This window comes from Hyla sarda, chromosome 12, assembly GCF_029499605.1.
Source record: "Hyla sarda isolate aHylSar1 chromosome 12, aHylSar1.hap1, whole genome shotgun sequence".
In the NCBI taxonomy this organism is placed as follows: Eukaryota; Metazoa; Chordata; class Amphibia; order Anura; family Hylidae; genus Hyla; species Hyla sarda.
The window spans coordinates 24,495,309-24,634,397 of NC_079200.1; the positions used below are offsets into that span (position 1 = coordinate 24,495,309).

Consider the following 139,089-nt stretch of genomic DNA (forward strand, 5'->3'; position numbering starts at 1 on the left):
GAAAGGCGAATACACTAAAAGAGCAACTGACGAACAGAAACGTACATTTTATTCTAAGTTACAAATTAAACTTACTGCGCTACAGGAAGAAGTTAAGAATAAGAAGCGAGAAAAGTTCTTACGAGATAAAACAGACTATGATCAAGAAAAAGAATTTCAGTGGTATCAGAAAAAGAATGTACCCTTTAATGCAACAAAACCCTAACAGAATAGGAGATCATCGCAACAATTTAGTGTAAGAAACGCACCGAGAATGTGAACAAAGAGACTAAAACTTACAAGAAACAACAAGAGCAACTTCCAAAAAATTAAAACAAATCAGTCCCTTTAGAGAAAACAAACATACAAGAAGAGGAAGACCAAAGAAATCTAAAAGATCCAAAGAAAAGAAAAACCACGGTCTAGATGGGTCGCATACAATATCAGAATCCAATGTCATAAATCTTACATCGGTAGTCCTCGATCCAGCTATGGACACTCTCCTTTCCAAGGGTCTTAGTTATGGACTGGTAGAGAAATTTAACCAAGTTACCTTCGAGATTGATCTAGCAAGATCGTTGAGAGACATTAACCTCTATAAATTCTTCCAAAATAAAAAAATATCTGAGCATGTACAATGTGAAGCGGACTTACCGGTACAGGGGTCTGTAACTGAACATCTCTCACATTATTTAGAATGGCTTTTGAGCCCTATGCTTAGGGTAATACCTGCATACATAAAAGATACGTTACATCTCTTACAAATGTTGGAGGATTTGAATTGGGAACAAGAGTGGAGGCTGTGCTCAATTGACGTTGTCAGCCAGTACACCCGTATCCCGCACGATACGGGTGTACAGGCTGTAAAAGAAGGACTGAGTAGGTCCAATAAATCAGAAGTATTTATAGGATTCATAGTTGATGCACTGTCTTTCGTACTAACGAATAGTACATTTATGTTTTGAGACCGATGGTATAAGCTGGACACCGGGCCCCCGATGGGTACCCCGGTGTCCTGCACGTATGCAAACCTCTTTTTGGCTGAATTTGAAAGGAAATATATATATATATGCATCCACGAATCCATTTATCGGGCAATTAAAATGTTATGCCCGTTACGTGGATGATATATTGATAGCCTGGGCAGGGACAGAGTTACAGATCGATAACTTTGTAAAACATATAAACGAAGTGAACAAAATGAATCTTGCTTTTACATCACAATTCGGTGGTTTATCCATTGAGTTTCTGAATGTTAAATTGTCAGTCAGTGGTAATAGGATACTGAGTGAGGGGTATAGAAAAGAAATGTCCAGGAACACCCTCCTTCACTATTATAGCTCTCACCCAGCATCAGTGAAGAAGGGTATTCCTTACGGGCAATTTATTCGCCTGAAACGTAACAATACATTGGAAGAGACGTTCAATAAACAAGTTGACGATCTGCAAAATAGACTGATAGAGAGAGTATCCAATACAACTAATACATGAAGGTAGAAGAAGAGCAACAGAGACGAAAAGAGTCAATTTAATAAAAAACAAGAACAAGATATACTTACCTGAGCAGAGACGTTTCACTTTTACATTTCAGAACACCTCTTTAAATAGAACTATAGAACAGGCAATAAGACGCAACTGGCATATAATAGAAAGTGATGTCGAATTAAAGGAAATCGCAAGTAAGAAGCCTCTAGTCTCATATAGGAAGAATAGAACTATAGGTGATATCCTAAAGAAACAAGAAAAAGCAAAGAATAAAACAGAGAGTACATGGCTGGAGAGATTTACCCCAAAAGGAAATTTTGCTCGTAAGTCATGTAGTTTCTGCAAATATAATGCTGAGTTGAAAACGATGAGACTAGGTGCCATTACGCACACAGTGTCAGACTTAATTACGTGCAGAACCAAATTCGTAGTATATGTCATTTACTGCCCCTGTGGGTTCTATTATATTGGCAAAACGATAAGACAGTTGCGCGCTTGAATTAGGGAACACTTATATTCCTTTCATACTTTAAAAGGAGCGCCACGTCTTATAGCCCATATGATGGAGACCCACAGGGGACAATTGGACCATTTTAAATTCTCCGGAATAGAAAGAGTTAAACCTAAGCCGGGGATTAGCCTAGACCAATATCTATTGCAAAGAGAAACATATTGGATCATTCAGACAGCAGCAGCAGGTCCTCTTGGTCTTAATGAGAAGGTAGATTATGCGCCTTGTTTTTAAACTGTATAGTTTTTAACTTGCACACTTTAACAAATTTCTATTCTTAATGCTAGCTTCTACTGACGCACTTACAAAATGGCGACGATTAGCCAATGACGAGACTCTAACGAGGACTCGTCTGGTACGTCAGGTAAGGAGGGCGGTCCGGAGCTTCTGCGATTGGCCACTCACCTGTATAAGAAGCAGCACAGAATTCCAGGTAGACATGGCCGGATGATGCTCGTGTAACGAGCGAAACAGCGACTGCATTACATGTTGTGAGTATTTTTCAATAAAGAAGCTGATTTTGGAGAAGACTGATGAGTGCCGATTATTTCTTCTCCTTCATCGCATTGAAGATTTGCATTTTGCTATCATATCAGAGCACCACCACACCTCTATGGACTTTTCCTAGTCGAGTGTCCGTCCAATAGTCCAGCTTAGCCAGGTGGAGATGTGCCGAATATTACACCTCTGCTTTGTTAATTTACAAATCTGTTTAACTTTCTGGCACCAGTTTATTAAAAAAATAAATAAAAAAAAAGTTTTCCACCAGAGTACCCCTTTAAGAACCTCAGCTACACTCCTGAGAAGACCCTGGTTCATTGTGAGTATAATAGTAGAAGTGCACCAAAGAGTTCCCACAAGTCATTGCTGTTCTCCAGTGTCAAGGAACAAGTCAGGCTATCACCATTACCTATTGGGCTATATTCCCACCACGGAATGTCCACACGGAAAATCTCCATGCAGACATTCCACCAACAGCAGAGCACTGGCAGAACGCCTGGCGCTAGAACCACTCAGAAATGTGCTGTCTCATAGACAGCAATGCATTTTTTGTGCAGACTCCGGAGAAACATTGAGCATGTTCAATGTTTTTGCGGACGCCGGAATCAGGATTTCTGGCGCGGAAATTCTGCCATCTGCACAGTGCTGCGCAATCCCATTGCAATCAATGGGACTCTGCTGCTTCGGTGTTTTTCTGCGAAATTCTGCCATGTAAACATACCCTAAGAAGTCTTTGGATAGACACGACTGTTGAGTAAAATTGTGTTGCACCGTCTCCTCACCTCCCATTGTCTGGTTTACTGGCACCTACAAACACCAGGGGCGTCCTGACATCCATCTTTAGCACACAGTACACTGGGATGTGCCCCGAGGATCTCTCCATACTACCACCAAGTGCAGCTTCTCCATTGACAAAGATTGAGAGTGTGTCGTTGACACCAAAGTAGTATCGCAGGTTCCGTAACACCCCCACCCCCAGCTCACCATAATGGGATTGTAGTTTGGCAAAAGTTAATACAGCCTCTGATTAGGAAAGACTATATTTGAGACGATGGTCTTTAAAGGGGTACTCTGCCCCTAGACATCTTATCCCCTATCCAAAGGAAAGGGGATAAGATGTCTGAGCGCAGGGGTCTGGCCGCTGGGGACCCCCAAGATCTAGGCTGCGGCAATCCAGACATCCGGTGCACGGAGCGAACTTCGCTCCGTGCCGGATGACTGGCGATGTGGGCAGAGGCTCATGATGTCACAGAACAAAAAAGCAAAAAGCCATAGGAGTCATTTGGAAAAGATAAAAAACAATTTTATTGATATGCACTAAAATCAGGCACACACATATAGAGGAAGACAATGAATCAAAAAAGAGCGGCAAGCCCGGATACCCTGTAAGTCTGATGGTAATGTAGGGGTATTTTATATCATACATAGATAAAGTAACATAGATAAACACAGACACCAATATATAGAGAATAGTACGACTATAAAAATTTAAAGGGGTACTCCGGTGAAAACCTTTTTTCTTTTAAATCAACTGGTGGCAGAAAGTTAAACATATTTGTAAATTACTTCTATTAAAAAATCTTAATCCTTCCAGTACTTATTAGCTGCTGAATGCTGCAGCAGAAATTCCTTTCTTTTTGGAACACTGATGACATCACGAGCACAGTGCTCTCTGCTGACATCTCTGTCCATTTTAGCAACCGTGCATAGCAGATGTATGCTAAGGGCAGCATGGTGGCTCAGTGGTTAGCACTGCTGCCTTGCAGTGCTGGGGACTTTGGTTCAAATCCCACTAAGGACAACAATAAATAAAGCGTTATTATTATTATAATAACGTCAGCAGAGAGAACTGTGCTCGTGATGTCATCAGAGAGCATTCCAAAAGGAAAAGAATTTCCTCTGTAGTATTCAGCAGCTAATAAGTACATGAAGGATTAAAAAATTTTAATAGAAGTAATTTACAAATATGTTTAACTTTCTGCCACCAGTTGATTTAAAAGAAAAAAGGTTTTCGCCGGAGTACCCCTTTAAGAATGAAATATATAAAGTGCAAATGGTAAGTCTAAATAAGGTGCTGTGAACAGACAAGTAAATATTACATGTCGGGAATAAAGTGCATGGTATAACTAAGCAAATGTAACACGTATACCCACAACAGACCGAAAAGGTCACAAAGTGATTGCAGGGACCGAGATGCCGGAGTGGCGACATCCTCAGCCATCAGACCTTATATATCATTGGTGACCCAATGGGAACACTGAACGTTAATACAACAATGTAAAGCACCTGTACGAGACTTACTGCGTGGCTGTCAATGGCGTGTGCCAGGTTGCTGACACCATCCCTGGCATCCGGAAAGGCCACGTCACATGACCCGGCCACACGAGATAAACATCACGTAGCCGGAATCACTAAGACGCGGCCCTCCGAATACCTGCGAGAGGCCAAAACCAAGTGCGCGCGCTAGCGACGCAGCAAGGGTGATGCCTAGTGGTGGGCAGAATATATTGCAAACAAACATAGGAACAATGAAATACATGATGAATACTGACAAATGAGCCCAATGAAAAATATACAGATATACTAGGTATCCAATTAATATAAAAAGGATGTGATAGAAAGAAAGGAAATAGAAAAATAGAATACAATAGAATATGCAATGCAAGTCTATTGGTCAGTCACGCCTCCTCCAATAGACTTGCATTGAGGGGGCGTGGCCATGACATCACAAGCGGGGCGTGACCGTGACATCACAAGCCTCCGACGCTGCACCAGACACTCTAAACGAACGTCGGGTGCAGCACAGAGATCCTTTGGATAGGGGATGAGATGTCTAGTGGCGGAGTACCCCTTTAAGGATAGAATGTGAAGTAACTCTCTTCCAGGAGAAGGAAAGTCTCTAGTAGCATCTATAGTGTGTAAGGCTGTGTTCACATTCAGCAATCTGGCACTGTCCCGGATAGGAATGGATGGGAACACCGGATGCCACAAGATGGATCTTTTGCAGCCGACATCCAAATTGTTGCCCCATAGGCTGAAATGAGGCATGGTGCCGGACCGATGGACCACCCAGCATGTTTTCTTGGACCCCCAAAGATCAAGAGAAGGAATGTCCCTTAGTGCCCCCATGTGAACAGGGTGCTATTGCAAACACCGCTCCATTCACAAAGGGCACTCAGGGACCTTAGTTCCTTGACCAGTGGAGGTCCCGGTGGTGAACCCCCATCAGTGACACATTTATCCCCTGTGGATGGGTGGTCAATGCTGTTAGTCGTTCAACCCCTTTAAAGGGGTTATCCAGGAAAATACTTTTTTATATATATCAACTGGCTCCAGAAAGTTAAACAGATTTGTAAATTACTTCTATTAACCCCTTAAGGACACAGCCCATTTTCACCTCTAGGACGCAGCCCTTTTTTGCACATCTGACCACTGTCACTTTAAACATTAATAACTCTGGAATGCTTTTACTTATCAATCTGATTCCGAGATTGTTTTTTCGTGACATATTCTACTTAAACATAGTGGTAAATTTTTGTGGTAACTTGCATCCTTTCTTGGTGAAAAATCCCAAAATTTGATGAAAAAATTGAAAATTTTGCATTTTTCTAACTTTGAAGCTCTCTGCTTATAAGGAATATGGATATTCCAAATATTTTTTTTTGGATTCACATATACAATATGTCTACTTTATATTTTCATCATAAAATTGACAAGTGTTTACTTTTGGAAGACACCAGAGGGCTTCAAAGTTCAGCAGCAATTTTACAATTTTTCACAAAATTTTCAAACTCGCTATTTTTCATGGACCAGTTCAGGTTTGAAGTGGATTTGAAGGGTCTTCATATTAGAAATACCCCATAAATGACCCCATTACAAAAACTGCACCCCCCCCCCCAAAGTATTCAAAATGACATTCAGTAAGTGTTTTAACCCTTTAGGTGTTTCACAGGAAAAGCAGCAAAGTGAAGGAGAAAATTCAAAATCATTTTTACACTCGCATGTTCTTGTAGACACAATTTTTGAATTTTTACAAGGAGTAAAAGGATAAAATTTATACTTGAATTTGTAGCCCAATTTCTCTCGAGTAAGCACATACCTCATATGTCTATGTAAATTGTTCGGTGGGTGTAGTAGAGGGCTCAGAAGCGAAGAAGCGACAAGGGGATTTTGGAGAGTACGTTTTTCTGAAATGGTTTTTTGGGGGCATGTTGCATTTAGGAAGCCCCTATGGTGCCAAAACAGCAAAAAAAAAAACACATGGCATACCATTTTGGAAACTAGACCCCTTGAGGAACGTAACAAGGAATTAAGTGAGCCTTAATACCCCACAGGTGTTTCATGTCTTTTGCATATGTAAAAAAAAAAAAAATAAATGTCAATAAAATGTGTGTTTCCCCCCCAAATTTCACATTTTTGCAAGGGTTAATAGCAGAAAATACCCCCAAAAATTTGTAACCCCATCTCTTCTGAGTATGGAGGTACCCCATAAGTTGACCTGAAGTGCATTACGGGCGAACTACAATGCTCAAAAGAGAAGGAGTCATATTTGGCTTTTTGAGAGCAAATTTTGCTCGGGGGCATGTCGCATTTAGGAAGCTCCTATGGTGCCAGAACAGCAAAAAAAAAAAACGACATGGCATACCATTTTGGAAACTAGACCCCTTGAGGAACGTAACAAGGGATAAAGTGAACCTTAATACCCCACAGGTGTTTCACGACTTTTGCATATGTAAAAAGAAAAAAAATATTTTACCAAAAATGCTTGGTTTAGCAAAAATTTTCCATTTTTAAAAAAGGTAATAGCAGAAAATACCCCCCAAAATTTGAAGCCCAATTTCTCTCGATTCAGAAAACACCCAATATGGGGGTGAAAAGTGCTCTGCTGGCGCACTACAGGTCTCAGAAGAGAAGGAGTCACATTTGGCTTTTTGAAAGCAAATTTTGCTCTGGGGGCATGCCGCATTTAGGAAGCACCTATGGTGCCAGGACAGCAAAAAAAACACATGGCATACCATTTTGGAAACTAGACCCCTTGGGGAACGTAACAAGGGGTAAAGTGAACCTTAATACCCCACAGGTGTTTCACGACTTTTGCATATGTAAAAAAAAATTTATTTTTTTTACACTAAAATGCTTGTTTTCCCCCAAATTTTACATTTTTACAAGGGATAATAGCAGAAAATACCCCCCAAAATTTGTAACCCCATCTCTTCTGAGTATGAAAATACCCAATAAGTGGACGTGAAGTGCACTGGGGGCGAACTACAATGCTCAGAAGAGAAGGAGCATCATTGAGCTTTTGGAGAGAGAATTTGGCCATGTGCATTTCCAAAGCCCCCCCGTGGTGCCAGAACAGTGGACCCCCCCCACATGTGACCCCATTTTTAAAACTACACCCCTCACGGAAGGTAATAAGGGGTGCAGGGAGAATTTACACTCCACTGGCATTTGACGGATCTTTGGAACAGTGGGCTGTGCAAATTAAAAATTGTATTTTTCATTTTCACAGACCCCTGTTTCAAAGATCTGTCAGACACCTGTGGGGTGTAAATGCTCACTGTACCCCTTGTTACATTCCGTGAGGGGTGTAGTTTCCAAAATGGGGTCACATGTGGGTATTTATTGTTTTGCACTTATGTCAGAACCGATGTAAAATCAGCCACCCCTGTGCAAATCACCAATTTAGACCTCAAATTTACATGGTGCACTCTCCCTTCTGAGCCTTGTTGTGCGTCCCCAGAACACTTTGCGCCCACATATGGGGTATCTCCGTCCTCAGGAGAAATTGCGTTACAAATTTTGGAGGCTTTTTTTCTTTTACCGCTTGTGAAATTTTAAAGTATGGGGCAACACCAGTATGTTAGTGTACAAAAATGTTTTTTTTTTACACTAACATGCTGGTGTAGACCCCAACTTTACCTTTTCATAATGGGTAAAAGGAGAAAAAGCCCCCCAAAATTTGTTAGGCAATTTCTCCCGAGTACGGCGATACCCCATATGTGGCCCTAAACTGTTGCCTTGAAATACGACAGGGCTCCAAAGTGAGAGCGCCATGCGCATTTGAGGCCTAAATTAGGGATTTGCATAGGGGTGGACATAGGGGTATTCTACACCAGTGATTCTCAAACAGGGTGCCTCCAGCTGTTGCTAAACTCCCAGCATGCTTGGACAGTCAATGGCTGTCCGGAAATGCTGGGAGTTTTTGTTTTGCAACAGCTGGAGGCTCCGTTTTGGAAACACTGCTGTAGGATACGTTTTTCATTTTTATTGGGGGGGGGGGGAAGGGGGGTGGGGGGGGGGGGGCAGTGTACGTGTGTATATGTAGTGTTTTACTCTTTATTTTATGTTAGTGTAGTGTTTTTAGGTTACATTCACACTGACGGCGGATTACACTGAGTCTCCCGCTAGGAGTTTGAGCTGCGGCTGCAGCTCAAACTTGAAGCAGGGAACTCACTGTAATCCGCCGCCAGTGTGAATGTAACCTGTACATTCACATGAGAGGGGGGGGGGGGGCAAAACTACAACTCCCAGCATGCACTGACAGAACGTGCATGCTGGGAGTTGTAGTTTTGCAAAAGCTGGAGGCACACTGGTTGGAAAATACTGAGTTGGGTAATAAAACCTATTACCTAACTCGGTATTTCCCAACCAGTGTGCCTCCAGCTGTTGCAGAACTACAACTCTCAGCATGTACTGATTGCCAAAGGGAATGCTGGGAGATGTAGTTATGCAACAGCTGGAGGCACGCAAGTACAACTCCCAGCATGCCGAGACAGCCATTTGCTGTTCCTGAATGCTGGGAGTTGTAGTTTTGCAAGATTTAGAGGGGTTCAGGCTGGAGATCACTGACAGTGGTCTCTAAACTGTGGCCCTCCAGATGTTGCAAAACTACAAATCTCAGCATGCTAAGACAGTAAACTGCTGTCTGGGCATGCTGGGAGTTGTAGTTTTGTAATATCTGGAGGGCTACAGTTTAGAGACCACTGTCAGTGATCTCTAGCCTGAACCCCTCTAAATCTTGCAAAACTACAACTCCCAGCATGCCAACACAGCAAACAGCTGTCAAGGCATGGTGGGAGTTGTAGTTTTGCAACATCTGGAGGGCCACAGTTTAGAGAATACTCTCCAAACTGTCGCCCTGCAGATGTTGCTAGGCAACAGACTCCCGGACACGCGGCGCCATACTTACCTCCACCGCCACCATGACCACAGCCTCCGCCGCGTAAGTGACCGCCGCTGCCGCCGCCGCCGCTACTACACGGTTCCCCCCGCTGTGCCTGGACATAGCGGGGGGGGAACCAAACTTTAACCCCCCCCCCCCCCCCCGCCCCCAGTCTGCTATTGGTCGGCCGCTCGGCCGATCAATAGCAGGGATAGGAGGGGTGGCAACCCTGCCACCTCACTCCTATCTCTTCAAGGGGGATCGAGGGTGTCTTGGACACCCTCGATCCCCCTTATTTTATCGCGGAGCCATCGTTGATGGGCAGGGGGAGAGCGCTCCCCCTGCAAACACCATAGATGCTGTGATCAGAACTGATCACAGCATCTATGGGGTTAATGCTGCCGGGACCGGCGCGATTGCGGCCCCGGCAGCTGTGGTGGGACTCCGGCTGTGATTGACAGCTGAGTCCCACCCGCGATCTCCTGCACTGCCCGCGGCAGAGCAGGAGATCGCTTGGACGTATGCATACGTCCATTTGCGCGAACGTGTAATTCGCCTGGACGTATGCATACGTCCAATAGCGGGAAGGGGTTAAAAAATCTTAATCCTTTCAGTACTTATGAGCTTCTGAAGTTAAGGTTGTTCTTTTCGGTCTAAGTGCTCTCTGATGACACGTGTCTCGGGAACCGCCCAGTTTAGAAGCAAATCCCCATAGCAAACCTCTTCTAAACTGGGTGGTTCCTGAGACACGTGTCATCAGAGAGCACTTAACTTCAGAAGCTCATAAGTACTGAAAGGATTAAGATTTTTTAATAGAAGTAATTTACAAATCTGATTAACTTTCTGGAGCCAGTCGATATATAAAAAAAAAGTTTTTTCCTGGATAACCCCTTTAAGATGTTCCCAGAGATTAGACATAAGACTTCTGACCCCACCCATGTCAGGAAGCTGACCGACTGTCTACTGCAGTTTTACCCATCCAGTGTCCCTCCAGCTGTTGCAAAACTACAACTCCCAGCATGCCCGGACAGCAGTTTTTCAACAGCTGGAGGCACACTGGATGGGAAACACTGGTGTAATGTATAGTGGGAGAGAAGGATAGCTCCTGTGAAATTACCACAAAAAGTGATCTGGCACCAGCTTCTTCCCATCTCCTCACTGAAAATCCAAGTATAGTGAGAAATAATGTGGGACCGGCTGTTCGCCAGGGACCGGCTACCTGATAATATTGGTGGTCAGGCAGTATGGGGGAGATTTATCAAAACCTGTGCAAAGGAAAAGTTGACCAGTTGCCCATAGCAACCAATCAGATCGCTTCTTTCATTTTGCAGAGGTCTTGTTAAAAATGAAAGAAGTAATCTGATTGGTTGCTATGGGCAACTGGGCAGCTTTTCCTCTGAACAGGTTTTGATAAATCTCCCACTATATCTCTAGCAACCAGTCTATCTAACATACTTCTATATAGGAAGCGGACAAACAATTTTGCAGCGGTCACACAATAACAACCATAATCAGATTTTTTGAAACGTTGTGGCATTCTGAGCTACTGCAAGTAAGGCCATTTTTATTAGCAAATGCATAGGAAGCTATTGTTTTAAAGGGGTACTCCGGTGGAAAACTTTATTTTTTTAAATCAACTGGTGCTAGAAAAGTTAAACAGATTTGTAAATGACTTCTATTAAAAAAATATCTTATTCCTTCCAGTACTTATTAGCTGCTGAATACTACAGAGGAAATTATTTTCTTTTTGGAACACAGAGTTCTCTGCTGACATCATGACCACAGTGCTCTCTGCTGACATCTCTGTCCATTTTAGGAACTGTCCAGAGTAGGAGAAAATCCCCATTGAAAACAGGGGGGACAGTTCCTGGACAGTTCCTAAAATGTACAGAGATGTCAGCAGAGAGCACTGTGCTGGTGATGTCAGCAGAGAGCTCTGTGTTCCAAAAAGAAAATAATTTCCTCTGTAGTATTCAGCAGCTAATAAGTACTGGAAGGATCAAGATTTTTTTTAATAGAAGTAATTTACAAATCTGTTTAACTTTCTGGCACCAGTTGATAAAAAAAAAAAAAAAAAAAAGTTTTCCACCAGAGTACCCCTTTAAGCTTGTAATAAATGTAGCAGAAGGGCATCACGGAAATATCATTGCAAATAAATTTCTGAATATAATCAATATATATATAACAATAAAATATATATAATATATAATAAAACAGATCTAGCTATAAACCAGAAGATGTCTACCAGACAGCTGGTGAGACTTTTAAAGGGGTACTCCGGTGGGAAAAAAAAATGTAAAAATCAACTGGTGCCAGAAAGTTAAACAGATTTGTAATTTACTTCTATTTAAAAATCTTAATCCTTCCAATACTTTATCAGCTGCTGTATGCTCCACAGGAAGTTCTATTGTTTTTGAATTTATTTTCTGTCTAACCACAGTGCTCTCTGCTGACACCTCTGTCCATGTCAGGAACTTTCCAGAGCAGGAGCAAGTCCCCATAGCAAACCTATCCTGTTCTGGACAGTCCCTGACATGGACAGAGGTGTCAGCAGAGAGCACTGTGGTCAGACAGAAATTTAAAAAGAAAAGAACGTCTTCTGTAGTATGCAGCAGCTGATAAGTACTGGAAGGGATAAGATTTTTAAATAGAAGTAATTTACAAATCTGTTTAACTTTCTGGCACCAGTTGTTTTCCACCGGAGTACCCTTTTAACTATCCTTGGGAGGGGATCCAAGGGGGATGGAAAATAGGAACTTATGAGGTCCAAGAAAGTTAAGCCTGGTAGTTTGTTCAGCTCCAAGGCGGTTTTGGTTATGACCTGGCTACATGGTCGCTCCTTGGGGTCTGTGTAACAGGCAGGTTCCTCGTGTGTTTACATACGTTGGTCAACCACATCATGTTGACAATGGACCTCCCTCTATCATTATAAAAAACATTGGGGGGGGGGGGGGAGAGATTTATCAAAACCTGTCCACAGGAAAAGTTACTGAGTTGCCCATAGCAACCAATCAGATCGCTTCTTTCATTTTTGAAAAGGCCTCTGAAAAATGAAAGTGAAAGCGATCTGATTGGTTGCTATGGGCAACTCAGCAACTTTTCCTCTGGACGGGTTTTGATAAATCTCCCCCAACGGGGGAGATTTATCAAAACCTGTCCAGAGGAAAAGTTGACCAGTTGCCCATAGCAACCAATCAGATCGTTTCATTTTTAGAGGCCCTTTTCAAAAATGAAAGAAGCGATCTGATTGGTTGCTAAGGGCAACTGGTCATCTTTTCCTCTGGACAGGTTTTGATGAATCTCCCCCATTATCTCCTCTGCCTTTGCTCTTCATTTTCCTTTATCATTTTGCCCAGTTTCTCTAGAGCTTCGCGTAGACCTTCTCCAGTGACGCCAGAGCAGCCGCACACATCACATGTCCTCCTGGCTAATTTATCAAGTTTTAGATGGTGAACAAGTTCAGAAGGGCTACAAGCCCCATCGAGATCCTGCTTGTTGGCCAGTACAATGAATGGCAAGTGCTCCGTGAGCCTATTCACCAGATAGAAGAGCTCTTCACGTGCGTCATCAAATGTCGTAGCGTCTGTACTGTCCACTACATACAGAAAGCCTTGCCGGTTGTCCAGAAAGTGAATTTTTAAGGGTCCCCCCTTTGCTCCGAGACTGACATCCCATACTAAAAGGGACACGTCCTCGAAGATGTCCAAGGTCTCCGTAATGTAGGTAGACGTCGGTACGGTTTTTATGGTTTCGTTCAGCTTCAGTCTGTACAGAATTGTGGTTTTTCCACTACCAGATGGTCCAATTATTACAATAGAAGCTTTTCGGAGCCTCGACCTGCCACACAGCCCCTGTACTCTGCTCACCAGGGCGCCCATGTCCTCTTCTGAAAAAGAAATGTGAAAGGAGTGGTGAATGGTAAGAAACATCTCATATTCGGGACACAGGATCCCAATCTCCTCCTACTTCTCTCTACTTCCTCCCAGTCATCAGCGTGCTATGCAATTATCTCCGTGCTGGAATCGGCACATACACATACACATACAAAAAAAAAAAACTTTATTTGTTCAGATGAACGCAAAAGGATTGAACTTTTAACCCAGCTGTCAGGTTGCAAAAAAGATCCACAAAGGGCTCTGTGGAGGAGTCAAATTTAACCCCTAAAACAGTCACATGAAAACAGAATGTATTGCTTTATTTACTTACAAGTGTGGTAGAGGGTGTGATGAGGGCAGATGGAATTACCCTAGGGGCAGATGGCATTAACCCCTTGTATTCGGGAGTAGTGATGAGCGGTATATGCCATATTCGAATTCGCGACATTTCTCAAATATATAGACGAATCTTCGTCCTATATTCGCAAAATTTGCATATTCGATATATTCACGGTTATTTTCACTTTGCGTAAATGCGCATGGTGATAAAAAATCTACCTATCTATCTATATTGTCTATCTATCTCATATCTATCTCATATCTATCTATTATGTATTTATTTATCTATCTATCTATCTCATATCTATCATATCTATCTCATATCTATCTATCTCTCATATCTATCTATCTATTATCTATCCATCTCATATCTATCTATCTCATATCTATCTATTATGTATTTATCTATCTATCTCATATCTATCTATCTATCTATCTCATATCTATCTATCTATCTCATATCTATCTATCTATCTCATATCTATCTATTATGTATTTATCTATCTATCTCATATCTATCTATCTATCTATCTCATATCTATCTATCTATCTCTCTTATATCTATCTATCTATCTCATATCTATCTATCTATCTATCTATCTCATATCTATATATATGGGGATATGGGCATATTCTCATATTTGCAAATATTTGCTCTCCAGTCTAATACAGTAAATAGTATAAGAGCCTTCTTTAGGCCACAAGCTGGAAGCAGGGAGGGATGAGATCACTGTGATGTGTTCTGTGGGGGAAAAAAATTGTGAATATTCGCGCTCAACACTATTCGTGACGCCATGGTGTGGTTTATCCTCAATACCACCCGAAGGTATACTGCTGGATCCTGGGCTAGGCACGGGGGCAATAATGATAAGTTACGGAACAATGACAGCTTTACTGAACTAGACAGACCAAAAGGCTTGCGGGGACTTGCAGTGGACTGGGACAATTCTGATGCAGGCCACGCTGACTGAAGACAGGTTGACATTGACTGACTGTACCCCGTTTGTAGCTTACCAGCTCTGACTTGGACCTGGGGGTAGTAAACTTGTAGACTTGTGGCTGCTTGACTGACTTTCCATTAGGCCTCCTCTGGACTCCAGACACACACCTAGGACTTGACTGCACTGTGGTTCAGCAAAGACTTCATATTTTGCACATTTTTTGTCACAAATGCGGCTTTAGAGCAGAAAAGTCACAGAGGAGAAGAGGTGGTGTTACAAAGTGGTGTTCTGAAGTCATTTCTTGGTTTTTGCTTATGTGAGCCAAATTTATGAACCCCCCTGTGATAGTATGATAAATGTGTCACACGTAAGAAACACTTACACCATAGAAAACAGTGTACGTAAGTCATGTACATAAATTCCCCCCTAAATTATGAACTGCATTAATGTTTTAACTTTACAGCTCTTTTGGCAAAGTAAAAAAAATAAAAATAAAATAACTCCCTTTAAATTCTGACAGGACACTATGAGAATTTGATGGACGCCACGAATGATGACAGTAACACCTTCACTGCACTAGACCACTAGTTAACCCCTTACTATCCTCTGACCACTAGGGGTACACACGTTGACCATCCTAGACAACCATTGAAAAAAACACTAACCTCTTTGCTGCCCTAGACTACCAGGGATGCAGGCATTACCCTATAACTGCCCTTTTAAAGGGGTACTCCACTGTCCCAGCTGCCATGCCCCCTCCCATAGACTTGAATCGAGAGGGTGTGGCGTGATGTCACGACGGTCGTGGCCATGATGTCACGACCCTCACAGCCCGCACCCAGCGTTCGGAACAAAATGTTCCGAATGCTGGGGCAGTGGAGTACCCCTTTAAAACTATTTCCCTAAATGCTATGTGACCCTGCAGATCTAACTGCTTTAGTGATCATTATTAGGGTCAGAGGTCCTACAATTTATTGGCCTAGTCTGGGAACTAAAAATAGAGGGGTCTTATCTGAGATCTGAGTGTATTCAGGGATCTGTAAAGAAAAATGATGGGTAGGCTCTATGGGGGAGATTTATCAAAACCTGTGCAGAGGAAATGTTATCCTGTTGCCCATAGCAACCAATCAGATCGCTTCTTTCATTTTTCATAGGCCTTTTCAGAAGCGATCTGACTGGTTGCTATGGGCAACTCAGCAACTTTTCCTCTGGACAGGTTTTGATAAATCTCCCCCCAATATCCCCATAGTAATGTGTAACGCAAAAATGAATCAATTACATAACATACAGATACAAAAATGCACATTAATTTAAATAAAGTTCAGTTCAAACTGCATATTGGTATCCCAAAAAACTTATAAAAAAAAGTAAATTAAAACCCTAAATGGGCACTGTCAGATACAAAAACTTTTGATGATGTAAACCAATAGGTTTTGCAATTGATTTCATTAGAAAATGTTCAGTATTTCATAATGAAAAAGCCAGTCAAACAACTGCCTCTCCTGCCTGATTGGACACATACTAGTCCTGCTGTGTCCATGCGTCATCACCTATGTCATGGACACACTTCCTTGATTGACAGCTGTGAGCGCAGGGCTCAGAGCTGGAGAAAAAATCCTCCCACTGTCATCTTGTGTCCCGCTACTGTCAGTGAGGACAAGCTGGGAGTTGTAGTTTTGCTAATGCTAGGGGAGATGTGAGCAGACAGCATACTGAGGGAGGGGGCGGAGACCTGCACAGTGAGGCCACGCCCCCTCCCTTTGAGAGGAATTCAGACTAGTGAGCTAAATTAAAAGTGTAATAAAAAAAAAATAAAGGTGCTAGACACATAAAAATTAGATGTACATGGTCAGGATTAGGTACTGAGTGATATATTTAAAAAATGTTTTTTGTTGGATCTGATGGGTACACTTTAGTACCTGTCACTAAATAAACTTTCTAAACTAACTCAAGCTATGTTCCCTAACTACTCCTAACACCCCTCTCGCCCTTTAAAAAAAAAAATACAGAGCTTTAAAAAGCTGTGTATCTTTATTCTTGCTCACATAGTAAAATCTCACAGCAGAAGAGGGCGCTGCAACGATGGCGGAAGTGGTCCCCCAGCAGGCTTCAGCGATGTCATGCCTGCTGGGGACCACTTCCGCCATAGTTGCAGCTCTTTGATGAATAGAAGACCTCAAGCTTTGTGCAGCAGCTTTCAGTCTGTGTATCTTACACTGAGGCTCTGTTCTGCTTTTAGTCTGTGCAGCTTAGTCTGTGTTCTGGCCAAGAAGGGAGACCCCTGATAGCCAGAAGTATACAGCCGAAAAACTAACATAAAACGTGTTTGTTTGTTTTTTTTTTTTTTTTGTTTTTTTTTATGGAAGCCAATTACAAAACATATTTATTTGGCATCAAGAATTAAATATTCAAAATAATGTTTAATGATAGTGCCCATTTAATAGTGATAGTCATAACATATCTCTGTTTGGAGACGGCTCTGTCAGCAAATATATATGTTAATCAACTTTAGAGATCTGTGGAAAGCTGGGTAGAAGCTACTTGTTGTATATATAAAAATAAAATATATCTGGATATGGAAAATATGTAATCTCAGGATACAACAGTCAAATCGCTAGTAAAACATCATGGACCCCCAGAAGTTGGTGAAATGATACAGATACTGGATGATCAGTAGGTTGTATGCATGAAGAGGTAGAAGGAAGTTTTACCTGAGTCTTGTCATTCACTAACTTGTTCAGTTAGAGTTGAGGCCATGCATGCCTTGTAGTTGTTATTCCTCATTTTGGATTCTGTTATAAACCCCATTTTAGAGATACAGTGATCCCTCAACTTAAAATGGCCTCAACATACAATAGTTTCAACATACAATGGTCATTTCTGGACCATTGACTTGAAACCAGACTCAACATACAATGCTACAGACAGTCCAGATCTGGGAAACATGTCAATGGCCGGAAGAACTGACCAATCAGAATGGGCATTTTACTGGTAAAATACCTGTATTACTGAAGCGTATGCACTGACTGGCTTTCTGGTAGCGCCCCCTACAGTACAGGGAGGTACTACATGTTCTGTACTATTTACTTGTGCCAGGGTTAGTTGCTCCTTTGGACACCAGGTAAGGGCGGCTCCATGTTACTTTTTTAGGACCCTGAAGAAGCTCCTGTCCTCTACATAGACAGTGATTACAGCTCCCAGCAGATCTTTATTACTTTTATGTGTAAGGACTTGCATTATCTATATTAGATATCTACCATATATACTCGAGTATAAGCCAAGTTTTTCAGCACGATTTTTCGTGCTGAAAACACCCCCCTCGGCTTATACTCGAGTGAACTCTCCGTCCTCAGTGGTCTTCAACCTGCGGACCTCCAGATGTTTCAAAACTACAACTCCCAGCAAGCCCAGGCAGCCATCGGCTGTCCGGGCTTGCTGGGACTTGTAGTTTTGAAACCTCTGGAGGTCCGCAGGTTGAAGACCACTGCGGCCTTCGACATCATCCAGACTCACCACCCCCCTTTAGTTTTATACTCACCTCCGCTCGGAGGGATGTTAGGGTGCGCTCATCCGGTGCTGCAGGACTGTCCGGTGGGGAGGTCGTCCGGTGGGATAGTCGTTCCGGGCTGTCCATCTTCACCGGGGGGCCTCTTCTGCGCGCTTCGGGCCTGGCCCCGGAATAGTCACGTTGCCTTGACGACGACGCACAGGGACATTCATTAGCAACATCCCTCTGCGTCGTCGTCAAGGCAACGCCTCTATTCCGGGCCCAAAAACGCAGAGAAGAGGCCCCCCGGGGAAGATGGACAGCCCGGAACGACTATCCCACTGGACTACCTCCCCACCGGACAGTCCTGCAGCTCCGGACCAGCGCACCCTAACGTCCCGCCGAGCGGAGGTGAGTACATAATTAAAGGGGGTAATTAAAGGGGGGTAGGGGGTCTGGATGATGTCGAAGGCCGCAGTGTTCTTCAACCTGCGGACCTCCAGAGGTTTCAAAACTACAACTCCCAGCAAGCTCGGAAAGCCGATGGCTGCCCGGGCTTGCTGGGAGTTGTATTTTTGAAACCTCTGGAGGTCCGCAGGTTGAAGACCACTGTATCAGACATTGACAAGCGGTGATTATGAAGGGGGGGGGGGGGGGTGGGATGATGACAAGGGGATGATGAAGGGGGGTGGGGATGATGACAAGGGGATGATGAAGGGGGTGGGATGATGACAGGGGGATGATGAAGGGGGGGGGTGGGATGATGACAAGGGGATGATGAAGGGGGGGGTGTGGGATGATGACAAGGGGATGATGAGGGGGGGGTGTGGGATGATGACAAGGGGATGATGAAGGGGGGATGATGACAAGGGGATGATGAAGGGGGGGGTGGGATGATGACAAGGGGATGATGAAGGGGTGTGTGAGATGATGACAGGGGGATGATGAAGGGGAGTGTGGGATGATAACAAGGGGATGATGAATGGGGGTGGGTTGATGACAGGGGGATGATGAAGGGGGGTGTGGGATGATGACAAGGGGATGATGAAGGGGGGGGGGTGTGTGGGATGATGACAAGGGGATGATGAAGGGGGGTGTGGGATGATGACAAGGGGATGATGAAGGGGGGTGGGATGATGACAAGGGGATGATGACAGGCGGTGATGATGAAGGGGGGATGATGACAGGGTGATGATGATGAGGGTGTTAATGACGGGGGTCTGGATGATGACAGGGGGGATGATGTATTTCCCACCCTAGGCTTATACTCGAGTCAATAACTTTTCCTGGGATTTTGGGGTGAAATTAGGGTCCTCGGCTTATATTCGGGTCGGCTTAAACTCGAGTATATACGGTACTTATTTTTGTTTAATCCTCACTTTTTCTTATTTTTGGATTACATTTTGGGGCTTCAGAACCAATTACCAGATTTCCATAGAGTTATGGTCTCAACATCTCAACAATGGTTTTAACATACAATTGTCGTCCTGGAACCAATTAATATTGTAACTTGAGTGACCACTGTATATGAATGAATGAATATGTAAGAGGGCTTGTTGTTGGCTGTAAGAAGGAATCCCCAAATGCTTGTATCTGTCATTTGACACGTTTCGGAAACTCTCTTTCATTCATCAGTACTGATAACAATATACACAGCTCAAAAAAATGAAGGGAACACTAATATAACACATCCTAGATCTGAGTGAATGAACTAATCGTATGAAATACTTTCGTCTTTACATAGTTGAATGCGCTGACAACAAAATCACACAAAAATTATCAATGGAAATCAAATTTATCAACCCATGGAGGTCTGGATATGGAGTCACACTCAAAATCACAGTGGAAAACCGCACTACAGGCTGATCCAACTTTATGTAATGTCCTTAATACAAGTCACAATGAGGCTCAGCAGTGTGTGTGGCCTCCACGTGCCCGTATGACCTCCCTACAACGCCTGGGCATGCTCCTGATGAGGTGGCGGATGGTCTTTTGAGGGATGTCCTCCCAGACCTGGCCAACTCCTGGAAAGTCTGTGGTGCAACGTGGCATTGGTGGATGGAGCGAACCATGATGTCCCAGATGTGCTCAATCGGATTCAGGTCTGGGGAACGGGCGGGCCAGTATATTGCATCAATGCCTTCCTCTTGCAGGAACTGCTGACACACTCCAGCCACATGAGGTCTAGCATTGCCTTGCATTAGGAGGAACCCAGGGCCAACCACCAGCATATGGTCTCACAAGGGGTCTGAAAATCTCATCTCAGTACCTAATGGCAGTCAGGCTTCCTCTGGCAAGCACATGGAGGGCTGTGCGCCCCCCCCAAAGAAATGCCACCCAACACCAAACCGTTCATGCTGGAGGATGTTGTAGGCAGCAGAACGTTCTCCACGGCGTCTCCAGAGGCATCACGTCACATGTGCTCAGTGTGAACCTGCTTTCATCTGTGAAGAACGCAAGGCGCAAGTGAAGAATTTGGCAAATGGCAAACATCCTGCACGGTGTTGGGCTGTAAGAATAACCCCCATCTGTGGACGTCGGGCCCTCATACCACCCTCATGGAGTCTGTTTCTGACCGTTTGAGTGAACACATGCACATTTGTGGCCTGCTGGAGGTCATTTTGCAGGGCTCTGGCAGTTCTCCTCCTGCTCCTCCTTGCACAAAGGCGGAGGTAGTGGTCCTGCTGCTGGGTTGTTGCCCTCCTACGTCCTCCTCCACGTCTCCTGGTAGCGCCTCCATGCTCTGGACACTACACTGACAGACACAGCAAACCTTCTTACCACAGCTCGCATTGATGTGCCATCCTGGATGAGCTGCACTACCTGAGCCACTTGTGTGGGTTGTAGACTCCGTCTCATGCTACCACTATAGTGAAAGCACCGCCAGCATTCAAAAGTGACCAAAACATCAGCCAGGAAGCATAGGAACTGAGAAGTGGTCTGTGGTCACAACCTACAGAACCACTCCTTTATTGGGGGTGTCATGCTAATTGCCTATAATTTCCACCTGTTGTCTGCTCCATTTGCACAACAACATGCAAAACCTGATTGTCAATCAGTGTTGCTTCCTGAGTGGACAGTGTGACTTGACTTGACTTACATTGTGTTGTTTAAGTGTTCCCTTAAATTTTTTTGAGCAGTGTACTTTCAAACAAAGCCAAGTTTTTTATACCAGTACAGTATATCGCTTAAAGTTTTTTATTTTTACTTTTTTTTTGTATAATGGTGCCATATGCAGAATGATCCATCTGTATTTACTGATTACAATAAAGCTGCAGGTATTCAAACTCAGATTATTCAGTAGATCACTTCCTTTGTCGTTCTCACCTGTGTCGCTGTCATAGCAGACTGTTCTGAAATCTTCCAACACAGCACAGAATGACAGAGCAAGCAGGAAATGAGATACAAGCTTCTCTGGTTGTTATAAGCACCGACAGGAATGCACGTGAAAGAATTGTGTATAAATAGAGGTGAAGTCTGCTAATAGAATGCACAAGCATCAGAGCAATCTGCATTTTGTTCTCAGAGAAGAAAACATTCTCCAGCTATGGGTCTTCTCCTGAGCACCCTTCAACAAACTTTAATGAAGTTCACTGGATACGAAGCCCGGATCCTGATGTTGGGTCTGGATGCTGCCGGGAAGACAACTATCCTGTACAAGCTAAAGCTGCGCGAGACAGTCACTACAATCCCCACCATTGGGTTCAATGTAGAGACTGTGGAACCCATGCGCAATGTCACCTTCACCGTGTGGGATGTAGGAGGTCAGGACAAGATCAGAGCCCTATGGAATCATTACTATAAAAACACAGATGGGCTCATATTTGTGGTGGACAGTGCCGACCCAACGAGATTTCTGGAGGCCACCTCAGAGCTCAGCGCCATCCTGGAGAGCGATGAAATGAGAGGAGTCCCCTTTGTGGTGATGGCCAATAAGCAAGATCTACCTGGTGCCAGGAGACCAGGAGAACTGGCTGAAGAGCTGGGGCTAAGGAAGATGAAAGGACACCAATGGCATGTCCAAGGATGCTGTGCCACCACCGGGGATGGACTTATTGAGGGACTGGAGATACTCAGTGACTTGGTGAAACAATTTAAGAAGAACAAGCCATTTTGACCATGTCTACCAGAGAAAAGTGGGACTTAAATCTTGATCTTCTTCTAATAATATTTGCATTAGCAAAACTCAAATCTTAATTGTAAAAACATGAATTGAAATTGAATGTACTGAAGTGACTACAACACATCCGCGCAATGGTGCGAGGTGTGAGCTGAACATCACGCCACACAAGTCAATACTGGATGATGTGACTATGGACAATTCGTGACAACCTTCTACAGTAAAGAGCCCGGCAATAGACTGGGGAAAAGGATAATGCAATATACTGTATATCATGTATATCACTACCTGCTATTTCTATTACTTCTCAGTGTATTAACATTGAGCTTTATAAACAATTTTTCAAATGTTTGTAAAATTGAAATTTTAGTATTGTCCTTTTTTTTTTTTTACCAAACCAACATGTCCTAATATTTTAGAGTGATTATACATTAAAAACACAACTTTATTTAAAAAATAATTAAATCATGATTGCAGTGCCTGCAAAATATAGAGTATTATCACTACATTAACGCTAGAATACCTGCAGTGCCCAATATAGTCCTGAACAACTTTCTCGTGCCAAAGTCCTGGAGTGGCTGGATAGATACCGTATTTTTCGCCATATAAGACTGGGGGGGAAAAAGTTGGTGCGTCTCATGCGGTGAATACACACACCTATCGCGGCGGTCCCTGCGCCCATCAACGGCCGGGACCCGCGGCTAATACAGGACATCACCGATCGCGGTGATGCCCTGTATTAACCCTTCAGATGCGGCGATCAAAGCTGACCGACGCGTCCGAAGGGAAAGTGACACTAACCCGGCTGCTCAGTCGGGCTGTTCGGGACCGCCGCGGTGAAATCGCGGCGTCCCGAACAGCTTACAGGACACCGGGAGGGACCTTACCTGCCTCCTCGGTGTCTGCTCCGTGCCGTAATCCCCTGCATGGCCGGCGCTCTCCTTCGACGTCATCACGTCGTCGCGCACGCCGTCCCGTCATCCAATAGGAGCGGCGTGCGTAGCGACGTGATGACGGCGACGGAGAGCTTGGATCCCGGGTAAGGAGACGTCTGGAGCGTCGGGGACACCACGGGGACGCGGCGACAGCGATGGAGCGACATCCAGGGCAGCGGTGACGAGCGGTGATGGGTCCGGAGCGGCGGGGACACGTGAGTACTACCTCCTCCAGTGGTCTTCAACCTGCGGACCTCCAGATGTTGCAAAACTACAACTCCCAGCATGCCCGGACAGCCAACGGCTGTCCGGGCATGCTGGGAGTTGTAGTTTTGCAACATATGGAGGTCTGCAGGTTGAAGATCACTGTTGGGTTCAGAATTTTTTTTCTAGATTTTGCACCTTTAAAATTGGGTGCGTCTTATATGCCGGTGCGTCCTATAAGGCGAAAAATACGGTAAATCCTCCTGTACATGTTTAAGCTACGTGCAGCCCCGGGAGTCACACATAGCACCAGCTGTAGGGGAGTGGGGGGGGGGGGGGGGGGTCAACCACAAATTGGGTACAACTTACTATGTCCACTGCCCTCTTTGCTCAGCAACTGCTGCTGACCACAGATTCTCTGTGGAAGGGAAGAGCTAACTCCAATTCTTGTGTCTTGACTCTTTAATATTGATACAGACCACCACAATGAGGTAATCACATGGGTTTGTATCAATACTTGAGAGTCTGGATACAAGACAGGGCCGAGGCGCCACATAGAAGGCCAGTTATTTGGGGCTTTAGGGACACCCAGGCCATAAGGAGATCTAAAGAGGCCAATAACTGTCTAAGAAGATTAACCCCTTAAGGACGCAGGACGTAAATGTACGTCCTGGTGAGGTGGTACTTAACGCACCAGGACGTGCATTTACGTCCTGTGCATAACCGCGGGCATCGTAGCGATGCCCGTGTCATGCGCGGCTGATCCCGGCTGCTGATCGCAGCCAGGGACCCGCCGGCAATGGCCGACGCTCGCGATCTCGCTGGCGTCCGCCATTAACCCCTCAGGTGCCGGGATCAATACAGATCCCGGCATCTGCGGCAGTGCGCGATTTAAATGAACGATCGGATCGCCCGCAGCGCTGCTGCGGGGATCCGATCATTCAGAACGCCGCACGGAGGTCCCCTCACCTTGCTGCTTCCGGCTCCCGCCGTCTTCTGCTCTGGTCTGTGATCGAGCAGACCAGAGCAGGAGATGACCGAAAACACTGATCTGTTCTATGTCCTATACATAGAACAGATCAGTATTAGCAATCATGGTATTGCTATGAATAGTCCCCTATGGGGACTATTCAAGTGTAAAAAAAAATGTAAAAAAATGTAAAAGTAAAAGTAAAAAAAAAGTGAAAAATCCCCTCCCCCAACAAAAAAGTAAAACGTCCGTTTTTTCCTATTTTACCCCCAAAAAGCGTAAAAAATTAATTTTATAGACATATTTGGTATCGCCGCGAGCGTAAATGTCCGAACTATTAAAATAAAATGTTAATGATCCCGTACGGTGAACAGCGTGAACGGGAAAAAAAAAGTCCAAAATTGCTACTTTTTTAATACATTTTATTAAAAAAAAATTATAAAAAATGTATTATAAGTTTTTTATATGCAAATGGTATCAAAAAAAGTACAGATCATGGCGCAAAAAATGAGCCCTCATACCGCCGCTTATACGGAAAGATAAAAAAGTTATAGGTCATCAAAATAAAGGGATTATAAACGTACTAATTTGGTTAAAAAGTTTGTGATTTTTTTAAGCACAACAATAATATAAAAGTATATAATAATGGGTATCATTTTAATCGTATTGACCCTCAGAATAAAGAACACACATCATGTTTACCGTAAATTGTACGGCGTGAAAACGAAACTTCCCAAAATTAGCAAAATTGCGTTTTTCTTTTTAATTTCCCCACAAAAATAGTGTTTTTTGGTTGCGCCATACATTTTATGATATAATGAGTTATGTCATTACAAAGGACAACTGGTCGCGCAAAAAACAAGCCCTCATACTAGTCTGTGGATGAAAATAGAAAAGAGTTATGATTTTTAGAAGGCGAGGAGGAAAAAATGAAAACGTAAAAATTAAATTGTCTGAGTCCTTAAGGCCAAAATGGGCTGAGTCCTTAAGGGGTTAAATGGCATGTCCCCTTACCACCTATTTGCCATTTAATTCCACTTTAGAATGTTTCTGTTTAGTGCCGCTTTTATTGATCTTCCATGACAGAAGGGTGCTAAAGGGGTAATAGATTTAAAATGGGCACCAAGAGGAAACTAAACAACTGCATCAAAGAGACAATGGGTTAGATTTATCAAAACCTGTCCAGAGGAAAAGTTGCCCAGTTGCCCATGGCAACCAATCAGATCGCTTCTTTCATTTTTTCACAGGTCTCTTTAAAGATGAAAGAAGCAAACTGCACCATTCTTCCTCTGCACAGTTTTTGATAAATCTCCCCCAAAGACTGGCAATTGGCAGAAAGGGATACTGAACAAATATGGAGCAATAAATGGCAAATGGGCATGGATCCAGTGCGTCCTTACTGCCCATTTGCCATTTATTGCCATTTTAGGTCCTATTCACATCATGTTAATGATCACATTACATTTTTTATTTTTGTACAAGATAAGATTCTGTTTACACTACTGTTATAAGCCTCTGTAATATTTGACTTGAAGAATAGTGCAGCATGCAATGCTATTCTTTTTGTAAAAAAAAAAGAACACCGACAGAATCTCATGGACCCCATTATAGATCAATTCCCATAAACCACAAGCGATGCTGGGGTTTTCCCATCTGGGCAAGTTGTGTCCTATCCTGTAAATAGAGGATAAATTACTCAGATAAGAAAAGCCCTTTTTTAAAGGTGTATTCCGGGGGCCGAAAAAAAGTTATCAATAATCCATTTGGCACAGCTAAGTCCATTTATTTGTATTCAAGTCCTAAATGAATTAATTGGCGATTTTCCTAACCCTTGTAATGTAAAATATAGATTTTATGAAGATGGGAGGCTCCTATCATTGCATTAATCTCTCTTTAATGCTCAAATAGCAATAACATTAAGTATATCATAAGTACATGTGAAGAAAGAAGTCTTCCATCTTTCCTCTTTCGACATGCGAATCCGGAAATAAGGTGTATGTAGAAGAAAAACACTTCAACTAGTAGAACTTCATCAGGAACAATATAGGATGGAGGTGAACCGATGATCCTAGGATCTTGTAGGAAAACATCTTGTCTGTAGTCTGCCATTTATATTCTGAAAGATAAGAGTAAAAGAATATCGGGATGGGTTAAAATAGAGGGAGGGATGATATTCGCCTACCTTCTTCATAAAATCAATATTTTCCGTCACAAGGGTTAGGAAAATAACTAATTTTATTTCAGACGGGAGGATCCTATCGTTGCAAGTTTAAAGCTATTGTATCTATGGCATAGTAAATTATACATTACATACATATATAAGACGGCAAACCAAAGGATGTTTACCAACAGGAAGGAATCGATAAGAGCGTGGGCTGAAGATATAGCAGACCTATAAACATTAATAGTTCTATAGGAAATGCCTGAGTCAAAAGAATCAGATAGGACATTCAAAATGTGGGCTAAAGGTGCATGAACGGGAGATCCAACTGCCGTTGTGTGCACCAATGAAGCCAAGCTTGAGTTGGCCACCATGGGGTGATTAGGCCACCATTGAGTGATTAAGACAATTGCTGATTCCTGAATCCAAACCTGGAGAAGTACCCTCGAAATGAAGGAGAATGGGGAAAATGTGTATAGAGCGTCCTGAGGCCAAAGTTGTCAAAACCGCATCTATTCCCAGTGCTTCCAGGTCTGGTCGCCAAATGAAAAATAGTGGAAGTTGATGATTGAGGCACGAGGCAAAAAGGTCTATCTTCATGGGACACCATAAGGACAGAAAATGGTCGGATCCAACTTCCAAACTGTCACGATGCCGGCTGGCAGGTAGTGGATCCTCTATGCCAGAGAGGGATTGGCGAGGACCGCGCTAGTGGACCGGTTCTAAGTCACTACTGGTTTTCACCAGAGCCCGCCGCAAAGCGGGATGGTCTTGCTGCGGCGGTAGTGACCAGGTCGTATCCACTAGCAACGGCTCACCTCTCTGACTGCTGAAGATAGGCGAGGTACAAGGGAGTAGGCAGAAGCAAGGTCGGACGTAGCAGAAGGTCGGGGGCAGGCGGCAAGGTTCGTAGTCAGGGTGGATAGCAGAAGTTCTGGTACACAGGCTTTAGACACACAAAACGCTTTCACTAGGCACAAGGGCAACAAGATCCGGCAAGGGAGTGCAAGGGAGGAGCTCAGATATAGCCAGGGAGCAGGTGGGAGCCAATTAAGCTAATTGGACCAGGCACCAATCATTGGTGCACTGGCCCTTTAAGTCTCAGGGAGCTGGCGCGCGCGCGCCCTAGAGAGCGGAGCCGCGCGCGCCAGCACATGACAGCAGGAGACGGGAACGGGTAAGTGACCTGGGATGCGATTCGCGAGCGGGCGCGTCCCGCTGTGCGAATCGCATCCCCGACGGCCATGACAGGGCAGCGCTCCCGGTCAGCGGGACCGACCGGGGCGCTGCGGAGAGAGAGACGCCGTGCGCGCTCCGGGGAGGAGCGGGGACCCGGAGCGCTAGGCGTAACAGTACCCCCCCCCTTAGGTCTCCCCTTCTCTTTGTCCGGTAACTGCCTCCCCTGGGATGAGGACACCGGGAAAGGATGGAGGGATTCCTCAACGGCAGGCAAAACAGCAGGAGTAGGAATGGGGAGGGAGGGCAGAGGGCGAGGCCTGGCACGGGGCAGTGTGACACCAGGACGAGGGCCATGAGGGGACACAGAGGCTTGCCTGATGGGACTGGGAGGGGGGGAGAGGCATTTCCTGTGGCAGGCAGAGTCCCTAACGACCTTAGGGGGACCGGTTACAGGAGGAACCACAGGGTCACGGCAGGGAGTACTGGGAACCGGTTTAAGGCAGTCCTTGGAACAAGAGGGACCCCAACTCTTGATCTCCCCAGTGGACCAATCCAGGGTTGGGGAATGGTGTTGAAGCCAGGGTAGTCCAAGGAGAATTTCGGAAGTGCAATTAGGAAGGACAAAAAATTCAATTTTCTCGTGATGAGGTCCGATGCACATTAGGAGGGGCTCCGTGCGGTAACGCACGGTGCAATCCAACCTGGCTCCGTTGACCGCGGAAATGTGGAGTGGCTTGACAAGACGGGTCACCGGAATGCGGAATTTATTCACTAAGGACTCCCGAATAAAATTCCCAGAGGCACCAGAGTCCAGGCAGGCCACGGCTGAGAGGGAAGAGCTGGCTGAAGTAGAAATCCGAACAGGCACCGTGAGACGTGGCGAAGCCGACTTAGCATCAAGAGACGCCACACCCACGAGAGCTGGGTGCGAGCGTGCGTTTCCCAGACGTGGAGGACGGATTGGGCAATCCACCAAAAAATGTTCGGTACTGGCACAGTACAGACAAAGATTCTCTTCCTTACGGCGATTCCTCTCTTCCAGGGTCAGGCGAGACCGATCCACTTGCATGGCCTCCTCGGCGGGAGGCCTAGGCGCAGATTGCAATGGAGACTGTGGGAGAGGTGTCCAGAGATCTAAGTCTTTTTCCTGGCGGAGCTCTTGATGCCTCTCAGAAAAACGCATGTCAATGCGAGTGGCAAGATGAATGAGTTCATGCAGGTTAGCAGGAGTTTCTCGTGCGGCCAGAACATCTTTAATGTTGCTGGATAGGCCTTTTTTAAAGGTCGCGCAGAGGGCCTCATTATTCCAGGATAGTTCTGAAGCAAGAGTACGGAATTGTATGGCGTACTCGCCAACGGAAGAATTACCCTGGACCAGGTTCAGCAGGGCAGTCTCAGCAGAAGAGGCTCGGGCAGGTTCCTCAAAGACACTTCGAATTTCCGAGAAGAAGGAGTGTACAGAGGCAGTGACGGGGTCATTGCGGTCCCAGAGCGGTGTGGCCCATGACAGGGCTTTTCCAGACAGAAGGCTGACTACGAAAGCCACCTTAGACCTTTCAGTAGGAAACTGGTCCGACATCATCTCCAAGTGCAGGGAACATTGCGAAAGAAAGCCACGGCAAAACTTAGAGTCCCCATTAAATTTGTCCGGCAAGGACAGGCGGAGGCTAGGAGTGGCCACTCGCTGCGGAAGGGGTGCAGGAGCTGGCGGAGGAGATGGTTGTTGCTGCTGTAGTTGAGACTGAACTTGCTGTAGCTGTGACTGTTGCTGCTGTAGCTGCGACTGGAGTTGCTGTGTCATGGTGGTCAAGTACGACAGCTGGTGCTCTTGACGGGCTTGCTGGGCGACCACCGTGGTGAGGTCGGCGACAACTGGCAGAGGAACTTCAGCGGGATCCAGTGCCGGATCTACTGTCACGATGCCGGCTGGCAGGTAGTGGATCCTCTATGCCAGAGAGGGATTGGCGAGGACCGCGCTAGTGGACCGGTTCTAAGTCACTACTGGTTTTCACCAGAGCCCGCCGCAAAGCGGATGGTCTTGCTGCGGCGGTAGTGACCAGGTCGTATCCACTAGCAACGGCTCACCTCTCTGACTGCTGAAGATAGGCGAGGTACAAGGGAGTAGGCAGAAGCAAGGTCGGACGTAGCAGAAGGTCGGGGGCAGGCGGCAAGGTTCGTAGTCAGGGTGGATAGCAGAAGTTCTGGTACACAGGCTTTAGACACACAAAACGCTTTCACTAGGCACAAGGGCAACAAGATCCGGCAAGGGAGTGCAAGGGAGGAGCTCAGATATAGCCAGGGAGCAGGTGGGAGCCAATTAAGCTAATTGGACCAGGCACCAATCATTGGTGCACTGGCCCTTTAAGTCTCAGGGAGCTGGAGCGCGCGCGCCCTAGAGAGCGGAGCCGCGCGCGCCAGCACATGACAGCAGGAGACGGGAACGGGTAAGTGACCTGGGATGCGATTCGCGTGCGGGCGCGTCCCGCTGTGCGAATCGCATCCCCGACGGCCATGACAGGGCAGCGCTCCCGGTCAGCAGGACCGACCGGGGCGCTGCGGAGAGAGAGACGCCGTACGCGCTCCGGGGAGGAGCGGGGACCCGGAGCGCTAGGCGTAACACAAACGCTGGAATCGGAGAGGTAATTGGAATTCCAATATGCAACAGAATTAGAAATACCTGGAATGTATTCGGCCTTCAGTACAATGTTCTTGTCCAGATAGAAATGCTAGAACTCCTTGGTAATGTCTGCTAAAATCTTCGATCTGGGGCCTACCAGACGATTGATGTCTTAAACTGCCAAGAAATTGTCCAAATGAAGTAGAATACAACAATTGGATTTGAGTTTTGCAAAACACTTCAGAGCGAAAAAACTGGCTAACAATTCCAGGCAATTAATATGGCGTTGAGACTCAGTTTCTGACCACCTGTTGAATGGTGACCACAGCGGGCACCCCAACCTAAAAGACTTGCATCCGATTCTATCACCATATCTGGTTTGGAATTGAAAATGGTCTTTACATTCCATTCCTGAAGGTGGTGAAGGCACCAAAGTAGTTCCTCTTTGGCGTCTGAAGATATGGGAATTTCGTCTGAATAATTCAGACCTTCCCTGAGGTGTTGAGATTTTAGTTTTTGGAGAGCCCTGTAAAGTAGAGGTGTTGGGAAGATTGCCTGGATCGAGGCAAAAAGTAACCCTACGCGAGCGAGTGTTCTTAAGGAAATTAGACTTTTTGAAAGAATATAACTTATTTTTTTGCGAATCATAGGCATCTTCCTGGCGGGAAGACTCAATAGAGCCGATTGAGTGTCGATTAGGAATCCTAAGAATTCCACTTTTTTTGAAGGAATTAGTACATATTTTTTGAGGTTGATAAGAAAACCTAACTCTTTGAGAAGAGAAAGGGTCCATTCTAGATGGCGATGCCTTAAAGCTAGGGAAGAAGCCATGATCAATATGTCATCCAGACGAACACCTCTGCTTCTTAGAGTGGCTACAACTGGTTTCATCAATTTTGTGAAGCACCATGGGGCTGAAGATAGGCAGAATGGAAGGCAAGTAAATTGCCACTTCTGGTTCTTCCAAATAAATTGTAAATAATGATGTAAAGAAGGATGAATTGGAACTGTCAGATATGAGACCTTGAGATCTATCTTGTCTAACCAGTCATTTTGATGTAAAAGATCTCCTAAAAGGGTACTCCGGCACTAAGACATCTTATCCCCTATCCCAAGGATAGGGGATAAGATGTCTGACCGCGGGGGTCCCGCCGCTGGGGACCCCCGCAATCTTGCATTCGGCACCCACCTCTTTGAGCTGCATGCTGCGTCCTGCCCCCTCCCATAGACTTGCATAGAGGGGGCGGAGCATGATGTCACACGGGGGCGGAGTCGTGACGTCACGATACTCCGGCCCCGTGGTCGGCACCCATTTATGACTGGTCTGTGACCATCTTTTTTCTTTACCAGGAAAATGTTGCTTAGGAAACCTGGAGTGTGGAGAGGAACAGGGGAAATTGCTCTTTTTTGGAAAATTTCCTCTATTTGTTTGAATTAGACATTTGTCTAAAGTTGAAAACTGGATAGAATGGGGAAGATGTAACTGTACAGGAAGGGTTCTGAAATCTAGTTGATAACTTGAGACAGTATTGAGGATCCACACATCTGATGTGATCCTGGAACAAGCAGGAAAAAAATACTGAAGTCTGCCATCAGTGGGATCAGATGAGATGGAGAGATATTCTGACTTACCTGTAGAGGGTCTGGACCTTGGGTACCCTCGTTGTCTGCGTCCTGCCCAAGGCCTTCTTGTGGTACGGTAGGGCCTCTATGAAATGGATGGGAAGTGGGGGCCCGGCTGGGAAAGCGGCCCTTTCCTCTCCCAGCCTTGCCAAAAACTCTAGGATTAAACACCCGTTTCAGGGAAGTTTGGGCCTTGTCAAGGGTAATGAACAATCTGACAAATTTATTAACCCTCAGAAAAAAGGACTGGGTTCATTTGGTGCTAAATGGGTTAGCTATGGGTCAAGTCGCATCAGAATAGATCTGCGACGTTCTGTACAGATTGCAGCATTTGTATTGCTCAGCACACTGAGCCCATCCACGTAGGACTTCAGTGTCTACAGGTTCACCAGATATTGCACCCTGTTCTGAAAGATTAATTATCTTTGTAAGAGGTCCTATAACATCCAATAATTTGTCCTGGACGGCCTTAAAGGACCTATCGATACTTTTTTGGAGTGTTTGTCCGATTTGAAAAGGTCTTTGGTCAAAACCGGATCAATGTCCGGAGCTATGGAAGTCTTTTGAGGCAATATTGGGAGCGGGCATTCTGCCCTTAGTTTGTTTCTATTAGCCTTATCTGAAGGTTTTTTAATCAGAGATGCCACATATTTAGCCACCTGTGGTAAAGGTGTCCAATCCCCCGATCTGGGGTGTATGATTAGATCAGGGGGGAAAAATGGAATCCCTTGGGAATCTAAAATAGTAGATGAAGAATCATTATCCTCACTTTCATAAAAGTCCTCCATATCTGAGGCTTCTGAGGTTGAAGATGATTCCTGGCTAGAAGTTACATAGGAATCTGGTTTGTTCTTCTTAGAGGATTTAGATGCCCGTTTGGTGGTTTCTTCCTCTGGGGCCGAGGGTCTTACATGTGAGGTTAAATATTTTTTTGCCTGATCGCCTGAGTAAAAGAAGGTCTCGGGGATATTTACATTTTCTCTTGAGTTATCATGAGTATCAAAAACAGACTGTTTTACAGGAGAGTCAGATATGTCCAAGCAATGGTGTCTCTTCCGGGTGGACTTCCCGAGTCTCTCAGGACTTGAGACAGACTTGACTTGGACTGACTTGACTAAGACTGACTTTACCTCGTTTGTAGCTTACCGGTACCCGGTGCGGCCTCGTTTGTAGCTTACCAGGTTTTGACTTGGACCTGGGGGGGTAGTGGACTTGTGGATCCGTGGCTGCGTGGTAGACTTTAGGCCTCCTCTGGACTCCAGACACACACCTAGGACTTGACCTTGCTGCATTCAGCACTAAAGAGAGCATAAGAGACTGAAGAAGCTCCACCCAGGGCTTATATGGGGGAGACTCAGGAGGGGTCTCATAGGTCACCCTGTAGGTCACATGGTCACTGGTACCTTCCATAGTTACAATCACATGACAAGAGTACTTAAAGGCATAACACATTTTATGTACAATACACTGTATAACATAGGAACTTAAAGGGTTACTCTACCCCTAGACATCTTATCCCCAATCCAAAGGATAGGGGATAAGATGTCTGATCGCGGGGGTCTCGCCGTTGGGGACCCCCGCAATATAGCACGCAGCACCCACCTGTAAGCGCTGGAGGGTCTGGCTCCCGACTACGGGGATGGAAGATTGTGACGTAACGACTCCGCCTCCGTTTGATGTCACGCCCCGCCCCCTCAATGCATGTCTATAGGAGGGGGCATGACGGCGCGGGTCCCCAGCGGCGGGACTCCCGCGATCAGACATCTTATCCCCTATCCTTTGGATTGGGGATAAGATGTCTAGGGGTGGAGTACCCCTTTAAGGCAATGTACATAGGAGACAGGTGAAGGGGGGCCCAGGGGTCACAGGATGGAGTCTGCCGGACAGGGCAGCTAGGTTACAGGGGGTGCAATTCCTGTACTCGGCCACCACAAATTCAATATGGAGACAAATACTGTAGATGTAGAACCACAACTGGTAAGACCACTGCTTTGTACAGATTGTTGTACAGTATATTATGTGAGTATTTTTTCAGATTAATAAAAAAGTGCCTGTGGCTCACAGGAGGAAAAGGAGATCACCTACTGTGGGTAACATGATTAGTCCCCCAATGTAGGGACAGCGCTGCGGCTGATAGTTCATTCATTCTGTGGGGGGGAGGAAAAGCAGGACAGCGCCCGCGGGTCATATATGATTAGTTCCCCAGCGCACTACGGCTGATAATTCATTCGAGGGGGGGGAGTATGAGTGAAAAAGCAAATGAGTGAAAAAAATATACTGTCAAATACGGTGGAACCGCCATAAGTTTGAAAAAGACTGTGATACACATTTTTGGCCATACCGCCCAGCACTAGAGTAAATCTGTACAGTAATAACTATCTGTATGTTCACGAAGTTGCAATAAAGTTTTAAACAAACAAACAGGTTACTCCAGAGGTCATTTCCCTTGCCGTTATCACAATAGTTACTGTCATAACTGACTGCACTGAAATCTTCCAACACGACACAGAATTACAGAACAAGCAGGAAATACTAGATATGAACCTTTGTGGTGTCCTTTAAACTCCGATAGGACTGACATGTGATTGGATTGTGTATAAAAGAGGGGAGTATGCAAAAAGAATTACCAAGAGCAAACTGCTTTATATTCTGGCAAAAACTTTTTTTCAACTATGGGTCTTCTTCTGAGCACCCTCCACCGAGCCCTACTGAAGTTCACTGGATATCAAGCACGGATCCTGATGTGTGGTCTGGATGCTGCCGGGAAGACAACTATCTTGTACAAGCTAACGATGCATGAGACAGTCACTACAATCCCCACCATTGGGTTCAATGTAGAGACTGTTGAACCAGTCGGTAACGTCATATTCACTTTGTGGGATATGGGAGGTGGAGACAAGATCAAGCAACTTCACCCTTTATACTATCCAGATGCAGATGGAGTTATCTTTGTGGTGGACAGTAATGACCAAGAAAGATTTCCTGAAATCGGGACAATGCTGAATGATATGTTGGAACACGAGAGCCTGAGAGGAGTCCCCTTTATGGTGCTGGCCAATAAGCAAGATGTCCCCAGTGCCAGGAGACCAGAAGAACTTGCTGAGAATTTGGGGCTGGATGACATAAAGAGAGACCTATGGCATATCCAAGGCTGTTGTGCCACAACTGGGGAAGGTCTTGTTGAGGGGATGGAGATCCTTGCTGAATTAGTGAAACAATTTAAGAACAACAAGGGTGTCTCCCGCTAGTAAATGTCTCTCTACAATGCAGAAATTCGTTCAAACCAGAGAAATACTAATGGCGGATTTGGACTGAAAATCTCATATTATTGAAAGCTTTCAAAATCACAACTTGCACTATAATTTCCAAATCTATTGGAAGGACTGATCCCAAGATTATAACTTATTACTGTCCCAGAGGATAGGTGATAAGTATCTGATTGATGACCCCCAAGTCAGGGGAACGACCGCACACACGCATGACTGCCACTCCATTAACTTATAAGACTGCCGAGTACAGCGGCAGCGAATGAATAGAACAACGGTCAAGGATGCCGTCTTTCGCTCCATTCACTAAGAGATCATATGGATTTTATAGAGGGTGAGTCCCCTTATTGTGCAAAGTGGAAAGCCGGGAAGCATCAGTGGCAACCAGCCTGACAGGCACAGTCTGTTCATGTATTACTTTTGAATGGCCTCAGTGTAATACTATTTCCCGTTAAAGGGGTACTCCGCTGCTCAGCTTTTGGAACAAACTGTTCAGAACGCTGGAGGCGGCGCCGGGAGCTCGTTATGTCATAGCCCTGCCCCATCATGATGTCACATCCCACCCCTCAATGCAAGTCTATGGGAGGGGGCGTGAACGCCCCCTCCCATAGACTTGCATTGAGGGGGCGGGGCGTGACATCATGAGGGGGCTATGACGTCACGAGCTCCCGGCGCCGGCTCCAGCGTTCGGAACAGTTTGTTCCAAACGCTGAGCAGTCAAGTACCCCTTTAAGAGGGTGTATGGTTGACACCAACAGCCAGGGGTTTTAAAAGCTGGACCGGGTTGGTCTTATGTAAAACAGGGGCTGTCATACTAAGATAACACCCTTCACTGCTCTATGTATGATATAATAAATATATTCTACACAATGAAAATGTTATTGTTTTTGTATTATCTGCACTGTGATCCCCTTGAATAAAAAATGGCTGCCCATAAATATTTATTGGATTGTCACGGGGTTGTAGGGGGAAACCAAAACCAAAACATTTCTTCACAGCTGGTTCTGGAGTAAAAATAATAAACATGTTATACTCACCTCATCTGGTCCCTCACAGCTGTTTCAACCAATGCCCCAGGGCCTCTGCTGGTCTCCACCCGTTTCCAGTCCCACAGGACCTGCCCGTTCCGTCAATCAGTGACTGACATAAGACATCACTGTGGCCATTGGTTAGTGCATACTGCAGAGCATTGCACCCTAGTCTGTAGAATACCCTAGGGTGCAATGCTCTGCAGCCTGCACATACCCCCCATGAGTATAACAGTGTGTGTGCGGATGTACATTCCTATACAGGTGGGGGTATGTGCAGAGCATTGCACCCTTGTCTGTAGTACAGATTAGGGTGCAATGCTCTGCACATACCCCCACCTGTATAAGAATGTACATACACACTGCTATACACAATGGGGGGGGGGGGGGTATGTGCAGACTGCAGAGCATTGCACCCTTGGATCTGTAGAAGACACTAAGGTGCTATGTTCTGCAGTGCATGTAGTCTCATGTGCAGAGGCCTTGGCGATCCTCCAGGGCCGGCTCCACAGAATCCGAGGAGACATAGAAGAGGCACATTTAGGGGTTCACACAGTGGAGGCTGCAGGATTTTGCTGCACTCTTGGGACCCGCAGGTATAGTGCCTAACGGCGCGCCTGCCCGCAGCAGCCTCCTGACATATTGGGATTGTGTCCCCCGCAACATGCGAGGTAAGGCCTCTCTGGTCCCTCACAGCTGTTTCACCAATGCCCCCAAGCTTCTGCTGGTCTCCACCCATTTCCAGTCCCACAGGACCTGCCCGTTCCGGCAATCAGTGACTGACATAAGACATCTCTGTGGCCATTGGTTAGGTCTGGAGCAGAGGTTGTCATGAACCACCTGGGAACCTGCACAAGTAATAGCTATCTCCTTGTTCAGGAAATTGCAATAGGGTTGCATGTACTCAAACAGGTTAAAGTCACATATGATACCCATCCCCCAGATTTGCAGAGGTCCCCTGTTAGACATCACATTCCAAAGTAGCATCTACCAACCTCTTCTGGGCACATGTGAAACCAGAGCTTGGGCCTTGTTGCTGAGTCTAGATACTGCTGAACGGACCCCAACATTATATATGTTGAAGCTGAAAAAGACAATCACTACAACCCCCACTACTGGATTCAATATCACAGCTGGAAGGACCACTGCCTTGTATAGGTTAAAGAGTATGTCTCATGATCTTGTTAAATCCCAGTTCACTGCCCCCATCATGATAAACCACCCCCTGCCTTTATTTTTATTATTTTTAATTTTTCTACCTTGATATTGCTCTGTATTTTCTGCTCAGTCAGATTCACAGACTCGGAAGGGGCGTTCCCCAGCAGGAGTGACATCATCTGAAGCCATACAGGGGAGAAATTCCTCCCTCACTCTGCTACACACAGCCCACAGGAGAGATAAGTTATAATTGGCTAAGGCTGCACACACCCCCCTCAGCGCTCCAGACTGCATTTCCTGATTTTAGACTTCTGCCAGGCCAGCAGGAGTCCAAAGTCTGTGCAAGAGATGGGGGGAAATGTGCTCTGGACAAGTAGGGAGACACCTAGTGGCAGCTTTAAAAAAAAAAAAAAAAAATAAACACAAATAAAACTTTTTTTTTTTTTAAACAAACTACATTAGAAATATTTTTATTTATTTACCATATCTGCAATGGTAAAAATTAGTTTTAATGATAGTGCCCATTTAAAGCTAAAAGACACTCATTTACTAAGAGTGTAGCGTTTTTGGTTGCCGTTATTTTTATCTATTTATTTTTTTGTCCTTTGTTGTTTTCCTAGTGTTGTTTACTAAGATGTTGCACGGTGTCCTTTTTTTCTTTGATGCACACGTTTTTTTGTTTTTTTTTAAATCCTCAACGGAAAGGACAAAAAATGCGGGGAAACACAGTTTCTCTTCCGGTATGTGATAATCTGAGGAAAGAGACAAAGCCCCCCCCCCCCCCCCCCCAACAACCAGCAATGCAAAAGCATGACAATTCCCAAGTATTCGCAGAATTCCTGAGACAACATTTTCAACAATATTTACAAAATTTTGGAATACCATTTGAGCATGCATTTTTACACAGAGGCTGCGAGCCATAGCGACGACATTCTACAGACCAGGTGGAAGAAAAGGCTGAACGTGGATTATGTTGGCAATACTACGAATAAAGTTGTGCAATACCTATTTAATAAACCTCAGATAATGTTAGAAACTACTACCATGAAACGCAAACCTCAAAGACAACACCATTTAAAATATACATTTAGTGAAAAGTTCTTCACACTTGGTTGCACAGTTTTGTCTATATATACTATTAACTAAGAAAGATATGTCAGGATGAAAGGCGAGTTAAGTGAACAAGTCTTTTTAATTTGGGTTTACCTTATTTATGCATATTGCCCATAATTTGGAAAGTCCCGACCATTTTACCTGTTTTTACACCAGCCTCTGGCAGTGGAGTTTTCACAATCCACTTGTCTCCGCTTTTTCTTCGGTTTTGGACAAAAAAAAACTAGGGGTTTTGGAAAAATATCGCGTTACGCCCATTGTTTGAGAAGTCACGCCCCTCAGTAGGATTTTCTAAAACTCTCAGATTGATTTCTGACATTGTTGGGTTCTTTCTCGTTCGGCTCCATTGAGCTAGCCGGGGGTAGTTTAGTTTGACTTTAGACGCGGCGATCAACTTTGAACGCCACGTCTAAAGGGTTAATAGCACGCGGCACCACAATCAGTGCCATGCGCTATTAGCCACGGGTCCCGACCCGCTATGATGTGGGGCCACGTTATAGAAAGGGAGCGGACTCAGGGCGTACAGGTACACCCTTCGTCCTTAACAGGTTAAAGGCATAACACATTTTGTGGCCCAGGGGTCACAGGATGGAGTCTGCCGGACAGGGCAGCTAGGGTACAGGGGTGCAATTCCTGTACTGGGCCACCACAAATTCACTATAGAGACAAATAGATGTAGAACCACAACTGGTAGGACCACTGCTTTGTACAGATTGGACTCACCAGTGGATCCAATATGGAGACTGCAGAACCAATCAGTAACATCACCGCTACTATGTGAAATGTGTATATAACTCCATCTGTAGTTCCTTCTGGTGCATGTGGACTGCAAGGATTTCATTACTCATACAAATCTCCTGATTTAGCCCAAAATGGGATTGTCTTATTAATAGGGAATACACTAATAGGGAATACGAACATTATAGAGGGAGATAAAAAAAAAATCTGCTGAGCATTATTTGAATAGGAACCGTGTAATATTAGCAGATACAGTGGTAGTAGGCACCAAAAGGCCCAATAGTTGGTGGGGACCTGCTAAATGACTTTGCACTGTGGTCCTAGTTATGCCACTGACTACAACTGTTCAGGTCCAGAGCAGAGATTGTCATTAAACTACCTGGAAACCTGTACAGTATTAACTATCTGTATGTTCAGGAAGTTGCAAAAAAGTTTTAAATATACAAACAGGTTACTCCAGAGGTCATTTCCCTTGCCGCTATCACTAGAGTTACTGTCATAACTGACGGCAGGAAGTTGCAATAAAGTTGCGACATAGAATTATAGAGCAAGCAGGAAATACTAGATATGTATGTTTGGTTTTCTCTAAGCTCCGATAGGATTGACATGTGATTGGATTGTGTATAAAAGAGGGGAAGTGTTCAAAAAGAATTACCAAGAGCAAACTGCTTTATATTCTGGCAGAAAAGAAACTTTCGACTATGGGTCTTCTTCTGAGCACCTTCCACCGAGCCCTACTGAAGTTCACTGGATACCAAGCACGGATCCTGATGTGTGGTCTGGATGCTGCCGGGAAGACAACTATCCTGTACAAGCTAAAGCTGCACGAGACAGTCACTACAATCCCCACCATTGCAATCAATGTAGAGACTGTTGAACCAGTCGGTAACGTCATATTCACTTTGTGGGATATAGGAGGTGGGAACAAGATGAAGCAACTTTACCCTTTATACTATCCAGATACAGATGGAGTTATCTTTGTGGTGGACAGTAATGACCCAGAAAGATTTCCTGATGTCGGGACAATGCTGAATGATATGTTGGAACAAGAGAGCCTGAGAGGAGTCCCCTTTATGGTGCTGGCCAATAAGCAAGATGTCCCCAGTGCCAGGAGACCAGAAGAACTTGCTGAGAATTTGGGGCTGGATGACATAAAGAGAGACCTATGGCATATCCAAGGCTGTTGTGCCACAACTGGGGAAGGTCTTGCTGAGGGGATGGAGATCCTTGCTGAATTAGTGAAACAATTTAAGAACAACAAGGGTGTCTCCCGCTAGTAAATGTCTCTCTACAATATAGAAATTTGTTCAAACCAGAGAAATACTAATGGCGGATCTGGACTGAAAATCTCATATTATTGAAAGTTATCAAAATCACAACTTGTACTATCATTTCCAAATCTATTGGAAGGACTGATCCCAGGATTATAACTTATTACTGTCCCAGAGGATAGGTGATAAGTATCTGATCGATGACCCCCAAGTCAGTGGAACGACCGCACACACGCAAGACTGCCACTCCATTCACTTATAAGACTGCCAAAGATAGCCGAGTACAGCGGCAGCGAATGAATAGAACAGCGGTCAAGGATGTCGTCTGTCGCTCCATTCTCTAAGAGATCATATGGATTTTATAGAGGGTGAGTCCCCTTATTGTGCAAAGTGGAGAGCCAGGAAGCATCAGTGGCAACCAGCCTGACAGGCACAGTCTGTTCATGTATTACTTTTGAATGGCCTCTGTGTAATACTATATTTCCCATTAAAGAGGTACTCTGCTGGAGCCGGTGCCGGGAGCTCGTGACGTCATGAGGGGGCTATGACGCCACGAGCTCCCGGCGCCAGCTTCAGCGTTCGGAACATTTTGTTCCAAATGTTGAGCAGTGGAGTACCCCTTTAAGAGGGTGTATGGTTGATGCCAACAGCCAGGGGTTTTAAAAGCTGGACCGGGTTGGTCTTATGTAAAACAGGGGCTGTCGTACTAAGATAACACCATTCACTGCTCTATGCATGATATAATAAATATATTCTGCACAATGAAAATGTTATTGTCTTTGTATTATCTGCACTGTGATCATCCTGAATAAAAAATGGCTGCCCATAAATATTCATTGGATTTTCATTCCTCTAAGAAAATGTAAGTCGCGGGGTTGTAGGGGGAAAACCAAAACATTTCTTCACAGCTGGTTGTAGTGTAAAAATAATAAACGTGTTATACTCACCTCCTCTGGTCCCTCGCAGCTGTTTCAACCAATGCCCCTGGGCCTCTGCTGGTCTCCACCTGTTTCCAGTCCCACAGGACCTGCCCGTTCCATCAATCAGTGACTGACATAAGACATCACTGTGGCCATTGGTTAGGTCTGGAGCAGAGGTTGTCATTAACCATTTGGAAACCTGTACAAGTAAGGCCCCTTTCACACTGCTCAGGCAAATTCTGCCAATTTTGCCGGCCGTAATTTTGCTGGAGCATGCCGGCAAATAACGGGTCCCAATGGACCCCATTGTATTCAATAGCAGCCGTTATTTTTGGAGAGAAAAGCCAGAGAAAAAGACGATGCAAGCACAATTTTTTTTTCTCCGGCTTTTCTCGATCCTAAAATAACAGACTTCACATTGTCGGAGACAACCAGCAGTGTGAACGTAGCCTAATAGCTATCTCCTTGTTCAGGAAATTGTAATAGGGTTGCATGTACTCAAACAGGTTAAATTCACAGGTTAAAGCGTACCTATCATCTCCCCCAAATAATAAAAATCTGTTATGTGTTACTCCGCACCTCACCCTGATCATGTACATCTAAGTTTTATGTGTTTAGCCCCTATATTTCTAATAAAAACAGATTACATGAGTTGCAGTCTGGATTTTTATCTTCTCTCTCATCTGCCCTCACTCCACATGACTGAACTTCCTCCCTCACTGTGTGTCACTGAGCTGCCAGCCAATCACTGCAGGCTGCTCTGTAACCCTTTCCTCTCTGGATCTCCTCATCCTCTGATCCTCTAACATGCTGCACGGCTGGCTGGGATCTATAGTCCCCCATACACAATATATTATGCAATATGAAAGAGGAGCAGAGGATAATATATATAAAAATAATCATCTGCTCCTCTTACATATTGCATAATGGGACTACAAATGCCAGCAAGTCGTGCAGTGACTCTGACTGGGATAGTGATTATATATATATATATATATATATATATATATATATATATACATATATATATATATTATGGTCAGGGCCTTTCAGTGCATATGGAACGTACGCCTACCTAACCTAACATACTAGGATAACTTTAACCCTATTTCCTATCCTGTAACAAGAATACCAGACATAATCTACCTTACCTAATCTGCGGCAGAGGTGTGCCCGGGCCGCCGTCGGGGGGTACACCTTAAGGGGGCATACCCTGAAAGAGGCTGAAGGAAGACCTGAAAAAAGAGGGAGGGCTGATGGGTGGGACAGCGTGACGTCCAACGTGCACCTGAACCTGCACGTGCTGGTATTTATACCACCCAGGCCCCTCCCATAAACCCAGGTTGTCATTCAACCTTCAACTTATGGTCAGGGCCTTTCAGTGCGTATGGAACGTACGCCTACCTAACCTAACATACCAGGATAACTTTAACCCTATTTCCTATCCTATAACAAGAATACCAGACATAACCTACCTTACCTAATCTGCGGCAGAGGTGTGCCCGGGCCGCCGTCGGGGGGTACACCTTAAGGGGGCAAAAAACAGCATGCCTAGGAGAGTGGTATATAATATGCCCTTGTGATACTAGAGCCTGAGCTGCCGACCCAGCCTTCAGGCCATGTTCCCAACCCCCTCACCGAGTATCCGATATTACTGCGGATATCCCTATAATGACACCTACCTCACCAGAAGCCCTAGCTACCATCTAGACACCATGTGCATATTCGCCACCTGAACTTGCTGAATGGACTGACCAACCCGCTCCCTATCCTACTGTACCACATGACCCACTATCCGTAAACCTAGTATGTAGTTTCCAGGATTATGGCCAAAACCTGACAAACCATAGGGAGCCCTAAAAAGAAACCCAAGTGTCATGAGACACAGAACATTACAGATATATACTGCCGATACCACGAACTATTCCCTAAATCAACGACCATAACTATGGGAGAAAACAACTAACTGAACCATGTTACCATGTGTGCACAGGTCACCTGTAAATGATCACTTAAAGGAGTACTCTGATCTAAAAAAAATATGGCACCATAGCGAAGTGTACTTGATTACATTTCATTAGAGGTCCTGCTCGCCAATATCAGTCCAGCCGTTCTCCTGCAATCATCCCCGGTATTTTAGCATACTTCCGGGTACTGTAAGCATGGCCGTGACGTCATGAATTACGTTTTTCCAGCATGCTTACTCCTCTTCTTCCGCTCCCAACCCCTCCCTCACTCCGGTTCCCAACCCCACAAATTATCCATGTGCGCTTCAATCTCCCTTTACTCCCTTTACTCCGATTGCTAGCGTAACGTAACTAGCTTTGTGAATATAACTTAGAGTTACTGCGGCATAACTCTAAGTTATATTATTGGACGGGAGAGATCACATGTCCGGTACGGTCAGGCTGCTGAGTGTGCAGGCGCGCCTCACGCATGCTGATAGGAGGATAGAGGGAGAGGAGTGTACTCAGCAGAGCGAATAGCTGCTGAGTAAACCAGGGGGTTTATGAATATTCAGAGGTGGGAGTGAACGAGCGGCACTAGTGGGGGCTGGCATAACTCGGGGAGGAACAACACCATGATGACGATTCGTTCAAAAGATGGCCGCGGGCGGCCGGAGAGCGTGGAACGAGTGTCATAATTGGCAAAGACAGGCTGCACTTCCGGAATCGCTATAAAACTTAGATGGCTGCATGTAACGCTACTGAGGTAATTTACTAAGTTATATATCTCAGGTAAAGCTTGCTAATGGTGGGTAAAAGTTTTGATTCAGAGTACTCCTTTAATACCGGTATAGCAGTCGTATGCTGCAAACGAGTCAGAACATACGACTATGCAGTGCATCCCACCTGAGAACGTGACAGGCATGACGGGTATACAGCTGCCTATGTGTAGTGCCGTTACTGCTCTGAAAATGTGTCAGCAACAATAACCAAGTAGTATATCCCACCTGAGAACGTGTCAGGCATGTCAGGTATATACTCCTCTATGTGTGCTGCTGCTACTGCTCGGGAAAACGTGTTCGAAACAATAGCCCAAATGATGTATTCCCCTGCAGACGTGGCAGGCAGTGTGAGAGTATCGATAACCTGTAAACGTAACCTGATCCAAAATGGTTGATAATGTGCCTATGTGCATGATGCAAATGACCATTACCTGTAAGATCCATGCACTGTGGTTACCATGAAAGTAAGCACTATGCCTAGCACGTAGTGTCATACCCGCGACAATGACGTAAGCATGTGACTACTGTATGCAAAGTAAGATAGCTTGACGTAGAACCTATAACGGTGGTATGTTAACATAACCTGACCTATTCATGAACATAGAATCAGGACTAAGTAACCTGCTTAAAATAACGTACTTGTACGGAGACCTTTACTGGGTACCCGAAACAAAAGGGCAGATAAGCATCGCGTCATGCAAGTAATAACTTGTACGTAGAATGCTCGAACTTACGTGCCCATGTGCCGTAGTAAATGCTATGATAGTAAGCGAAATGACGTAGGTATACATACCCATATTATAGCAACCAGACTCAGTTCACCCGTAAATGATCACTTTAATACCGGTATGGCAGTCGTATCCTGGAAACGTGTCAGAACATAGGACTATACAGTGCATCCCAACCTGAGGACGTGACAGGCATAACAGGCATACAGCTGCCTATGTGTGGTGATGTTATTGCTCTGAAAACGTGTCAGCAACAATAACCAAGTACTATATCCCACCTGAGAATGAGTCAGGCATATCAGGAATAAACTCCTCTATGTGTGCTGCTGCTATTGCTCAGGAAAACGTGTCTGAAACAATAGCCCAAATGATGTATTCCCCTGCAGACGTGGCAGGCAGGTTTAGAATATCCACAACCTGTAAGGCTGGGCTCACACCATGTTTTCTTAAATACGGTTCCCGTATACGGTTTGGAGGAGGGGGGCGGGGCTTAATCGCGGCGCCCGCACTCAGCCGTATTCGGGAACCGTATTTAATGCAAGTCTATGAGCCGACCGGAGTGAACCGCAGCCTCCGGTCGGCTTCGTTTTCGGCCGTATGCGGTTGACCACGTTTTTGCCTTCGGTCGGGAAACCGCATACGGCCGAAAACGAAGCCGACCGGAGGCTGCGGTTCACTCCGGTGTGAACCCAGCCTAAACGTGACATGACCCAAAATGGTGAAAATGCACTCAGTAAGACATGTCTAACCCAATTACCATAGACACCTATGCTTACCACGGTGTGAAAACATGATCCGGTTATACTATAGCCCGATAAGCGTGTAATACCGTATGGAAGGCCTACGGGTGTGTGTGTGTGTAAGCTATATGGAATTTGATCACATTAATCGTATGGAACACCACGTGTTATGCCGTATAGACACATAAGCGTATGATAACGTGTGGAAACCTATGCGTATACCACGTATGTGACATGACCGTGTTGTACCATATGGTGAACAATAGTATGCCATACCATATAGAAATATGAATGAAATCTCCTAATGAAACATCAACGTTTTAACCCATTGTAAACCTGAGGGTCACACCATCTAAAACATAATCGTGTTATCCCTAATGGAAACTGAGCGTGTAACTGAATGGAACATACAAGTATGTATACTGTGTGCTAATTACCAGCACACACCGAATGGTAAAACACCCGTGCGCACCCCATATGCCAACCACAGGCGGGCACACCGTACAGAAAACACTGGCATGCCCGCCGTACAGTAGACACCAGTGCGCGCACCCACAACAACCACCGGCATGCACACCGCATGGCAACCACCAGCGTGCCTCCAGAATGGAAATGCCATCATGTATACCATACGGAAAATGCCATCGTGTATACCGTACGGAAAATGCAATCGTGTATACTGTACGGAAAATGCCATCATGTACACTGTACGGAACATGCAATCATATATACTGTACGGAAAATGCAATCATGTATACTGAACGGAAAATGCAATCATGTATACTGTACAGAAGATACAATCGCGTATACTATATGGAAAGTGCAATCATGTATACTGTACGGAAAAAAGCAATCATGTATGCTGTACTGAAAATGCAATCATGTATACTGTACGGAAAATGCAATCATGTACACTGAATCATGTATACTGATCATGTATACTGTACGGAAAATGCAATCATGTATACTGAACGGAAAATGCAATCGTGCCTGCTGTACCGAAGATACAATCGCGTATACTGTATGGAAAGTGCAATCATGCATACCGTACAGACAATACAATCGTGTATACTGTATAAAATACGAACGTATATTATATAGAAAGTAAGCGTGTATACTGTACTGGAAATACGAGCATGTACACTGTACTGGAAATACGAGCATGTACACTGTGTGAAAGAGTAAGCGTTCATACTGTACGAAAATACAGTCATGTGTACCGTATGAAACACCAGTGTAAATATTGCATGAGAAACACGAGCGTGTATATCGTAAGAAACCCAAGCGTGTAATCTATATGGAAATGCAAGCGTGCCTACCTTACAAGCACGTATACTGTGTGAATTGTACAATCGCATATTTGTATGCAAATACAATCACATGTTCCAACATGTGTGTATACTGTGTGCAAATACAAGCATCTATACTGTATGTGTTACGCCTAGCGCTCCGGGTCCCCGCTCCTCCCCGGAGCGCTCACGGCGTCTTTCTTCCTGCAGCTCCCCGGTCACTCCCGCTGACCGGGAGCGCTGCTCTGTCATGGCCGTTGGGGATGCGATTCGCACAGCGGGACGCGCCCGCTCGCGAATCGCATCCCAGGTCTCTTACCCGTTCCCGTCTCCTGCTGTCATGTGCTGGCGCACGCGGCTCCGCTCTCTAGGGCGCGCGCGCGCCAGCTCCCTGAGATTTAAAGGGCCAGTGCACCAATGATTGGTGCCTGGCCCAATTAGCTTATTGTGTTCACCTGTGCACTTCCCTATATCACCTCACTTCCCCTGCACTCCCTTGCCGGATCTTGATGCACTTGTGCCTAGTGAAAGCGTTCCCTTGTCTGTTCCTAGTCCGTGTTCCTGACCTCCTGCCGTTGCCCCTGACTACGATCCTTGCCGCCTGCCCCCGACCTTCTGCTACGTCCGACCTTGCTTCTGCCTACTCCCTTGTACCGCGCCTATCTTCAGCATCTTCAGCAGCCAGAGAGGTAGCCGTTGCTAGTGGATACGACCTGGTCACTACCGCCGCAGCAAGACCATCCCGCTTTGCGGCGGGCTCTGGTGAAAACCTGTAGTGGCTTAGAACCGGTCCACTAGCGCGGTCCTCTCCATCCCTCTCTGGCACAGAGGATCCACTACCTGCCAGCCGGCATCGTGACAGTCACTTCCCCTGCACTCCCTTGCCGGATCTTGATGCACTTGTGCCTAGTGAAAGCGTTCCCTTGTCTGTTCCTAGTCCGTGTTCCTGACCTCCTGCCGTTGCCCCTGACTACGATCCTTGCCGCCTGCCCCCGACCTTCTGCTACGTCCGACCTTGCTTCTGCCTACTCCCTTGTACCGCGCCTATCTTCAGCATCTTCAGCAGCCAGAGAGGTAGCCGTTGCTAGTGGATACGACCTGGTCACTACCGCCGCAGCAAGACCATCCCGCTTTGCGGCGGGCTCTGGTGAAAACCTGTAGTGGCTTAGAACCGGTCCACTAGCGCGGTCCTCTCCATCCCTCTCTGGCACAGAGGATCCACTACCTGCCAGCCGGCATCGTGACAGTAGATCCGGCCATGGATCCCGCTGAAGTTCCTCTGTCAGTTGTCGCTGACCTAACCACGGTGGCCGCCCAGCAAGCCCGACAGATCGCCCTTCTAACCCGTCAGCTGTCGGAAATGTCCACCATTTCGCACCAACTTCAGTCGCAACTTCTCCAGCAATCTTCTCCTCCGCCAGCTCCTGCACCTCCTCCGCAGCGAGTGGCCACTCCTAGCCTCTGCCTGTCCTTGCCGGACAAATTTGATGGGGACTCTAAGTATTGCCGTGGCTTTCTTTCGCAATGTTCCCAGCACTTGGAGATGATGTCGGACCAGTTTCCTACTGAAAGGTCTAAGGTGGCTTTCGTGTTCTGCCTTCTGTCTGGAAAAGCCCTGTCATGGGCCGCACCGCTCTGGGACCGCAATGACCCCGTCACTGCCTCTGTACACTCCTTCTTCTCGGAAATTCGAAGTGTCTTTGAGGAACCTGCCCGAGCTTCTTCAGCCGAGATTGCCCTGCTGAACCTGGCCCAGGGTGTTTCTTCCGTTGGTGAGTACGCCATTCAGTTCCGTGCTCTTGCTTACGAGTTGTCCTGGAATAGTGAGGTTCTCTGCGCGACCTTTAAAAAAGGCCTATCCAGCAACATTAAAGATGTTCTGGCCGCACGAGAGACTCCTGCTGACCTACATGAACTCATTCATCTAGCCACTCGCATTGACATGCGTTCTTCCGGATGGCGTCTGGAGCTCCGCCTGGATATGGACTTTGTTCGCACGAAGCGTTTTTTCTCTCCGGCTCCTCTCTCCTCTGGTCCTCTGCAATCTGTTCCTGTGCTTCCCGCCGCGGAGGCTATGCAAGTTGACCGGTCTTGCTTGACACCTCAAGAGAGGACACGACGCCGCATGGAGAATCTTTGCCTGTACTATGCCGGTACCGAACACTTCCTGAAGGATTGTCCTATCCGTCCTCCCCGCCTGGAAAGACGTACGCTGACTCCGCACAAAGGTGACACAGTTCTTGATGTCAACTCTGCTTCTCCACGCCTTACTGTGCCTGTGCGGATATCTGCCTCTACCTTCTCCTTCTCTACTATGCTCTTCTTGGATTCCGGATCTGCAGGAAAATTTTTTTTGGCCTCTCTCATCAACAGGTTCTACGTTCCTGTGACCAGTCTCGCCAGACCCCTCTACATCTATTGTTTTTACAATAAAAGATTGGACTGTCTCGTACGTTTCCACACAGAACCCCTCCTAATTTGCATCGGACCTCATCACGGAAAAATTGAGTTTTTTTTCCTTAGGTTCTTTGGCCCCAAGAAGAGGGGGAGACCCAAGGGGGGGGGTACTGTTACGCCTAGCGCTCCGGGTCCCCGCTCCTCCCCGGAGCGCTCACGGCGTCTTTCTTCCTGCAGCTCCCCGGTCACTCCCGCTGACCGGGAGCGCTGCTCTGTCATGGCCGTTGGGGATGCGATTCGCACAGCGGGACGCGCCCGCTCGCGAATCGCATCCCAGGTCTCTTACCCGTTCCCGTCTTCTGCTGTCATGTGCTGGCGCGCGCGGCTCCGCTCTCTAGGGCGCGCGCGCGCCAGCTCCCTGAGATTTAAAGGGCCAGTGCACCAATGATTGGTGCCTGGCCCAATTAGCTTATTGTGTTCACCTGTGCACTTCCCTATATCACCTCACTTCCCCTGCACTCCCTTGCCGGATCTTGATGCACTTGTGCCTAGTGAAAGCGTTCCCTTGTCTGTTCCTAGTCCGTGTTCCTGACCTCCTGCCGTTGCCCCTGACTACGATCCTTGCCGCCTGCCCCCGACCTTCTGCTACGTCCGACCTTGCTTCTGCCTACTCCCTTGTACCGCGCCTATCTTCAGCATCTTCAGCAGCCAGAGAGGTAGCCGTTGCTAGTGGATACGACCTGGTCACTACCGCCGCAGCAAGACCATCCCGCTTTGCGGCGGGCTCTGGTGAAAACCTGTAGTGGCTTAGAACCGGTCCACTAGCGCGGTCCTCTCCATCCCTCTCTGGCACAGAGGATCCACTACCTGCCAGCCGGCATCGTGACAGTATGCAAGACAAGCGTGCCTTCTACCTGGATGATACAATCACCTACACTGTAGGAAACACAGCGTATATACTGTATGAAAATCCAAGCGTGTACCCTGTATGAAAATCCAAGCGTGTTCTTGAAAATACAAGCGTGTCATACTGTATGACAATGCGGGCGTGTCCTTGTATGAAAACCCAAGCGTGTCCTACTGTATGAAAATACAAGTGTGTCAAACTGTATGGAAATACGAGTGTGTCCTACTGCATGAAAATACCAGCGTGTTCTATTGTACGAAAATACAAGCGTGTTCTATTGTACAAAATAAAAGCGTGTTCTATTGTATGAAAATACAAGCATGTACTGTAAGGACAATACGAGCGTGTATACTATATGGTCAATACAAGCGTGTATACTGTATGGTCAATACAAGCGTGTATACTGTATGGTCAATACAAGCGTGTATACTGTATGGAAATATAAGCGTGTATACTGTATGGAAATACAAACGTGTATACTGTATGGAAATACAAACGTGTATACTATATGGAAAATACCAGCGTGTATACTGTATGGAAAATACCAGCGTGTATACTGTATGGAAAATACCAGCGTGTATACTGTATGGAAAATACCAGCGTGTATACTGTATGGAAAATACAAGCGTGTATACTGCATGGAAAATACCAGCGTGTATACTGTATGGAAAATACCAGCGTGTATACTGCATGGAAAATACCAGCGTGTATACTGTATGGAAAATACAAGCGTGTGTACTGTATGGAAATGCAAGTGTGTATACTGTATGGAAAATACAAACGTGTATACTGTATGGAAAATACAAGCGTGTGTACTGTATGGAAATGCAAGTGTGTATGCTATATGGTAAATGCAAGTGTGTATATCGTATGGTAAATGTAAATGTATACTGAACGAAAATATATGCATGTATACTGTATGGTAACATGTAGTGACTGCACGGTGTAAATGCTATGAGTGACTGCACGGAGTGAAAGCTATGAGTGACTGGACGGTATGAATGCTAGGTGACTGCCAGGTATGAATGCCGAGTGACTGTACGAAATAAAATTCTGTGAGCGACTGTGCGTTATGACTGTTATGAGTGACTGTACGGCACAACGTTGTGAGCGGCTGCGTGGCATGGCCGCTACGTGAACCGTCAGCCACCACTAAACGTGGTCCGTGGGGACCCTGCGTCCGGCAGGGAAACCTCGGGTGTGAGAACTGGAGGAGGGGAATTGCATCAGAGACTTCCCCCTTGGCATACCCGCGGCCCTGTGGTCGTGGGGAGCCGGGCCCTTAGATGAGTCCCCCGTCTATAGGGAAGCCGGTGTATTGACCCGGACGCCCGGTTGTTTGCAAGTTTTAGCTCCGCCCCCTTGCATACCACGCGGCCCGGCGACGCCGCCCCCGGCAAACGGGGAGGACGCCGATCCCGCCGCCCTGAGCCACGGGGAGTGAGGAGGAGGAGAGCCCGGCGTGAGAACCATGCCGGGCACCGTGACAGTCATGGTAAAACTCCCAGGCAAGGGATTCGGGCCCACCTGCAGAGGTCAGAATCTCCTCCGCCGCTCCGGTAGCCCAGTCGCCGCAAGGCCCCTCCCCATGCACTGCCAAGCAGAGCTAAAACGGCAACGGGGGGGGCGGCCCAGGGGCCACCGCAAAGAGAGCGGAGGAGAGTTCGGGACGGGGGAACCGGGGACGGAGTAGGGGAACCCGGTGCGTGGATGGGAACATAATTAAAGGACTGGAGGTGCTGAAACCGGGGCCGGGGCTGACCGAGGACGCCCTCCATGCTCCGGCTTACCTCCGGAGAGTGGGCTGCCGCGGATGTCGGCACCCCGGCCGGCCCCGGCCGCTTACCATTACCCTGAAAACCGTAACTCCTGTGCATCAGCTGACTGGCGTGTCAGCTGATCCCCTACAGCGTGACGTCCAACGTGCACCTGAACCTGCACGTGCTGGTATTTATACCACCCAGGCCCATCCCATAAACCCAGGTTGTCATTCAACCTTCAACTTATCCTCTGATCCTCTTACATATTATATGACTGGCTGGGATTTGTAGTCCCTGTTGTGTATGCCCTATAGAGTTGTGGTGAACTACAACCCCCAGGAGACTACAGAGGCAGCATTCTGGTGATATACCACAGACTGAAGACTCCTGAATGACACATGCTGGGAGTTGTAGTCCCTTTTGTGTGTGTATGTCAGTGTATCCCAACCAGAGTTATATTAGTGTGCTGTGTATAACTCTGTAGATATATATATATATATATATATATATATATATATATTTATTTATTAGTGTGCTGTGTATAACGCTGTATAGGTCTGGAGACATTCAAATATGCCATCTAATACTGCCATCTAAAGTGCTTCTTAAGTGTGATATCAAGAATTATACCAGAATTGAACCAGAAGGGAACAAAAGGGAACTAACTCAACATTATAACTACAAAAGTAAGTCCCTCTTTTCAGAAAAAACAAAAACCAAACATGCACACACTTATTACTTACATCATTGCGATACATTTTCTCTTCTATCCCCCACTGATTTCTCCGGAGGACTCTATATACATCTGTCGATGCCTCCTTCCCTCACCTATGTATTGCTCGCATGCACTGCTCACCATCATAAACCACCCAAAGTCACCTCATTCCATGGTACAGCACAGAAGTCGCTCCATCACTTCACCCAGCCATCTGCTCTCCCTCTTCTTTCTTCTGCTTTTAGCTGCTGGGGACATTGCTCCTAACCCTGGCCCACCTTTCACTAATATTTGCTCTACACTACCTGCCTCTTGCGGAACCACTACAAACTTTAACTGCGCTCTTCTAAACTCTCGATCTGTGTGCAATAAGCTCACCCAGATTCAGGACTTATTTCTCACTAATTCTCTTAATCTGCTGGCTCTCACAGAAACATGGATACAACCTTCCGACACCGCTTCTCTCGCTGCTTTATCTTATGGTGACCTTCACTTTTCCCATACCCCTAGATCTGACACCAGGCATGGTGGAGGAGTTGGGGTGCTTCTAGCACCACAATGCACTTTTCAAGTCATCCCCCCATTACCCTCACTCACGTTTCCCTCTTTTGAGGTCCACACCCTCAGGCTCTTCCGCCCATTGTCTCTCAGAGTGGCGGTCATCTATCGTCCTCCTGGTTCTCCCCAAAGGTTCCTGGATCATTTTGCCACCTGGCTCCCTCACTTTCTTTCCTCAGAAACACCTACACTCATCATGGGTGATTTTAATATCCCCATTGATACCCCAATCTCCTCTTCTGCCTCTCGGCTTCTGTCTCTAACCTTCTCCTTTGCCCTTTCACAGCTTACTGACTCTCCCACACACAAGGATGGGAATACACTGGACTTCTCTAGACTTTGCTCTGTCTCTAAATTCACTAATTCTCCTTTTGAGCTCTCTGACCACAACCTTCTCTCTTTCTCTATCAGTAACTCCTATCCTCTTCCGGACACTCCAACCTTGTACACTTACAGAAACCTCCGTGCCATAAACACCAGTCAATTTATAGACATTCTACAATCTTCACTATCACCAATCTCTTCTCTCTCCTGCCCTAATCTAGCAGCCAAACATTACCATGACACCCTAAAGTCTACCCTGGATCAAATGGCACCCCCTAAAACACGAACCTCCCGACACAGATGGCAGCAACCCTGGCACACGCTAACAACCCGCTTTCTCAGGCGATGCTCTAGGTGTGCTGAACGTCTGTGGAGGAAAACTAAGACTTCTTCAGACTATCTGCACTATAAATTCATGCTCAAATCCTATTACTCCGCTCTTCATCTCGCCAAATAAACATATTTTACCTCCCTCATCTCCTCTCTGTCTAACAACCCAAAACGCTTTTTTGACACGTTCAACTCTCTCCTTCGGCCTAAAGTACAGACCCCAATCACTGATCTCTGTGCTGAAGACCTGGCCAAATACTTCAAAACTAAAATGATATTCGTTATGAAATCCTCTCCCAGTCCCCTAAAAGTTATGATCCAATTCCCAGCCACATCTCCTCTACACCCCTCTGTCACCCATGTACACTCCTTTACACCCTTCTGTCACCCAGGTACACCCCTCTGTCACCCCTCTACACACCAGTCACCCATGTACACTCATTTACACTCCTCTTTCACCCATGTACACTCCTCTACACACCTGTCACCCATGTACACCCCTCTACACACCTGTCACCCATGTACACTCATTTACACTCCTCTTTCACCCATGTACACTCCTCTACACACCAGTCACCCATGTACACCCCTCTACACACCAGTCACCCATGTACAACCCTCTACACCCCTCTGTCACCCATGTACACTCCTCTACGCCCATCTGTCACCCATGTACACTCCTCTACACCCCTATGTCACCCATGTAAACTCCTCTACACCCCTTTGCCACCCATGTACAACCCTCTACACCCCTCTGTCACCCATGTACATTCCTCTACACCCCTCTGTCACCCATGTACACTCCTCTACACCCCTCTGTCACCCATGTACACTCCTCTACACCCCTCTGTTACCCATGTACACTCCTCTACACCCTTCTGTCACCCATGTAAACTCCTTTACACTCCTCTGTCACCCATGTACACTCATCTACACCCTTCTATCACCCATGTACACTCCTCTGTCACCCCTCTATACACCAGTCACCCATGTACACTCCTCTACACGCCACTTTCACCCATGTACACTCCTCTACACCCATCTGTCACCCATGTACAACCCTCTACACCCCTCTGTCACCCATGTAAACTCCTCTACACCCCTTTGCCACCCATGTAAAACCCTCTACACCCCTCTGTCACCCATGAACACTCCTCTACACCCCTCTGCCACCCATGTACACTCCTCTACATCCCTCTGTCTCCCAAGTACACTACTCTGTCACCCCTCTACATACCAGTCAACCATGTACACTCCTCTACACGCCACTTTCACCTATGTACACTCCTCTCCACCCATCTGTCACCCTTGTACAACCCTTTACACCCCTCTGTCACCCATGTACACTCCTCTACACCCCTCTGCCACCCATGTACACTCCTCTACAACCCTGTCACCCGTGTACACTCCTCTAAATCCCGCTGTCACCCATGTACACTCCTCTGCCACCCATGTACACTCATCTACACCCCTCTTTCACTCATGTACACTCCTCTACACCCCTCTGCCACCCATGTACACTCCTCTACATCCCTCTGTTTCCAAGTACACTACTCTGTCACCCCTCTACATACCAGTCAACCATGTACACTCCTCTACACGCCACTTTCACCTATGTACACTCCTCTCCACCCATCTGTCACCCTTGTACAACCCTTTACACCCCTCTGTCACCCATGTACACTCCTCTACACCCCTCTGCCACCCATGTACACTCCTCTACAACCCTGTCACCCGTGTACACTCCTCTAAATCCCACTGTCACCCATGTACACCCCCTCTGTCACCCATGTACACTCCTCTACACCCCTCTTTCACTCATGTACACTCCTCTACACCCCTATGTCACCCATGTACACTCCTCTACACCCCTCTGCTACCCATTTACACTCCTCTACAACCCTGTCACCCGTGTACACTCCTCTAAATCCCTCTGTCACCCATGTAAACTCCTCTGCCACCCATGTACACTCCTCTACACCCCTCTTTCACCCATGTACACTCCTCTACACCCCTCTGTCACCCATGTACACTCCTCTGCCACCCATGTACACTTCTCTACACCCCTCTTTCACTCATGTTCACTCCTCTACACCCCTCTGTCACCCATGTACACTCCTCTACCCCCCTCCCATAGACTTGCATAGCGGGGGGTGACATCACTCGGGGGTGGAGTCATGACGTCCTGATACTCTGGCCCCATTGTCGCCACCCGGCTGTTTGTGAGCTTGCACCGCGGCGTGCAGCTCAAACAGGTGGGTGGCGAATACAAGATTGCGGGGGTCCTCGGCGGCGGGATCCCCACGGACATCTTATGCCCTATCCTTTGGATTGGGGATAAGATGTCTCAGGGCCGGAGTACCCCTTTAAGATGTTAGCCGAGCTTTCTTACAATCTTACTGAGGAACCTTCTGACAATATTTTACCATTTCTTCTCACACTGTATGGTCACTGCAATTCTCTGTAAAGACGAGGTAACTCATTCCATTAAAGGGGTACTCCGGTGGAAAACTAGATTATTATTATTTTTTTTAAATCAACTGGTGCCAGAAAGTTTAACAGATTTGTAAATTGCTTCCATTTAAAAATCTTAATCCTTCCAGTACTTATAAACTGCTGTATGTTCTAGAAGTATTTCTTTTCTTTTACAATTTCCTTTCTGTCTGACCACAATGCTCTCTGCTAACACCTCTGTCCATGTCAGGAACTGTCCAGAGCAGGATAGGTTTGCTATGCTCCAGACAGTTCCTGACATGGACAGAGGTGTCAGCAGAGAGCACTATGGTCAGACAGAAAGGAAATTCAAAAAGAAAAGAACTTTCTCTGTAGTATACAGCAGCTGATAAGTACTGGAAGGATTAAGATTTTTTTTATAGAAGTAATTTACAAATCTGTTGAACTTTCTGGCACCAGTTGATTTAAAATAAATAAATAAATAAATAAAATTCCTGTGGAATACCCCTTTAGGGTGTGAAGTTCTTTATGGGAGAAGCACAGTTACTTATGAGTGTCCATGGGAGGTTATGCCTTATCTTTATGTCTACCATGCTACCAACCAAAAGAGTACAGTTTGTGTTGGTGGAAAATGCTCTGAGCAATGGGGCAGACAACGTGGTGGAACCTGGAGGCCTGTTTGTCTGTCAGTATTAAGGTTTCTGCCAGTGGGCACGTCAGAGAGAGCACTGGTAACCAGAGAGGACAGGGTGAGGGGCAATCAAGGGCCAGCTATCACCAACAGACCACTGCGGACAGTGAACATTAGAGAGGAAGAAAGGTGAGGAGGGGGGGGGGGGGGTCAGCAAAATGTGCAAGAACCCCTTGTATTGACAGGTGCCCTCCATACAAAAAGCTTATTTGTTGCAATGCCAAGAAATCTTACATTTGTTTCAACCATACGGGTCTTTGCAGGAAAGATTGCAGACTGTTATATACGAAACATTTAACCCCTTAAGGACGCAGGGTTTTTCAGTTTTTGCATTTTCGTTTTTTCCTCCTTACCTTTTAAAAATCATAACCCTTTCAATTTTCCACCAAAAAAATCCATATTATGGCTTATTGTTCGCGTCACCAATTCTACTTTGCAGTGACATTAGTCATTTTACCAAAAAATCCACGGCGAAATGGAAAAAAAAATCGTTGTGCGAGAAAATCGAAGAAAAAACACAATTTTGTAACTTTTGGGGGCTTCCGTTTCTACGCAGTACATATTTCGGGACCTATAACACTGCACACATCATTGTGCGACAACATTTATTTTAATAGAAGTAATTTACAAATCTGTTAAACTTTCTGGCACCAGTTGACTTAAAAAAATAAAAAAAATAAAAAATGTGTTTTCCACCAGAATACCCCTTTAAAGTACTGTGCACAACGTTTATGTGGTTTATTGCTGGGGTATGCGTGCTGTTTAACAAAACACGGTGGCAGGGAAGTCTGACCATGAGGCTATTTGGTAGTAAACAGGCAATAGCATCAGGGACTTATTCTATGACCATTACATTGTTGGGTCTACATCAGGGGTCTCAAACTGGTGGCCCTCCTGATGTTGCAAAACTTCAACTCCCAGTATTCCCGACAGCCATTAGCTGCAGAAAATGGCTGTCTGGGCATGTCCAGGCATGCTGGGAGTTGAAGTTTTGCATCATCTGGAGGGCCACCAGTTTGAGACCCCCGGTCTATATGCTTATTTTAAAATGGGCTGAAAGTGATGACTGTGTACTGCCGGTGTGAGCTGTGACTTGTTGAGAGAGACATCAGCATTCATGGCTTGTGTGAGTACACGCCACTGGTGGAGAGATGTGAGAGCGACATCAGCCACCACAGAGCCACATAGAGCGACATCAGCCACCATAGAGCCACATGGAGCGACATCAGCCACCATAGAGCCACATAGAGCGACATCAGCCACCATAGAACCACATAGACCGACATCAGCCACCATAGAGCCACATAGAGCGACATCAGCCACCATAGAGCCACGTGGAGCGACATCAGCCACCACAGAGCCACATAGAGCGACATCAGCCACCATAGAGCCACATGGAGCGACATCAGCCACCATAGAGCCACATGGAGCGACATCAGCCACCATAGAGCCACATAGAGCGACATCAGCCACCATAGAGCTACATGGAGCGACATCAGCCACCACAGAGCCACATAGAGCGACATCAGCCACCATAGAGCTACATGGAGCGACATCAGCCACCACAGAACCACATAGACCGACATCAGCCACCATAGAGCCACATAGAGCGACATCAGCGACCATAGAGCCACGTGGAGCGACATCAGCCACCATAGAGCCACATAGAGCGACATCAGCCACCATAGAACCACATAGAGCGACATCAGCCACCATAGAGCCACATAGAGCGACATCAGCCACCATAGAGCCACATGGAGCGACATCAGCCACCACAGAGCCACATAGAGCGGCATCAGCCACATAGAGCGACATCAGCCACCATAGAGCCACATAGAGCCACATCAGCCACCATAGAGCCACATGGAGCGACATCAGCCCCCATAGAGCCACATAGAGCGACATCAGCCACCACAGAGCCACATAGAGCGACATCAGCCACATGGAGCGACATCAGCCACCATAGAGCCACATAGAGCGACATCAGCCAGCCACATGGAGCGACATCAGCCACCACAGAGCCACATAGAGCGACATCAGCCACCAAGGAGCCACATGGAGCGACATCAGCCACCATAGAGCCACATAGAGCGACATCAGCCACTATAGAGCCACATGGAGCGACATCAGCCACAACAGAGCCACATAGAGCGACATCAGCCACGAAAGAGCCACATGGAGCGACATCAGCCACCATAGAGCCACATAGAGCCACATCAGTCACCATAGAGCCACATAGAGAGACATCAGCCACGATAGAGCCACATAGAGCAACATCAGCCACCATAGAGCCACATAGAGCGACATCAGCCACCATAGAGCCACATAGAGGGACATCAGCCACCATAGAGCCACATAGAGCGACATCAGCCACCATAGAGCCACATAGAGCGACATCAGCCACCATAGAGCCACATAGAGCGACATCAGCCACCATAGAGCCACATAGAGCGACATCAGCCACCATAGAGCCACATAGAGCGACATCAGCCACCATAGAGCCACATAGAGCGACATCAGCCACCATAGAGCCACATAGAGCGACATCAGCCACCAGGCCAGTATTTTACAGGCACAGCCTTTATTTTGACGACCCTGCCGTTTTTTTATATGAAAAATACTGGCAATGCAATGGTCGGTATTTATCCAACCAATCCGACTCCTGAAATGGATCCAACCAATCAGATTCCCGGAATGTTGCACCATATACTATACCAGTGTTTCCCAACCAGAGCGCCTCCAGCTGTCGCAAAACTGCAACTCCCAGCCGTTGGCTGTCCGGGCATGCTGGGAGTTGCAGTTTTGCAACAGCTGGAGGCACCCCTGGTTGGGAAACACTGGTTTAGAGAGGACAGCAAAAGAGACAGCTGGAGCCGGGGGACAGACAAGTACCATCCGTGACATGAATAGCACCTGAACAGTGGCGTTGCTAGGGTTGGTGTCACCCGGTGCGGTAGAAAATGGTGTCACCCCCATACCTCCCCCCAGTAAGTTTTTAGCCTGTTGTGACAGACACCACTGTTGTAGCGCATTGTGAGAAATTCCAGTATAATAATCAGATATACCAGTTGCTACAGAATGGGAAAGTGTTAAAGAAGTTTTCACCATTGAAATATACAGCTCCCAGAATTACTTAAAGGGGTACTCCACTGGAAAACATTTACTTTTATATCAACTGGTGCCAGAAAGTTAAACAGATTTTTAAATTACTTCTATTTAAAATCTTAATACTTACAGTACTTATAAGCTGGTGTATGCTCCACAGGAAGTTGCGTAGTTCTTTCCAATCTGACCACAGTGCTATTTGCTGACACCTCTGTCCATGTCAGGAACTGTCCAGAGCAGGATAGGTTTGCTATGGGGATTTGCTCCTACTATGGACAGTTCTTGACATGGACAGAGGTGTCAGCACAGAGCACTGTGGTCAGACAGAAAATAAATTAAAAAAGAAAATAACTTCCTGTGAATCGCTTATACAGCAGCTAATAAGTACTGGAAGGATTAAGATTTTTAAATAGAAGTAATTTACAAATCTGTTTAACTTTGTAGCACCAGTTGATAAAAAAAAAATGTTTTCCAGTAGAGTACCCCTTTATGCAGTGGTGAGGTTATGCTGGGAGTTGTAGTTTCACTGACCATAACTGTAGAACTTACAAGTGACTAGAGCTCTGATAGGACACAGAGAGGAGAATACACAATGATATCAGTGACGTCTTCTCTATAGTCTTCCATTATCTAAATCAGATGGTACATACCGCCTGGTCCAGCTAAAACTTCTGTCTGTAGAATGTGACGCCCAGACGTCTCCTCACTATGTCAGCGCATTCTCATCCTCTATATGAAAACAATTATTATTATAAACCTGCCAGACACTGTATCCTCCAAATATAATACTACTATACACTATACTCTTTGATTATAAACCTTCCATACACCATACCCACTGAATATAATAATACCACACACTGTACATTCTGAATATAATACCAACACATACTGTACCCTCTGAATATAAATCTGCCACATACTGTACCCCTGAATATAATACTATCATATACTGTACCCTCTGAATATAATATTACCATATACTGTACCCTCTGAATATAAATCTGCCACATACTGTACCCCTGAATATAATACTATCACATACTGTACCCCTGAATATAATACTATCATATACTGTACCCTCTGAATATAATACCAACACATACTGTACACTCTGAATATATTACTACCACCCACTGCGCCCTCTGAATATAATACTTAGAGATGAGCAAACTACAGTAAATTCAACTCGTCACAAACTTCTCGGCTCGGCAGTTGATGGCTTTTCCTGCATAAATTAGTTCAGCTTTCAGGTGCTCCCGTGGGCTGGAAAAGGTGGATATTGTCCTAGGAGAATCTTTCCTATGAATGTATCCACCTTTTCCAGCCCACCGGAGCACCTGAAGGCTGAACTAATTTACGCAGGATAAGTCATCAACTGCTGAGCCGACAAGTTCGTGACGAATCGAATTTACAGTAAGTTCGCTCATCTCTAATAATACTACCACAAACTGCGCCCTCTGAATATAATACTACCACCCACTGCACCCTCTGAATATAATACTACCACAAACTGCGCCCTCTGAATATAATACTACCACCCACTGCACCCTCTGAATATAATACTACCACAAACTGCGCCCTCTGAATATAATACTACCACCCACTTTGCCCTCTGAATATAACACTACCACAAACTGCGCCCTCTGAATATAACGTTGCCATACAGTGCACCCTCTGAATATAATACTACCACAAACTGCGCCCTCTGAATATAACGTTGCCATACAGTGCACCCTCTGAATATAATACCACAACCGGAGTAACACCCCTCAACATCCGTTAGGTGATGCTATTACCACGGGAGGGGGGTATTGGTGGTGTTGCTAGTGGATGATCGGGGTGCTACTACTGGGGGGGGGGTGTTGCTGAAGGATGATGAGGGTGCTACTGGCCATCCCCCCTGGCAGTATCACCCCCATCATCCATCGGCAGGATCATCCTCCTGGCAGGAGCACCGCCATCATCCACCATCAGGATCTGCTGATGGAGGTGCTGCTGGGGGGGGGGTAGTTGCTGGCGGATGATGAGGGTGCTACTGCCAGGGGGGGGGAGCATTAGGTAGGCAGCAGTTCCCCCACATTAGGTAGGTAGCAGTTTTCCCACATTAGGTAGCATCTTTTCCCCACATTAGGCAGCATAGATTCCCCACATTTGGTACCAGTTTCCCCACATTAGGTAGGTACCAGTTACCCCACATTAGGTAGCAGTTTCCCCACATTAGGTAGCACAGATTCCCCACATTAGCTAGCATAGACTCCCCACATTAGGTAGCATAGACTCCGCACATTAGGTATCATAGACTTCGCACATTAGGTAGCATATACTCCGCACATTAGGTAGCATAGACTCCCCACATTAGGTAGCATAGACTCCCCACATTAGGTAGCATAGACTCCCCACATTAGGTAGCATAGACTCCCCACATTAGGCCGCAGGTTCCCTTGCAGGTTCCCCACAATGCGTCAAAGTCTCCCCACACACCCACACACACACACACACATACACGCACACACACATGCACACACACAAAAAAAACAACACATACAACACAGAGAGACACACACACACACAGACACACACTCACAGACAGACACACAGAGTCACACACAGTCACACACAGAGTCACACAAATACACAGAGTCACACACACACTCAGAGAGTCACACAAACACACACAGTCACACACACACACACACACACACAGTCACACACACACACACACACACACAGTCACACACACAAACATAGATAGAGACAGACACACACACTCACCCATCCAGCGCAGCGATCCTTCTCACTGGGCGCAATGCGAGTGACGTAACTGACGTCCCCCTGCGCGGCCATGCGGTGTGACGTCAGGCCGGCGCAGACGTGGGAGCGGAGGCCGGGCACAGTACTGGTGAAGGTGAGGGGGGGGGCGTGATGACGGACGGGCGCACTGAAAGGGGGGGGGGGTTGCTAACGGACGGGCGCACCGCACACACAGCACAGGGGGGGTGTGCTGACGGATGGGAGGCCGGTCAGGCACATAGGGGGGTGTCAGTGTAGCTGGGGAGGGGGTGTGGGTGCTGCGGAGCGTCTTGGTGTCACCCCATTAGGTTGGTGTCACCCGGTGCGGGCCGCACCCCCCGCACCCGGGTCGCAACGCCACTGCACCTGAATAAGAGTTGCTGAAGCAGCACAGGGAAACCCTGAAGTAGGATCATCTGAGAGAGATTAAGAGGTTGGATTATAATAGTCTGCCCCTGCTACGAGGGCCTAGAACTAGTATTAAGATATTGAGCGCTCGGCTATGAGCACGTTTGATCTGTCTTAGGCTGCATTCACACTTCGTTTTTACATTACGGGTGCCAGATACGGCTGGGGGAGGGGCAAACCGGGCTCTCCCGTACCCCAGCCGGACCAGCACTGAACTCCATTTACTTTAATGAGCCGACCGAGTCAAACGGTGACTCCGGTCGGCTCATTTTTGACCCGTATGCGGTTTCCTGACCGGACCAAGAACCGTAGTTCTGCTGCTCAGCAGCAGCGTGAGTTAACTCTTTCCTTGCTGGGCTCCTGGATGGTATACATGGGTACACTATGCACCCCAGTATTCTATACAGCTGGCGTAGGTAAGTAGTGATGCTCTGCACCCTGTATATGCTATATATCACCTCCTCACCTCCTTACACTTTGTGGACTGGACTCTTTGCATCCGACCCATGGAGTGGTACCTGAAGGCAGTAAAAAAATTGCCACAGGATACAAAAATGATTGTTTCCACACTCCAGCAAAAACGCAAGAAAAGAACACAAGAAAAACTGAAAAAACGCAGGAAAAAGCTGTGACAGTTTTTCTGGCATTTTTGCTGGTGAACAAAAAAACTCAAAGCAATAGAACAAAATCCTTATGTCCACTTTTCCTGTGAGGTGCAGCTCAGGTGTACAAATAAAACTGTGTGGAGATTTAGAACTTTGCACAAAATGTATCATGTGCCTTGCAATCGCACCAAATTTAGACCAACCAAAACAATCTACAAAAAACATGTACCTACAACAATGATAAATTTCCCCCAATGTATATGTGTGATTGTGTATATGTAGTAGAGCTGAGTGTGAGTGTGTGTTTATGCAGTAGAGGTGAGTGTGTGCATATGTAGCAGGAGCTGAGTGTGTGATTGTTTATATGCAGCAGAGCTGAGTGTGTGATCAGGTGTATGTAGCAGAGCTGTGTGTGTGTGATTGTTTATATGCAGCAGAGCTGAGTGTGTTATTGTGTAAATGCATCAGAGCTGAGTGTGTGATTGTGTAAATGCAGTAGAGCTGAGTGTGTGATTGTGTAAATGCAGTAGAGCTGAGTGTGTGATTGTGTAAATGCAGCAGAGCTGAGTGTGTGATTGTGTATATGTAGCAGAGCTGAGTGTATGATTTTGTAAATGCAGCAGAGCTAAGTGAGTGATCAGGTGTATGTAGCAGACTTGAGTGTGTGAGTGGTCATGCTTATACATAATCACACATTCAGCTCTGCTCCATACACATGTCGCACACTAATTTCTGCTACTTGTACATGATCACACACTCAGCTCTGGTACATGTACACAGTGTTAATCAACCAGGGTACCTCCAGCTTTTTCAAAACTGCAACTCCCAGCATGTCAAGTTTTGCCAGACTTGGAGACATTCTGGTTGGTAAACACTGATATAGAGGTAAGGGGACAGATTGTTCAGCAAAATTACATATTTTTTTAAACCCAGACATTCTGGGGGAGATTCTCAAAAACGAATGTAATTTCTGTTCCAGCGATATTATTCACACCTTTTTTTTTCTCCTCACATTTTCAAAGGTCTCTTGTGCTGCTTTGAAAATATGTGAACATTTATTTTCGCACCCCCAATTTTTTTTTGCAGCCATATTGGATTTGTTTTGCGCCAAATTTTACATCCCAGAAAATTCTGGCGGAAACATCTCACAAAATATTCCATGGTTACTAGTGCCCAGTGATAACTGTATGAAAAAAAACATTTCTGAGCTTAAATGTGAGTGCAGGTGCAGTGACCAAGAAAAAAATAAAATAACGCTGCCCGTTCTGTCCCCCTGACTATCGGTGCCGGCGCCGATAGCCAGGGGGAGAGAAGCGGCGCCGACAGCCAGGGGGAGAGAAGGGGCAGCGGCACCCATTGCCGGCGCCGCTGCCCCGTTGCCTCCCCCCATCCCCGGTGGCATAATTACCTGAGTCGGGTCCGCGCTGCTGCAGGCCTCCGGCGTGTGTCCCCGGCGTCGTTGCTATGCAACGTCATGCGCCGCGCCGTTCAGTGCATAGCAATGACGCCGGGGACACACGCCGGAGGCCTGCAGCAGCGCGGACCCGACTCAGGTAATTATGCCACCGGCAACGGGGCAGCGGCGCTGGCAATGGGTGCCGCTGCCCCTTCTCTCCCCCTGGCTGTCGGCGCCGCTTCTCTCCCCCTGGCTATCGGCACCGGCACCGATAGTCAGGGGGACAGAACGGGCAGCGGCGCCTATAGCCAGGGGGTGAGAAGGGCCGGCAGCAGCACTCTAGACCCCAGGAAAGGCAGGGGGAGAGAAGCGGGCAGCGACGGCCTCTCTCCCCCTGCCTTTCCTGGGGGTGTATCGGCGTATAACACGCACACAGACTTTAGGCTAAAAATTTTAGCCTAAAAAGTGCGTGTTATACACCGATAAATACTGTATATATATATATATATATATATATATATATATATATATATATATATTTTAATACCATTTTTCAATAATAATGGTTTCTTTTTTTTTTTTTATAATTACTTACATAACACTTTTTTCCCAAAAAAACAAAGAAAAAAAAAACACAAGAACAGTAAAACTACAACACAATTTCTGTGTAAACTGGACTCTCACCCCTTTGAAAATATCATGTAAAGCCGAAAATATAAGTGGACACGCCCACTTTTACGAAACTGACGTGAACGGTGTAAACCGCGGCACAAAGCTCTTTGAAAATGTGTTCGATACTTTTTGCGCCCAAATTTTGGCGCAAAATAGATTTTTTTTGTGCCGAAAAATTCTTTGAGAATCTCCCCTCTGTGTACTTTATATATATTTATGATTTTACTATTGTGCAGAGTTTTGTTCGGCGCACACTGCTGCTCCAGCACTTCTAGCTATGTGAGCAGTGCCGTGGAGGTAGAGAAGGAGTGTACGGTAGAGCCAGGGGGGTGTTTCTATATTTGTGTAAAATTTATCAAAGGACGTGCACAACTTTTGTACATTTTTGAGCAAGAGTGTTAGACAAGAGGTGTAAAGGGGCAGATCTGTGTCTACAATAGACCCTAATGAGAAATCTCCCTCAAAATGATACTATAAACTGGCGGTCGATAAAGAGTATATAGTTTATATACATTTTATGTGTAGAGTTTTTTTTTAAATATAATAGGAAAGAAATTTTTTGAAAAGGTTCCCAATCTCAGTTTTCGTTACTCAATAAAAGATTTTATGAACAATATAATTTCAGTTGTATGTATATAGGGGGAGATGTATCAAAACCTGTGCAGAGGAAGAGTGGTCCAGTTGCCCATAGCAACCAATCAGATTGCTTCTTTCATTTTCCACAGGCCTCTAAAGAGGCCTGTGGAAAATGAAAGAAGCAATCTGATTGGTTGCTACGGGCAACTGCACCACTCTTCCTCTGCACAGGTTTTGATAAATCTCCCCCATAAAGTATACAAAAAAGAAGGTTACAGCAGCAGCTCTCTTGGTCAAAAAATAGAGGCTCTTAGCGTACTTTTTGATCAAAACGTTTCCCCATCCACCACACGGAGGTGGCCTCTTGTCGGATGAGACCCTAACATGCCTAATCCACTCCCCTCTGCTGGGCACATGGCCTCTGACATGCAGGATCCTTTTATATTATGTGTTTTGTATATATATATATATATATATATATATATATATATATATATATATATACATTGTACCATGCGCACTATATCTCTGCACTTTTTATATCTTTTGTATATGTATGTATTGTATTGCATGCTCTATATATTCTTGCACTCTGCAGGCACTGCTCCTATCCATTTGGTTTTAGTATACATCATTCCTGCACACTAATCAATATTCATTTATACACTTCTATAAATATCTTTTTTTACAAAAATATTTTTCACATTTTTGTATATGTTGCATGCACTATTATTTTTTTTTACCATTATACATGTGATTACATCCTTGTCATTTTTTTTTATGCTTTCATTTGCCCCCGGATTATTATTATAATCATTATTACTATTATCTCTAATGTATTTGTATTATTTATAGCCATGTTATTGCCTTCACAGTCCACAGTCAGTTCTCCCACTATAGATTTTCCTTCTTTGTATTATTTAGCCCTGGGTCCGATGTTCAGCTTATTTTGTATATCCCTCTATTAGCGGCGATCTGCGGCCATTTTGGGGACGCTTGTCTTTCCCCCTAGAATTTTTTCGTGCACGCATGCGCAGTATGAGTGACTGTGGCCATGTTTTCGTGGCCGCACACGCTCTATAATGTGAATGCGCGTTGCGTGCTCCATCACACGAGTGCCGCGGTGTCCAACGTCACTTCCGACCCAGCGGCTTACTATTTGGACAGGTGTGTTATTCCTTTTCTATCCGGTCACTATTATATAAATACCGTACCTGTAGCCATTATTTGCAGCCACATTTTTTAAGATATATTGATATATATTTATTTTATTCCGTCTATTATGTACATTTTTAGAATCATGTTCTTTTATTCATAAAAAATATATATTTTCATACATCGATTTGTACTTTATTTGGTGTCGCGGTTACAATGTGTTACGCTTTTGGCGTTTGTAGGTATATATGTAGAAGGAATAAGTTGCAATATATAGGGGGGGGAAGAAACATGGGGGTTGGGGTGCAGGTGACTACTCCCAATGAAGCAGAGCTGTAGTGTTCTGATCAATCCGGGAGCTGTGTATTCTTCCCCCACCATCACTTTCCTCCTCCTCCTATTCTCAAAAATGAGGAATCCTCCTGCCAGACTACCCAAATCTGTAGATAACGTTGGACTTTTTGTCAGAATTTTATTAATATTTGTATTTATATTTGTATATTATATTTGTTTGTCTTCTATGTTATAAAGTGACGTTCGTTCCTCCGTATAAAGTCAACGACCCCCCCAAAAAACACCCTACACCCAGAGTTTTCTATACCTTTATTTAATAATAAAAAGCTTATTTCACCCTACAAAACAAATGGATGTAAATGTCCATGTCTACACCTGTCCTCAGAGCAGTGACATTCCGTATGACATCACACATGTGACTTCACAAATGGTGATAGCTGGAAAAAGAGGTGCAGAGCCCCAGAGGCCTTACTCTGAGGACTGCACTCTAGCGAGCACTAGTGTTTCTAGATTGTTTCCTTGCGCTTTTTATTTTATTTTATCATGATTCGAGGGGACCACATCAGCAGGGATGAGGTCAATTTGGCCTGTAGCATGTGCTGGACAGTTACCATCCTCCTGGGTTCCCTCTTCACCACCGGCCCGAGTTTCTGGTTTGAAATCACCAGCAACCAACCGAGCCGGAATATCACCTCCAGCCACCTGCAAGGGCAGAACGATACCATCAGAGATCTGCCCAGCTTGAATACTACCAGCAGCGACATGAAGTGTCCCATCTGGAAGAGGACCAGGATCAGAAAGATCACCCCTGTCCTGGTGAGTAATCAAACCTCTGCCAGCAGCGACATGAAGTGTCCCATCTGGACCAGGACTAGGATCAGAAAGATCACCCCTGTCCTGGGGAGTAATGACACCACTGCCAGCAACGACGTGATCAGCTGGGATTCCATTACCAACAACCTGCAGAGCGGGGCGGCCATCATCAAAAACTATCTTGGCTGGATCAGCACTTATGGTGACCTGATCATCTCCCTGCTATGCTATATCCCCATCGATAACAACCTGCTGGACCGGTTCATAGATGCTGTTGACGATCTGATCTCGTTTGCTAGTACCATCAGTGACCTGCTGTCCTGGATAGACACCACCACTGACTTGATCTTCTGGATCCCCACCATCACCAGCAGCTGCCTGCTTGCCTGGATGAACCCAGTCAATGAGATGGTGACCTGGATTTACACCAGCAGCACTATAGAGCTTCTTTACATGATCTGTAACCCCACCGCCATCAGCTGGATCGGCTTCTTCAGTGACAGGCTCACCTGGATCGCCATCACACTCCAGCTTCTGACGTGGGTTATGCCAAGGGGGATAGTGACCAGCATCACCGGACCGATGGACTATATTAACTCGGTCAGACAGTTCCTGGGACGGGTCACCGTTGCCATCCTAATTGTCAATATCCCCGAGATTAAAGGTGTCATTAACATCATCGCCAGTATACTATGGGTATTCTTCACCAACCTGTATGTATGAACACTGGAAAAGATGAATAAACATTTTTGTTTGACAAATATTCCAATAGTTGTAATTATTGTTATAATAGACAAAATAGAGAATTTATTATAAATCAGTGTTTTATATGTCAGTGAGAAACAAAAATATCTCGGAGTAAAGTGCCCCAAATGTATGAAGAGTCGCAGTTGAATATGGTTTCACATAACTACAACTCCCAGCATGCCCAGACAGCCAATAGCACTGCTCAGCCTCTGATTGGTGGAGCACTTTGTCGTACGGTAATAACTCAACTAACCCCTTCCCGCAGAATGCCTTATATAAACGGCGGATTGGGCAGGTCCTTCGCGCATTCCGCCGTTTATAAAAGGCATTCAGTTATACCGGCGATGCGTGGCATCGCATGGGTTAACTGGCAGAAGTCCCGCTGTTATCAGCAGGAGACAACTTCTGCAAGCCACCCCAGGACCATCTGTGGATGGTCCTAGTCGGCAATGTGATTGGTCCCTATGGACCATTCACAGTGTCTCAGCTGACTGGGGGAGTTAAAGTTCATTTCCCTCGGTCTGCCCGTCCCTAGAAGTCAGGCAGAGCGGGGGAAGATGAGTGCTGCGGGGGGGGGGGGGGGGGGGGGGACAACGGCACATACCTGGGACTGGGACCGGGACCGGCGGCAGGCACAAGTGGAGGAGGCAGCTGTGGATCAGAAGCAGCAGTGTAGACGCTGTAATGTGATCTTAACTGCTGCTGGGAGTTGTAGTTTTGCAACATCTGGAGGGCCACAGTTTGGAGACCACTAAGCAGTGGTCTCCAATCTGTGCTCTTCCAGATGTTGCAAAACTACAACTCCCAGCATGCCCGGACTGCCCAGGCATGCTGGGAGTTGTAGTTCGGCAACATCTGAAGGGCCAAATGTTACAGAGCTACAACTCCCAGCATGCCCGGACTGTCTGGGCATGCTTGGAGTTGTAGTTTTGCAACAACTGGAGGTACACTGGTTGGGAAGCATTGTCTGTTTCCTAACTCAGTGTTTCCCAACCCGTGTGCCTCTAGCTGTTGCAAAACTATAACTCCCAGCATGCACTGACAGACCATGCATGCTGGGAGTTGTAGTTTAGCAACAGCTGGAGGCACACGGGTTGTGAAACACTGAGTTAAGTAACAAACTCTCAGTGTTTTGCAACCAGTGTGCCTCCAGCTGGTGCAGAACTACAACCCTCAGCATGCACGGACAGCCAAATGGCATGCTGGGAGTTGTAGTTTTGCCTGCGCCCCCCCCCCCCCCCCCCCACATGTGAATGTACAGGGTACAGGGTACATTCACATTGGTCGGGGGTTTACAGCAAGATTCCTTGCTGTAAACCCCTGTCCTTGTTATGTGTTTTGAGGGGTGTCGATTCTTAAAATAGTATGCCATGTGGGGGCTTTTCTGCTGTCCTGGCACCATAGGGGCTTCCTAAATGTGACATGCCCCCCAAAAACCATTTCAGCAAAATTCACTCTCCAAAATCCCATTGTTGCTCCTTCCCTTCTGAGCCATTTACTGCGCCCGCCTAACAATTTACATACACATATGAGGTATTTTCTTACTTGAGAGAAATTGGGTTACACATTTGGGGGGATTTCTCTCCTTTTACCCCTTGTTAAAATTCAAAAACTGGGTCTACAAGAACATGCGAGTGTAAAAAATTGAGATTTTGAATTTTTTCCTTCACTTTGCTGCTATTCCTGTAAAACACCTAAAGGGTAAACAAACATTCTGAATGTCATTTTGAATACTTGGAGGGGTGTAGTTTTTATAATGGGGTCCTTTTGTGGGGTATTTCTAATATGAAGGACCTTCAAATCCACTTCAAAACTGACATGGTCTCTGAAAAATTCTGATTTTGAAAATTATGTGAAAAATTGGAAAATTGATGCTGAACTCTGAAGCCCTCTGATGTCTTCCAAAAGTAAAAGCCAAGTCAACTTTATGATGCAAACATAATATATTGTATATAATATAATAATATAAAGATCTCCTGTATGATGCCAACATAAAGTAGACATATTGTATAGGTGAATTAATATATAATTTATTTGGAATATCTATTTTCCTTACAAGCAGAGAGCTTCAAAGTTAGAAAAATGCTAACTTTTGAAATTTTTCATAAAATTTTCGAATTTTTCACCAAGAAATGATGCAAGTATCGACAAAAATTTACCACTAGGATAAAGTAGAATTTGTCACGAAAAAACAATCTCGGAATCAAGTTCATAAGTACAAGCATCTCAGAGTTATCAATGCTTAAAGTGACAGTGGTCAGATGTGCAAAAAAATGCTCTGGTCCTTAAGGGGTTAAGAATTATGAAATATGGTCATAAAAATATTAATTAGGAAAAATTATCAAAATGTATTATTAGGCAGGTAGTACCCCCAAATTAGACCCCCCCCCCCCATTAGACAGGTAGTACCCCCCAAATTAGACCCCCCCCCCAGTAGACAGGTAGTACCCCCAAATTAGACCCCTCCCCCAGTAGACAGGTAGTACCCTCGGATTAGACCCCCCCAGTAGACAGGTAGTACCCCAAATTAGACCCCCCCAGGTAGTACTCCCAGACAGGGCCGGACTGGGGCTACAAACCAGCCCTGGAAATATAGTCATACCAGCCCCACAGCATTGCGTCATTGTAGCAGTCACTGGCTGCAGGGAAGGGACAGGGAAGCCTGACACTTGATGCCTCTATAAGAGAACTATGCTGTGGCTGCGCCCTGAAGTCAAAGGGGAGCAGCCTCAACATACAAGACATTAATGTGGTATTAACGCTATGTAAAATCCACTTGGGGAAAGTAGTAAAAAATAAATAAATAAATAAAAGCAACCCTCTCTTTTTTGCACTTGCGCTACCACCAGAATCATGGAACTCAGTTCCCAGTGTCCAGCGCTTCTGGGTTAGGTCACCTGATCTCCCACAGCTGCTCATTCAATTACAGTCCGAAGCAATGTCCAGCCTCAGGTGCTGATTGGATGGCTGGCCATGTGACGTCACGTCACCTAACCAAAAGTGCCAGATACCAGGAACAGAATTCCGTCATTTCAGTGGCAGTGTAAGAGCGAGGAATTTTAGAGAGGGTTTTTTTTTTTTTTTACTGTCCCCCCTCCCATAGTAGATATTACATGGGGTTAAAATACCGTGGGAAGCATAGCACTGGTGCAGGCATTGCGACATTGAGACATACCGTATTTTTTGCCGTATAAGACGCACTTTTTCTTCACCGAAATTGGGGGGGGGGGGAAAGTTGGTGCGTCTTATACAGCGAATACATATTAAAACCCTGTCCTATCACGGCGGTCCCTGCGGCCATCAACGGCCGGGACCCGCGGCTAATACAGGACATCATCGCGGAGATGCCATGTATTAACCCTTCAGACGTGGCGATCAAAGCTGACCACCGCGTCTGAAGCGAAAGTGACACTAATCCGGTGCATTGCCATAGAATGAGATTTGCCATAGAATGAGATGCTCCGCCTCCATCACATCCTATTGGCTCACACTTGTCACGTGACATATTTAAACGTCACGCATCGACGCACACAGCAGTCTTAGTTTGGCTATCACAGGGAGAGGATCTCCTCACCCTGTGATAGCTGAAGCTGCACGGAGCTCTCATGGCCTCTGTGGCCCGACAGAAGCTCACACATGTACGCAGCTCATACGGCTGCCTCATATACATTTACTCTATTATTACATGTACTGTTGATCCACAGCGCTATCGGGATCCCTATGCCCGATGGCGCTGTCATCAGTGTGCGTCCCTGCGAGCGCCCCACGCCCGCAGCTCTATTCCCTGTCCCCCATAGCTCTAGGATAGGGATCCCGATAGCGATGTGGATCGCTCCCTGAGCATTAACGGGGTACGGGGAGTAGAGCTACGGGGGACGGGGAGTGGAGCTACGGGGGACGGGGAGTAGAGCTACGGGGGACGGGGAGTGGAGCTACGGGGGACGGGGAGTAGAGCTACGGGGGACGGAGAGTGGAGCTACGGGGGACGGGGAGTGGAGCTACGGGGGACGGAGAGTGGAGCTACGGGGGACGGGGAGTGGAGCTACGGGGGACGGAGAGTGGAGCTACGGGGGACGGAGAGTGGAGCTACGGGGGACGGAGAGTGGAGCTACGGGGGACGGAGAGTGGAGCTACGGGGAACGGGGAGTAGAGCTGCGGGCGTGGGGCGCTCGCGGGGACGCACACTGATGACAGCGCCATCGGGCATAGGGATCCCGATAGCGCTGTGGATCAACAGTACATGTAATAATAGAGTAAATGTATATGAGGCAGCCGTATGAGCTGCGTACATGTGTGAACTTCTGTCGGGCCACAGAGGCCATGAGAGCTCCGTGCAGCTTCAGCTATCACAGGGAGAGGAGATCCTCTCCCTGTGATAGCCAAACTAAGACTGCTGTGTGCGTCGATGCGTGACGTTTAAATATGTCACGTGACAAGTGTGAGCCAATAGGATGTGATGGAGGCGGAGCATCTCATTCTATGGCAAATCTCATTCTATGGCAATGCACCGGCTGCACCTGGAGGGACTTTACCTGCCTCCTCGGTGTCTGCTCCATGCCGGGATCCCCTGCATGGCTGGCGCTCTCCTTTGTCGTCATCACGTCGTCGCGCACGCCATCTCGTCATCCAATAGGAGCGGCGTGCATAGCGGCGTGTGTAGCAATGTGATGGCGGCGACAGAGAGCGAGGATACCGGGCAGCAGATGTTCCAGAGCGACGGGGACACCCCGGGGACACGGCGACAGCAATGGAGGGCGACATCCAGGGCAGCAGTGACGGGTCCGGAGCGACGGGGACACGTGAGTATTAACTCCTATACCAGTGGTCTTCAACCTGCGGACCTCCAGATGTTGCAAAACTACAATTCTGGGCATGCTGGGAGTTGTACTTTTGCAACATCTGGAGGTCCGCTGGTTAAAGATCACTGTCCTATACTTTACATTGTATTCTAGATTTTCCTCCTTTAAAATTGGGTGCGTCTTATATGCCGGATCGTCCTATATGGTGAAAAATACGGTAGTTTGAAAATGCTACCAGAATACAGGTAAATAGTCACAGGGGCTTGTCCTGACCAGCCGGCTTGATTGACACGTCTCTCTAGTCTCTAGAAGTGTATAGGGAGACCCTGGAAGACAGTGGTCAGCACTACAAAGTCCAACACTACACCTTTTCCCGACTTTGCAGGTTCCTGCATACAGACGGGGTGCTCAATCCCAATAGTTTATAGAGGTAAGCATAACACAGTCTCACAGTAGAACATTATTGGAAGCACTCACCAATCAACTAGGCAACATTTCCTTTGCACAGGCTTTGATAAATCTCCCCTGGGTCTTGAAACTGTGGACTGTTAGGTATTCCAACAACGGTCTGTGCATGCTGGGAGTTGTCATTTTGCTGGGAGTTTTAGTTTAGCAACAGCTGGAGATCCACAGTTTGGAGACCACTGATACAGGGAGAGATGCGTCACCTGCCCTGCTGAGACCCCCCCCCCCCCCCCCCCCCCCGAGGACTAATCAACAGTTCCGGTGGCATTTACAAACTAAGATTCCTTTGAGTGTCCTGGGATCGTGATGCCTGCACCAGTTTTATGCTGCCCGCTGTTTGGGCAACATAAAACTGATAACAGGTTCCCCTTAACTGTAATTAAATATAAAAAATATAGTTATTTAGAAATAATGAATAAACAACATAAACTGCAAAAAAAGAAGAGAACCAAAGTGCCCCTCCCTTACAAAGTAGTAACAACAGGTCTCCTCTTCCCAGAACCTACCCCACATTACAGGTCCCCCCTCATTACAGGTCCCCCCGTCTCCAACCCCCCACATAAAAGGTCCCCCCATCTCCAGCCCCCTACATCAAAGGCATCCCCTCTTCTGCCCCCCACATCACAGGTATCCCCTTTCCAGCCCCTCAAATCACAGGTCCCCCCCTCTTCAGCCTCCACATAACTGGTCTCCCCTCTCCACCAGCACCCACCAACATTACAGCCCCCTCCTTGCAGCCCCCCCCCCCCCCCCCACATCACAGGTCCCCCCTTTGCAGCCCCCCAACATCACAGTTCCCCCCTTTACAGACTTAATCATCACAGGTCCCCCCCCCCACATCACAGGTCCCCCTCTGCATCCCCTAACATCACAGGATCACAGGTCCCCTCTGCAGCCCTTAACATCACAGGTCTCCCCCACTGCAGACCCTAACATCACAGGTCCCCCCCCCACATCACAGGACCCCCCCCCACATCACAGGTCTCCCCCTCTGCAGCCCCTGACATCACAGGTCTCCCCCTCTGCAGCCCCTAACATCAAAGGTCTCCCCCTCTGCAGCCCCTAACATGACAGGTCTCCCCCTCTGCAGCCCCTGACATCACAGGTCTCCCCCCTCTGCAGCCCCTAACATCACAGGTCTCCCCCCTCTGCAGCCCCTAACATCACAGGTATCCCCCTCTGCAGCCCTTAACATAACAGGTCTCCCCCTCTGCAGCCCCTAACATCACAGGTATCCCCCTCTGCAGCCCTTAACATAACAGGTCTCCCCCTCTGCAGCCCCTAACATCACAGGTCCCCCTCTGCAACCCCACATAACAGGTCTCCCCCTCTGCAGCCCCTGACATCAAAGGATCACAGGTCTCCCCCTCTGCAGCCCCTGACATCACAGGTCTCCCCCTCTGCAGCCCCTGACATCACAGGTATCCCCCTCTGCAGCCCCTGACATCACAGGTCCCCCTCTGCAGCCCCTGACATCACAGGTCTCCCCCTCTGCAGCCCCTGACATCACAGGTCTCCCCCTCTGCAGCCCCTGACATCACAGGTCTCCCCCTCTGCAGCCCCTGACATCACAGGTCTCCCCCTCTGCAGCCCCTGACATCACAGGTATCCCCCTCTGCAGCCCCTGACATCACAGGTCCCCCTCTGCAGCCCCTGACATCACAGGTCTCCCCCTCTGCAGCCCCTGACATCACAGGTTCACTCAGTTTTTGAGCCTGTAATGGAGGATGAGGTTTCCAGGCTCCTCTCCTCCGCCCGCCCCACTACCTGCTCTAGTGACCCCATGCCTTCACACCTCATCCAGTCTCTCTCTCCTGCTATCAGCTGTCACCTACCTAAAATCTTTAACCTCTCCCTCTCTTCTGGGGTCTTTCCCTCCTCTTTCAAACACTCTATCATAACCCCACTATTGAAAAAACCATCTCTGGACCCGTCCTGTGCAGCCAACTATCGACCCGTGTCAAATCTCCCCTTTATCTCCAAACTCCTGGAACGCTTGGTCTACTCCCGCCTTATCCACTATCTCTCCGAGAACTCTCGCCTTGACCCCTTACAGTCTGGTTTCCGCTCCCTTCACTCCACAGAAACGGCACTAACCAAAGTCACTAACGATCTTCTGACGGCCAAATCAAATGGCAATTTCTCTTTACTGATTCTCTTGGACCTCTCCGCTCCATCGGTCTCAAGGACTCTGCTCTCGCCTGGTTTTCCTCCTATCTCTCTGGCCGCTTCTTTAGCGTCTCGTTTTCTGACTCTACTTCTTCTCCTCTTCCCCTTGCTGTCGGGGTTCCCCAGGGATCGGTCCTGGGTCCTCTACTCTTAACTCTACACATCCCCCATTGGAAAAACAATCAGTAGATTTGGTTTCAAGTACCACCTCTATGCTGATGACACCCAACTCTATACCTCTTCCTCCAACATCACCCCTGCACTCCTACAGAATACCAGTGACTGTCTCTCTGCTGTCTCACACATCATGTCCTCTTTATATCTGAAACTAAATCTTTCGAAAACAGAACTTCATGTTTTTTCTCCATCAACTGATACTGGACCTAACCCTGACATTTCCATCTCGGTATGTGGTACTACCATAACTCCCGGGCAGCAGGCTCGCTGTCTTGGAGTTATACTTGACTCTGATCTGTCTTTCACTCCCCATATTCAGTCTCTTTCACGTTCTTGTCACCTGCATCTCAAAAACATTTCCAGAATCCGCCCGTTTCTCACTAATGAAACTGCTAAAACTCTCATTATTGCTTTGATTCACTCCCGTCTCGACTACTGTAACTCTTTACTAATAGGCCTTCCTTTCTCCAAACTCTCTCCTCTCCAGTCCATCCTTAATGCCGCAGCCAGACTCATCTTCCTCTCCAGCCGCTACACCGACGCCTCCTCCCTGTGCCAGTCACTACACTGGTTACCAATTCAGTCCAGAATACAGTACAAAATCCTCAGTCTCACACACAAAGCTCTCCACAATGCTGCACCTTCCTACATCTCCTCTCTCATCTCCGTCTACCATCCTACATGTTCTCTCCGATCTGCTAATGATCTCACACTAACATCTTCTATAATCCGAACTTCTCACTCCCGTCTCCAAGACTTCACTCGTGCCGCACCGGTTCTCTGGAATGCTATCCCTCAATCCCTCAGACTCAACAACAACATCCATAGTTTCAAACGTGGCCTGAAAACACATCTCTTCAGACAGGCCTATAACATTCTTTAATTGGCCTCAACATATCCTCAACGTATCCCCACACCTCTTGTTTGAATAGTTATTGTGTAATATTATGTCTGATATGTCTTTGTTTGTACCCCATAATTGTAAGCGCTGCGGAATCTGTAGGCGCTATATAAATAAAATAATAATTATTATATGTATATATATATATATATATATATATATATATATATATACAGTATATTAGTGTGCTGTGTATAACACAGGTTTCCTCGGGCTGCAAGGGGGAGGACGAACTGCACGGGCTGGTTTCTGCTTTTTAATGGGGTGCTCATTAACCCGCATAAAGAGGACATAGAAATGCATGGGGTTTGTACAGGACATGAACATCACTGTATGAACCCTGTGCATTTTTATGTCAGCGTTCATACAGGCATGCAGAAATGCATGGGGTTCATACAGGGAAGCAGAAATGCATGGGGTTCATACAGGGAAGCAGAAACGCACGGGTCTCTCCGTTCTGTGATGGCATCCATGGATCAATGGTAGTTTCTTTCCTCGGTAGATATCCAAGATGCTTACCTTCACATCCTCATTTTTTAGGCACATCAGTGTTATCTCCGCTTTGCAGTTCCAGAGGGCCATTTTCAGTTTGAATCCCTTCTTTTTGGCCTTGACACGGCCCCAAGGGTATTCACCAAGGTCCTGACGGCAGTGATCGCCATCCTGCGAGCTGCCATTATCCAAAATGCCTGCGAAATGTACCCTATGGGCAATACTTGCGGATACGCAAGAACTGTACAGACGACTCCGATTTTAAATCCCAATCCTTGGTGTTGCGCCAAAGATTTAGAGAAAAAGGATATCCCCCAAAAATCTTGACACAAGCATATAATAGCACTAAAAATTACAGCCAGAAAGATTTGATAACACCAAAAGAAAAATCTACTATCACAGAAACACAAAAGGGCTTGATTAAACATAATTTTTTAACAACTTTTAATTGTGCCTCAGATTCTGTCCACAACATTTTGCGGAAACACTGGCCAATTGTACTTAGTGACCCAGTCCTTAAAGGGGTGCTCCGCCCCTGGCATCTTATCCCCTCTCCAAAGGATAGGGTATAAGATGTTAGATCGCCGCGGTCCCGCTGCTGGGGACCCCGGGGATCGTCGCTGCGGCACCCTGCCATCATTACTGCACAGAGCGAGTTCGCTCCGTGCGTAATGACTGGCGATACAGGGGCCGGAGCAGCGTGACATCATGGCTCCGCCCCTCATGACATCACGGCCCGTCCCCTTAATGCAAGTCTATGGCAGGGGGCATGATGACCGCCACGCCCCCTCCCATAGACTTGTATTGACGGGGGCGGGCCGTGACATCACGAGGGGTGGAGCCGTGACGTAATGATGCTCCGGCCCCTGTATTGCCTGTCATTACGTGCAGAGCGATCTCGCTCTGCGCAGTAATGATGGCAGGGTGCTGCAGCAGCGATCCCGGGGTTCCCAGCAGCGGGACCCCGGCGATCTGACATCTTATCCCCTATCCTTTGGATAGGGGATAAGATGTCTAGGGGCGGAGTACCCCTTTAAGGATATTCTACCTAAACAGCCACGGATTACTTTCAGAAAGCCCATGTCTCTTCGTAACTTCCTGGCCCCAAGCAAACTAAAGATCATAGAACCACTTCCTAAAAAGGTGTCGGATAATTGGACCACTTTAACAGCAGCTAAAAAATGTAATAAGAAATGCAATAAAATAAGATGTCTTTGTTGTAATATTATTCAGAACAATTGTAGTAATTTTAAATCTAATGTTACTAATGAGTCTTTCATGATTAAACACAATGTGAACTGTGAGTCTAACCATGCATTATACTTGCTGGAATGTCCCTGCAAATTACAATATGTGGTCCCGCATGAACACACATAGATTCAATATTAGAAAGGGATTTCCCTTCATAGTGTCTCTCGTCATTTTATGCTAAAACATGATAAAAATCCAGAGAATCTCAGACTAACAATAATAGACATTATTCCATCAGACACTGGAGATCGATTCAGAAAGCTTATTAATAAAGAGTCTTACTGGATATTCAAGTTAAAATGCTTATACCCGGATGGGCTTAATGAAATGATAGAGAATATATATATAATTGCATATAATTGCATTCCTTTGTATGCTGCTTTTTTTTAATTATTTAACCTTATATATTTATTTATCTTTTTCTTACCTTTTTAATCATATTTGTGTCATATAGTTATTATGTATGTTTTGTTATTTACCTGTAGAAAATAGCTGTAACCTCTTGTCGTTCCGTTATCTTTGCTTTGCTTCCGTTTGGATAGCTGATCATGTGGTCCGTGAACGAGATCGGCGTAACTTCCGCCTGGTCAGCTGACCTTGCGTTCCCGGATCGACATGTGAGTCAATTAAGTTACTAATTTTATTGTTCTTTTTCCTATATATATGTATTGTGGTCATTCATTCTATGTGAACCTGATGAAGACGCCGGCTCGGGCATTGAAACGCGTTGTTCGAATACATTTCTTTTATTACTTTATCTCGCTACTGCCTGAGTGTCCTTGGGACTACTGCTGCTAATCACCTGTTGCGCCATTTAAATCCCCGAGTGGTTGGAGGCTTTATTATTGTATCTTGACACCTAATTCCTGGTGGTGGGATCGGCTGCATGGGGAACCTCTACTTACATGCGGACATCAGTGTTGTGCCTGACTGGTAGCACAACCTACGGGGTGAGCAATTTTCTCACTAATTTGTTTGAGATTTTCACCTTAATTTATTGCACTACGGAGCGCTCTGTGTTTTCTTGTCTTTGTTTCTGCATGTAAGTCCTGGGTCGGATGGTGGCGGCCATGGAAGTCGTTCCCTTTGCCCAGTTTCATTGTCGACCTCTTCAGAATTCTCTTCTATCCCGGTGGGACAAGTCTCCGCTATCACTCGATCGCAGGATCATTCTTCCTCCCAGGACACGCCAGTCCCTCCTGTGGTGGCTTCGGTCCCCTCTTCTTCGTCAGGGGTGATCCTTTCTGCTCCTCCACTGGCAGGTCATCATGAAGGATGCCAGTCTCAGCAGTTGGGGGGAGTTTTCAGGGACCGGATGGTCCAAGGCAGCTGGTCCTACCAGGAAGCTCTCCTCCCCATCAACATCCTTGAACTTCGGGCGATTTACCTTTGTCTCCTCCATTGGAAGCGCTTTCTCCAGGACTGTCATGTTCGTGTCCAGTCGGGCAACTCCACGGCTGTGGCATATGTCAATTGCCAGGGCGGCAGCCACAGTCCCGCAGCAATGGCCTAGGTCTCCTGGATCCTTCTCTGGGCGGAACTCAGGGTTCCCTCCATCTCGGCGATTCACATTCTGGGAGTGGAAAAATGGGAGGCGGACTTCCTCAGTTGCTCCTCAGCCGACCCCGGTGAGTGGTCTCTTAATCCAGAGGTGTTTGCGCAGATCTACAACCTCTGGCGCACTCCGGACGTGGACCTCTTCGCATCTCGCCTCAACAAGAAAGTTCCTTGCTTCATCACGAAGTCCAGAGATCCTCTGGCCCTAGCCGTAGATGCCCTCTGGTCGCACTTCAACCTCCCCTACCTCTTCCCTCCTCTTCCTTTCCTTCCCAGGGTCCAGAGGAAGCTCAAAGCAGAGGGCGTCCCCACCATTCTTGTTGCTCCAGACTGGCCCAGGCAAGAGTGGTGCGCCGATGTGGTTCGTCTAGTGGACGACATACCACTGCGCCTTCCAATTCGTCACGACCTGCTCTTTCAGGGTCCCCTTTGCCACCCCAATATATTGTCGCTGCATTTGATGGTGTGGCGGTCGAGACTGCGGTTCTGAGGGCCAATGGGTTCTCTCCCCAAGTGATCCGCACAATGATCAAGGCGCGCAAGTGAAGATTTATCACCGTACTTTTGCGGTCCTACTTTTGATGGTGTGAATCTCACTCCTTGTCCCCAGTTGTGTTCTCCCTTTCACGCCTTCTTTTCTTTTTACAGTCTGGGCTGGAACAGCACTTGGCTCCCAGTTCCCTTAAAGGTCAGGTGTCGGCTCTCTCCATTCTCTTCCAGCATCCCCTGGCGTCCGATCCTCACGTCCGCACTTTTCTGCAAGGGGTTGCTCATGGGCTCTGCCATACATATCCCTACTCCCCCCCATGGAATCTAAATCTGGTTCTCAGTGCCTTGCAGGGTACTCCTTTCGAACCTCTCCAGGATGTTTCTCTTCATATCCTCTCCTGGAGGGTGGCCTTCCTCATTGCGGACACCTCCATTAGGAGAGTTTTGAAGCTCGCGTCTCTCTCCTGCCATTCCCCCTACCTGGCTTTACACCTGGGCAATGTTGTTTTCCATCCGGTCCCGTCTTTCTTGCCTAAGGTCCGCCTTTCACCTAAACGAGGATATCGTCCTTCCATCCTTTTGTCCAGCTCCGTCCCATCCCCGGAAATGTTTGCTTCATGGTCTTGATGTAGCACGGGTTGTTTGGATTTACTTTTCAGTCACTTGTTCCTTTTGCCAGTGTGACTCTTTCTTTGTGCTTACAGATGGGTCGTCGTAAGGGACTTCCTGCTTCGAAGGTGACCTTTTTGTGGTGGATCCGTTCTGCCATCTTGGAAGCTTACCGCTGCAAGGGGAAGACTCCCCCCTTACGGGTCTTAGCTCATTTCACTCATTTCATCGGGGCCTTCTGGGCTTCGGCCTTACAAATCTGTAAGGCAGCCAACCTGGTTGTCCTTGCACACGTTTACAAAATTTTATCAGGTGCATACCTTTGCATCCACTGATGCTGGTTTGGGTCACAAGGTGTTGCAGGTGGCTGTGGCCCAGCCTTCCACCTGAGTTACTTGAGTTTTTTCCCACCCCGGGGACTGCTTTGGTATGTCCCATGGCCTCTGTGTCCCCCAATGGAGCCGAACGAGAAAAGGAGATTTTTATGCTTACTGTAAAATCTCTTTCTCGGAGGATCCATTGGGGGACACAGCACCCATCCATTTGTTTTGGTGCCCTTGGTTCGGTTACCTGTCCGAGGGTTAGTTCAGTTAATTTTTGTCTGTGGTTTACTCAGACAGTTACAGTTGTTTTTCTTTACCTGTCGGTCTTCTCCTATCACCTTGGGACTAAACTGATGGCTCAGAGTCTGTAGGCGGGTATATCCTGCTGGGAGGGGCCGACTTTCTTTTGTTGCCTAGTGTCAGCCTCCTAGTGGCAGCAGCATATACCCACGGTCTCTGTGTCCCCCAATGGATCCTCCGGAAAAAAAGAGATTTTATGGTAAGCATAAAAATCTACTTTTTTTTAGACACATGATGTCGCAGACATTGGTCCTCATTTACTAAGAGTGTAGGTTTTTTGTTTGTCTGGGTTTTTGTCCTCTTCTGTTTTCCGTTAGTTATTTACTATTTTGTCCCACATTGTTGTTTTTTTTGCACACGAGGGTTTAATTTTGTGAATAAAAAACAGTGGCTTTTCCGGTCTGTGAGCAACTGAGGAAAGAGACCACACCACAACAACCAGACAGAGGTGTCAGCAGAGAGCACTGTTGTCAGACAGAAAAGAACAACTAAACTTCCTCTGTAGTATAGAACAGCTGATAAGTCCTGGAAGGATTAAGATTTTTTTAACAGGAGTAATTTACAAATCTGTTAAACTTTATGGAGCCAGTTGATATTAAAAAAAAAGTACACCTTTAAATTTTGGCGCCAAATGTGCTCTTTGAACCATGGCGATTTTATTTAAGAAATAACACATTTATTCACTAAATTGTAGAAAAACTTTTGAGCATTCATTTAGACACTGAGACTGCCAGCCATAGTGACAATATTCTGCATACCAGATGAAAGAAAAGGATAAACGGGGATTATGTTAGCAATCCTACAAATAAAGTTGTGCAATAGATATTGAATAAATCACAGATAAAATGAAAGAGTACTACCATGAAACAATGCAAACATCAAAGTAAACCGTATTTTAAAAATACATTTATTTAAAATATCAACTCATTTAAGGTATAAAAATATTTGTTTATACAGTGGAGCAAAAAAGTATTTAGTCAGCCACCAATGTCATTTTCATCATAGGTATACCTCAACTATGAGAGACATAATGAGAAAAAATATCCATAAAATCACATTGTCTGATTTATTAAGAATTTATTTGCTAATTCCTGGCACTCACCATGTAATACTACATAGTTTTAGCAGATGCAGTGGTAGTAGGCATGTGGTAGCCACAGGGTGTTAGTAAGAGTACCTGATCACTTCGTGACGCCAGGGCACCGTTATCCTATACACGAGGTTGGAGACAGCTTTTCCTGGGTCAGACATAACCGATGAAAATGAACACATTGACATTAGGTAAACTGTCTTTACTGAGCTGGTACAGATGGTATTACACATACAGCTAGCCTTGGTGTGAGAGTGCAGGGTAACCTCTTGGGAGCCCTGTTGCCTTGCTGAGACTTGTGGTGCTTTCACCAGACAGAATTATACATACTTTAGACTGTAGATTAAATCCTGGTTGCTAGGGTCCTGCCAAGGTACTTAAAGGGGTACTCCGGTGCTTAGACATCTTATCCCCTATCCAAAGGATAGGGGATAAGATGCCTGATTGCGGGAGTCCTGCCGCTGGGGACCCCCATGATCTTGCACGTGGCACCCCGTTTGTAATCAGTCCCCGGAGCCTGTTCGCTCCGGGTCTGATTACTGGCGACCACAGGGCCGGCGGCGTGTGATGTCACGCCTCTGCCCCCGTGTGACGTCACGCTCTGCCCCTCAATGCAAGCCTACGGGAGGGGGCGTGATGGCGTAATGGACTGATTACAAACGGGGTGCCACGTGCAAGATCACGGGGGTCCCCAGCGGCGGAACTCCCGCAATCACGCATCTTATCCCCTATCCTTTGGATAGGGGATAAGATGTCTAAGCACCGGAGAACCCCTTTAATACTGTTCCACAGAGGCTTGTATTTTTACGTTGTGAGTAACACTTGCATGATTGAGAAATTAGACTTGAAGTTGGCCTCTCCTCAGGGCACACGACACACAGCACACCTGAGCTAAGCTGGTGCTCAGGAGCCACTAAACAAAAGACTGACTAACTCCTACCCTGAACCTCACAAAACAGGGGAGACTTTTGGGGCCTCATTGGAAGGCAGGGTCACATGGGGTTCACTCTCATGGGTAGGACACTTAAAGGCACAATTACATGGAAAACATATAAACATAGAACAATAATTAAAATAATTTAGGAAAGTATATTATTCTGATATTACAGTACATATATAATTAATCTGACAACAGAACTTAAATGGGCCCAAAACCTTGTGCTGCCAAGCTGCCCTAGACAGTCCAAGACCACGGGACAGCTACCGGTGTTGGGACACCACAGGCACCCAAATGGTAAATGGGGACTCTCTAAAAGACTTTGTATTGTGGCCCACAGTACTCCTTTGCTGTCTGTTCAGGTCCAGAGCAGAAATTGTCATGAGCCACCTTGGAACCTGTACAGGTAATAACTAACTGCACATTCAGGAAATTGCAATAAAGTTGCAAGCATACAAACAGGTTACTCCAGAGGTCATTTCCCTTGCCGTTACCACTAGAGTTACTGTCATAACTGACTGCACTGAAATCTTCCAACGCGACACAGAATTACAGAACAAGCAGGAAATACTAGATATGAACCTGTGTGGTGTCCTTTAAGCTCCGATAGGACTGACATGTGATTGGATTGTGTATAAAAGAGGGGAAGTGTGCAAAAAGAATTACCAAGAGCAAACTGCTTTATATTCTGGCAGAAAATAAACTTTTTTTTCAACTATGGGTCTTCTTCTGAGCACCCTCCACCGAGCCCTACTGAAGTTCACTGGATACCAAGCACGGATCCTGATGTGTGGTCTGGATGCTGCCGGGAAGACAACTATCCTGTACAAGCTAACGATGCACGAGACAGTCACTACAATCCCCACCATTGGGTTCAATGTAGAGACTGTGGAACCAGTCGGTAACGTCATCTTCACTTTGTATGATTTGGGAGGTGGAGACAAGATCAAAGACCTTTGGCATGTATACTGCAATAATAATACAGATGGCGTTATCTTTGTGGTGGACAGTTCTGAGCCAGAAAGATTTCCTGAAATCAGGACAAGGCTGAACGCCATGCTACCTGAGAGCCTGAGAGGAGTCCCCTTTATGGTGCTGGCCAATAAGCAAGATGTCCCCGGTGCCAGGAGACCAAGAGAACTTGCAGAGGAATTGGGTCTGGTTGACATAAAGAGAGACCTATGGCATATCCAAGGCTGTTGTGCAACAACCGGGGAAGGTCTTGTTGAGGGGATGGAGATCCTTGCTGAATTAGTGAAACAATTTAAGAACAACAAGAAGTTCTCTCACTAGCAAACGTCTCTCCACAAGACAGAAAGTCGTCCAAACCAGAGAAATGCTAATGGTGGATTTGGGATGATCATTTTGTTTTATTAAAAACTATCAGTATCACAATGTGTAGCATCATTTCCAGATTTTTTGTAGGCCTGAATTCACAAACTGTTCCGAACGCTGGAGCTGGTGCCGGGAGCTCGTTATGTCATAGCCCAGCCCCCTCATGACATCACGCCCCGCCCCGCCCCCTCAATGCAAGTCTATGGGAGGGGGCGTGAACGCCCCCTCCCATAGACTTGCATTGAGGGGGTGGGGCATGACGTTATGAGGGGGCAGGGCTATGACGTAATGAGCTCCCGGGCAGTTTGTTCCAAACGCGGAGCAGCGGAGTACCCCTTTAAATGAGTTATCCCAAGATTATAACTAATCACTGTTCCATAGGATAGGTGATAACTATCTGATCGATGAAGGTCTGACCACTGAGACCCTCATTGATCAAGACAATATGGATCCTTTTCCCCCAAGTGAGTGGATCAACTGCACACATGCTTGACTGCTACTCCATTCAGACTGCCAAAGATAGCCGATTACAGTTGGAGCGAGTGAATAGAACGGTGGACAAGGATGCCATCGAGGTTTTCATGAAGGATAAGTCCCCTTCTCGTGCAGAGTGGAGAGCCAGTAATCATCGGTGGCAACCATTCCGACAGACACAGCCTGTTTATGTATTACTTTTGAATGGACACTACTAAATTTCCCCCCAAAGTGGGTGTATGTTTCGCGCCAACAGTCAGGGCATTTAGAAGCTAGACCAGGGTGGTTTTATTTAAAGCAGGGGTTATCATAGTAAGATAATACCATTAGCTGCTCCTTTTTTATGTTTTTTGCACGAATTATGTATGATAAAATAAATATATTCTGCTCAATGAAATTTATTATTGTCTTCATATTACCTGCACTCTGATTCTCCTGAATTGAGGTGCATTCACACCGGATTTTTGTAATACAGAAGCAGGACCCGGTGGGAGAATTAAATAAAATGCTGTACTTACCTCCTCTGGTCCCCTGCAGTTTTTGCACCAATGCTCCTGGTCCTCTGCTGGTCTTCACTTCTTCCCAACACCGCAGGATCTGATCGCTAAACCAATCAGTGACTGACGTGAGACACCACTGCAGCCACTGATTGGCAGGATCGGAGCATAGCCCTTATCTTGTCAGTAAAAGAATCAGGCTGGATAGGGAATAAGCTGTTGGATAACGGGGTACTCTGCTGATCAGCGTTTGGAACAAACTGTTCCGAACGCTGGAGCTGGCGCCAGGAGCTCGTGATCTCACAGCCCCGCCCCCTCACATGTCCAGCCCTGCCCCCTCAATGCAAGTCTATGAGAGGGGGCGTGACAGCCGTCACGCCCCCTCCCATAGACTTGCATTGAGGGGGCGGGCATTACATCACAAGGGGGCAGGGCTATGATGTCACGAGCTCCAACGTTTGGAAAAGTTTGTTCCAAACGCTGATCAGCAGAGTACCCCTTTAAGTGTTGGTTAATCTCTTTAAATGTATTTTGTACTGATTGCCTATCCTTAAAATAGGCCATCAAAATAAAACCCTGGTAGAGGCCAATAAAAAAATTCTGGTATTGCAGCTTGTCCTATTTACTTCAGTAAGACAATCCCAGCCTCTAAAGGATGTACGGCACCATGTCTGGTAGAAAGTGAAGAGGCCACAGCATTGGTATGAGCGCAGAGGCCCCTTTAATCAGCTGAACAAGCGATGGACCCCAAACAATCTGATATTAAAGGGGCGCTCCCCTGGAAAACATTATTTATTTATTTTTTTCATATCAACTGGTGCCAGAAAGTTAACCCCTTCCTGCTATAGGACGTATGCATACGTCCAATCATCCGACACGTTCGCGCAATTGGACATATGCATGCGTCATAGCGATCTCTTTCACTGCCTCGAGCAACGCAGGAGATCGGCGACGGGACCCGGCTATTAATCCCGGCAGCATTAACTCCTAGATGCTGTGATCAATCCTGATCACAGCATCTATGGTGTTGACAGGGGGAGCGCTCTCCCCCTGTTCTCCAACGGCGGCGGCGCAATACGATCACGGGTCGCCGTTGGCAGCAGGAGGTCAGATGATGACCTCCTGTATGCCTGCTACAGAAGCCTGTGAGATCCAGCCAGAGGCTGGATCGCACAGGCTGTAGTGTGTGCAGCTCATCAGGTCATACTGTGCTGCAGTAAAAATGTATTGCAGCATAGAATAACCTGTAAAAAGTGTAAAAAACTAAAGTATGAAGTGTAAAAAAAACAAAAACAAATGCCCCTTTCCCAATAAAAGCCCTGTATTATCACCAAAAAAGATCAAAAACAGAAATCATATACATAATAGGTATTGCCACGTCCGTAATGACGTGTACTATAAAAATATAATGTAAATCATCCCGCACGGTGAACGCCGTAAAAAAAACATTTAAAAAAGTGCAAAATTTGCCAATTTTGGTACAAATAGCGGAATAAAAAAGATCAAAAGGCATCACATAGCACAAAAATTATACCAATAAAAAGTACAGCTCATCCCACAAAAAAACAAGCCCTTACTCAATGGCGTCGGACGAAAAATAAAAAAAGTTACGGCTGTTGGAAAATGAATGGCAGAAAAATAATTTTGCTCAGAAAAGGAAAAAGAACATAGAAAGCCATATAAAATGGGTATCGCCATAATCGTACCGACCCACAGAATAAATATAACATCACTTTTACTGCACAGTGTACACTATAAAAAAAAATATAAAAATAAAACGCCAGAAGTTTTTCACAAAAAATGCTGCACGCAGGGCTGGACTGGCAATTGGGCACACCGGCATTTGCCGGTGGGCCGGGCCGTCTAGTGGGCCGTCTGCCTCGATGCAATGTTTAAAAACTTTTTTTTTTTTTCTAAGTTTGCGGCTCCAGCCGCTCTTCCCCTCCTCCTGCTGCAGCAGATTTGCTGGAGGCAAACATGCACCGCGTAGGCACGATGTCTGCTTGCTCCTGGCGCCCAGGAAGAAGTTGAGGCCGGCAAGCAGATGGGAGTCGGCGCTCATTATCTGCTTCTGACCCCAACATCCGTGGCAACATATTCCTGGCGGTGGTGGCGTAGCATATGATTTATGTGTGAGTATATGTTTTATGTGTGTATGTATTACTGCGTTTGTGTATCTATGATGTGTGTACAGTGTGTGAGTATGTATGTAATGTATGATGTGTATGTAATGTATGATGTGTATACAGTGTGTATGTATGTAATGTATGATGTGTATGTAATGTATGATGTGTGTACAGTGTGTGAGTATGTATGTAATGTATGATGTGTATGTAATGTATGATGTGTGTACAGTGTGTATGTATGTATGTAATGTATGATGTGTGTACAGTGTGTGAGTATGTATGTAATGTATGATGTGTATGTAATGTATGATGTGGGGGCTGCGGCTGGTGTATGTATGATGTGTGTGTATATGTATGATGTGCGTATATATGTATGATATGTGTGTAGAATGTGTATGTATGATGTGTGTATATGTATGATGTGGGTAAGATGTCTGCGTGTTTGATGTGTTTATGTATGAAATGTATGAATATGCATGATGTGTGTATGTATGATGTGAACGTATGTATGATGTGTGTAAGCTAGACAGATGTATGTATGTGTTATGTATGTATGTTTTATGTGCGATGTGTGTATGTATTTTACGCATTTTACATGCGGAAATTCAGCACAATTAACACCATTTGAACATGACCTCAGGGGTCTGCAGTGGACAGAGAGCTCTGGAGGAGGTGAATGGAGAAAGGCAGAGGAGTCTGGAGGAGTAGGGAAAAGGGGCTCTGGAGGAGGACAGAGGAGTCTGGAGGAGGAGGACGGGGGTCTGGGGAAGTAGGGAAAAGGGGGTCTGGAGGAGGACAGAGGAGTCTGGAAGAGGAGGACAGAGGGGTCAGGAGGAGGACAGAGAAGTCTGGAGGACAAAGGAGGGTGGAGGAGTAAAGTGGGGTCTGGTGGAGAAGGATGAAGGAGAACAGAGGGGCTTGAGGAGGGGATTGAGGAGGACAAATTGGTCTGGAGAAGAAGAGAAAACAGAGGTATTGAGGAGGATGCAGGAGGAAAGATAGGTCAGGAGAAGGATGGAGTACAGAGATGTCAGGAGGAGTAAAGAGGGGTTTGGAGAATAAAGGTGGACAGAGGGGTCTGGAGGAGGAGGAAAAAGGAGTCTGGTGGAGGAGGGTTGAGGAGGAAAGAGGAGTCTGGAGGAAGAGGACAGAGGGGCCTGGAGGAGGGTGGAGGAGGAAAGAAGAGGATGGAGGAGGACAGAGGGTCTGGAGGAGGAGGATAGAGGAGGACAGAGAGGTCTGGAGCAGGAGGGCAGAAGAGGATGTAGGAGGAGGACAGAGGGGTCTGGAGGAGAAGGACTGAGGAGGACAGAGGGTCCTGGATGAGGAGAACAGAGGGGTCAGGTGGAGGAGGATGGAGGAGTAAAGAGGGGTCTGGAGCAGGAGGGCGGAGGAGGATGGAGGAGGAGGATAGAGGGGTCTGGAGCAGGAGGGTGGAGAAAGAATAGAGGAGGACAGAGGGATCTGGAGCAGGAAGGTGGAGGAGGATGGAGGAGGAGGACAGAGGGGTCTGGAGGAGGAGGACAGAGGGGTCTGGAGGAGGTGGATGGAGGAGGAAAGAGTGGTCTGCTGGAGAAGGACGGAGGAGGACACAGGGGCCTGGAGGAAGAGACATAGTTGTCAGGAGGAGGACAATGGAGGAGTAAAGAGGGGTCTGAAGGAGGATGGAGAACAGAGGGGTCTGAAGGAGAAGAGAAAAAAATGGTATTGAGGAGGAGGACGACGACAGAGGGGTCAGAAGGAAGATGGAGGAGTAAAGATGGGTCTGGAGAAGGAGGACATAGGGGTCTGGAGCAGTAGGATGGAGGAGGACAAAGGGGTCTGGAGGAGGAGAATGAAGGAGGACAAAGGAGAATGGAGGAGGAGGACAGAGGGGTCTGGAGGAGGAGGACAGAGGGGTCTGAAGGAGGGGGATAGAGGAAGACAGTGCAGGGGTGGGATTAAGCTGATCTGAGAAGAACAGTGTGTGGCAGTATTATTATAATGGCTACAATGTGTGTTAGTGTTCTTTTCAGGGGGCACAGTGTTTGGCAGTGTTATATGAATTATTTTTTTCATGTAGAGGATAAGGATCTGCTGGCAAAGTGAGGAGCCAACGATGTCCTGACGTCATACTCTGCAGAGAAGAAGTAGCTGGATGAAGTCCCGGCGTCTGGACCAACAGAGAAGACGTCACTCAGGTCACTGATATATTCTATTCTCCTGACTGTCCCATCAGATGTAGTGACTGATATTGTGTATTCTCCTGACTGTCCCATCAGAGTTGTAGTCAATTTTAGGTTCTGCAGGGATGATGGATTAAACTGTTCCCCAATCTGTGGCACTCCAGTTGTAGCAAAACTACAACTCCCATAATTCCTGAGGTTCTTCAGACATGATGGGAGTTAAAGCTTTACAACAGCTGGAAAGCCACCTAAACTGAGGGGATCAGTCGGGGGTCTCAGCAGTCGGAACGCCACCCAAAAAATGGGCTGCTTATTCTAAAATGCCCGGGCCTATTTTTGGTCCCAGTCCGGCCCTGGCTGCACGTGTCAACAAAAATACACCAGTTATATAAAGTTCAATATGTCACGAAAAAACAATCTCAGAATCGCTCTGCTCAGAAAAATTGTTCTGAAGTTATTACCATTTAAAGAGATACATGTCAAATAAAAAAATAAAAAAGAGCCTGGTCATTGAGGTAAAAAAAAATCTGTCCTTAAGGGGTTAAAGAGATTTGTTAATTACTTCTATTAAAAAATCTTAATTATTCCAGTACTTATCAGCTGCTGTTTGCTCCAGAGGAAGTGCTTTTCTTTTTTTAATTTCTTTTTTGTCTGACCACAGTGCTCTCTGCTGACACCCCTGTCCCTATCAGGAACTGTCCAGAGCAGGAGAGGTTTACTATAGGGATTTGCTCCTGCTCTGGAAAGTTCCTGACTTGGACAGAGGTGTCAGCAGAGAGCACTGTGGTCAGACAGAAAGGAAATTCAAAAAGAAAATAACTTTTTCTGGAATAAACAGCAGCTGATAAGTACTGGAAGGATTAAGATTTTTAATTTATTTTAATAGAAGTAATTTACAAATCTGAAGAAAAGGAAAAAAAAAGGTGCAAGTGCAGCTCACAATTAATATGTAAACCCTGACTACTGAGGAAAGGGTCGTATCTGAGAACCCTGAAACGCGTCTAGTCCTGTACATTAATCTTGTTCACTGGCATTTATGCTCTTCATGAACTCAAGCTATTGCTCACGGAGCAAGTTTACCACATTGTGGATCTCCTACGCATTAGTCGATCTAGACTAGTGTCCGGTCCGGATCTTACCTGGCCAGCTCCGGCTCAGCTGACGTCACACGCCATCTACACGAGGCAAGTTCCATCTACCCAGCGTGTAGTCTCCGGCTTCTTCCAAGTCCAGCGGTGAGGAGATCGATATCATCAGCGCCTGCCAGCGCTTGGTCTCCTGACAAATCTACCATCGGCGCTTGCCAGCGCACGGTCTCCCGGCGATTCCACCATCGGCGCCTGCCAGCGCCACCAGCCTGGGACGATCATCACCGCGTAACACCTGGACCTTAAGAGTTAAAGCCACAGCACCATCCAAGACCGCTGACTGTGATATCTAGGCACAGGAACAACTACATTGCCTCAGCGGGAGCTGACAGAGCCACATCATCCAGGACCGGTAACAAAGTATCCAATTTGATATACAATTGTCACACAAAAGGACATTTATACCGCATCTCCATAATACCGTAAAGACATTATATGAATTTGTCTATATAGAGCTATCTCATATGCCAGTGATACTTTTTAATATTTTTACATTTTAAGATCGTTTAATCTTGTACATCTATTATATGTGTTTTTCCTCACAAGGTCCCTGTGAGGAGTAATGCACTATACATTTTAAATACCGTATTTTTCGCCGTATAAGACGCACTTTTTGTTCCCCAAAACTGGGGGGAAAAAGTCGGTGCGTCTTATACGGCGAATACACCCCTATCGCGGCGGTCCCTGCGGCCATCGACGGCCGGGACCCGCGGCTAATACAGGACATCACCGATCGCGGTGATGCCCTGTATTAACCCTTCAGACGCGGCGATCAAAGCTGACCGCCGCGTCTGAAGGGAAAGTGACACTAACCCGGCTGTTTGGTCGGGCTGTTTGGGACCGCCGCGATTTCACCGCGGCGGTCTCGAACAGCCCGACTGAATAGCCGGGTTGGTGCTTACAGGACACCGGGAGGGACCTTACCTGCCTCCTCGGTGTCTTCTCCGTTCAGGGATCCCCTGTATGGCCGGCGCTCTCCTTCCTCATCATCACGTCATCGCGTACGTGCGTCGGCGTGCGTAACGACGTGATGGCGGCGACGGAGAGCGAGGATACCCGGCCGGCAGCAGAGACGTTACGGAGCGACGGGGACACGGCAACAGCGATGGAGCGACATCCAGGGCAGCGGTGACGGGTCCGGAGCGGCGGGGACACGTGAGTATTACCTCCTCCTGCAGTGGTCTTCAATCTGCGGACCTCCAGATGTTGCAAAACTACAACTCCCAGCATGCCCGGACAGCCAACGGCTGTCTGGGCATGCTGGGAGTTGTAGTTTTGCAACATCTGGAGGTCCGCAGGTTGAAGACCACTATTGGGTTAAAAATCTTTATTTTTTTAGATTTTGTCCCCAAAAATTGGGTGCGTCTTATACGCCGGTGCGTCCTATAGGACGAAAAATACGGTAAATAACTATTGAATTATTTTTGGAGTACGACCCAGTTATCTATTGTCTATTTAATCAATCACACTACCTTGGAAGGTCCGGGCAATATTTTTCTATACATAATTTACAAATCTGTTCAACTTTCTGGCACCAGTTGAATAGATTTTTTCCAGTGGAATACCCCTTTAATGGCCTATCCTAAAGAAAAAACCTGGAAAACCCCTTTAAGTAGCCTCCCCCACAACCATTCACAGAAAATCCTATTATTTTTTGCACAATAGTCAATGTAATTGGTTCAAGCCATGAATGCAACTCCAATACAGCCATATCTTGTCACCGTCATGGGAAGTCATTCCCTGCAGTTATACAGCACTTCGGAGGCAGAGGATATCATTACATCATTTGTTTGTTCTGTAAAGATGACTGGTCAATTTTTTTCGTCCTTCGCTGTCGGCCCTTTTGATGATGTCATCAGTTGCCCGGTCAGAAGGGATTCGGTGAAAACTTCCAGCACAGCAGAGAATGACAGAGCAAACAGGAAATTCCTGCCCTGCGCACCCAGTCGCTGCATTGTATAATATCACACGTAAACTTTGTTTAGGAAAATGCAGCGCAGAGCAAGTATTAATAGGCAGTTTATGACTTTTCTCCGTCAACAAAAGAATATTAAAGGGGTACTCCGATGGAAAACTTTTTTTTTTTAAATCAACTGGTGCCAGAAAGTTAAACAGATTTGTAAATTACTTCTATAAAAAAATCTTAATCCTTCCAGTACTTATTAGCTGCTGAATACTACAGAGGAAATTATTTTCTTTTTGGAACACAGTGCTCTCTGCTGACACCTCTGTCCATTTCAGGAACTGTCCAGAGCAGCATAGGTTTGCTCTGTGGATTTTCTCCTACTCTGGACAGTTCTTAAAATGGACAGAGATGTCAGCAGAGAGCACTGTGGTCATGATGTCAGCAGAGAGCTCCTGTGTTCAAAAAAGAAAAGAATTTCCTCTGTAGTATTCAGCAGCTAATAAGTACTGGAAGGATTACCATTTTTTAATAAAAGTAATTTACAAATCTGTTTAACTTTCTGGCACCAGTTGATTTAAAAAAAAAAAAAAAAAAAGTTTTCCACCAGAGTACCCCTTTAACCCCTTCATGACCCAGCCCATTTTCACCTTCATGACCTGGGCATTTTTTGAAAATCTGACCACTGTCACTTTAAACATTAATAACTCTGAGATGCTTTTACTTATCATTCTGATTCCGAGATTGTTTTTTCGTGACATATTCTACTTTATGTTATTGGTAAAATGTCACTGATATTTGCATCCTTTCTTGATTAAAAATCTAAAAATTTCGAAAATTTTGCATTTTTCTAACTTTGAAAGTCTCTGCTTCAAAGGAAAATGGATATTCCAAATAAATTACATATTGATTCACATATACAATATGTCTACTTTATGTTTGCATCATAAAATTTATGAGTTTTTACTTTTGGAAGACACCAGAGGGCTTCAAAGTTCCGCAGCAATTTTCCAATTTTTCTCAAGATTTTCAAAATCTTGAGGTTGGAAGGGGATTTTAAGGGTCTTCATATTAGAAATACCCCATAAATGACCCCATTATAAAAACTGCACCCCCCAAAGAATTCAAAATGACATTCAGTAAGTGTTTTAACCCTTTAGGTGTTTCACAGGAATAGCAGCAGAGTGAAGGAGAAAATTCTAAATCTTCATTTTTTACACTCGCATTTTCTTGTAGACCCAATTTTTGAATTTTTACAAGGGGTAAAAGGAGAGAAATCACCCTAAAATTTGTAACCCAATTTCTCTTGAGTAAGGACATACCTCATATGCGTATGTAAATTGTTCGGCGGGCGCAGTAGAGGGCTCAGAAGGGAAGGAGCGACAATGGGATTTTGGAGAGTGAATTTTTCTGAAAGGGTTTTTGGGGGGCATGTCCCATTTAGGAAGCCCCTATGGTGCCAGAACAGTGGACCCCCCCACATGTGACCCCATTTTGGAAACTATACCCCTCATGGAATATAATAAGCGGTGCAGTGAGCATTTACACCCCACTGGCGTTTGACAGATATTTGAAACAGTGGACTGTGCAAATCAAAAATTTTATTTTTCATTTTCACAGACCACTGTTCCAAAAATCTGTCATACGCCAGTGGGGTGTAAATGCTCACTGCACCCCTTATTACATTCCGTGAGGGGTGTAGTTTCCAAAATGGGGTCACATATGGATATTTATTGTTTTGCGTTTGTCAGAACTGCTGTAACAATCAGCCACCCCTGTGCAAATCGCCTCAAATGTACATGGTGCACTCTCCCTTCTGGGCCTTGTTGTGCGCCCCCAGAGCACTTTGCGCCCACATATGGGGTATATCCGTAATCGGGAGAAATTGCGTTACAAATTTTGGGGGTCTTTTTTTCCCTTTTACCTCTTGTGAAAATGAAAAGTATAGGGCAATACCAGCATGTCAGTGTAAAAAATTTATTTTTTTACACTAACATGCTGGTGTAGACCCCAACTTCACCTTTTCATAAGGGGTTAAAGAAAAAAAAGCCCCCCAAAATTTGTAAGGCAATTTCTCCCGAGTACGGCGATACCCCATATGTGTCCCAAGACTGTTGCCCTGAAATACGACAGGGCTCCAAAGTGAGAGAGCGCCATGCGCATTTGAGGCCTGAATTAGGGATTTGCATAGGGGTGGACATAGGGGTATTATATGCCAGTCATTCCCAAACAGGGTGCCTCCAGCTGTTGCAAAACTCCCAGCATGCCTGGACAGTCAATGGCTGTCCGGCAATACTGGGAGTTATTATTTTGCAACAGCTGGAGGCTCCGTTTTGGAAACAGTAGCGTACCAGACGTTTTTCATTTTTTTGGGGGGAGGGGGGCTGTGTAGGGGTATGTGTATATGTAGTGTTTTTCACTTTTTATTTTAGGTTAGTGTCAGTGTAGTGTAGTGTTTTTAGGGTGCAGTCACATGGGCAGAGGTTTGCCGCTGGAAGTTTGAGCTGCAGCGCAAAATTTGCGCCATCTCAAACTTGCAGCACTCACTGTAAACCTCCGCCCATGTGAGTGTACCCTGAACATTCACATTGGGGGGAGGGGGCAAACATCCAGCTGTTGCAAACTCCGAGCATGCCCTTTGGCTGTCCGTGCATGCTGGGAGTTGTAGTTTTGCAACAGCTGGAGGAACACTGGTTTGGAAACACTAAGTTAAGTAATAAACTTTCAAGTGTTTTGCAACCAAACTTAGTGTTTCCAAACCAGTGTGCCTCCAGCTGTTGCAAAACTACAACTCCCAGCATGCATGGTCTGTCAGTGCATGCTGAGAGTTATAGTTTTGCAACAATTGCAACAGCTGGAGGCACTGAGGTAGGAAACGGACAATGTTTCCCAACTAGTGTGCCTCCAGTTGTTGCCAAACTACAACTCCCAGCATGCCCAGACTGCCAAGGCATGCTGAAAGTTGTAGTTCGGCAATATCTAAAGGATCAGATGTTGCCGAACTACAACTTCCAGTATGCTTGGGCAGTCTGGGCATGCTGGGAGTTGTAGTTTGGCAACATCTGGAGGTCCACAGTTTGGAGACCACTGTATAATGGTCTCCAATCTGTGCTCTTCCAGATGTTAGAGAACTACAACTCCCAGCATGCCTGGACAGACTGAGCATGCTGAGATTTGTAGTTTTGCAACATCTGAAAGAGCACAGATTGGAGACCATTATACAGTGGTCTCCAAACTGAGGACCTCCAGATGTTGCAAAACTACAACTCCCAGCATGCCCAGAAAGCCAAAGGCTGTCTGGGCATGCTGGGAGTTGCAGTTTTGAAACTCCCAGAGACAGCAGTGAGATCGCTTTACGGCGATCTCACTGCTGCCAATGAAGATGCCGCACTGCTGCCGGAAACTCACCTCCGGGACGCAGCGCAGCCGGGACCGCATGGAGGACGCCGGGACCGCTCGGGACACCGCTCGGACGGGTAAGTGACGCCGGGGGACGGGTCAGGGACACTTAGCAGAGCGGTGTGTGTCCCGATCCCCGTGATCGGGACTCACACACCGCGCTGCTAAGTATTCTCATAGCGAAATGCTGCTATCAGCTAGTCAGATTTGACCAGCTGATAGCAGCGATCGCTGGGGGGGGGGGGGGGGGGAGATGAAACCCCCCGTGGTCGCATGGTAAGAATGCTGGCTATCAGTGATAGCCACCATCTTTCCGGGCGCTGCGGGATGCTGCAAGTAGCGGCAAAAATGTTCATGACGTACCTGTATGTCATAGGTCGGGAAGGGGTTAAAAGGGTATTCCGCCTCTAGACATCTTATCCCCTATCCAAAGGATAGGGGATAAGATGTCTGATCGCAGGGGGTTCCGCCGCTTGGGACCCCAACAATCTCGGCTGCGGCATCACAGACATCCAGTGCACGGAGCAAATGTTGCTCTGTGATGTATGACTGGCGATTCGGGGCTCGTGGCATAACGGCCACGCCCCCTCAATGCAAGTCAATGGGAGGGGGCGTGACGGCCATCACGCCCCCTCCCATTGACTTGCATTGAGAGGGCATGGCCCTGACGTCACAAGCCTCCGGCGCTGTACCTGACGCTCTAAACGAATGCTGGGTGCAGCAGGGGGATCATTTGGATAGGGGATAGGATGTCTAGGGACGGAGTACCACTTTAAGTGTACATTCACACGTTCAGGATCTCCTGCATATTTTCTGCAGCCGATTTCGCTAACCATTGAAGTAAAATTTGCAGCAGATCATGTACGTGTAAACGTACCCTAAAAATATAAAACAGCAAAAGATGACATCAACATACACCGCTACATAAACCAAGTCATTTACTCAAAATATCCAGCTTTAGGGCTCTGTCCTCCTGCCGGCCACTGCCACAAGGAGTCTTATGGTGAGGGGAGGGCACAGCTGTACAGCCAAGATGAGGTGCCATACCGGTTTTTTTGACTCCACATCTGGCTTTCATGTTGTACCATATACTTGAGCCTACACATCTTATAAAACTACTGCTTGACTACTGATGCCATGAGTAAGACTTTTTAACGAGTCGAAACGCGTTGGCGTTTCATTTGTGCTTTTATTTTTTGTTATATTCACTATTTTTCCACCTGTATGTTTTTAACTATTTTTCATTAAAGTTGGATTTTATTCATCTACTGGGAGCCGGATATGCACCTGGAGACCCAGCTCTAGTGATTTCCTCAGAGCTTCCTAACTCTAACTCGCGCTGCTGCCGAGTACTCAATACACTCAGGAGGGGTGAGCTGGTTTATGTTCTACTTCATTCTATATTTAAAGGGGTATTCCAGGAAAAAAAAAAAATTTATATCAACTGGCTCCAGAAAGTTAAACAGATTTGTAAATTACTTCTATTAAAAAATCTTAATCCTTTCAATAATTATCAGCTGCTGAAGTTGAGTTGTTGTTTTCTGTCTGGAAACAGTGCTCTCTGCTGACATCTCTGCTTGTCTCGGGAACTGCACAGAGAAGAAGAGGTTTGCTATGGGGATTGGCTTCTAAACTGGGCGGTTCTCGAGACACGTGTAATCAGAGAGCACTTAGACAGAAAAGAACAACTCAACTTCATCAGCTCAGAAGTACTGAAAGGATTAAGATTTTTTAAATAGAAGTAATTTACAAATCTGTTTAACTTTCTGGAGCCAGTTGATATATATAAAAAAAAGTTTTTTTCCTGGATAACCCTGGATAACCCCTTTAACCTTCTACTGTTCCACGAAACTAGCTCTGCTGCACCGTAAGCAATTCCTGGCTTACCTGACTTTGATGTGTGCTTCACTCCTGGTGCTGCCTTTTTATCTTCTTAAAAACAAGCAATCTCCAGGTAGCAGAGCGGGATCAATGGAAGCGCTGAGACCAGATAAGAAGTTAAAAGGATTTATTTCCCATAATGCAACGCGTTTCACGGTCACCCGCTTCCTCAGGCATGGGTGAGGAAGCGGGTGACCGTGAAACGCGTTGCATTATGGGAAATAAATCCTTTTAACTTCTTATCTGGTCTCAGCGCTTCCATTGATCCCGCTCTGCTACCTGGAGATTGCTTGTTTTTATTGTGATTCTATTTCAGCGGGACGAAGCTGCAGAGACCCTTTGATGATACGCCCTGTTCCATTGTTGTACTTGGTTGGAGTACAACTTCATGTGGTAAGCGCAATTCACACTTAGCGTTACCAACTCACCTTTGGTGTTACACTACGGAGCGCATCCATTTGTGCTTTTTTTATTTCAGTTTTTTATCTTCTTGACACCTACTAACTAGTCCTGGAATGCCTGACCACCCTATAGTCCCATTTCTGGTTTAAAGTGAGTTATTTTGAATTATTTTGGGTCTATGTAGGATCAGCTGGGGACACCTAAGTCCTGGAACCAGTAATTTGACCTCAGCTAAAAGGGGCTATATGGGGCTCCTCATAGGGATTCTGGGCATACCTTTTTATCTCCATAGCCCTTTCCAGTATATAAGCCTTTTTTTTCATATGCAAATTAAGCTTAAGTGCCCAGGGGGCGTTCCCCAGCATGGCAAGAGCCCAGGCTTACCCCTTTCTGCACAGAGATCGTGGGGGGTCCCATCGGCAGGTCCCCTATGATCAGACATCTTATCCCATATCCTTTAGATAGGGGATAAGATTTCTAGGGGTGAAGTACCCCTTTAAAGAATAAGCGTCAAATTGTTCAACACACAAGGGGATAAACCCTTTTTGCTGCCTCTGAATAAACAGAAGTGTTTTCATTCACTGTCTATAAACTGCTATAGAAACTATACAGTACAGACTATACAAACTGCAGACATTTTCCATTTATACAGTGATGGATCTCCGTGTACATAAAGCCAAAATAACCCTTTAAAAGGGTACTCCACCCCTAGACAGCTTATCCCCTATCTAAAGGATAGGGGATAAGATGTCCGATCATTGGGGTCCTGCCGCTGGCACCCACCGCGGTCTCTGTGCAGCAGATCTCTGTGCGGGCGGCTGGGGTTGTGACATCACAGCCACGCCCCTTGTGACGTCACACCACATCCCCTCAATGCAAGACTTGCATTGAGGGGGTGTGGTGTGACATCATGAGGGGCATGGGTGTGACATTACAACCCCCCCCCCCCCCACCCGCTCCAAGCATTGGGAACAAAATGTTCTTTAACCACTTAAGGACCCAGGGCATACCTGTATGCCCTGAGCCCGCTCCCTTTCTATAACGTGGGGCCACGGGTCGGGCCCAGCCTCTAACAACGGGCGGGAACCATGGCTAATAGCGCGCGGCACTGATCGAATTATAAAAGCATATCGTTAATTAAACCGCACGGTCAATGGTGTACGTGAAAAAAAATTCCAAAGTCCATAATACCGTATTTTTGGTCACTTTTTATATCATGAAAAAAATGAATAAAAAGCGATCAAAAAGTCCGATCAATATAAAAATGGTATCGCTAAAAACTTCAGATCACGGCGCAAAAAAATGAGTCCTCATACCGCCCCATACGCAGAAAAAAAAAAACGTTATAGAGGTCAGAAGATGACAATTTTAAACGTATAAATTTTCCTGCATGTAGTTATGATTTTTTCCAGAAGTGCGACAAAATCAAACCTATATAAGTAGGGGATCATTTTAATCGTATGGACCTACAGAATAAAGATAAGGTGTCATTATTCCGAAAAATGTACTGTGTAGAAACGGAAGCCCCCAAATTTACAAAATGGTGTTTTTTCTTAAATTTTGTCGCACAATGATTGTTTTTTTCCATTTTGCCTTAGGTTTTTGGGTAAAATGACTGACGTCATTACAAAGTAGAATTGGTGGCACAAAAAAGAAGCCATCATGTAGGTTTGTAGCTGCAAAACTGAAAGAATTATGATTTTTTAAAGGTAAGGAGAAAAAACAAAAGTGCAAAAACGGAAAAAGCCCGGGTCCTTAAGGGGTTTAAGAGGTTAGGGTATTTGCTTGTACTCGGGGTCTGTCCTTTACTTCCACTAGACTACAGTGTCATATACCACGTGAGGTTATGGGCAGCCTTCTTAAAGGGGTACTCCGGTGAAAACCTTTTTTCTTTTAAATCAACGGGTGGCAGAAAGTTAAACATATTTGTAAATTACTTCTATTAAAAAATCTTAATCCTTCCAGTACTTATTAGCTGCTGAATGCTACAGAGGAAATTCCTTTCTTTTTGGAACACTGTTGACATCACGAGCACAGTGCTCTCTGCTGACATCTCTGTCCATTTTAGCAACCATGCATAGCAGATGTATGCTAAGGGCAGCATTGTGGCTCAGTGGTTAGCACTGCTGCCTTGTAGTGCTGGGGACTTGGGTTCAAATCCCACTAAGGACAACAATAAATGAAGACGTATTATTATTATAATAACGTCAGCAGAGAGCACTGTGCTCGTGATGTCATCAGAGAGCATTCCAAAAAGAAAAGAATTTCCTCTGTAGTATTCAGCAGCTAATAAGTACAGGATGGACTAAGATTTTTTAATAGAAGTAATTTACAAATATGTTTAACTTTCTGCCACCAGTTGATTTAAAAGAAAAAAGGTTTTCACCGGAGTACCCCTTTAATGCTGATTCTTTCCATAGTCTCTTCACTGTGACAGTAATACACTATGCAGTGAGATCACTTCCGGAGCTTCTCCCACTCCTGACAATGTAAGAACTGGTTGTAGAGAAAAGTTCCAACACGGCACAGAATGACAGAGCAAGCAGGAAATTCCTCAAGCGTTCTTTGTTGCTAGGTAACATGGGTTTGGCTTGCGAAAGCAGAGTGTATATATAGTGAGAGAGCTTTCCTACAGCATGCACAGCTACATACGAAAGATCAGCGAGATCAGCGAGATCCTGACAGAGAAAGGCATCTACTGCACCAGATATGGGGGTCCTCCTGAGCAGCCTCTACAATACCCTGATGAGCTTCTCAGGAACTAAGGCGCGGATCCTGCTCTTGGGGCTTGACGCTGCTGGGAAGACGACTTTACTATATAAACTGAAGCTGAATGAGACGGTCTGCACAATCCCAACCATTGGCTTCAATGTCGAAACTGTGGAGCCAATCCGTAATGTGACCTTTACCGTGTGGGACGTGGGAGGTCAAGACCGAATCAGGACCCTGTGGAAGCACTACTTCATGAACACCGACGGGCTCGTTTTTGTGGTGGACAGTGCTGACCCGGAGAGATATGAGGAGGCCAGGACAGAGCTCATCGCCATCCTGGAGAATGATGAAATGAGAGGTGTCCCCTTCGTTGTGATGGCCAATAAGCAAGATCTACCCGGTGCCAGGAAGCCCATGGATCTAGCAGAGGCCTTGGGACTGATGAAGATGAAAGGACACCAGTGGCATGTCCAGGGTTGTTGTGCTGCCACTGGGGATGGACTTGTCGAGGGGCTAGAGGTCCTCACCAATATGGTAAAAGACTTTCAGAAGAATAAACCATAATAATTGAGAAGGCATTTTCAATGGCAAGACTTGGCACTACGTGTAATTGGGCAAATGCCTAGTGGGCAACACTGCTTTCTTATGCAAGTATCAGAAACGGGACATATATCTCTGCAATATGCGGTTATCTGGAGAGTCGGCTTGGGCCCTTGGGCAATGGAGCCTCCGAACTGGGTTTGTAAGCTCCAGCGGACATTACAAACTGAATACAAGTACAGTACTTGGACTGGAAGGTTTCGAATAACCTTTTCACACTATAAAATTACTAATTACAGTGGTCCCTCAAGTTACAATATTAATTGGTTCTGGGACGACCATTGTATGTTGAAACCATTGTATGTTGATACCATAACTATGGAAAACTGGTAATTGGTTCTGAAGCCACCAAAATGTCATACAAAAATAGTAAAAAGTGAGGATTAAAGAAAAATAAGTAGATAACTAATACAGATAAAGCAAATCCTTACATAGAAAAGTAAGAAAGATCTGCTGGGAGCTGTAATCACTATTTCAGTGTTTTCCAACCAGGGTGCCTCCAGCTGTTGCAAAACTACAACACCCAACATGCCCGGACAGCCAAAGGCTGTCCGGGCATGCTGGGAGTTGTAGTTTTGCAACAGCTGGAGGCATCCTCGTTGGGAAACACTGGTCTATGTAGAGGACAGGAGTTTTTTCTGGGTCCTGTACAGAACAAACAATGTCCTAAAAATGTAAAATGGAGCCGCCCTTACCTGGTGTCCAAAGGAGCAGCTAACTGTGGCAAAGGTTAAAAGTAGTACAGAACATGTAATACCTCCCTGTACTGTAGGGGGCGCTACCAGACACCAGTCAGTGCATTCACTTCAGTAATACAGGGGTTTTAACAGTGAAATGTCCATTCTGATTGGTCGGTTCTTCCAGCCATTGATATGTTTTGCAGATTCCATAGCATTGTATGTTGAGTCTGGTTTCAAGTTACAATGGCCCAGAAAAGACCATTGTATGTTGAAACTATTGTATGTTGAGGCCATTGTAAGTTGAGGGATCTCTGTATAATACTTCAGCCTCATAAGAGTGTCTTAGTGAGTACTACATATTGATTATACTATGTATAAAGAAGTTGTGTCAGACGTTGTGGATATATGATGCTTGGAATTTATTTTTGCTAATAAATGTTGATCCTGAGATTAAAAAAATCATTTGATGCTATATTTTTACGGGTTAATTCTTAAAGGGGTACTCCACCCCTAGACATCTTATCCCCTATCCAAAGGATAGGGGATAATATGTCTGATCACGGGGGTCCCGCACGCAGCACCCACCTGTTACTGCTCCGGAAGTGCTGGAGGGTCTGGCTCCCGACCACGGGAATGGAAGATCTTGACATCACGACTCCGCCCCGTGTGATGTCACGACACGCCCCCTCAATGCAAGTCTATGGGAGGGGGCGTCAAGCCCCCTCCCATAGACTTGCATTGAGGGGGCGGGGAGTGACGTCATACGGGGCGGATTCGTGACGTCAAGATCTTCCCTCCCCGTGGTCGGGAGCCAGACCCTCCAGCGCTTCTGGAGCAGTAACAGGTGGGTGCTGCGTGCTATATTGCGGGGGTCCCCATCTGCGGATAGGGGATAAGATGTCTAGGGGTGGAGTACCCCTTTAAATCATATATAGACAAATTAGAGATCACGACCAAGCCTCCAATCTGGAGTGCGTCTGATGATCCCAAAAAGTGTTGAGCAAATTTATAATAAGTTTGGTCGAACCCCCAACCTGACAGTACTGCCATTGATTGCTTTAGTCTTCATAAATTATTTCCATTTTTAAAGTGCTCTCGGTGCCTGGAAAAGATGGATGCAGTCCTAGGAGATCTAGGACTGTCCTTCTGGACTATTACAGGGAGCTACTTTATGTAGACTAAAGCAAACAACGGCAAAACCGTCAGGTTTGGCTTCCACCAAACTTACTTTAAATAACCTCAACACGAATCCCACGTGATCTATATTTCAAAAATCTCCTTGCAACTAAGCATTACTTTTGATATATTTTAGATGAATGAATGTTGAATAACTTTCCAATAGCATGTTAATGAAAAATATGCTTCTTTCTATTGTATTTTTCCCGATCAGTCCTGTCAGCAAGCATTTCTGACTCATGCTGGAGTCCTAAACACTCAGAGCTGCCAGCCTGCTTTGTTCACAGCCAAACAGGCTGTGAACAAAGCAGGCTGGCAGCTCTGAGTGTTTTCCTTTGTGAACAAAGCAGACTGGCAGCTCGTAGTGTTTAGGACTCCAGCATGAGTCTGAAATGCTTGCTGCCAGGACTGGTAGGGAGACCCCTAGTGGTCATTTCTTCAAAGTGGAAAATTAAATAGAAAGAAGCATATTTTTTAATAACATGCAATTGTGAAGTTATTCTGCATACATTAATCTATAATATATCAAATTTTTTTTTGATGAGAGGTACCCTTTAATGCTTGTGTGCCAGACATTATCAATATGGGTCGAGGCACAAGTCTGTATTCTTAGCTTTAAAGGGGTATTCCGGGTTTATACATCTTATCCCCTATCCAAAGGATAGGGGATAAGATGTACGATCGCAGGGGTCCTGCCACTGGGGACCCCAACGATCTCGGTGCAGCCCCCGGCATTCTGTGCCGGGCGCTGCCTCTGAGACAGGGATGTGATGTCACGGCCACGCCCCCCTAGTGATGTCACGCCACGCCCCCTCCATTTATGTCTATGGGAGGGGGTGTGACGGCTGTCATGCCCCCTCCCATAGACATGAATAAAGGGGGCGTGTCTGTGACCTCCCCTCCCCCTTCTCGGAAGCAGCACCCGGTCATAGAATGCCGGGGGCTGCACCGAAATTCTGCGGGGTCCCCAGTGGCAAACCAACTGGTGCCAGAAAATCATAGAGATTTGTAAATTACCTATCACAAGCTTTCCAGTACTTATCAGCCACTGTATACTCCAGAGGAAGTTATGTAGGTCTTTCCAGTAAGACACGGTGCTCTTTGCTGCCACCTCTGTCAGTGTGAGGAATTGTTGATTTGTCGGTTTGCTATGGGGATTTGCTGCTGCTCTGGACAATTCCTACACCCTGCAGATGGGTAATAAGATGTTGTTAGTGACAGAACACCTTTGTACACTTTGTAGTAGCTCTGCAGGGAATTGTTTAAAGGAGTATTCCAGCATTATACATCTTATCCCCTATCCTAAGGACCTCTGCGATCTCGGTGCAGTCCGTGACGTCAGGACTCCGCCCCCGTGTGATGTCACGGACTTCCGTTCCCGTGGTCGCGACCAGGGCTGGTTTTAGACTAAGTGAGGCCCTGGGCAAAAATGAAAAATGGGGCCCCCAGATTGCGTGACCAAAGATCACTATGTTGCGCCCCCTGAATTGTGCTGCATCTTGGCTAATGCGAGTAAATGAGACTGCACAGACAGCTGTGGAGCAACAGCAACTTGTAAGAGCACACGTAGAGAAATCCAGCACAAAACAGCATCAGAAAATGTATGATCACAGGAAACCACAGGGTCACAGAAAGCCACAGGGTCACAGAAAGCCATACATTTTATGATGCTGTTTTAAGGGTTTAATAAACCCCCAAAGAGCAAGCACTGATTTGTGCTGGATTTCTCTGTGTGACCACATTTACTTACATTAGCTGAGATTCAGCACCATTCAAGGAGAACAACATGGCGATCATTGACTGTGCGACCGATTTTTGCCATGTAGCCCTAACCTAATACTGTCACCTTGTTCTTTATACAGAAATAGTCACCGCACACAAATAAACAGTGATCTCAATGTTACCTATCAGTAATAGCGCCCACATATACTATAAGGCTAAGTTCACAGACAGAATGTCCACATGGAGAATCTCCGTGAAGATATTCCGCAAACTGCAGGACACCGACATAATATGCCGGCACTAGGAATGCACAGGAATGCAGCGTCTCATAGACAGCCATGTATTCTGTGCGGACACAGAAAATGGAATTTCCGTGCCAGAAACATCTGTGGATCCGCCGGTGACCCGACCCATTTTGTGCCTCCAGCTGTTGCCACCCCCTTTCCCCTGCCTCACCCGCCCCTGGCCGGCTGAAAATGTTCAGAACGCTGGGGCAGTGGACTACCCCTTTAAGTACGCTGAATAGTTCTCCACCATATTAAGTTGGCAGTAAAGTCCCCCCACATTAGGTTCGCAGTATAGTTCCCCCCACATTAGGTTGGCAGTATAGTCCCCCACATTAGGTTGGCAGTATAGTCCCCCACATTAGGTTGGCAGTATAGTTTCCCCCCCCCCCCCCCCCACATTAGTTTGGCAGTATAGTTCCCCCCACATTAGGTTGGCAGTATATTCCCCACATTAAGTTGGCAGTATAGGTCCCCCACCTTAGGTTGGCAGTATAGTTCCCCCCACATTAGGTTGGCAGTATAGTTACCCCCACATTAGGTTGGCAGTATAGTTCCCCCACATTAGTTTGGCAGTATAGTTCCCCCACATTAGTTTGGCAGTATAGGTCCCCCCACATTAGGGTTGGCAGTATAGTTCCCCCCCACATTAGGTTGGCAGTACAGTTCCCCCACATTAGGTTGGCAGTATAGTTCCCGCACCTTAGGTTGGCAGTATAGTTCCCCCACCTTTGGTTGGCAGTATAGTTCCCCCACATTAGGTTGGCAGTATAGTTCCCCCACCTTAGGTTGGCAGTATAGTTCCCCCACCTTAGGTTGGCAGTATAGTTCCCTCACATTAGGTTGGCAGTATAGTTCTCCCACATTAGGTTGGCAGTATAGTTCCCCCCCCCCACATTAGGTTGGCAGTATAGTTCCCCCACATTAGGTTGGCAGTATAGTTCCCCCACCCCACACACTAGGTTGGCAGTATAGTTCCCCCACATTAGGTTGGCAGTATAGTTCCCCCCACATTATGTTGGCAGTATAGTTCCCCCCACATTAGTTTGGCAGTATAGTTCCCCCCACATTAGTTTGGCAGTATAGTTCCCCCCACATTAGTTTGGCAGTATAGTTCCCCCCACATTAGTTTGGCAGTATAGTTCCCCCACATTAGTTTGGCAGTATAGGTCCCCCCACATTAGGGTTGGCAATATAGTTCCCCCCCACATTAGGTTGGCAGTATAGGTCCCCCACATTAGGTTGGCAGTATAGTTCCCCCACATTAGGTTGGCAGTATAGTTCCCCCCACATTAGGTTGGCAGTATAGTTCCCCCCACATTAGGTCGGCAGTATAGTTCCCCCACATTAGGTTGGCAGTATAGTTCCCCCCACATAAGTTTGGCAGTATAGTTCCCCCCACATTAGGTTGGCAGTATAGGTCCCCCACATTAGGTTGGCAGTATAGTTCCCCCACTTTAGGTTGGCAGTATAGTTCTCACACCTTAGGTTGGCAGTATAGTTCCCCCCCACATTAGTTTGTCAGTATAGTTCCCCCACATTAGTTTGTCAGTATAGGTCCCCCACATTAGGGTTGGCAGTATAGTTCCCCCCCCCCCACATTAGGTTGGCAGTATAGTTCCCCCACATTAGGTTGGCAGTATAGTTCCCCCACTTTAGGTTGGCAGTTTAGTTCCCCCACCTTAGGTTGGCAGTATAGTTCCCCCACATTAGTTTGGCAGTATAGGTCCCCCCACATTAGGGTTGGCAGTATGGTTCCCCCCCCCCCCCACCTTAGGTTGGCAGTATAGTTCCCCCACATTAGGTTGGCAGTATAGTTCCCCCACATTAGGTTGGCAGTATAGTTTCCCCCCCCCCCCTCCACATTAGGTTGGCAGTATAGTTCCCCCACATTAGGTTGGCAGTATAGTCCCCCCACATTAGGTTGGCAGTATAGTTCCCCCCACATTAGGTTGGCAGTATAGTTCCCCCTACATTAGGTCGGCAGTATAGTTCCCCCACATTAGGTTGGCAGTATAGTTCCCCCCACATAAGTTTGGCAGTATAGTTCCCCCCACATTAGTTTGGCAGTATAGGTCCCCCCACATTAGGGTTGGCAGTATAGTTTCCCCCCCCCCCCCCCCACATTAGGTTGGCAGTATAGTTCCCCCACCTTAGCTTGGCAGTATAGTTCCCGCACCTTAGGTTGTCAGTATAGTTCCCCCACATTAGGTTGGCAGTATAGGTCGCCCACCTTAGGTTGGCAGTATAGTTCCCCCACCTTAGGTTGGCAGTATAGTTCCCCCACATTAGGTTGGCTGTATAGTTCTCCCACATTAGGTTGGCAGTATAGTTCCCCCACATTAGGTTGGCAGTATAGTTCCCCCACATTAGATTGGCAGTATAGTTCCCCCACATTAGGTAGGCAGTATAGTTCCCCCCACATTAGGTTGGCAGTATAGTTACCCCCACATTAGGTTGGCAGTATAGTTCCCCCACATTAGGTTGGCAGTATAGTTCCCCCCACATTAGGTTGTAGTTCCCCCACATTAATTTGGCAGTTTAGTCCCCCCACATTAAGTTGGCAGTATGTTCCCCCACATTAGGTTGGCAGAATAGTTCCCCCACATTAGCTTGGCAGTATGTTCCCCCACATTAGGCTGGCAGTATGTTCCCCCACATAAGCTTGGCAGTATGTTCCCCACATTAGGCTGGCAGCATGTTCCCCACATTAGGCTGGCAGTATGTTCCCCCACATTAGGCTGGCAGTATGTTCCCCCACATTAGGCTGGCAGTGTGTTTCCCCACATTAGGCTGGCAGTATATTCCCCCACAGACATACAGCCTACAACCATATACAGTGTATGGCTGGAGGCTATGTATTGCCCTGCTTCAGTGCTCCTCCTGGCTTATAGGCCATAGCAGTAGGTCCCGGGACTGGAGGAGCCTCCGTTCCTATAGGCGCACCCACGGGATGTCAGTGATCCCCCGGCGGCCCCTGTGTTTTTAAAGTTAAATCAGGGCCGCAGAGAGTTAATGGGTCATAGAGATGTCCTTAATAGTGATGGGGGAACTTAATCTGGGGGGGGGGGGGGGCAATTGCAACGATTTTTGCACCCCTAGGCAAAAGCTAATTTTGCCACCCCTTCACTCCCACCTTACTACTGGGGTGACACACTGTAACAAGCCCCCTTCACATGTAATAAGCATACTAATAGGGTGACACACTATAACAAACCTCCTCCTCATGTAATCTCCTTACTACTGGGGTGACACACTGTAACAAACCTCCTCCTCATGTAATCTCCTTACTACTGGGGTGACACGCTATAACAAACCTCCTCCTCATGTAATCTCCTTACTACCGGGGTGACACACTGTAACAAACCTCCTCCTCATGTAATCTCCTTACTACTGGGGTGACACACTGTAACAAACCTCCTCCTCATGTAATCTCCTTACTACTGGGGTGACACACTGTAACATACCTCCTCCTCATGTAATCTCCTTACTACTGGGGTGACACACTGTAACAAACCTCCTCCTCATGTAATCTCCTTACTACTGGGGTGACACACTGTAACAAACCTCCTCCTCATGTAATCTCCTTACTGCTGGGGTGACACACTGTAACAAACCTTATTCTCATGTAATCTCCTTACTACTGGGGTGACACACTGTAACAAACCTCCTCCTCATATAATCTCCTTACTGCTGGGGTGACACACTGTAACAAACCTCCACCTCATGTAATCTCCTTAATGCTGGGGTGACACACTGTAACAAACCTCATACACACATCATACATACACATAAATCTATCATGCACACATAATACATATACACACATCAGGGTCACGTCAGCAGGCGCTCCCAGCAGCCCCTGGCCTCCTCAGCCGCACATAGTGGAGCGCACGCAGGACGTGAGGAGGATTTACTAGTGGAGCGCTGCCTGCTGCATTTCTCTGAGCGTGGTGACGTCTGATTAGTGGAGCGCGAGCAGTGCTCCTCCAGAATGCTGAGGACAGGGGGTGGAGTGTTAGTGCTTTGAGCCCTGAATACTGCATTTTGCACAAATTCGCTGTAAAATCGCGGCAAAAAACGCAGCGATCTTACCGCCATTTTGCGCAAAATGGAGTATTGTTAGTAATGCCCTAAAGCTTTTCTGGGGCCCCCTTTTGGATGGGGGCCCTAGGCAATTGCCTAGGATGCCCCGCCCCAACGCCGGCCCTGGTCGCGACCCAGACCCTCCAGCGCTTCAGGACAAGAAACCTTTGGATAGGGGATAAGATGTCTAGGGTTGGAGCACCTCTTTAATACCATTTATTCTAAAGAAACTGAGCTGCTTGGAGCTGAAATAGTAGGCACAACTACTATCAAAAGTGTGGAGCCATGCCTTGTAAGCCTTGAGAAAGCCACCGCAGCCACATTAATCAGGTAAAGGGCTCATTCACACTACATGTTTTCTGAGCGGAATTCTGAAAATACGGTGCAGGATTTTGAGAACATGTTCCTTCTTTTTGTGGAATCCGCTTAGAAATGCATTGTCATTTATTGAGATGGACATTCCCGAGAGGACTTGTTTTGCCAGACGAAATCCATTCCGTAGAGTAAATGAACCCCAAGAGTTGGACCCCAATGATATAATATTGATGGCTTATCCTAATGCTGAGAGCCGGAGAATGTCTGCGCTTCATACGTCACAATGTACTGGAGCAGGACGCCACCTAGTGGTTATTTTATAATGGATGTAAAAACAAAACAAAAAAGTCATGAAGAATGTACCGTACTGGGATTATTATAAATTGTGACTCCACTCTAATCTATAAATATATAGGGGCACATTGATTAGGTGGACAAGCAATGAAGTTGCACTGAACACCTATTGTTTTTACTCAGATTATTATTATTTTTTAATTATTATTACTATTATTATTATTATTTTTTTTTTTTATTATTATTACTATTATTATTATTATTATTATTATTCCACCGCAAATTTCAAATGCTTAAATCTGCTGCACTGTAACTCCAAAACACATGTGACTTTGTATAGTGGTAGACCTATGAGCTGTGCCTAATCTTATGTAATATAAAGGTCAAAGGTCACATGGTAAGGCCGCCATCTTGGTTTTTGTGCCAATTTTGCACAATATTCAAAAATCATCATCTCTGGAACCGCTACAGCTACAGATACATATATCGCTGTTTGTGGCTAAACTGTTGTCCCGAGTCAGATTTATTCATTATAAGACTTTTGGTCACATGGTGTGGCCGCCATATTGAATTGCACAATATTCTACAAACATCTTCTTCTCTGAAGCCGTTTGTTAGAATAACGTATAATTTGGCAGACGTGTTCATGGTTTCCTCCTGCACCAAGGTTGTTAATACTATTTCATTTGCATAATCAATATAACCGCCGCTCGCCAATAACCTTTACATAGCATTAAAGGGGTACTCCGGCCCTGAGACATAGGGGATAAGATGTCTCACCGTGGGGGTCCTGCTTCTGGGGACCCCCGCAATCTTGTATTCATCACCCACCTGTTTGTGCTACACTCCGCGGTGCAACTCACAAACAGCCGGGTGGGGACCACAGGGCCAGAGTATCGTGATGTCATGACTCCGCCCCGTGTGACGTCACCCCCCACCCCTGCTATGCAAGTCTATGGGATGGGGCGTCACGCCCCATCCCATAGACTTGCATAGCGGGGGTTGACGTCACACGGGGTGGAGTCGTGACGTCACGATACTCCAGCTCCGTGGTCGCTACCCGGCTGTTTGTTAGCTGCCACCGCGGCTTACAGTGCAAACAGGTGGGTGACGAATACAAGATTGCGGGGGTCCCAAGTGGCGGGACCCCCGCGGTGAGACATCTTATCCCCTATCCTTTGGATAGGGGATAAGATGTCTCAGGGCCAGAGGACCCCTTTAATAATGATATGCAATTTTGTTAAATGTGTGTAGTATGTACACACACAAAGTTATATTTCTTTGCACAATGGTACAGTACCCACTTTCTGTACCACAATTGGTGACCGTATTTGGCGGCCATATTTGGCGGCGCACATGTTCACGATCATGTTCTGTACCACAATCAATCACCAGATTTGGCGTCCATATTGGATTGCTCAATATTCTGCAAACATAGTTTTCTCTAAAATTACTGGTCAGAACCATGCAAAGATTAGAACACGTTTGTCATCTCTTTCTGTACCACCATTGATGTCCAGATTTGGCAGCCATATTGGGTTGCGCAATATTTTGCATGCATAGTTTTCTCTGAAATTACTGGTCAGAACAATGTGAAAATTAGCACAATTGTTCGTGATGACTTTCTGTACCACATTTGATCACATGATTTGGCCACCATTTTGGATTGCGCAATATTTTTAAAGCATATGTGGTGTCCCGGTACCGTATTTAGGGTTGCCACCTTTCCCTCAGAAAAATACCGGTCATGGGTGTGGCTATGTGGGGGTGGAGCTACAAAAGGGGAGGGGCCCGATTGCACAGGGGCTGAGGGATCAGGGGTTTAAGAAATGGCACGGGGGATGGGAAGGGGGTTTAAGAAATGGCACGGGGGATTGGAGGGATACAATATATATGTGGGGGGAATTTTCCTATATCGCACAAAAAATTTACATTTAGAGAATACCTACCAAAACCCTATTTATGCCAGCGGCGGCGGTAGTGGTGGTGCGCGACAGCAACGCTGGCTCTCTCTGATGAAGAGTGACGTCCCCCTGCGCAACGTCAGATAAACAGGCTAATCAGACAGTATCACACATGACAGGATTAGATGCACAGGCTCAGCAGACAGTATCGCACATGACAGGATTAGATACACAGGCTCAGCTCACAGTATCACACATGACAGGATTAGAAACACAGGCTCAGCAGACAGTATCACACATAACAGGATTAGATACACAGGCTCAGCTCACAGTATCACACATGACAGGATTTGATACACAGGCTCAGCAGACAGTATCGCACATGACAGGATTAGATACACAGGCTCATCAGGCAGTATCACACATGACAGGATTAGATACACAGGCTCATATCCCACATGACAGATTTGGATATACAGGCTCAGCAGACAGTATCACACATGACAGGATTAGATACAGAGCGCAGCAGATAGTTTCACACATTAAAACATTAAATCAGTGTTTCCCAACCAGGGTGCCTTCAGCTATTGCAAAACTACAATTCCCAGCATGCCTGGACAGCCAAAGGCTGTCTGTGCATGCTGGGAGTAATAGTTTTGCAACAGCTGGAGGCACCATGGTTGGGAAACACTGCATTAAATACACAATTTTGCAGAGAGGTCTCACCAGTCTCTTGTCTTCACTTTCTCCTTTCCCCGGGCGGCTCCAGGTTAGGAATGTCCGGGGTGGAGGAGGAATGGGGGGGGGGGGGGGGGGGAGGGGGCAATTATTTATCCCATGGGGCCACATGAGAAACTAAAAATATTGTGCAGGGCCGGGTAGTTTTTCCCCAGATCAGGCAGCATAGTTGTCCCCCAGATTAGGAGCATAGTTGTCCCCCAAATTAGGCAGCATAGTTGTCCCTCAGATTAGGCAGCATAGTTGTCCCCCAAATTAGGCAGCATAGTTGTCCCCCAGATTAGGAGCATAGTTGTCCCCCAGATTAGGAGCATAGTTGTCCCCCAGATTAGGAGCATAGTTGTCCCCCAGATTAAGCAGCATAGTTGTCCCCCAGATTAGGCAGCATAGTTGTCCCCCAGATTAGGAGCATAGTTGTCCCCCAGATTAGGCAGCATAGTTGTCCCCCAGATTAGGAGCATAGTTGTCCCCCAGATTAGGAGCATAGTTGTCCCCCAGATTAGGAGCATAGTTGTCCCCCAGATTAAGCAGCATAGTTGTCCCCCAGATTAGGAGCATAGTTGTCCCCCAGATTAGGAGCATAGCTGTCCCCCAGATTAGGATCATAGTTGTCCCCAGATTAGGAGCATAGTTGTCCCCCAGATTAGGAGCATAGATGTCCCCCAGATTAGGCAGCATAGATGTCCCCCAGATTAGGCAGCATAGTTGTTCCCCAGATTAGAATCATAGTTGTCCCCCAGATTAGGCAGCATAGTTGTCCCCCAGATTAGGCAGCATAGTTGTCCCCCAGATTAGGAGCATAGTTGTCCCCCAGATTAGGAGCATAGTTGTCCCCCAAATTAGGCAGCATAGTTGTCCCCCAGATTAGGCAGCATAGTTGTCCCCCAGATTAGGCAGCATAGTTGTCCCCCAGATTAGGCAGCATAGTTATCCCCCAGATTAGGAGCATAGCTGTCCCCCAGATTAGGAGCATAGTTGTCCCCCAGATTAGGAGCATAGTTGTCCCCCAGATTAGGAGCATAGTTGTCTCCCAGATCAGTATAGTTGTCCCCCAGATTAGGAGCATAGTTGTCCCCCATATTAGGAGCATAGCTGTCCTCCAGATTAGGATCATAGTTGTCTCCAGATTAGGAGCATAGTTGTCCCCCAGATTAGGAGCATAGATGTCCCCCAGATTAGGCAGCATAGATGTCCCCCAGATTAGGCAGCATAGTTGTTCCCCAGATTAGAAGCATAGTTGTCCCCCAGATTAGGCAGCATAGTTGTCCCCCAGATTAGGCAGCATAGTTGTCCCCCAGATTAGGAGCATAGTTGTCCCCCAGATTAGGAGCATAGTTGTCCCCCAAATAAGGCAGCATAGTTGTACCCCAGATTAGTTGTCCCCCACATGTAATCACGCACAGACACATATATACACAGACACATATAATCACACACAGACACATATACACAGACACATGTATACACAGACTCATGTATACACAGACACATGTATACACAGACACATATATACACAGACACATGTATACACAGACACATGTATACACAGACACATGTATACACAGACACATATATACACAGACACATGTATACACAGACACATGTATACACAGACACATATATACACAGACACATACACAGACACATGTATACACAGACACATATATACACAGACACATATATACACAGACACATGTATACACAGACACATGTATACACAGACACATATATACACAGACACATACACAGACACATGTATACACAGACACATATATACACAGACACATATATACACAGACACACATGTAAACACAGACACATATATACACAGACACATATATACACAGACACATATATACACAGACACATATACACACAGACACATATATACACAGACACATATATACACACAGACACATATACACACAGACACATATACACACAGACACATGTATACACAGACACATGTATACACAGACACATGTATACACAGACACATGTATACATAGACACATATATACACAGACACATGTATACACAGACACATGTATACACAGACACATATATACACAGACACATACACAGACACATGTATACACAGACACATATATACACAGACACATGTATACACAGACACATGTATACACAGACACATGTATACACAGACACATATATACACAGACACATACACAGACACATGTATACACAGACACATATATACACAGACACATATATACACAGACACACATGTAAACACAGACACATATATACACAGACACATATATACACAGACACATATATACACAGACACATATACACACAGACACATATACACACAGACACATATATACACAGACACATATATACACACAGACACATATACACACAGACACATATACACACAGACACATATACACACAGACACATGTATACACAGACACATGTATACACAGACACATGTAAACACAGACACATATATACACAGACACATGTAAACACAGACACATATATACACAGACACATATAATCACACACAGACACATATATACACAGACACATATATACACACAGACACATATATACACAGACACATATATACACAGACACATATATACGCAGACACATGTAAACACAGACACATATATACGCAGACACATGTAAACACAGACACATGTATACACAGACACATATATACACAGACACATACACAGACACATGTAAACACATACAGACACATATATACACAGACACATATATACACAGACACATGTAATCACATACAGACACATATATACACAGACACATATATACAGACACATGTAAACACATACAGACACATATATACACAGACACATATATACACAGACACATGTAAATACATACAGACACATATAATCACATACAGACACATATATACACATACACATATATACACAGACGCATATATACACAGACACATATATACACAGACACTCACCCGCCCTGCGCAGCAGAGGAGACAGGATACACGGCCTCTCCTCCTCTCCCCTCCCTGCTCTGCCTATGGAGGGTTGTAAGACTGCACGGGGCAGAGAGAAGGCGGGGGAGGGGGAGAGAGGAGACAGGAGGTCACGCTCCCTCCCCAGCACTGTATAATCTCTTCCTGTCATCGCACGGAGCTCTCCCTGTCACAGGCTGGTGGTGTCAGACCTGGGCATTGTACGGCCCGACAGTCAGTGGGCTTTGTGTCGGGGGCTGAAACTGTAGTGCTGCAGCCTGCAGGTCACAGGCAAAATTTAGTTGCGGTCATGAAAGAAGTGCTCTTCTGGGGATGCTGCTCAGTCCGCCCCTGTCAGTGAATGAAAAATACTGGCCATTGCATGGCCGGTGCATTGCCGTGGAATGAGATTTGCCATAGAATGAGATGGTCCGCCTCCATCACATCCTATTGGCTCACACTTGTCACGTGACATATTTAAACATCACGCATCGATGCGCACAGTAGTGTCAGTTTGGGTATCACAGGGAGAGGATCTCCTCACCCTGTGATAGCTGAAGCTGTACGGAGCTCTCATGGCCTCTGTGGCCCGACAGAATTTCACACACGTACGCAGCTCATACGGCTGCCTCATATACATTTACTCTATTATTACATCCACAGCGCTATCGGGATCCCTATGCCCGATGGCGCTGTCATCAGTGTGCGTCCCCGCGAGCGCCCCACGCCCGCAGCTCCACTCCCCGTCCCCCGCAGCTGTACTCCCCGTCCCCCGCAGCTGTACTCCCCGTCCCCCGCAGCTCTACTCCCCGTCCCCCGCAGCTCTACTCCTCGTCGCCCGTAGCTCTACTCCCCGTCCCCCGCAGCTCTACTCCCCGTCCCCCGCAGCTCTACTCCCCGTCCCCCGCAGCTCTACTCCCCGTCCCCCGCAGCTCTACTCCCCGTCCCCCGTAGGTCTATTCCCAGTCCCCTGTTAACGCTCAGGGAGCGATCAACAGCGCTATGGGGATTCCTATGCCCGATGCCGCTGTCATCAGTGTGCCTCCCCCCGAGCGCCCCACGCCCGCAGCTGTACTCCCCGCCCCCCGCAGCTGTACTCCCCGTCCCGTTAACGCTCAGGGAGCGGGGAACAGAAAGTAGAGCATCGGGCGCAGGTAAAGTAGTACTGCGCATGCGCAGCACTACGCGAATAACTTAACCTGCGCCCAATGCTCTACTTTCTGTTCCCCGCTCCCTGAGCGTTAACGGGACGGGGAGTACAGCTGCGGGGGGCGGGGAGTACAGCTGCGGGCGTGGGGCGCTCGGGGGGAGGCACACTGATGACAGCGGCATCGGGATCCCGATAGCGCTGTGGATCAACAGTAAATGTATATGAGGCAGCCGTATGAGATGCGTACGTGTGAACTTCAGTCGGGCCACGGAGGCCATGAGAGCTCCGTGCAGCTTCAGCTATCACAGGGAGAGGAGATCCTCTCCCTGTTATAGCCAAACTGACACTGCTGTGCGCATCGATGCGTGACATTTAAATATGTCACGTGACAAGAGAGAGCCAATAGGATGTGATGGAGGCGGACCATCTCATTCTATGGCAAATCTCATTCCACGGCAATGCACCGGAATTTTTCATCCAAACTTACCGGCACAGCCCGGAATGTAGATGAAAATACCGGCTGTGCCGGTAAAATACCGGCAGGGTGGCAACCCTTACCGTATTGCATACCGTACCTAGGGTAGAGGTCCCCAAAGTCAGAGTAACTACGTTCAGGTAGGGTTCCTCAGGTGGGACAGCCCCTAGTCGCCTCTCCTCAAGTCTATCTCTAATGATAATATATGTATATATTTAATAATTATATATATTTTATAGTAATGTATAGTACTTACCTTGTTCGGCGTCGCAGGACCTTCCCTCATGTGACCATGCTGATAACCTCTATGGTATGTTGCAGGACCTTTGGAGGTCCTTGGGTCACGTGTTACCCACAAGTCTTTGTAATGGTGATTGACATCAGTATGGACCAATTAGCACTAGTCCAGCCCCCGCTCATATAAGGGAGCTGCGTCCAATTATCGCTCTCTTGGGTTGCTGCTCTCGTGGATGCAGGACTACCAGGACGGTTCTGCGCAACTTTCAAAGACACGCTAGGCCTAACCACTTACCGGCCTCAGCTGAACCAAAACCGTGAGTTCAAATCTAAATCCCGGCTAATGCTAGCGTGACTACTGGACCGCAACTAAATTCCCTAAATCCAGTGGAGCAGCGCACAGTACTGAAATACTCTAAATGCTAAAGTCCCAACCATTGTGAATCTCCAGAGAAAGCCATTGTGATGCTTAGAGACTGTTATGTTATTGAAGCTTGCAGAAAACCTTCAGTAAAAGTTAATACTGTTTCAGAAAACTCTCCGGTTGTGGACATGGGATAAGAGACCCCCCCCCCCCCCCCACTTCCCAAACAACTAATCTAATAAATAAATGATACACATGAGACAATCTGGAATTTAAGGCCACAGCCGTTTTATTGAGGGAATAATATTTAAGAAATAATTAATAAATATTCAATAAATATAACCATGAATTAAACCAAATAAATAATTAAATAAATATGACCATTGTAAACCGAGATGACAATCTCACCATAACTTCACAGAGATAACTACCTGTCACACAGACATGCCCCTCCCACAACCGTGGCCTTATCTATCACAGACTGAAAATCCGCATTCAGTATGTCATTACCTATCTCTGAAAGATGAACCCCATCTAACCAATAAAGGCCTTCAACAAAGCCTTCCAACTCAGTATGTCTGAAAGAAAAACCGCCAACAGGTGTTTAAACGTCTACGCATTTTCTCTAAAAAACTGATCTTTTTCTCTGACCATGACAACCTTGGAACTATTTCAGAGAAAACTAAAATAGCAGAGGCAAAAATCCTATGCAAACCACGCATAGTTTGTTTAAAACTTTTAAATAAAGCGGAAGTCTTAACCTTGCCTTTTATCATTTCCACCCGCATGTAAAACAAGGACATCGGGAGCAGGCCAAATAGCAGACTTCTGTAAACATAAATGAAAAATAGCATCCCAATTTAAACCCCTAACACCCGCCCAAAATACACAGACCTTGTTAGAATCGAAGCCCAGGTTTAAGGTATACGGTCTGACTGAAGCCCTCATCCTAGCCCAATAAATATATGAATGTCCAACAATCCATATGATACGGATTTGGTTATCTGCAAGAGAACAAAATTAATTAATCATTAAATCAGGACGTACATACAACTTATACCGATTAGACTTCCATCTACCCAAAGTTTTAATATTATCAGGATGTAGACCTAAACCAGCTGCTTCAGTAGCAGCACCTATTCTGAATGAATGTGGGCTGATCTTCTCATCAACCAAACCAATTACTTCACAACATTTCTTGAGTATGAAATGAAATTGAAAAACAGTCATTGGTGTATAATCACTATGTACAAAGAAAGGGACAGCATTCATAGGACGAGCTTTAATGAAGCGCTCTAGTAACTTGTTACCTGGTAAGCTATTAATAACCAAATGAATACCTTTACCTATTTGGTCTGTCTTAGATTTTCTGATACATAAGTTAATGCTTACATCAGACAAACAGATATCAGATATAGCGATGGGAGATCCAGCCCTTCTATTAGCAGCAGCAACTTCACTCACCCTTAACGCACCAAAAAAGGTCAAAGAAAATGCTGCCTGAAACAATAAACATTCATAACCATCCATACAAACTGATGGGCAAGCATCAATTAACTTCCCAAGTAACCTTGAATCAATTGGCCTTCTTTGATCCTTCCGAAAAGAAGCCAACCTATAGCCTTTCAAAACTTGTTTTATCTGAAAATACGAATTAATAGGATGAGAACCCATCCACTTCTGAAAAAATGCAACACCTGCTAAATAAGATGAAATACAGCTATAAGACAATTTCTTCTCCAATAGAGCGGATAAAAATGACAAAGAAATGTGTACATCAGCCTGCACTAACACCACGTTATGCTCCTGACAAAATGAACACCACAATTGCCAAGATTTAAAGTACTCCCTGTATGTCCTTTCAGATATAGATCTACGCAGAAAATGCCCAATTAATCCATGACAAGGTTCCACAAGTGCTCCGGGCAAGGATAACCCACTCTGTCTGCCTCCGGACATAGTTGGAAGAATCTGTGAAACTGACCCCGAGATAAAAAATCAGCCACACTGTTAGTCAGCCCTTTAATATATTTTGCTTTAAACCAAATATTAAGTTTTAAACATATTAATACCATATGCCTCATTAACTTAACAACAGGGTCAGATTTAGATGTGAGACAATTAATTGCAAAAGCAACACCTTTGTTATCTGTATGAATGGTAATACGTTTGTTGGAAAAATGCGCACCCCAAATTACCAAAGCAACAATCACCGGAAATAGTTCTAACAGAACAATATTGGTATTGAATCCAGCTTCACACCACGAGATGGGCCAAAGTTCTGCAGACCAACTGTTGTTAAAATAAGCTCCATAACCATACGCACCAGAAGCCTCTGTACACACACCTAAATCCACCCAATTCAATACCACAGTCTGCCAAACTGACGCACCATTAAAATTAGATTAAAAAAAACTCTGCCCAAAGAGATAGATCGTCCTTCAATGCTCTGTCTAACTTAACATGACACTTAGGGGACTTCAATCCCCGAGTAGCCATATAAAGTCTTCTAGAAAATACACGCCCCATCGGAATTATTCTAGAAGCAAAAACAAATAAGCCCAACAAACTCTGCAACTCTTTTAACATTACCTTCTTCTTAGACAATAAAACCCGAATACTTTGCAACATAACTAAAACTTTGTCACCTGGTAAGGAAAACTGCATGTTTAAAGAGTCAATTTCTATACCCAAAAATATTAATTTCCTGCAAGGAAAGACTGTCTTTTCCATTGCTAAAGGAATACCAAACAAAGTACAGATCCTAAAAAATGTATCCAATAACTTCGCCACCTCATTCTTCAAACCTATGAATAAAAAATCGTCTAAATAATGCAAAATTTCACCAACAACACATTCCTGCCTAACTACCCATTCCAAAAATGTAGAAAAAGCCTCAAAGTATGCACAAGATAAAGAAAATCCCATTGGTAGTGCTGTTACGCCGAGCGCTCCGGGTCTCCGCTCCTCCCCGGAGCGCTCATGGCGTTCTCCTGTTCGCAGCGCCCCGGTCAGACCCGCTGACCTGGTGCGCTGCGATAATATCCCCAGCCGGGATGCGATTCGCGATGCGGGACGCGCCCGCTCGCGGTGTGCATCCCGACCCGCTTACCAGACTCGTTCCCAGTCTGTGCTGTCCCGCTCCCTAGGGCGCGCGCGCGCCGGGTCTTTGCGATTTAAAGGGCCGGTGCGCCACTGATTGGCGCATGGGTTTTAATTAGTGTCTTCACCTGTGCACTTCCCTATAATACCTCACTTCCCCTGCACTTCCTTGCCGGATCTTGTTGCCATTGTGCCAGTGAAAGCGTTCCTTGTGTGTTCCTAGCCTGTGTTCCAGACCTCTTGCCGTTGCCCCTGACTACGATCCTTGCTGCCTGCCCTGACCTTCTGCTACGTCCGACCCTGCTCTTGTCTAATCCCTTGTACCGCGCCTATCTCAGCAGTCAGAGAGGTTGAGCCGTTGCCGGTGGATACGACCTGGTTGCCACCGCCGCTGCAAGTCCATCCCGCTTTGCGGCGGGCTCTGGTGAAAACCAGTAGCAACTTAGAACCGGTCCACCGACACGGTCCACGCCAATCCCTCTCTGACACAGAGGATCCACCTCCAGCCTGCCGAATCCTGACAGTAGATCCGGCCATGGATCCCGCTGAGGTCCCGCTGCCAGTTGTCGCTGACCTTACCACGGTGGTCGCCCAGCAGTCGCAACAGATAGCGCAACAAGGCCACTAGCTGTCTCAACTGACTGTGATGCTACAGCAGCTTCTACCACAGCTTCAGCAACCATCTCCTCCGCCAGCTCCTGCACCTCCTCCACAGCGAGTGGCCGCATCCAGCCTCCGTTTATCATTGCCGGACAAGTTTGATGGGGACTCAAAATTTTGCCGTGGTTTTCTCTCGCAATGTTCCCTGCATTTGGAGATGATGTCGGACCAATTTCCAACTGAAAGGTCAAAGGTGGCTTTCGTGGTCAGCCTTCTGTCTGGGAAAGCCCTGTCATGGGCCACACCGCTCTGGGACCGCAATGATCCTGTCACTGCCTCAGTACACTCTTTCTTCGCGGAGATTCGAAGTGTCTTCGAGGAACTAGCCCGAGCCTCTTCTGCCGAGACTGCCCTGCTGAACCTGGTCCAGGGTAATTCTTCTGTGGGCGAGTACGCCATCCAATTCCGTACTCTCGCCTCCGAATTGTCCTGGAATAACGAGGCCCTCTGCGCGACCTTCAAAAAAGGCCTATCCAGTAACATCAAAGATGTGCTGGCCGCACGAGAAATCCCTGCTAACCTGCATGAACTTATTCATCTGGCCACCCGCATTGACATGCGTTTTTCCGAAAGGCGTCAGGAGCTCCGCCAGGATATGGACTTTGTTCGCACGAGGCGGTTTCTCTCCCCGGCTCCTCTCTTCTCTGGTCCGCTGCAATCTGTTCCTGTGCCTTCCGCCGTGGAGGCTATGCAAGTAGACCGGTCTCGCCTGACACCTCAAGAGAGGACACGCCGCCGCATTGAGAACCTATGCCTGTACTGTGCCAGTACCGAACACTTCTTGAAGGATTGTCCTATCCGACCTCCACGTCAGGAAAGACGCACTCCGACTCCGCACAAAGGTGAGACAGCTCTAGGTGTGAACTCTGCTTCTCCACGTTTTACTGTGCCTGTGCGGATTTCTTCTTCTACCCTCTCCTTCTCAGCTGTGGCCTTCTTGGATTCCGGATCTGCAGGAAATTTTATTTTGGCCTCTTTCGTTAACAGGTTCAACATCCCAATGACCAGTCTCGCCAGACCCCTCTACATCGCCTCTGTTAATGGTGAAAGATTGAACTGTACTGTGCGTTACCGCACAGAACCCCTCTTAATGTGCATTGGACCCCATCATGAAAAGATTGAATTTCTGGACCTCTCTAACTGCACTTCTGAAATTCTTCTTGGACTACCTTGGCTTCAACGCCATTCCCCTACCCTCGATTGGACCACCGGGGAAATCAAGAACTGGGGTAATACTTGCCACAAAAGTGTCTTATGTCTGCTCCCAGTCCTGTCAGTTAAAACCCTATGGCTCCTCCGATACCTGGTCTCTCCAAGGCCTATCTGGACTATGCTGATGTTTTTTGCAAAAAACAAGCAGAGACTTTGCCTCCTCACAGGCCTTATGACCTATTGATCTCCTCCCTGGTACTACTCCACCCCGGGGCAGAATCTATCCCCTGTCTGCTCCGGAAACACAAGCTATGACGGAGTACATCCAAGAAAATTTAAAAAGGGGATTTATCCGCAAGTCTTCCTCCCCTGCTGGATCTGGATTCTTCAGAGACTTCGGGACAATCAGTTATATGCCAAAATGGAAAAATGTCTCTTTGAATGTCAATCTCTTCCCTTCCTAGGATATTTAGTCTCTGGCCAGGAACTCCAAATGGACCCGGACAAACTATCAGCCGTATTGGATTGGCCACCCCCCTCCGGACTCCGAGCTATCCAACGTTTCTTGGGGTTTGCCAATTACTACAGACAGTTTATTCCACATTTTTCCACTATTGTGGCCCCAATTGTGGCCCTAACCAAGAAAAGCGCTAACCCTAAGTCCTGGCCTCCTCAAGCGGAAGAGGCGTTCAACCATCTCAAAACTGCCTTTTCTTCTGCTCCCGTACTCTCCAGACCTGATCCATCTAAACCCTTCTCACTGGAGGTAGACGCCTCCTCGGTGGGAGCTGGAGCTGTACTCCTACAGAAAAATTCTTCCGGACATGCTGTTACTTGTGGTTTCTTTTCTAAGACCTTCTCTCCGGCGGAAAAAAACTACTCGATTGGGGATCGAGAACTACTGGCCATAAAACTGGCCCTCGAGGAATGGAGGCACCTGCTGGAGGGGTCCAAATACCCAGTTATTATATACACCGATCACAAGAATCTCTCTTATCTTCAGTCTGCCCAACGGCTGAACCCTCGCCAGGCTAGGTGGTCGTTGTTCTTTGCCCGTTTTAACTTTGAGATTCATTTTCGCCCTGCCGACAAGAACATTAGGGCTGACGCCCTCTCTCGTTCCTCGGATGCCTCTGAAATGGAAGCCTCCCCGCAACACATTATTCCTCCTGACTGTCTGATCTCCGCTTCTCCAGCTTCCATCAGACAAACTCCTCCAGGAAAGACCTTCGTCCCTCCACGCCAGCGCCTCAGGATTCTCAGGTGGGGACACTCCTCACACCTCGCCGGCCATGCTGGAATCAAGAAATCCGTCCAGCTCATCTCTCGTTTTTATTGGTGGCCTACCCTGGAAACAGATGTTACTGATTTTGTTCGGGCTTGTACAGTCCGTGCCCGGGACAAGACTCCTCGCCAGAAGCCTGCCGGTCTCCTCCATCCTCTGCCTGTTCCTGAGCGACCATGGTCTCAGATTGCTATGGACTTTATTACAGACTTACCTTTATCCCATGGCAACACAGTTATTTGGGTGGTCGTTGATCGTTTTTCTAAGATGGCACATTTTATTCCTGTTCCAGGTCTTCCTTCTGTGCCTCAGTTGGCAAAACAATTTTTCGTGCACATTTTTAGCCTTCACGGGCTTCCCACGCATATCGTCTCAGATAGAGGCGTTCAATTTGTCGAAATTCTGGAGGGCCCTCTGTAATCAGCTTAAAATCAAATTAAACTTCTCGTCTTCTTATCATCCCCAATCCAATGGGCAAGTGGAAAGAGTTAATCAGTTTCTTGGTGACTATTTGCGACATTTTGTTTCCTCCCGCCAGGATGACTGGGCCGATCTCCTACCATGGGCCGAATTCTCGTACAATTTCAAAGTCTCTGAGTCTTCCGCTAAATCCCCATTCTTTGTGGTGTACGGCCGTCACCCTCTTCCCCCCCTCCCCACTCCCATGCCTTCTGGTTTGCCCGCTGTTGATGAGGTGACTCGGGACTTCTCCACCATCTGGAAAGAGACTCAAAAATCTCTCCTACAGGCCTCATCCCGGATGAAGAAACATGCCAACAAAAAAAGAAGAACTCCTCCTGTCTTTTCTCCTGGAGACAAAGTGTGGCTCTCCGCCAAGTATGTCCGCTTTCGTGTCCCCAGTTATAAACTGGGACCACGTTATTTTGGTCCTTTTAAAGTCAAATGCCAAATCAACCCTGTCTCCTACAAACTCCTTCTTCCTCCTTCTCTCCGTATTCCTAATGCTTTTCATGTCTCTCTCCTTAAACCACTCATCCTTAACCGCTTCTTTCCTAAGGTTGTTGCTCCTACTCCTGTCTCCGGGTCCGGGTCCTCTGACATCTTCTCGGTTAAAGAAATTCTGGCATCCAAGACTGTCAGAGGTAAAAAAAAAATTCTTGTAGATTGGGAGAATTGCGGCCCGGAGGAGAGGTCATGGAAACCCAAGGACAACATCCTTGACAAGGACCTTATCCACAAGTTCTCGGGTTCTAAAAAGAGGGGGAGACCCAAGGGGGGGGTACTGTTACGCCGAGCGCTCCTGGTCTCCGCTGCGTTCTCACGGCGTTCTCCTGTTCGCAGCGCCCTGGTCAGACCCGCTGACCGGGTGCGCTGCGATAATTTCCCCAGCCGGGATGCGATTCGCGATGCGGGACGCGCCCGCTCGCGGTGCGCATCCCGACCCGCTTACCAGACTCGTTCCCCGTCTGTGCTGTCCCGGCGCGCGCGGCCCCGCTCCCTAGGGCGCGCACGCGCCGGGTCTTTGCGATTTAAAGGGACGGTGCGCCACTGATTTGGCGCATGGGTTTTAATTAGTGTCTTCACCTGTGCACTTCCCTATAATACCTCACTTCCCCTGCACTTCCTTGCGAGATCTTGTTGCCATTGTGCCAGTGAAAGCGTTCCTTGTGTTTTCCTAGCCTGTGTTCCAGACCTCTTGCCGTTGCCCCTGACTACGATCCTTGCTGCCTGCCCTGACCTTCTGCTACGTCCGACCCTGCTCTTGTCTAATCCCTTGTACCGCGCCTATCTCAGAAGTCAGAGAGGTTGAGCCGTTGCCGGTGGATACGACCTGGTTGCTACCGCTGCTGCAAGTCCATCCCGCTTTGCGGCGGGCTCTGGTGAAAACCAGTAGCAACTTAGAACCAGTCCACCGACACGGTCCACGCCAATCCCTCTCTGACACAGAGGGTCCATTTCCAGCCTGCCGAATCCTGACAAGTGCCTTATCAAAGTAAAATTTACCTTCAAATTGAAAGCCAAGCGAATTATAACCAGACTCCCTAACCGGGAGCAATCTAAAAGCAGATTTAATATCAGCTTTAGCCAAAACTGCGCCATGACCAACTTTCTGTAACAATGACAACGCAGTATCAAAGGATGCATATTGAACAGAGCAAGCATTTTCATCAACCTCATCATTCAATGATTCATGTTTTGGATATGATAAATGGTGTATCATCCTAAACTCTTTCTTAGGAACTATACCTAATGGAGATGTTACGCCGAGCGCTCCGGGTCCCCGCTCCTCCCCGGAGCGCTCGCTTCACTCCCTCCGCTGCAGCGCTCCGGTCACGTCCTCTGACCCGGGGCGCTGCGATCCTGCTGCCAGCCGGGATGCGATTCGCGATGCGGGTAGCGCCCGCTCGCGATGCGCACCCCGGCTCCCCTACCTGACTCGCTCCCCGTCTGTTCTGTCCCGGCGCGCGCGGCCCCGCTCCCTAGGGCGCGCGCGCGCCGGGTCTCTGCGATTTAAAGGGCCACTGCGCCGCTGATTGGCGCAGTGGTTCCAATTAGGGTTTTCACCTGTGCACTTCCCTATATTACCTCACTTCCCTTGCACTCCCTTGCCGGATCTTGTTGCCTTAGTGCCAGTGAAAGCGTTCCTTGTGTGTTCCTTGCCTGTGTTTCCAGACCTTCTGCCGTTGCCCCTGACTACGATCCTTGCTGCCTGCCCCGACCTTCTGCTACGTCCGACCTTGCTTCTGCCTACTCCCTTGTACCGCGCCTATCTTCAGCAGCCAGAGAGGTGAGCCGTTGCTAGTGGATACGACCTGGTCACTACCGCCGCAGCAAGACCATCCCGCTTTGCGGCGGGCTCTGGTGAAAACCAGTAGTGGCTTAGAACCGGTCCACTAGCACGGTCCACGCCAATCCCTCTCTGGCACAGAGGGTCCACTACCTGCCAGCCGGCATCGTGACAGTAGATCCGGCCATGGATCCCGCTGAAGTTCCTCTGCCAGTTGTCGCTGACCTCACCACGGTGGTCGCCCAGCAGTCACAACAGATAGCGCAACAAGGCCAACAGCTGTCTCAACTGACCGTTATGCTACAACAGTTGCTACCACAGCTTCAGCAGTCATCTCCTCCGCCAGCTCCTGCACCTCCTCCGCAGCGAGTGGCCGCTCCTGGGATACGCTTATCCTTGCCGGATAAATTTGATGGGGACTCTAAGTTTTGCCGTGGCTTTCTTTCCCAATGTTCCCTGCATCTGGAGATGATGTCGGACCTGTTTCCCACTGAAAGGTCTAGGGTGGCTTTCGTAGTCAGTCTTCTGTCCGGAAAAGCCCTGTCATGGGCCACACCGCTCTGGGACCGCAATGACCCCGTCACTGCCTCTGTACACTCCTTCTTCTCGGAAATCCGAAGTGTCTTTGAGGAACCTGCCCGAGCCTCTTCTGCTGAGACTGCCCTGTTGAACCTGGTCCAGGGTAATTCTTCCGTTGGCGAGTATGCCGTACAATTCCGTACACTTGCTTCAGAATTGTCCTGGAATAATGAGGCCCTCTGCGCGACCTTCAAAAAAGGCCTATCCAGCAACATTAAAGATGTTCTGGCCGCACGAGAAATTCCTGCTAATCTACATGAACTTATTCACCTAGCCACTCGCATTGACATGCGTTTTTCTGAAAGGCGTCAGGAACTCCGCCAAGATATGGACTCTGTTCGCACGAGGCGTTTCGTCTCCTCGGCTCCTCTCTCCTCTGGTCCCCTGCAATCTGTTCCTGTGCCTCCCGCCGTGGAGGCTATGCAGGTCGACCGGTCTCGCCTGACACCTCAAGAGAGGACACGACGCCGTATGGAGAACCTCTGCCTGTTCTGTGCTAGTACCGAACACTTCCTGAGGGATTGTCCTATCCGTCCTCCCCGCCTGGAAAGACGTACGCTGACTCCGCACAAAGGTGAGACAGTCCTTGATGTCTACTCTGCTTCTCCACGTCTTACTGTGCCTGTGCGGATGTCTGCCTCTGCCTTCTCCTTCTCTACAGTGGCCTTCTTGGACTCTGGATCTGCAGGAAATTTTATTTTGGCCTCTCTCGTCAACAGGTTCAACATCCCAGTGACCAGTCTCGCCAGACCCCTCTACATCAATTGTGTAAATAATGAAAGATTGGACTGTACCATACGTTTCCGCACGGAGCCCCTTCTTATGAGCATCGGATCTCATCATGAGAGGATTGAACTTTTGGTCCTCCCCAATTGCACCTCGGAGATTCTCCTTGGACTTCCCTGGCTTCAACTTCATTCCCCAACCCTGGATTGGTCCACTGGGGAGATCAAGAGTTGGGGGTCCTCTTGTTCCAAGAACTGTCTAAAACCGGTTCCCAGTAACCCTTGCCGTAACTCTGTGGTTCCTCCAGTAACCGGTCTCCCTAAGGCCTATATGGACTTCGCGGATGTTTTCTGCAAAAAACAAGCTGAGACTCTACCTCCTCACAGGCCTTATGATTGCCCTATCGACCTCCTCCCGGGTACTACTCCACCCCGGGGCAGAATTTATCCTCTCTCTGCCCCAGAGACTCTTGCCATGTCCGAATACGTCCAGGAGAATCTAAAAAAGGGCTTTATCCGTAAATCCTCCTCTCCTGCCGGAGCCGGATTTTTCTTTGTGTCCAAAAAAGATGGCTCCCTACGTCCTTGCATTGACTACCGCGGTCTTAATAAAATCACGGTTAAGAACCGCTACCCCTTACCCCTCATCTCTGAACTCTTTGATCGCCTCCAAGGTGCCCACATCTTCACTAAATTGGACTTAAGAGGCGCCTATAACCTCATCCGCATCAGAGAGGGGGACGAGTGGAAAACGGCATTTAACACCAGAGATGGACACTTTGAGTATCTGGTCATGCCCTTTGGACTGTGCAATGCCCCTGCCGTCTTCCAAGACTTTGTCAATGAAATTTTTCGTGATCTGTTATACTCCTGTGTTGTGGTATATCTGGACGATATCCTAATTTTTTCTGCCAATCTAGAAGAACACCGCCAGCATGTCCGTATGGTTCTTCAGAGACTTCGTGACAACCAACTCTATGCCAAAATTGAGAAATGTCTGTTTGAATGCCAATCTCTTCCTTTTCTAGGATATTTGGTCTCTGGCCAGGGACTACAGATGGATCCAGACAAACTCTCTGCCGTCTTAAATTGGCCACGCCCCTCCGGACTCCGTGCTATCCAACGCTTTTTGGGGTTCGCCAATTATTACAGGCAATTTATTCCACATTTTTCTACCATTGTGGCTCCTATCGTGGCTTTAACCAAAAAAAATGCTGATCCCAAGTCCTGGCCTCCTCAAGCAGAAGACTCCTTTAAACGACTCAAGTCTGCCTTTTCTTCGGCTCCCGTGCTCTCCAGACCTGACCCTTCCAAACCCTTCCTATTGGAGGTTGATGCCTCCTCAGTAGGAGCTGGAGCTGTTCTTCTACAAAAAAATTCTTCCGGGCATGCTGTCACTTGTGGTTTTTTCTCTAGGACCTTCTCTCCAGCGGAGAGGAACTACTCCATCGGGGATCGAGAGCTTCTAGCCATTAAATTAGCACTTGAGGAATGGAGGCATCTGCTGGAGGGATCAAGATTTCCTGTTATTATCTACACCGACCACAAGAACCTCTCCTACCTCCAGTCGGCCCAACGGCTGAATCCTCGCCAGGCCCGGTGGTCTCTGTTCTTTGCCCGATTTAATTTTGAGATTCACTTTCGTCCTGCCGATAAGAACATTAGGGCCGATGCTCTCTCTCGTTCCTCGGATGCCTCAGAAGTTGATCTCCCTCCGCAACACATCATTCCACCTGACTGCCTGATCTCCACTTCTCCTGCCTCCATCAGGCAGACTCCTCCAGGAAAGACCTTTGTTTCTCCACGCCAACGCCTCGGAATCCTCAAATGGGGTCACTCCTCCCATCTCGCAGGTCATGCGGGCATCAAGAAATCTGTGCAACTCATCTCCCGCTTCTATTGGTGGCCGACTCTGGAGACGGATGTTGGGGACTTTGTGCGAGCCTGCACTATCTGTGCCCGGGATAAGACTCCTCGCCAGAAGCCCGCTGGTTTTCTTCATCCTCTGCCTGTCCCCGAACAGCCTTGGTCTCTGATTGGTATGGATTTTATTACTGATTTACCCCCTTCCCGTGGCAACACCGTTATTTGGGTGGTCGTTGATCGATTCTCCAAAATGGCACATTTCATCCCTCTTCCTGGTCTTCCTTCTGCGCCTCAGTTGGCTAAACAATTTTTTGTACACATTTTTCGTCTTCACGGGTTGCCTACGCAGATTGTCTCGGATAGAGGGGTCCAATTCGTGTCTAAATTCTGGAGAGCTCTCTGTAAACAACTCAAGATTAAATTAAATTTTTCCTCTGCATATCATCCCCAGTCCAATGGACAAGTAGAAAGAATTAACCAGATCCTGGGTGATTATTTGCGACATTTTGTTTCCTCCCGCCAGGATGACTGGGCAGATCTCCTTCCATGGGCCGAATTCTCGTATAACTTCAGGGTCGCTGAATCTTCCTCCAAATCCCCATTTTTCGTGGTGTACGGCCGTCACCCTCTTCCCCCCCTCCCTACCCCCTTGCCCTCTGGTCTGCCCGCTGTGGATGAAATTTCTCGTGACCTTTCCATTATATGGAGAGAGACCCAAAATTCTCTCTTACAGGCTTCTTCACGCATGAAGAGGTTCGCGGATAAGAAAAGAAGAGCTCCCCCCGTTTTTTCCCCTGGAGACAAGGTATGGCTCTCCGCTAAATATGTCCGCTTCCGTGTCCCTAGCTACAAGTTGGGACCACGCTATCTTGGTCCTTTCAAAATTTTGTGTCAAATTAATCCTGTCTCTTATAAACTTCTTCTTCCTCCTTCTCTTCGTATCCCTAATGCCTTTCACGTCTCTCTTCTCAAACCACTCATCCTCAACCGTTTTTCTCCCAAATCTGTTCCTCCCACTCCTGTTTCCGGCTCCTCGGACGTCTTCTCGGTCAAGGAAATTTTGGCTGCCAAAAAGGTCAGAGGGAAAAATTTTTTTTTAGTAGACTGGGAGGGTTGTGGTCCTGAAGAGAGATCCTGGGAACCTGAGGACAACATCCTTGACAAAAGTCTGCTCCTCAGGTTCTCAGGCTCCAAGAAGAGGGGGAGACCCAAGGGGGGGGGTACTGTTACGCCGAGCGCTCCGGGTCCCCGCTCCTCCCCGGAGCGCTCGCTTCACTCCCTCCGCTGCAGCGCTCCGGTCACGTCCTCTGACCCGGGGCGCTGCGATCCTGCTGCCAGCCGGGATGCGATTCGCGATGCGGGTAGCGCCCGCTCGCGATGCGCACCCCGGCTCCCCTACCTGACTCGCTCCCCGTCTGTTCTGTCCCGGCGCGCGCGGCCCCGCTCCCTAGGGCGCGCGCGCGCCGGGTCTCTGCGATTTAAAGGGCCACTGCGCCGCTGATTGGCGCAGTGGTTCCAATTAGGGTTTTCACCTGTGCACTTCCCTATATTACCTCACTTCCCTTGCACTCCCTTGCCGGATCTTGTTGCCTTAGTGCCAGTGAAAGCGTTCCTTGTGTGTTCCTTGCCTGTGTTTCCAGACCTTCTGCCGTTGCCCCTGACTACGATCCTTGCTGCCTGCCCCGACCTTCTGCTACGTCCGACCTTGCTTCTGCCTACTCCCTTGTACCGCGCCTATCTTCAGCAGCCAGAGAGGTGAGCCGTTGCTAGTGGATACGACCTGGTCACTACCGCCGCAGCAAGACCATCCCGCTTTGCGGCGGGCTCTGGTGAAAACCAGTAGTGGCTTAGAACCGGTCCACTAGCACGGTCCACGCCAATCCCTCTCTGGCACAGAGGGTCCACTACCTGCCAGCCGGCATCGTGACAGGAGATACACGAAAATTAGAAAAAGGAGGGGAATCAAAAGGACCCTCCACCCTCCCTTCACTAATTTCTTTAGCAATTTTCTCACGCACTAAACTCTTATGCTGAGTAACAGATATTAAATTATTAACCTGTTTACAACCCAAACCTTTAAACTCTGGAACAAAGAAACCAACTGAAAATCCCTCAATTAACATATTAGCTGTCAGCGTGTCTGGGTATTTGCTTAGATAGTGCAGCATGCTTGTGAGCCTCACTGGTGTCCAAGCTTTTGGAAAGCGCCTCTCTACTGGACGGCTGACTATGGGGTGACATAACTTTTTTGAAACATTTAGAGACTGGGTGACTACCGATACAATGGGCACATTCATGTCTGTATCTGCAATTTGCTTGCCACTTACACACCCCTTCATTAAATGCGAAACATACACCTTTGCGAAAGGAATTTGTGCCAGTGGCAGGAAAACTGCGAGGCCTCTGAGGCGCCATTAAATTAAGCAACAACCCAACATCCTTCTGACCCCATTTCAACAGAGGGTGCACAGCAATCTTTTGCCTAAACATTTCATCATACAGAGTCCAACCTTTACCACCAAAGTTCTTATAAGCCTCTAGCACCATATCAAGATGCTGAAATAATGAGGAACATAATTGTGGTTTCTTTTCACCCATCACCGCAGCCAGAATGCAAAATGCTTGCACCCAATTATGAAATGTCTTACTCACAAATGGTTTCTTATCCTCCTTCTCCTCTTTCTTATCCATGGACTTATTTAACTGTTCTTTATTAGTAGGCAGAAGGGAAAATATATCAATATATTCCCCTTTCCACATCTTCTCTTTTACAGCCAAAGTTAAATGAAAACCTAAAGGGGACATCTCACAAGCTAAGGCTTCTTTCATACACACACCTGGGACCCCACTAGATGTTAAAGGGGGGGCCTCTTTACTGCTCACACATTCACTCTGAACAGCAGCATCCTGACTGTTAACAGAAGCTACTGGTACATCACACAATCTGTGTTCAGCTATTTTCCTAACAGGTTCTGTGCTCCCAGTTTTAACAGGGGGAGTCGCCCAAGCAGCACCAACACCTTTGTTTAAATGTAAAGAATGCTCACTTGCAGGCAAGGCAGCAACCATATTGAAAAAAGCTGCCAAGCCCGCAATGATATTCTGCCCTGGTGCATCCATAGACCCCCCGGCTAAATTCAACATTCCTTTTGACAGCTGAGCAGCATTCAACTCACCAACTGAAGCCCCCTGCTCTGCCTGACTCGCCACTGCAGCCGCCGCCACCGTCCTCCTAGGCGATGCGTTCCGGGCAGTACGGGCGGGCTGGGTGGGCGTCTTCTTCGTCGGTGCTCTCTTGTTCCCGGCATCTAAAGAGGGAGAAAAGGCCCTTTTAGGCCGGCTGGCGCTCCTACTGGAACGGCGCAGCTGGCCTGACACATATCCGGTGGAACCAGAACTTCCGGCGGCAACGTCATCAGAAACCGGAACTTCCGTGACGTCATCAGCTGGCTCCGCGGCTTCCGGTACGGGCGGTCTTTGGCTCACGTACTCCCGGTCCTCCGCGACGGCGCACTCCATCCCCGACGGCTCAGCCAGCGGTGGCGCTGACACAGGAAGATCCTCCAGGCATCTCCTCAGCCAGTCTTCACCTCTGGATCCCGATGCTATCTCCAGCAGCCGTAGGTAAAGCTCCTTCACCGCAGGTCCAGGTCCAGCAGCATTCCCTGAGGTAATCCATATCCAACAAAACAGCTGTTTCTTGATTGTAGGTTCTCTTCTGACTGACCAGAACTCCAGCTGACCTCTTCTTATAAACATTCCAATTTCCCGCCGCTACCATAGCAAACCAATCAGCAGCGGACTCTAACCTGCCCAGCAACAGCCAACCCTGTAAGAGAATCTCAAACACCACCATAAGAATTGCTCTATTAACCATTTACTTACCATAACAAAACAGAACAAGACCAATACTAGGGGGGGGGGGGCTCATCCCATGTGGCCCTTACATTACCTTCCAGGGCCCTGTACATTTGTGGAGCTGTTTTTCTATCAACCAGTCACACAGAGGATTCACTGCAAGAGAACCCTCCCGCTCATCTATTCGTAGTTGTGCAAGATGACCAAGCAGACCATTGCCTTTATTGTACTTTATGGCCTAAAGGATTACCAGGTCTTTGAACACCAACACAGTCGTGCTTGTAGTCTTTTTCATAAAATATCTTGTTTGACCTGCTGGCAGACTAAAGTTTTGCCAGTAATCGGACCAGTGGCAATCGATAAATCTCGTCAATGCCTCCTATCTGAGTTCATCATTCATCTATGGATTACAACAAATCTCCACTGACTCTTAGTGTAAATAAGTGTAACTATAGAAAGGGCTTTCTCTTTCCATCCTATGGCCAAAGACGATGAAGGGTGAACTCAGGGTGTGTGCTGTTACAGTCTAGAAGAAGATAAGAGCGCCAAGTGCCAAAGGTTGTTTAGACAGTCATTCTATATTCAGCCGAGGAAGAAGTCTGTTCTCAATCATAGACTCTGGAAATCAGCCTTCCCCTTACCTGCAATGGCAGGAACGGGCTACACGACTGTACTGCTGCTGCTTTTTATACTGGAAAGCCCACTACTACCAGGACAGGCCCAGTGGCTGATATTTCGTGGCAACACAGAAAAAGAAGAAACCACAACTATACATACCATAACAAAGGACACAGGTAGTAAACAGGAATATAAGTTGCCTAGATATACAGCACTTTGTAATATTAAATCATTAATGAAGTGGTTGTATGTATCAATGGACAGGATGCGCTTCCCCGTGATGGTTGTCGGAGCCCAAGGCTATGTGTACCATAGAATCTGTACTTAATGACCCTCAGTAGTGTTTTCAATTAAAAAAGCAGCACTTTTATGGTCTAGATGGGTGCGAACAATATAATAGAATCTAGATATTACTCTCAGATAGTCTATATCAATTACTTATTCCAATTTAAAGAGCCTTCAAAATTGTGTGGGTCTTGTGAGCACTTTTCTAAAATATAGCATACCGTATATACTCGAGTATAAGCCGAGTTTTTCAGCACGATTTTTCGTGCTGAAAACGCCCCCCCTCGGCTTATACTCGAGTGAACTCTCGGCCCTCAGTGGTCTTCAACCTGCGGACCTCCAGAGGTTTCAAAACTACAACTCCCAGCAAGCCCGGGCAGCCATCAGCTGTCCGGGCTTGCTGGGAGTTGTAGTTTTGAAACCTCTGGAGGTCCGCAGGTTGAAGACCACTGCGGCCTTCGACATCATCCAGCCCCCTCTCACTCCCTTTAGTTCTGTACTCACCTCCGCTCGGCGCTGGTCCAGTGCTGCAGGACTGTCCGGTGAGGAGGTCGTCCGGTGGGATAGTGGTTCCGGGCTGCCATCTTCACCGGGGATGCCTCTTCTCCGCGCTTCGGGCCCGGCCCCGGAATAGTCACGTTGCCTTGACGACGACGCAGAGGGACGTTCATTACCCACGTTCCTCTGCGTCATCGTCAAGGCAACTCCTCTATTCTGGGCCCGAAGCGCGGAGAAGAGGCCTCCCTGGTGAAGATGGCAGCCCGGAACCACTATCCCACCGGACGACCTCTCCACCGGACAGTCCTGCAGCAGCACCGGACCAGCGCCGAAAAGAGGTGAGTACAGAACTAAAGGGGGTGAGAGGGGGCTGGATGATGTCGAAGGCCGCAGTGGTCTTCAACCTGCGGACCTCCGGAGTTTTCAAAACTACAACTCCCAGCAAGACCGGACAGCCGATGGCTGCCCGGGCTTGCTGGGAGTTGTAGTTTTGAAACATCTGGAGGTCCGCAGGTTGAAGACCATGATGATGACATGTGGTGATGATGACAAGGGGATGATGAAGGGGGGGGATTATGGAAAGGGGATGATGAAGGGGGGGCGATTATGGCAAGGGGATGATGAAGGGGGGGGTGTGGAATGATGACAGGGGGATGATGAAGGGGGGGTGGGATGATGACAAGGGGATGATGACAAGAGGATGATGACAAGAGGATGATGACAAGGGGATGATGACAAGGGGATGATGAAGGGGGGTGTGGGATGATGACAAGGGGATGATGACAAGGGGATGATGACAGGCGGTGATGATGAAGGGGGGATGATGACAGGGTGATGATGATGAGGGTGTTAATGACAGGGGGTCTGGATGATGACAGGGGGGGATGATGTATTTCCCACCCTAGGCTTATACTCGAGTCAATAACTTTTCCTGGGATTTTGGGGTGAAATTAGGGGCCTCGGCTTATATTCGGGTCGGCTTATACTTGAGTATATACGGAACTTATAATGTAGGTATGTGCATGCATAAGGTGAGGTTACCACCACCAAAAACCAAAGAGTGTTGCAATGTTGACAGAACAACAGAAAATTTAACTTTTGTGTTGGGTAAACCTGTTAACAAAAATATAACAAAAGGTTATACACTGGGTTGCAGTTGGTTAGTGTACCTCCATAGTAGCCAAACTTTTAACCCCTTAAGGACGCAGCCCTTTTTCACCTTAAGGACTGAGCCCTTTTTCGCAATTCTGACCACCGTCACTACGAATTAATAACGCGAAAACGCTTTTACCGAATATTCTGATTCTGAGATTGTTTTTTTCGTGACATATTCTACTT

General features: G+C 46.7%; 6 protein-coding genes across 9 annotated transcripts; 5 read left to right on the plus strand and 1 right to left on the minus strand.

The window, feature by feature from the left end:
- Positions 1–12,922: 12,922 nt before the first annotated feature.
- On the minus strand, positions 12,923–106,957 carry LOC130296819 (uncharacterized). Of its 4 annotated transcripts, XM_056548818.1 has the most exons (3): positions 63,088–63,225; positions 60,963–61,041; positions 12,923–13,527 (listed from the first exon to the last, which is right to left on the minus strand). In XM_056548818.1, exon 3 carries the CDS (start codon positions 13,517–13,519, stop codon positions 12,950–12,952), a length of 570 nt encoding a protein of 189 aa, XP_056404793.1. In that variant the 5' UTR covers positions 13,520–13,527; positions 60,963–61,041; positions 63,088–63,225; the 3' UTR covers positions 12,923–12,949. The 4 variants fall into 4 exon arrangements, with proteins under 4 accessions (XP_056404793.1, XP_056404794.1, XP_056404790.1 ...); XM_056548819.1 differs by lacking the exons at positions 60,963–61,041; positions 63,088–63,225 and adding an exon at positions 106,846–106,957; XM_056548815.1 differs by lacking the exons at positions 60,963–61,041; positions 63,088–63,225 and adding an exon at positions 14,870–16,052.
- LOC130296825 (uncharacterized) lies at positions 21,660–22,738 on the plus strand. The gene has a single exon (XM_056548824.1). It carries the CDS (start codon positions 21,831–21,833, stop codon positions 22,398–22,400), a length of 570 nt encoding a protein of 189 aa, XP_056404799.1. The 5' UTR covers positions 21,660–21,830; the 3' UTR covers positions 22,401–22,738.
- On the plus strand, positions 34,765–35,782 carry LOC130296824 (uncharacterized). Its single transcript, XM_056548823.1, has one exon. The coding sequence runs from the start codon at positions 34,765–34,767 to the stop codon at positions 35,338–35,340; it is 576 nt and encodes a 191-aa protein (XP_056404798.1). The 3' UTR covers positions 35,341–35,782.
- Positions 39,784–41,520, plus strand: LOC130296821 (uncharacterized). Its single transcript, XM_056548821.1, has one exon. The coding sequence runs from the start codon at positions 40,097–40,099 to the stop codon at positions 40,670–40,672; it is 576 nt and encodes a 191-aa protein (XP_056404796.1). The 5' UTR covers positions 39,784–40,096; the 3' UTR covers positions 40,673–41,520.
- On the plus strand, positions 85,833–86,719 carry LOC130296823 (uncharacterized). The gene has a single exon (XM_056548822.1). It carries the CDS (start codon positions 86,048–86,050, stop codon positions 86,621–86,623), a length of 576 nt encoding a protein of 191 aa, XP_056404797.1. The 5' UTR covers positions 85,833–86,047; the 3' UTR covers positions 86,624–86,719.
- Positions 103,163–105,126, plus strand: LOC130296826 (uncharacterized). The gene has a single exon (XM_056548826.1). The coding sequence runs from the start codon at positions 103,370–103,372 to the stop codon at positions 103,934–103,936; it is 567 nt and encodes a 188-aa protein (XP_056404801.1). The 5' UTR covers positions 103,163–103,369; the 3' UTR covers positions 103,937–105,126.
- Positions 106,958–139,089: the final 32,132 nt, after the last annotated feature.

Coding starts and splice junctions, on each gene's coding strand:
- LOC130296819 (XM_056548819.1), bottom strand. CDS start 13,519: ATGGGCGCCCTGGTGAGCAGAGTACAGGGGCTGTGTGGCAGGTCGAGG.
- LOC130296825 (XM_056548824.1), top strand. CDS start 21,831: ATGGGTCTTCTCCTGAGCACCCTTCAACAAACTTTAATGAAGTTCACT.
- LOC130296824 (XM_056548823.1), top strand. CDS start 34,765: ATGGGTCTTCTTCTGAGCACCCTCCACCGAGCCCTACTGAAGTTCACT.
- LOC130296821 (XM_056548821.1), top strand. CDS start 40,097: ATGGGTCTTCTTCTGAGCACCTTCCACCGAGCCCTACTGAAGTTCACT.
- LOC130296823 (XM_056548822.1), top strand. CDS start 86,048: ATGGGTCTTCTTCTGAGCACCCTCCACCGAGCCCTACTGAAGTTCACT.
- LOC130296826 (XM_056548826.1), top strand. CDS start 103,370: ATGGGGGTCCTCCTGAGCAGCCTCTACAATACCCTGATGAGCTTCTCA.